The 144179-nt window shown below is 33.8% G+C and overlaps 8 protein-coding genes and 1 non-coding gene across 10 annotated transcripts in view; 5 read left to right on the top strand and 4 right to left on the bottom strand.

Annotated features, from left to right (window-relative positions):
* Positions 1-296, bottom strand: part of LOC128214990 (ras-related protein Rap-2a-like) — a 2685-nt gene extending 2389 nt beyond the window's left edge. The window contains exon 1 of the mRNA XM_052921727.1: positions 163-296. Within this exon, the coding sequence (XP_052777687.1) occupies positions 163-202 (40 nt within the window). The 5' untranslated portion in view covers positions 203-296. The remainder of the gene's footprint in view (positions 1-162) is intronic.
* Positions 297-29775: 29479 nt separating this feature from the next.
* On the top strand, positions 29776-30429 carry LOC128214986 (ras-related protein Rap-2a-like). The gene has a single exon (XM_052921714.1). The coding sequence runs from the start codon at positions 29776-29778 to the stop codon at positions 30427-30429; it is 654 nt and encodes a 217-aa protein (XP_052777674.1).
* A 19085-nt stretch (positions 30430-49514) lies between these two features.
* LOC128214977 (ras-related protein Rap-2a-like) lies at positions 49515-50168 on the top strand. Its single transcript, XM_052921702.1, has one exon. The coding sequence runs from the start codon at positions 49515-49517 to the stop codon at positions 50166-50168; it is 654 nt and encodes a 217-aa protein (XP_052777662.1).
* A 26607-nt stretch (positions 50169-76775) lies between these two features.
* Positions 76776-81019, top strand: LOC128214967 (ras-related protein Rap-2b-like). The gene is made up of 2 exons (XM_052921693.1): positions 76776-76909; positions 80352-81019. The coding sequence occupies exons 1-2, from the start codon at positions 76888-76890 to the stop codon at positions 81017-81019; spliced, it is 690 nt and encodes a 229-aa protein (XP_052777653.1). The 5' UTR covers positions 76776-76887.
* Positions 81020-90295: 9276 nt separating this feature from the next.
* On the top strand, positions 90296-110144 carry LOC128214957 (uncharacterized). Its single transcript, XM_052921682.1, has 2 exons — positions 90296-90830; positions 109933-110144. Exons 1-2 carry the CDS (start codon positions 90296-90298, stop codon positions 110142-110144), a joined length of 747 nt encoding a protein of 248 aa, XP_052777642.1.
* Positions 110145-114842: 4698 nt separating this feature from the next.
* On the bottom strand, positions 114843-127437 carry LOC128242891 (enoyl-CoA delta isomerase 1, mitochondrial-like). Its single transcript, XM_052960305.1, has 8 exons — positions 127313-127437; positions 120768-120903; positions 120223-120350; positions 118067-118213; positions 117160-117255; positions 116732-116751; positions 116113-116291; positions 114843-115175 (listed from the first exon to the last, which is right to left on the bottom strand). Exons 2-8 carry the CDS (start codon positions 120886-120888, stop codon positions 115003-115005), a joined length of 864 nt encoding a protein of 287 aa, XP_052816265.1. The 5' UTR covers positions 120889-120903; positions 127313-127437; the 3' UTR covers positions 114843-115002.
* A 3-nt stretch (positions 127438-127440) lies between these two features.
* On the top strand, positions 127441-138906 carry LOC128242895 (tRNA wybutosine-synthesizing protein 3 homolog). 2 transcript variants are annotated; one of them, XM_052960327.1, is made up of 9 exons: positions 127461-127554; positions 128482-128595; positions 130011-130199; positions 131491-131568; positions 135627-135725; positions 136097-136168; positions 136858-136926; positions 138414-138478; positions 138698-138906. In XM_052960327.1, the coding sequence occupies exons 3-9, from the start codon at positions 130032-130034 to the stop codon at positions 138882-138884; spliced, it is 738 nt and encodes a 245-aa protein (XP_052816287.1). In that variant the 5' UTR covers positions 127461-127554; positions 128482-128595; positions 130011-130031; the 3' UTR covers positions 138885-138906. The 2 variants fall into 2 exon arrangements, with proteins under 2 accessions (XP_052816279.1, XP_052816287.1); XM_052960319.1 differs by lacking the exon at positions 128482-128595 and having other exon boundaries at positions 127441-127554.
* LOC128225272 (small nucleolar RNA U3) lies at positions 130545-130765 on the bottom strand. The gene has a single exon (XR_008259626.1). It is a non-coding gene; the product is annotated as a small nucleolar RNA U3 (small nucleolar RNA).
* Positions 138907-139265: 359 nt separating the features above from the next.
* On the bottom strand, positions 139266-143656 carry LOC128243954 (uncharacterized). Its single transcript, XM_052961978.1, has 4 exons — positions 143556-143656; positions 140854-140949; positions 140363-140524; positions 139266-139471 (listed from the first exon to the last, which is right to left on the bottom strand). The coding sequence occupies exons 1-4, from the start codon at positions 143593-143595 to the stop codon at positions 139362-139364; spliced, it is 408 nt and encodes a 135-aa protein (XP_052817938.1). The 5' UTR covers positions 143596-143656; the 3' UTR covers positions 139266-139361.
* Between the last annotated feature and the right edge of the window lie 523 nt (positions 143657-144179).

The following is a 144179-nucleotide window of genomic DNA, read 5'->3' as shown; positions in this document are numbered from 1 at the left end:
GCTTAAAAACAACAACAACTTATGCCACATGACTGTGTGCTGTCGTTTTCATGCCAGTATGGTCTTTATCTCAAAATTGTTCATATATAAATGACAGTTTCATTTATATGGTGCAAACACACGTACAGATGCAACACAAGTTGGAATAAGAATAATATTTACCTTTATCAATCAACACTTTCATATTTATCCTCTGCAGCATTTATTTAAGAAAACCAAATATATAATCAAAACGATTTGTCTTAAAAACATTTTCTATGAAATCATTTTATAGTATCTAAGACAAAATGGTCCCGTCTAATCACAAGAGACGTCTGTCAACCACTCTGAATGACTCGGTTATATATCTTACTAAAGTCCAATAGGGGCGTATATCGCAGCGATATTGGTCCTCAAAGCCACACGGATAACATGCAAGTTGATAAAATCCAATAGTCCTTGCGTCTCATAGAATCGGATTACGGCATACAAATCTGAGATATTTTTACGTTCTGTGAAATAAGGCAAATTGTGACAGGAATTTGAACTGCGTAAAATGAATACCTTTTTATAACTAAGAATGGCGTTGTAAGATCGGGATTATGATATCAATATCAACATCAAGAAATGCCTTTCGACTTTCAAGACCTAACGACGCCATTTTCAGCAACAGTACCGATTAATCTGTTTAATTAATGAAAATTCCGCGCACATCGTGGGTTTTAGAAAATATGATTTTTTTTTTCAAATGTACTTCTGTTTTTTTCACCTGCTCCATACAAATTGTGAATACAACGGCTTAATTGTCCACCATTATACGAATAAAGTTTATGTTACCAGTTTACCGATTATTTCCTTTTATACGAAACGTAAACACATGAGGTTTGTCAATTATCATCATCACACTGCTGCATTATCTCAAAGTAAGTATTTTTTTCTCCGAAACTCGAAATACTGTCTTGATATTCTTATATTTACAGGGATTAAATTAGTCCTATTGTTTTTGACTTCTCTTCATCTTGCTATATTTTGTATGCTTACGGACTAGCACATTTCCTTTACAGAAATAAATATAGTCATTTTGTACATCTATGTAATTACGACCTACGATCATGCTTGAACAAGACCTTAAAACCACCATCTTTTGCCCTGAGAATTTTCCCGTGTGCACTGTTTTCGGCTACCGTTTTCTGACCACAAAGTCAACATTTGCAACAACGGTCGTTTTTTTATCAGAAGCTCATTTAAAAGTAAATCAAACTAAAATAATGAGGCACTCCGTTTTTTTCTTATTAAAGTAAACGTTTGTTCAGAATTGGAATGTTGAGCAATGCACGAAATTGTAAGTGATGTCCTTATTACTTTGATACATAAGTTGTACTTTTCACGCAACACGTTTAATTTATGCTGTATATTTAAAATGAATCATTGAATCTATGGCATGCTTACTTCTAGTTTGTTTGAAATAACAACACACTTTAATCTTCAAGCTCCTATGGTGAATATGTAGCCATGTATAACACATATATAACACAACATGCATTCAATTAATTTAGCTTTTCAGCAATGGTTTTTTAAACTGAGATCAGCTGATAGCACAGCTACATAAGAAAAAACATGTATTACAACAATATTTTGACAACTGGTATTTTACCTATATTTACGTTGTTTTTACTCTCAAAGACTATCCTTGGACCAAATGGATGTTATCGATCAACTTTAAAACATGCAGTGATACGTTAATAGGGTCAACCGGAAGTAAGATGCCATACATATCGATATTGGACTCATTGTGTTTGTGGAGTCAATAGATACGATTGGTCTCATTATTATTTCTTCAAGGTAGGAAAGAAATGGTTTCCAATAACTTACAAAACGCGTCTGCGATTGACTTTTCGATAATGGGAAGATTCTCAATACATAGTTAATTAACCGCACGGCAATAATACAGCCCTAGCTTACTAGATTATAACTTTGAGGTGCCTTAAAGAAAAAAAAACACCCAAATGTTTCGTAGAAGGCATTTTGTATCTTTTAATTACAAAAAGTCAAATAGGTTGCAAGTTTTTAGGTTGTACACCTAAGGCATAAAAAGTACAAGTTAATCTGACCGTGAATTTGTACAACACGCATAATTTGTATATATGGAACATGTAAATACATAGCTCCAGGAAATATCACCTTGTTTCATATGTAGTTTGTACGATTAAATTTATAAATAAATTATATTCTTATGCAGAAGAAAACTATGCAGATATATGACTTTACTGCCTTCTAATTTGTAAAATAAGACTTAATATACGTAATTATTATCCCACCGTATTCATTTAAAAGCTATCTAGCAGGAGAAGCCATTTCCCATGTAGTGTTTAGTATCTTCATCTATTTAAATTGACTTCTATAATCACGATATATGGGCTACATTTGAATATATTGAAATGTTTTATTCAAATATTTGCGATTGTCTGCTTGTGATGACATTTCAATATTATAATATCACATTTTCTCTCGATATCACACATTTTCACACACCATTTCATATAATGATTTGATTCATGAAAAATCGTTAAAAAAGTGAGTCTTAAATATTTACGTTTACACTGTTAGATACACATTTTCCTGCACACTTCGTTAAGCATTGAAAAAGATTGGCGATCAACTTGTTTAAAAGTCATTGGCAAAATGTTTTGTCCATCGATAAATCAACTATATCAGTGGTGGTTAAAATATACGGCTATTCTCTGGACCTGCCATAATTCCTTGTCACAGCAAGGCTATTTCCCTTTTAATGTATGTAATGCAAGCGTCGGCAGTGAAATGACTGTAATTTCTCACAAATTACGTAAGTTACACGGTGTAATGTATTTATCCATGCATTTGAAAGTAACAGAGCAATCGAATGTAACTCTCACTTGCATGTCATTACATGAAATATTAGGTAGATGTCTCAAAACTGCAACCCTAGTAATGGTGTGTCTAGACTTGTGTTTTCAGAGACAACTAATTACCCTTTCGCACAAATGACTCTAGCCATATTACTTTTCTTTCTTTTTTTCTTTTACACCGTTTCCATTATCTTGTTATCGTTAATGATATGTTGGATTATACATTACTCATTTTGCACTTTGTGTGATGTAATAGACGCGCTTTACTTGAAGTTCGGGAACAAAGCAACGAGTATCTCAAGTATTTGAAAGGTCAAACGTAATAATGTGCATAACCATATTAAAATATGATATTGCTAGTATATCAGGATAAAGACATCTGTGTGTTTGTTCTCCTCTGACAGTCATTTATTCATTAGGTGTAATGATTTACATTTGTCAGTACACCTACTCTACACAAACAACCGTTACTGTAATTACATGTACATGAAGTTTCAACGTTTTCCAATGCTCAGCATGATTTGAGGTAATGATAAGCAATTATATTTATTGATTTTATGAATATATGTATTATTATGGCAACGTTTTAAGATCTATCGTATGCTTTCCAGTCATTTGTAGAGATTTATCAGTGAAATTAAAAATATCATTTCACTGTTTCAAACAGTAATTCATAATTTGATTTCTTTCGCTGTTATGAAATTTTAGCTCGATCTCACTTCCAAATCAAACGTTAAAGAATATAGGGCTCGGACTCAACTTTAACGATTTTGTTTTTACAAAATAATGTAAGGTTCGCATACACCTGCCTTTCAAACAATGCAGTAACTGTTTTATCATATTCCTTTTTAACAAATAACAAAAATGAAAATATATTTGTTGCATTGCTTATTTCAATCTATTTTGAAGCGTGACCAAAATAAGTCAATATTTTTTCTCGTCATTACGCCACTCATGAATCACAGGTTTGGATGCACACTCGATTAAATACATTGCTGTCTTACAGTAGCACAAACATCTATCCTCTATATTTGCGCTATATTTATAGCATGCTTCCAACAACTCGATGACTAACACCCGAATATTGTCCTTATTTCAGGGCAGGTTCCCGGGTATTCACATTTTGAAGCTGACAATGAAATTTGAGATTGCTGAAATAGTCAATTACATAAGGAACGCTTTCATTTAGCCTGTTTGACATCACACTTCTTCCGATGTCGGGGAAACAGCGAGGGACAGAGAGCTCTCTAATACTTTGTTCCTTCGTTTTATAACGGAAATTATATTGATTTAAGACACACTCAAATAATAAAAGCTGTTTTTCAACGATCACCTGTAATAGCTCTGAAAATGGATTTAATGTCTTCTTAAACGGCATTCCTCTCATTTCTTTTTCTTTTTTGTAGGTTTTGGATGCTTGTTTTAAACAAATGATCAAATATATAAGACTTGCCAAAATAGCGTTTTTAATTAATGCCTCAGACTCCTCCTGTTACTTACATCTATACTCTTTTTGTAATATCTCAGGGAAGGTCTTGTTTGATCAGCTTGTTAATATCGTTTAACGAATAATCGGCCTCCTGCTCTGGAGAGTTCTTCAGACCAATTCCAAGGGTTCAGGCTTACAAATTGCTGCTATGTTATAGGATATACTGACAGCTCTTTCAATATGCTCCTTTCGTTTATTGAAATTCATCAGTTGCATGGATTCTGTTATACAATTTGTTGATGTTACATGAGAATATTTCCCAACAACAGCCTCATTAACGCTCGTGTGACATATCACGGCCGGAACTCATTTGATTCTCTTCTTGATTTCAGACAGGAATTTCTTATATACGTTATCTCATATGCAATATATTTGCCAGTTATGCGATTGGACAATACGAGTCTCCCGTAGGCTTGGACCTTCTATTACGATATATGTTTTGCTCCTTATGTAGCAGTCCGAAATTCAAGATTGTTTGTGTGTGTTTTTATATTTGACCAAATTATAGCCTCTGGATTAAGGTATTTTTTCTCTTTATTTCTCTGACTTTTCACATAGAGTACACATGAACACATGTGCATCTTTGAACACTCTAACATTTCTAAGTTGTTGTTTTTCTCTCAGTATGGTTAACCAAAAACACACACATTTTTTGTAATAGTCATATGTCTGTTTTAATTTTGTTCCATGGTTCGATTGAAAATAGAGGGACAGGGCTGGCTAGCAGATATGATTTGACTAAAGTTCAAAACACGAGACTCACAACCTGTCAGGACATCATTAGCAGCATGAACGAATTCTTTAGATATTGAAAGTCACTTAATAACAGGTTATGAGGATGAGGTTAAATCTGACCTACTCATGCTGAACCAAAACATCCATTTATATGCATGTCTGCCTTACTTGTTTTATGACGTTTTGTGGCTTTCCTTAAGTGTGTTATAGACATTCACTTTGTGCCTCTAAAGTAGATATTTGTTAAGTGTTTGGCTTCTTGGCTTGTCACTGTAGATCCTTTTGTAGTTTTTATTCCTCAGTCTAGTACGGTTGTAGGCCGTAGGGCTAAATACTTTCGTACAACAAATCGAATTTAGGTTTAGTCAGATCTACTTTTTGTCATGGCATCTTAAAAGGATTAATGTGCCGAGGCTAGAAAATTCGACGTTTGAAGATATGTGGTGAAAAAAATTGCAAATTAAAAGACAACTTTATTTAAAAATATTCATAAGATTGCAACGTTAATGTAAATGTTAAAGCAAACGGTAGAATCTTAAATGAATATTTGTGAAGAACCGAGGGGAGTAAATAAGTCTAAATAATTACGCAGAAAAAGTGTCTGGCCTCTTCGTTTACTTTATTTAGAGCACATAGTGAAAACATTTTTAGCCAATATCAGGTTTCATGTTCAATCTTTTGGCTACTGAGCTTGTTTCTGTAGCAATTCACATAAGTATTCATATTATTAACTTGGTGCTAGCAGTACACTTGCGAGATGAAAGCATTGTTCGAATATCCAAGTACATACATATATATATATATAGAATATATTGTTATGAAACTAGCAAATTGTATTGAAAATGCATCAATTTGCATTATAATTATATTCCTTAGAAAATGCCAGGCACTTATCGGTTACAGTTGGGGGCCACTCAAAAATAAATATTTCGAATTTATTGTCTGTGAACATATTTGTGAAAAAAGTTAAATCACGCTTGGCGCGCCTACAGCCTTTCAACGTTTCCATTGCGTTTGTTTTTCGCAAAAAGACACATTGATTGCCTCTAGCAGTCAATTGGAATTACCATATTTTCAGCCTTTATCGTAGACAGCTTTTGCTACTGAGCTTGTTTCTGTAGCTTTTCGCATAAATATTAACATCGATGATCTGTTGTATCAGTGTAAGAAAGCCATCAAATGAAGCTCGTTGATGATTTCTATTTAAGATAATAACTTGACATTTTCACATGATAAAGATACATATGCCTTGCATACAAAGCGGTTGATACAATAGTCGACTTCCAGTAATTTCATGTATTTTGCTAATCCCTTTAAACACACAAAAATACAAGTTTTAAAAAAGAAACAAGTAAGAAGTATAACATACAGGCGTTACAGTTATCTTACCCAAGGACCTTATGAATGTCTGTCACTGTTTCATTCACTACTGAAACTAAATTTGTACTAAAATGTGGCTTTATCTGAATATACAAGTTTTATAATACTTTCTAATAAAAATATCAAACATGCTTAAGTAATAAAACATACTTATTGTTGCTCACAGTCAAGTACAAGAGACTCTTTAAAAGTATTTCCTTTTGGCAATTGCAGTGTAGACAATTCAGCATTATTTTATCCTGTGTGAACAATTTGACAGCACTAAACCTCTTAAAATCAAAACAGTCCGCCAGAGAATGGGCTAAAAGAGTAAAATAATCTCAACCATCCATTTTTTTGTAAACTCTGACAAATCCTGTACTTTTCTTTGAATAATATATATGTGACATAACATTTTCTACGAAAAAGCTCTGATCAAACATTAGAATCTCTGTTATATAACCTGCAAGACAGTATGACCAAGAAGCATCGTTATCCCTATTCTAATGACATTTATCTAGAATCGTGTGTTCAGCTGCCATAAGAATGGTTCAGCATATCTATTCCTTTGAAGTCTGTGATGAAAAAGGCTCCAGAGTATGCGAGTTGGAACAAGAAGAAATCTAGTAAATACATAAACTCTTATCTTGGACAAGATCACTCCGGTATGGTGAGATCCAATCATTTAAAACACGCACACACGCACGCACGCACGCACGCGCGCGCACGCACGCACGCACGCACGCACACACACACACACAAACACACATATATTTATATATATATATATATATATATATATATATATATATCGAGAGAGAGAGAGAGAGAGAGAGAGAGAGAGAGAGAGAGAGAGAGAGAGAGGGGGGGGGGAGAGAGAGAGAGAGAGAGAGAGAGAGAGAGAGAGAGGCTCCCTTGAAGCATGTCTCAGTTGAATGTATGAGACCCTTGTAATCGTTAGGAGAGCAAATCAAACCTCATATTAAATCAACAGCAAAAACGAGAGTATTTCCATTTATAGCTCAAATAAATTAAGATATATCCAGCTATATGTAGTCTATGTCATTGATGTTGTGGATGGACGAGGTGCTTCTTTTACTCTACCAATTGTCTGCAGAACCAAATACATTATTTTGCATTTTTAAAACTATAAAGACATTTTATTATAGAAATGAAGTACGTTGCGTTGAAAGACAGTTTTGAAAAATAGAATTACACTAATTGTTTCACGTGTTTTATGCATTCAATTGTCACAATGATATATTCGCCTCTATCCACAAATTGAATCAATTGCAAGCCTGCCGATCAATTTAAGCTAATGCTCAGATAAAAAAAACACGAAGCAATAGGCGAATATGTATCACATTTCAACTACGATGAAACTGATATCCAAGACATGTGGTATATGACAATATAATTGACAGACGGCAACCACAAATGTTTAAGCGGCGTGGGTACCGGTGTATCCGTTTTTACTGTTCAAAACAAAAAGGGCGACACACCATGTCCTCACCATCTACCAGAACTGCATTAGATTATACTATTTTGTTTCTGCTTGGATAAAAAAAAGTTGAGTTGATATGAATCTCTCGAATCCTTTTCCTATGTAAACACCTGAACTCTTATCCAGTTTTATAGTCGGAGAGAACGTAAAACCCATGATGCTTGGACCTTGAACCTCTGGTGCCAGAGACATAAATCTCCATCACTATACTTATATCACTCTTTCAACATTGCAGTTTAATTGTGATTCGCGGATCTGATTGACAAACACGTTTCGAAAATTAAATTTGAGAACACTGACAACAGAACAATTAAATCCAACGGTTCTAGTAATGCAGTTGTTACAAAAGGACACATGAAGCGTTGATAACACGTACGGTATTGAAGCATTACCTTCCTCGATTGATTTCCAACAAAAAAAATGAATATGAACATGTATGGTAATTTGATTCCGGGTACGACGTCGACAATGAGGTTTCTACCAAATGATCAATCAGCACGAAGTATGAATATTGCTTTCGAATTTGCGGGGGTATTGCTTAAAGCGAATATGGCAAACCCGGTGCATGGGAAAATGAACCGAGATTCCTGTCGTTATATAATTGTGATCAGGATTCGTTCAAAGCCAGTGCTTTGTTTGTATTTACACTTCACGGTACAATTCTGAAGAAAATAATAAACGTGAATAAGGCTCTACCTATTTATTCGAATGTGTGGGTTTACAAACTGACTAGCAAAATTACATCTGTAAGCGCTAGTAGACACTTTTGCGTTTTCGGATGGCTTTGTCGCATAAGCTTTATGTGACCGTACGTTATATATCGATCAGGATATCGTGACAGCGAAACCCGCAAATAATTTTTTTAATGTATTTCTATCAATTTATTTATATGAGGTTTTTGTATATACTCCTTAACAAAGTTTAAATACCATCCACTAATCTTCAAGTGTTTAATAGTTAGAGTATTTTTGTAAAATTAATTTAGGCTTACCTTCCTTTACAGATGAAAACCTTACCGGACAAGGGTGTATTTTCCAGGTTATTTATTCAACCAGTATTTATTTTGGTAAAAATCATAATCTCTCAATACACATACACGTTCAAGCAGACATATACAATGTATAATTTCGTGTCGTCAGCAAAAAGTCTTAGTTTTGGTTGTATTTTGTCGACGATGTCGTTTATATACGTGCGAGAAAAGCATCGGATCTACAATGGAACCTTTTGAGAACTCCCGCCAAATTATAACCAGTATCAGAAATGGATCCCGACAGGACCTCACATTGTTTTGATCTGATAAATAGGTAGTTATTAATCATCTTTCATAAGTTTCCCAAAGACATGAAAGCAGTTTCGATATGCTGAAACAATTTATGCATCTGAAGCAATTTAAGAAATGTTTTTACGTCCAATTACTTTAACTGTATAAAAAGCATCCCTATTTGATCTCCATCCTTAACCAAATTTTACTAAGTACTCTGACGTCTAATTTGAATTTGAAAGGAAGAAGAACAATCCGACAGGATAAGATTATTATTGATAAAAACGCAGTAAATGGAAATGTGTTGTCTAGAGGACCTTGCCTTATTATTCATATGCAAATGAAATTACCTAATTGAATTAAAAATTCCCCAATTAGAAATGGCATCTTAACCATATTCTAGCTTGAGTGTATTGTGATTCTCCCCCCCCCCCAGAATAGCACGATAACGTATAAGGCAGCCGCTATGACGTTTCAAATCATTTAAGATGCGCAAATTCAAGAAAAACATCTAAAAAAATAAATTAGATTATACAGTCTTCAAAGAAGAAGAGCTAATTAAAATCATCTAGAGATAAAATAAATTCCTCATCCAACGATGAACAAAAAATATGCGAAGACGAGTACATATATATTTTACGACGACTACCATATAATTTTTCAGGGGAAATGTTATAATTTAAATAATTTATTATTTATTAATCACAATTTGTGATATTAAAGTCTGACGTGCGACATTTACCATATGAATAAAAGTCATAAAATCGTTGACAAAGCAGACAGCTCTTTTCTTTATTGCAACATAAAAAAACTTTTCTCTGAGAAATTAATCTGCTCTATAAGCCACTAAATCGGTTTGAACGACATAAGATGTCCTTAATTCTAGACATGTCTGGCAGTTTTGTCTCTGCGAATGAAGCTGGTCAAAATGTCTTTTATCTGTCGTTAACCTGTTGTTAAGTGAATGGTTATCATTTTAGACTTAAATAACTTCGATTATTTGCCAATACTCGTTCAACCAGTGTTCCCTTTTATGATTTTGACAGCTTTGGTGTTTCATCTTGGTCATTAAATTGTTTGATTAAGAATGTCGCCAGTCGTTTCTTTTGTGAACTTAGCCTGAAATCGGCTTAAAGTTTTACGATAATGAAAAGTATGCACGACTATAGATTTGCTGCTCGCTCTCGTTTCCGTACTAGAACTTACTCCAATAACAAATTTAAAGTACTCTGCAGACTCGGTTTCAAAGTAATGAGTGCTTTAGGAGTAACGTCATGAAGTATATGTAAACTAAATGGTACAAAATCAATCTTTTAAACCTCTACAAGAGTTATCTGAATTCCTTTGACCATTCAAGAGGTCACTCATCAAATACAGACGCCGAACAACTAACCGGCAGTCCGACAACACCTATTACTGAGGAATTACACCATCCCTTGCGAACTCTATTATCATATATAATAATAAGTTAGTCACACTACTGGTTGTCAATAACTAATCATTTCTAGAACATACACAATCGAGGCTTGCAAAAAGTAGCACTCAGTACTTACTCAAATAGTAGCCCTAAGTATTCAACCTATTCCTGCCGACCATAATGCATAAACAACTTATTGTTTATCTTACTAATTACCAAAACTACCGAAAAGCGCAAAACTAACCGTTTCCACTGAACAAATAACAAAAAACAAGACCACAATGATATTTTTACTTATTTTGCCTCAGTCATTCGTAAAAAGTCATTGGTTTCTCTGAGCATGCCTTATTGCACAACTGATGCGGCACGTTTCATGACAAGTGACAATAGTGTAAAAACACAGACACTTTTCTTTGTCTGGAGGCCACGATAGCGCAGGTATTTGAACATGAAAGTAGAATGTATTAATTAAGTACAGAATTACGTAAGAAAGGCACGAAGTAAACTGTATAATGACTAAATAAATATATATTCTTATACTATTGGAAATTGAAAGGCTTTCAACATTGTCTTTTAAGGCACAGGGCAATTGTTTATTTGAGAACATCAATAAGCCCAATAAACAGAAACACGAATGTTGTAAGATTCAATTAATTGATTATGATATGCTTAATCCTGTGTACAACACTAACGGATGCATTATATCTAAAAGAATAACATTGATAAACATTTTTAGCGTTAACTCACTTCAATCTTCGAACTTGCCTTCTAGCCATATTTGTTAGTCTCAATATATTTGTTTCAAAAATCATGTAGAACAGGATTTATATGCGACGGATTGAATTAATAATTTTAAGCTAACAGTGCGCAGAAAATCTTTATGATCGCATTTCTTGTAAATGCATAAAAATAAAACTTCATTTCATTCCATACATTATATTGTTTAGATTAATTCCGGGTTTATTATTTTATCATTTATCTTATTAAAATGTGTCTTGTACGTACAAACTTTAATGCCAGTGAGTGGTTTATGAGAACAATGATAATTATTATCAGCCAAAATCCTACTTAAACGCCAACTTGCCAAATAATTATCTTTGCTTATATGCAAGCTGTGGGAAATTCAATGACAAATTGCTTCATAAAAGCAAAATGTTATTTCCCAGATGAAACATATTTTAAAAAAAAATTATTGTAATAACAGTGTTGAAAGGCTTTTTAATTATAAATATCAGTATTTTTGCTAATCGTAAAGTTCCAGTATTTGACAGAACAAAAAAATGCAGAAGGAAAACAACATAATAATGTATTTCAGCCAAGGTAAGCCGTACCAAAACGCAACAGGTCCAGTTTGTGTCAAGTAGTTGCGTCATTACGGTAACAATCCTAACACAACTAGGTCCTCTGCAAAGTAGAATCATTTTCTTTTTCAAATGCTACGCTTTATACTGGTAAAGATTTTGATGTCTTTGGAGTTGCAGCCAATCAACGGCACTAATGGTATGTTAGAATACGTTCAAATGATTCTTACCGAAAAAAAATCAAATTAACAGTATTGCAAGATCGGGTATATTTTCCAGGACGGTATGATTTGTTTAATCACACTCAATTAGAAGCAGAATAAACACTTTTACCCTTTATTCTCTTTATTACAAGCAAAGCTTTGCTATCTCTAAAGGTTATAAAAGGCAGAAAATTACAGAGAAGATTTCTCATTTTCTTAACCGATCTCGTATCTGTTTTCCATTTCTTTATAACAACATAAAAAACCTTTTCTCTGAGAAATTGATCTGCTCTACAAGCCACTTTATCTGTTTTAACGACATTAAATGTCTTTATTTCTTGACATATCTGGCACATTTGTTTCTACGAATAAAGCTGGTCTAACAGTCTTTCATCTGCCATCAACCTGCTGATTAATTAATGCTTTTCACCGATTACACATTTAGTTTTAAACGACATCGTTTATTTGCCTTTGCTCATACAGAGTTCCCTAACTTGATTTTTACGGTTTCTATAAGAGTAAAAACACAGACACTTTTCTTTGTCACAGAGGTCACGATGTAATGGTGCAGTGATTACCCACATCGTTTCAGATCAATATCGTAGAAAACGCGCTTTTATGGCGTAATAAATGTTATAGAGCGGATTTTGTCTGAATTTGTCAGGGTTTATTAAAACAAAATCGACGGCAAAATAAACTAGATAACTGCCTATAGTATAGGGCTAACTCTTTTTATTTGAAGGGGTTTATGCGCTGGTCTTTCAACAGGAAACAGGCGTTTGTTAATACAATATTACGTAGGAAAGACAGGAAGAAAACTGTTTAATGATTAAATAAATTAGCATACTTAAACTGTTGGAAAATTCAATACTTTCAAGGATGACAATTTCCAGATTATTGATACGCGACTAAAAAAAACTAAAATGAGCATGCCTGCTGATATGCTGTATGGTGAAACTGGACGATACTTATTAGAAATTACCATAAAATGTAAAATGATAAAATTCTGGATATCCATTCTTCGAGGTAAACAAACTAAATTATCACATATTTGATATAAGTTTATGCAATAATTCCAGATCTTTTAAATGGACAAATCACATCAAATCAATTTTAGATAACAACTATGTCTGATTAGAATAATCTACAAATATAAACCCTAATTTACATAAACGTGTTAAACAAGTCCTTATCGACCAGTCTAAACAAGATTGGCACTCTGTAATGAATAACTCTTCTAAAGGCAAATACTACTCACTGTTCAATGAAACCCTCGAATTAGAAAAATACTTTCGCCTAATTTAAAGTCTTTATGAGTAAATTCCGTAAGGCGAACTTCAAATTCCCGATAGAAATAGGAAGGTATAATAATGTTGACTACGCAGAAAGATACTGTCATATTTGTAGGTCAGACTCTGGTAATGAATACCACTACTTACTAGTTTGCCCATCCTTTTCAAATGTCAGAAGAAAATACCTACCAACCTATTATTTCAATAGGCCAAACACAATTAAATACAAGGGACTGTTAATCTGCACAAATGTTAAACTATTGACAAGAGTAGCCTTATTTGTGAAACATTTAATACGCAATGTATGTCAACCAGCGTAATTTCTCCAGTTTTTGTTAAATGGAATTAATTATACTGAGTTTCCCAACACCGTTCGTAACTTATTTATACGGAATGCTTGTTCAAGGCACAACCTTTGAAATCTGGCACTATATTGAATATCCCTTTTATCCCTCTTATTTTGTAAAGATATTCAAAATAACTGCCTCCCTCTTTTCCATGATAAGATACATATTTCATACATGTACGACCATAAAAATACACAAACATTTTATTTCCGCCACTCGGGACAAGTCATCTTCTTCGTTTTAGTAAAATTAAGCCTTTATTGACACGAATGACTAATCTTATTTGTCCTCATGCTGTCATGTATGTATGAACTGAGTGTAATAAAGATATTTGATGTTGTTGTTGTTGTTGTTGTTGTTGTTGTTGTTGATACGCGACATACGCTTTAACATTTAAATCGATTTAATCATTCATTGTGGAACCTTTTTGATAATTCATATTTCGTGCTATCATTTGTGACGTTATCGAGCACCGTATATGTCTCTGGAGACTCTCGGTAAGTATTTTTTTTCAACATATGGCACACATCAAATTGACTAGATTATTTATCTGTTATCTGCTCACGATTTCAAAATTATAATGAAAACTCCAGTGGTCGTAAATTCAAAACTAGACACAGGGCAATGGCCAAACCGACAATAAACTAGAGACACAAACGTATGAACACAAAATACACAAATACAAACCCCTCAAACAGACCACACACGCATCAAAATACATGGAGCTTAAACAGGTTTGTATGGCTATTGCCTCACACTTGTCCATCATTTATCAATAGTTACAAAATTAAAATTATCAGCCTTTTTAGAGTGCTAAAAATTTGGAAATCAAAGAAAAATATTTATCAAAATAGAAAACGAGAAGTCAAGTGAGGCACAAAGGTTCAATGAACAAAATGCTAGTCACAAGGCTGATCTTGCTTACTGTATTTGTCAATAGTGTGGATGATCCTCATGTCAGATTGAAACGTAAAACTATATATAGTTAATGACACAACATGAATTATACTAAAATATATTATAATTGCAGCTATGTTTTGGCTAATGGCGTTGTACTGGGCTTGAACATTTAATGTCCATAAAATGCTCCAAATACACACTGAATTATACTTAATGACTTTATTCTTATACAGTGTAATCTTGTCTCAATTGATCGGTAGTCTTTTTGGCGGCGGGAAAAGGTAAGTGTATATAAAAAAGCTACAAGATCCACGAAATGCATTATTTGTCTAATGTCATGCATGTTGCGTAATAATAGACACGCTGCGTAATTAAAACAATCCTTATTTATCACATGGTACCTTGTTTCATGTTTGTTTTAACCATCAAGTATTTTTATATAACATATATGTAATATAACAATATTACTCCGAGAACTGACATTGATCTGTCAGTTTGTGTTATTTGGCTCATCATCAAAGCAGGTGAATCGCGTAGGTTTTAAAAAAAAATACCGGTAAAATGTACGTTATGAAAAGATTATGTCACTCTCCATCATAATATACACAATTTTACTCATTTCGTACAGGAAATATGTTAATACGATCGCAGAAGACTCGCTTACTAATAAATTTTATGAACTCGTTGAGAAATAAAATGTGTATAGCATGACGCCTCCTAGTGGATCCTTTATAATACGATGGACCTCGTGTCCATAATTTTCTTATTTTAAGATAGCTGGAAGTATATCACGAAGGAATGTGAGTCTTCCAACGATATATTATCAAAGGACATTTTTATGGCTAAGCATATAATTCAAGCCTGGGATTAGTCTAAACTCACCGTGGAGTACATGGCGCATCGTCTGCATTAAATATCAGGCTTTTAAGTTAAGCGGTTCTGACATGTCATTAAATGCACTGTTGATATTACTAAACAGCGTAGCTTATTATACTGTGTTGACAATTAGAGATCATATGTCGACATTTAAGTACTTCGCTTAGAAATGTCCATTATGACGTTTAAATAAAAACAAGCTTGATAATAAATTGGGTATTCAATACTCAGTTCGAAATAATGTGCGAACTGCATGTTTTTGCCATTCCAACGTTAACATGTTTTGATTACTGTCCATTACGTTGTGATCTTATCTTTCAATCATTAGTGTAATCACAAACCTATAAAGACTTTGACAGAATATGTTCTCTCCCTCGTCTCTAATCATTCTTACACTATGTTAATGTCATTATTACCCTAATCATACGATTTCTGATGGTAGATAAAGTAAACCTAGAGTTGTAGTGCAATACAATCTCATGATAACTGACATATTAGGAAGAGGGTCTGCCTGAAGTATGCTGTGATATATTATGACTATTGTTAAATCATAGCAGATCAGAAAGGAAAGTGAGACTGCCTAAGATGGGTTGTGCTTCAACAGAACACAAAGGGGGTTAAAGTCTGCCTGATGTGTGATGTGCATCATTATGACTTCACTTGAAACAAAACAGAAAATAAAAGGAAGTTAGTCTGCCTTAATGTGCTTTGGGTTATTGTGGCTATAGTTGGACTTCAACAGAACAGAAAGGGGGTTAACGTCTGCCTGATGTGTGCTCTGCATCATTATGACTACAGTTGAAACAAAACAGAAAATAAAAGGAAGTAAGTCTGTCCTGTCTGAATGTGCTTTTATGGCTATAGTTCAACAGAACAGAAAGGGGGTTATCGTCTACCTGATGTGTGCTGTGCATCATTATGACTACAGTTGAAACATCACAGAATTTTAAAGGAAGTAAGTCTGCCTGGACGTGCTGTACTTCATCAGGAATAAAGTTGAAGCATACCAGAACAATAGTCTATAATAATAGACGTGTTATAAGGGATTCTTTCAATCCCTAACGTCTAAACGGGTTCAAAAACAGGGGGGCGGGGTGAAAAAATATGGAAATTGTATTTAGTGAATATTTGATGGTTGAAATAGATAATGAAGGTTTATATTCATATTTCTACATGTAAGTGCAAACATATTTTAAACAAAACAAGCATTAAATGCATTAAACGACAGGATTTACCTTTCCAATAAAACGACTGACACAGGCAACAATTATGCCAATCGTATCAACTCGACCATCTCCGTCAGGTTTCGAGATAGACCTCGTAAATACAATCGTAACAACTCGGCCAAGGTCGAAGTGTTCCGATTGTTGTAAAACTGTGAACCGCAGCCTTGCAGGAGCCCTTCATGTATATATCGTTATGTTTAGACAGTATGAAATGAAGAAAAACACATCAAACTCATAATAATTTGTTGGATATTTATTTTTTGTGTACGGAACTAATATGAAATAGCATTATCTGGTAATATTTCTTGTTTTTATGATATTTTATTGAAGCAATATGTCTTAACGCGGAACCCCGATCGGAATAACTACCCACTTTTGGTACAAAACAATTTGTACGTGAAGGATTTGCCATATCAAAAATCGTAAAAAAGATCCACCAACGTACAATTATTTGGACTGACCAGAACAAGTGAAACTGCATCAATGTTTTAGGAGTACCAAACAGTGATTTGTAATAAATCACCTTTTTATTTAATGGGTGTATAAACTGGGTACATTAAAACGGTAACGGTGATACAATATTATAACATAAGTATTGCAATCATGTGTATGTTTATATAAGGATATATAAACATAAAATAAACAAATTGCTTATTGATTATTTAGTAAATATTATTCAAATTTTGGATTGTTTAAGGAATTATGACTGTTTTTTTAGCTGCTTAATTTTGTGAGAATTTCCTTCAGTATTTTGGTAGACCATTAAAAAGTCAAAGTTTACACTTGGCCTAATTATAATGTTACACCCTTCTCTGCAGTGTACAAACAATAGAGGAAATCCGCTTGTTGATAGCTTGGGTAATAATCTATTCTCAATTAAAATGCAATAATTAGGCCTGTGAAAAACTTTTGCAAACTGTCTTTTGAGGTGACAAGCTCGTTCTCAGACATTAACAAAGAGCATTCTGATTAATCAAACAATCTGTTTAAAGATTTAACTTTAAGTTTTGGTACAGAAACTAGAGCAAGACCACAGACTAGTATACATGTATGCTTGAATAAAGTGATCTTTGGATTTACAGTTCTTGCTCCTATTAAACAGGTATGTTGAATTAGATTTCAATTTCGACTTTTATTTGAATTTAAGGGTATTTGTATTAAACAATAAGTAATGATTGTTCTCGTATTTTGCATTTAAATTCTACAGTATTAAATGTTACAAACATATTGTTATTAAGAAAGATATTTGGTAATTAAACTATTTTCTATGAAATTGTTTGGCTGATTGTTGTTTAGTCACTATGTGTTTGTTATTACAGTTTTGTTGCATTTATTAGATATATTACATTATGTGTAAACATTACTTTCTTGATAGGAAATATACTTTGGGTTCAATTTTGAATATGGTTCATAAGTAAACTGTATAATGACTAAATAAATATATATACTTATACTATTGGAAATTGAAAGGCTTTCAACATTTATTTGAGAACATCAATAAGCCCAATAAACAGAAACACGAATGTTGTAAGATTCAATTAATTGATTATGATATGCTAAATCCTGTGTACAATACTAACGGATGCATTATATCTAAAAGAATAACATTGATAAACATTTTAGCGTTAACTCACTTCCATCTTCGAACTTGCCTTCTAGCCATATTTGTGAGTCTCAATATATTTTTTTCAAAAATCATGTAGAACAGGATTTATATGCGACGGATTGAATTGATAATTTTAAGCTAACAGTGCGCAGAAAATCTTTATGATCGCATTTCTTGTAAATGCATAAAAATAAAACTTCATTTCATTCCATACATTATATTGTTTAGATTAATTCCGGGTTTATTATTGTATCATTTATCTTATTAAAATGTGTACGTACAAACTTTAATGCCAGTGAGTGGTTTATGAGAACAATGATAATTATTATCAGCCAAAATCCTACTTAAACGCCAACTTGAAAATAATTATCTTTGCGTATATGCAAGCTGTGGGAAATTCAATGACAAATTGCTTCATAAAAGCAAAATGTTATTTCCCAGATGAAACATATTTTTAAAAAAATATTGTAATAACAGTGTTGAAAGGCTTTTTAATTATAAATATCAGTATTTTTGCTAATCGTAAAGTTCCAGTATTTGACAGAACAAAAAAATGCAGTAGGAAAACAACATAATAATGTATTTCAGCCAAGGTAAGCCGTACCAAAACGCAACGGGTCCAGTTTGTGTCAAGTAGTTGCGTCATTACGATAACAATCCTAACACAATTAGGTCCTCTGCAAAGTAGAATCATTTTCTTTTTCAAATGCTACGCTTTATACTGGTATAGATTTTGATGTCTTTGGAGTTGCAGCCAATCAACGGCACTAATGGTATGTTAGAATACGTTCAAATGATTCTTACCGAAAAAAATCAAATTAACAGTATTGCAAGATCGGGTATATTTTCCAGGATGGTATGATTTATTTAATCATACTCAATTAAAAGCAGAATAAACACTTTTACCCTTTATTCTCTTTATTACAAGCAAAGCTTTGCTATCTCTTAAGGTTATAAAAGGCAGAAAATTACAGAGAAGATTTCTCATTTTCTTAACCGATCTCGTATCTGTTTTCCATTTCTTTATAACAACATAAAAAACATTTTCTCTGAGAAATTGATCTGCTCTACAAGCCACTTTATCTGTTTTAACGACATTAGATGTCTTTATTTCTTGACATATCTGGCACATTTGTTTCTGCGAATAAAGCTGGTCTTACAGTCTTTCATCTGCCATCAACCTGCTGATTAATTAATGCTTTTCACCGATTACACATTTAGTTTTAAACGAAATCGTTTATTTGCCTTTGCTCATACAGAGTTCCCTAACTTGATTTTTACGGCTTCTATAAGAGTAAAAACACAGACACTTTTCTTTGTCACAGAGGTCACGATGTAATGGTGCAGTGATTACCCACATCGTTTCAGATCAATATCGTAGAAAACGCGCTTTTATGGCGTAATAAATGTTATAGAGCGGATTTTGTCTGAATTTGTCAGGGTTTATTAAAACAAAATCGACAGCAAATAAACTAGATAACTACCTATAGTATAGGGCTAACTCTTTTTATTTGAAGGGGTTTATGCGCTGGTCTTTCAACAGGAAACAGGCGTTTGTTAATACAATATTACGTAGGAAAGACAGGAAGAAAACCGTTTAATGATTAAATAAATTAGCATACTTAAACTGTTGGAAAATTCAATACTTTCAAGGATGGCAATTTCCAGATTATTGATACGCGACTAAAAAAAATAAAATGAGCAAACCTGCTGATATGCTGTATGGTGAAACTGGACGATACTTATTAGAAATTACCATAAAATGTAAAATGATAAAATTCTGGATATCCATTCTTCGAGGTAAACAAACTAAATTATCACATATTTGATATAATTCTATGCAATAATTCCAGATCTTTTAAATGGACAAATCACATCAAATCAATTTTAGATAATAACTATGTCTGATTAGAACAATCTACAAATATAAACCCTAATTTACATAAACGTGTTAAACAAGTTCTTATCGACCAGTTTAAACAAGATTGGCACTCTGTAATGAATAACTCTTCTAAAGGCAAATACTACTCACTGTTCAATGAAACCCTCGAATTAGAAAAATACTTTCGCCTTACTTAAAGTCTTTATGAGTAAATTCCGTAAGGCGAACTTCAAATTCCCGATAGAAATAGGAAGGTATAATAATGTGACTACGCAGAAAGATACTGTCATATTTGTAGGTCAGACTCTGGTAATGAATACCACTACTTACTAGTTTGCCCATCCTTTTCAAATGTCAGAAGAAAATACCTACCAACCTATTATTTCAATAGGCCAAACACAATTAAATACAAGGGACTGTTAATTTGCACAAATGTTAAACTATTGACAAGAGTAGCCTTATTTGTGAAACATTTAATACGCAATGTATGTCAACCAGCGTAATTTCTCCAGTTTTTGTTAAATGGAATTAATTATACTGAGTTTCCCAACACCGTTTGTAACTTATTTATACGGAATGCTTGTTCAAGGCACAACCTTTGAAATCTGGCACTATATAGAATATCCCTTTTATCCCTCTTATTTTGTAAAGATATTCAAAATAACTGCCTCCCTCTTTTCCATGATAAGATACATATTTCATACATGTACGACCATAAAAATACACAACCATTTTATTTCCGCCACTCGGGACAAAGTCATCTTCTTCGTTTTAGTATAATTAAGCCATTATTGACACGAATGACTAATCTTATTTGTCCTCATGCTGCCATGTATGTATGACCTGAGTGTAATAAAGATATTTGATGTTGTTGTTGTTGTTGTTGTTGTTGTTGTTGATACGCGACATTCGCTTTAGCATTTAAATCGATTTAATCATTCATTGTGGAACCTTTTTGATAATTCATATTTCGTGCTATCATTTGTGACGTTATCGAGCACCGTATATGTCTGGATACTCTAGGTAAGTATTTTTTTCAACATATGGCACACATCAAATTGACTAGATTATTTATCTGTTATCTGCTCACGATTTCAAAATTATAATGAAAACTCCTGTGGTCGTAAATTCAAAACTAGACACAGGGCAATGGCCAAACCGACAATAAACTAGAGACACAAACGTATGAACACAAAATACACAAATACAAACCCCTCAAACAGACCACACACGCATCAAAATACATGGAGCTTAAACAGGTTTGTATGGCTATTGCCTCACACTTGTCCATCATTTATCAATAGTTACAAAATTAAAATTATCAGCATTTTTAGAGTGCTAAAAATTTGGAAATCAAAGAAAAATATTTATCAAAATAGAAAACGAGAAGTCAAGTGAGGCACAAAGGTTCAATGAACAAAATGCTAGTCACAAGGCTGATCTTGCTTACTGTATTTGTCAATAGTGTGGATGATCCTCATGTCGGACTGAAACGTAAAACTATATATAGTTAATGACACAACATGAATTATACTAAAATATATTATAATTGCAGCTATGTTTTGGCTAATGGCGTTGTACTGGGCTTGAACATTTAATGTCCATAAAATGCTCCAAATACACACTGAATTATACTTAATGACTTTATTCTTATACAGTGTGTTCTTGTCTCAATTGATCGGTAGTCTTTTTGGCGGCGGGAAGAGGTAAGAGTATATAAAAAAGCTACAAGATCCACGAAATGCATTATTTGTCTAATGTCATGCATGTTGCGTAACAATAGACACGCTGCGTAATTAAAACAATCCTTATTTATCACATGGTACCTTGTTTCATGTTTGTTTTAACCATCAAGTATTTTTATATAACATATATGTAATATAACAATATTACTCCGAGAACTGACATTGATCTGTCAGTTTGTGTTATTTGGCTCATCATCAAAGCAGGTGAATCGCGTAGGTTTTTTAAAAAAAAATACCGGTAAAATGTACGTTATGAAAAGATTATGTCATTCTCCATCATAATATACACAAGTTTACTCATTTCGTACAGGAAATATGTTAATACGATCGCAGAAGACTCGCTTACTAATATATTTTATGAACTCGTTGAGAAATAAAATGTGTATAACATGACGCCTCCTGGTGGATCCTTTATAATACGATGGACCTCGTGTCCATAATTTTCTTATTTTAAGATAGCTGGAAGTATATCACGAAGGAATGTGAATCTTCCAACGATATATTATCAAAAGACATTTTTATGGCTAAGCATATAATTCAAGCCTGGGATTAGTCTAAACTCACCGTGGAGTACATGGCGCATCGTCTGCATTAAATATCAGGCTTTTAAGTTAAGCGGTTCTGACATGTCATTAAATGCACTGTTGATATTACTAAACAGCGTAGCTTATTATACTGTGTTGACAATTAGAGATCATATGTCGACATTTAAGTACTTCGCTTAGAAATGTCCATTATGACGTTTAAATAAAAACAAGCTTGATAATAAATTGGGTATTCAATACTCAGTTCGAAATAATGTGCGAACTGCATGTTTTTGCCATTCCAACGTTAACATTTTTTTATTACTGTCCATTACGTTGTGATCTTATCTTTCAAACATTAGTGTTATCAAAAACCTATAAAGACTTTGACATAATATGTTCTCTCCCTCGTCTCTAATCATTCTTACACTATATTAATGTCATTATTACCCTAATCATACGATTTCTGATGGTAGATAAAGTAAACCTAGAGTTGTAGTGCAATACAATCTCATGATAACTGACATATTAGGAAGAGGGTCTGCCTGAAATATGCTGTGATATATTATGACTATTGTTAAATCATAGCAGATCAGAAAGGAAAGTGAGACTGCCTGAGATGGGTTGTACTTCATATGTCTTTTGTTGAAACACAGCAGATCTAAAAGGGACGTATGTCTGCCTGATGTAGGCTGTGTGTCATTATGACTAAAGTTGAAACAGAACATGTCAGAAAGGGAAATCAATCTGACGGATGTATACTGTGCTTCATTAGGACTATTGTTGAAATATAACAAAACAGAATGTCTGAATGTGCTTTTATGGCTATAGTTCAACAGAACAGAAAGGGGGTTAACGTCTACCTGATGTGTGCTGTGCATCATTATGACTACAGTTGAAACATCACAGAATATAAAAGGAAGTAAGTCTGCCTGGACGTGCTGTACTTCATCACGAATAAAGTTGAAGTATACCAGAACAATAGTCTAAAATAATAGACGTATAATACGGGATTCTTCCAATCCCTAAAGTCTAAACGGGTTCAAAAACAGGGGGGGCACAGGATTTACCTTTCCAATAAAACGACTGACACAGGCAACAATTATGTCAATCGTATCAACTCGACCATCTCCGTCAGGTTTCGAGATAGACCTTCGAAAATACAATCGTAACAACTCGGCCAAGGTCGAAGTGTTCCGATTGTTGTAAAACTGTGAACCGCAGCCTTGCAGGAGCCCTTCATGTATACATTTGTATATCGTTATGTTTTGACAGTATGAAATGAAGAAAAACACATCAAACTCATAATAATTTGTTGGATATTTATTTTTTGTGTACGGAACTAATATGAAATAGCATTATCTGGTAATATTTCTTGTTTTTATGATATTTTATTGAAGCAATATGTCTTAACGCGGAACCCCGATCGGAATAACTACCCACTTTTGGTACAAAACAATTTGTACGTGAAGGATTTGCCATATCAAAAATCGTAAAAAAGACCCACCAACGTACAAGTATTTGGACTGACCAGAACAAGTGAAACTGCATCAATGTTTTAGGAGTACCAAACAGTGATTTGTAATAAATCACCTTTTTATTTAATGGGTGTATAAACTGGGTACATTAAAACGGTAACAGTGTGTAACGGTGATACAATATTATAACATAAGTATTGCAATCATCAATCATGTGTATATTTATATAAGGATATATAAACATAAAATAAACAAATTGCTTATCGATTATTTAGTAAATATTATTCAAATTTTGGATTGTTTAAGGAATAATGACTGTTTTTTAGCTTCTTAATTATGTGAGAATTTCCTTCAGTATTTTGGTAGACCATTAAAAAGTCAAAGTTAACATTTGGCCTAATTATAATTTTACACCCTTTTCTGCAGTGTACAAACAATAGAGGAAATCCGCTTATTGATAGCTTGGGTAATAATCTATTCTCAATTAAAATGCAATAATTAGGCCTGTGAAAAACTTTTGCAAACTGTCTTTTGAGGTGACAAGCTCGTTCTCAGATATTAACAAAGAGCATTCTGATTAATTAAACAGTCTGTTTAAAGATTTAACTTTAAGTTTTGGTACATAAACTAGAGCAAGACCACAGACTAGTATAAGCATATACATGTATGCTTGAATAAAGTGATCTTTGGATTTACAGTTCTTGCTCGTATTAAACAGGTGTGTTGAATTAGATTTCAATTTCGACTTTTATTTGAATTTAAGGGTATTTGTATTCAATAAGTAATGATTGCTCTCGTATTTTGCATTTAAATTCCACAGTATTAAATGTTACAAACATATTGTTATTAAGTAAGATATTTGGTAATTAAAATATTTTCTATGAAATTGTTTGGCTGATTGTTGTTTAGTCACTATGTGTTTGTTATTACAGTTTTATTAGATATATTACATTATGTGTAAACATTACTTTTTTGATAGGAAATATACTTTTGGTTCATTTTCGAATATGGTTCATAAATAACAAGTATTCGAAATGTATTATATTCAGACTATTTTTCACTCTTTCACCGGTATGCATGAAATAAATAAAAACATATAATATTCATGTATTTTAGAACATACATAAATCCCACATGCAAAAACACGAATGTTGAAATATTCCATTTATTGATTATGATATGTTGAATCCTGTGATGCATCAGATCTAAAAGAATGACATTGATTGGCATTTTTGAGCGTTAACTCACGTCTTCCTTCAAACTTACCTTCTAGCCATATTAGTTATAGAATAGCATTTATGTGCGAAGGATTGAATAAAGAATTTTAAGTACAGAGTGGGCAAAATATCTGGAACGAATGTTTATGATCGCGTTTCTGGTAAATGCAAAAAAAAAATGAAACCGCACATCTTTATTTCATTCCAGACATTCTATTGTTTAGAATAATTCCACGGTTATTATTCTATCATTTATCTAATTAAAATTTGTTTTGTACGTACAAACTTTAATGTCAGTGAATGGTTTATCACAGGAATGATAATTATTATCGGCCTAAATCCTACTTAAACGCCAACTTGCCAGTTATTTATCCTTGCAAATATACAACTGTGTGAAATTCAATGACAAATTGCTTTATGAAAGCAAAATGTTATTTTCCCAGATGTGACATTTTTCTAAGAAATTAATGTAATAACAGTGTTGTAAAAGCTTCTTAATTATAAATATATTAAATTATGTTAAGCGTCAAGTTCCAGTATTTGGTAGAAAAAATACAGTAGGAAAACAACACAATAATGTATTACAGCCAAGGTAAGCCGTACTAAAACGCAACGGGTTTGTGTCTAGTAATGACATCATTATGGAAATAATCCTAACACAACTAGTTTCTCGTGCAATTAGTGCAAAGTTGAATCTTTTTTTCCAATTACTATGCAATATGCTGGTATAGATAGTTATGTCTTTCGAGAAGCAGTTAATCAAGGCAGTATGAAAACAGCAGTCTCATTCGGATTAACTGTTAAATGGCGGTAACTAAAATGCCCATAGACGGTAACTAAAACTGTTTATTGACGGGACTAGATTGTTCATTTACGGTACCTAAAACTGTTTATTGACGGTAACTAAAAAGGTTTAATGACGGTAACTAAATTTGTCCATAGACGGTAGCTAAACTTGACCACTGACGGTAACTACAACTATCTGCTAAAGGTGATTTCAACTGTCCACTGGCGGTAACTTAAACAGGCCACTGGCGGGAACTACAACTGTCCATAAACGGCTACTTATACTGTCCATTAACTGTTACCACAACTGTTTATTGACGGTAACTACTACAGTTCATTGACGGTAACTTAACCAAGAACAGGGAAAGGCAATTTTTTATAACGATAAAATACAATTATTGATTATGAAATAAAGCACAATAGACGTACGGATGTTGCGTAGATGTTTTTAATTGTTAAGTCAATATATTCTAAGAGAAAACAACTATAAATCACGTCATGTCGATATGAATATCCGGTAGATTTAATCCTGAGTATTTAATATGGTTGGAACTTTTTATAGTATATACGCAACAAAAACTTTATGAACGTCAACCGTTGACGCCTTTGTGTGATATTTAAAAGTACTAGTTATTTGAGACCCACTATCGTCTATTGTCAGATATATTAGCGTGTCGTCTGGGGTGGTTGACAGACTTCTCACATTGCTTAACGTAACCACTTACTCCAGAATAATCTCGGAGACCGTGCTTTATAGGGATATAAAAAGTTGCTTTCGGCTCCGCCTCAATAATTGTTTCAGAGGATAACAATACCAGACTTGATTGATAATGGTGATTTTTTTCCGTTTTTCAAGACTCGTCCTTGTGAATACATTAAAAATATGTAAAAGGGTCTGTATTGTGTTGTTCCTCTAATTAAGTTTAACCGCTGTTTCAAAATTTTAAGTTTATTTCAAAATAATTGTATCATGATAAAGAGTTTCATTTGTTAATACCAGGGTATAGTTTAAACGTTCTCAAGAAAATAAAAGAACCCGAATATCTGAACGAGGCTTTCTAAGGGTGGATACTACTTTTGGACCTATGGTAATCGAGTGAAAATCGAATATCAGTGTCACATCACGCTGACAAGCAAATGCCGTCACGAAACATGAGGTTTGCATGATTGAGTGTATTATGTTATACTTGATAACGCAGTCGGGTCGCTTTGGATTACTTATTCCTTGTGACATTGCGTCGTTGATTCGCATTTCAACAAACCCTCGAATTTTGGGCTCATACATAATAACACAAATTGAACTTTCTCAGTCAATTTGATCCTAAAACAATAAAGTCAGCTACGAAGCTTTCTATTGACCGGAACAAGAACTTGAATAATTCAATTTAATGTTCACTGATCCAATCCATATACTATATAATATTTATTACTGTTAGCGTTTTTAATAGTTTTTATGATTCTAGTATAGCCAATTGATTTCATACCTGTCCAATTAGTTGCATGAAACATGCAATATGGACACCCGAACAGCAACTCGATGTGATACAATCCCATAGCTCGACCATAGCTCGACCGACTTTTTATATCCTCACATACAGAAAATACAGGAAACAGAAAATGTAATACTGTTTGCAAAATGTATTTGCGGGACGATCGGTTCGTGCTCCGATAATAGAGAAACAAATGACCACGAATAGTTCTATGAACTACCTTCTGGGAAGTAAGCAGACTTTTCCTTACCGGTCAATAACTTTAAGCAAACAAGGGATAAAGATATGAAAACTGGATCAGCCGGCGGCCACTTTATGTAAATCTTTTTGATTCCTAAGTTAAAAGATATACATATGTTGTCGACTTTGCTAGAAAAAAAAAAGTAAAAGCATTGAACAGCTTGTACATAATATAACCATGCATTAGAAAATAACGTGTTAAGGAGAGCAGATGTTCATTTTTGTCATAATATTTACGACAAATAATATGCAAACACAGAAAAGCATTCTTTTAAAATCTTTGTCAAAGTTAATAGTGCCAATATCGACAAATAAAACCTAAGGATAATGCGTAATGCCCTCGCACAATGTTTTTATAAACCTTTTTTTGTTGCACGTGTTATTTGATAAACACATCTATATATCACAATAACTAGTCTGCTGGAACTTGGCATACGGCTTTCAATGTGGTCTTTCCTGCTTTATTTCCGTCTTATTTGTTAAACAACCTTAAATTGTAACTATAATTATTTATAAATGAGTGCATGTATTTGTTATTTTTTTAAATGTGCATTATTTCATACATACAGTTTATTTATAAAGCAAGTCAAACGTTATCTGTTGAAAAAGGTACTATTCATTGAAGTCGTTTACATTAATTGTGCCCTCTAAATCTTGTGGATAACATCCAAATATTCCCTGAGGAAATATTGCAGTTGAAGCAAATATATAAAATACATTTTTAATATGATTCTGCATGCCTGAAACATTTCCAAAGTAATTGAAACGAACAGATTTAGTCCGCTTAATACGGGGTCATTTTTGTTATTCTAAATAAACCGTGCATTTCCTGATCGCATTTGCAAGGAACAGAAAGCTCAGCCTTCATTAATAAACTCGTTGTTCATTAGGGATGTTAATGCTCGACAGTAATTAACCTCGATCAGTTCAATAAAGTAATATACTTATAAGAGCATTTTCAGATGCGTGGGTTTTTAATAGAGCCTAGATATCGAGAGAGTACAACAATTTTAGCTATGAGGTATTTCATATGAAATATGTTAATGTCGAATAAATTAATACTTTAACAGTTACATGTATTATGAAACAGTTAATGACTGAGGTTTGATTGACTTAGCTATATACATCTGAAAATGTTGCTTAAAAAACAACAATGGTCTACAAATGTTATGATTATTCTGATTAAGACTCAGATAGACAATATTTAATGGCATCAATAACAGTAGGTTAAAGGCCTAGTTTCATCCTTCTATAAATGACACCCCCTCCCCCAAATCATGTATGGTACACAACATCTGTGTATTGCTCTTAATCTAATTGTCTTATCATATCTTCGATCTGAGTATCCTGCTGTGCAGTTTTTGAGGTGTTAATATTGAAATTGACCCTAAATGGCACTGAGCCAATAAACAAATACACAGTAAATTGCCCCCTACTGTGACATCAGTGCAATTAGCAGGAGATGCACAGGAGGGGATTGTCATGCCAAACATTCCTTAAACTAGGCCTTTAAGGATATTTCCTTCTTGATAAAAATGTTCGGCACAGAAACCTCAATATTGAAAAAAGGAATAAATACCAATATAAACCGATAATTATCAATATAATTAATGCTATAATATAACATAATGAAAAGCACTTTTCATTTGCATCCTTATTATAGGGACATAAAAACTATAACGCAGGTATTTTAAGCACTGGCGAAATTTGACAACTTTTAAAACCTTTTCGTCTTGTCTACATCTACACGATATATATGTAGCCCAATTTTTTTCCTTACAATAAAATGTTGCATAAAGTGTTTTTATATTGGCTTTATTTTATAATTTTTACTTAATTAATTGCAATCTAGAATTTTTTTGAAATGTTCTTACTCAATATGCCAAATCTTTAACTTGATTTATACAATACAATACAATACAATACAATGCATTAAATACAATGACCGGTATATCAAATCCGTTTGAAATATTTGGTAACTGAGGTATTTAGGACAACCTTGATTTAACTTTTATGTTTATCTATTTTCAGCAATGCCAATTGGAAGGGAATCTGTACAGCAGAACTTTCGCATAGTAGTCATGGGAACCGTTGGCGTTGGTAAAAGTTCTATTATAAGCAAATTCATGCACGGAAAATTCTGTGAAAGCCATAAAGAAACTATAGAGGAACTTCACAGACACCGGATGCAGTTTGAAAGTGTGAGTGTTGATATCGACATTCTGGACACGTCCGGATCTCATCAGTTCCCTGCGATGAGAAAGCTTGCTATAGCAACAGGGGATGCATTCCTACTCGTCTTTTCTGTTATTGATCCAGAAAGCTTTGAAACTGTTAAAGACCTCCGGGCTGAAATAAGAGAACAGAAACACAACGGACAGTACTCGATAGTTGTTGTCGCAAATAAAACTGATATAGACAAAGCAGATAGTCATTCACATGCGGTGACCGGGTCGGTTGTGTGTATGGACTGGGAGGAAAAGTATGTAGCAACATCTGCAAAAACAGGCACCAATATTGACATTGTCTTTCAATCCCTTGAAAATAAAATTAGAGAAAAAATTAAGCCAGAAGAGAAACGTCCGACATTTATCAGAAGAATTTCATTGCCAGTGATGAGAAAATCTAAATCAGAAAAAGCGGGTCTTTTAAAGCGCATATTTCGAACCCAATCTTCGAAAAAATGACATGAAATGGTTACCATGGATTTGATTTCACCAATACATTGTTTATTAAATGGTAGACATGACGATGGCGTTTCTTAATAAATGTGAAAATAATAAAACACGCCATCGAAATAAGAACAATTTAATGTTAAACACCAAAACTGTTTGTGCGAATGTATGGTTATATATGTTTTATATTATTATGATGGACTTATTTCGTGGCATTACTGTATTGTGGACAAAGCAATTGATGACATATTTGTTTTTTTTGAAAAAAGACGTAATAATACAATTTAGATTAAATTGAGTGTATCTGTACCATAAATGACACCAACCAGTACAGTAGAGTGTTTCGATATGTTTAGAGCTTTTAACTTAGATATGATATTAGAATAAATAACTTTAGTTACATAAACGAGTTAAAGTATCATATTTTTGTGATGTTGCTGTATATATATATATATATATATATATATATATTTGTTTTAATTTATTTTAGCCAATATTACACTTGCGGACTTGTACATTAAAACAGGTATTTCGTAGGATTTTTGCTAATGCATTTGTCCTTGTAGTTTCCATTGTGGTATTGATGTAAGACATAAGTCTGACAGAGACATAAAAACTTATCATTCATTAACAGCAAGTACATTTACTGACACATACCCCTAAACTCCCGGTTTCCCATAATTAATAATTAAATCATTAACGAGCCAAGCCGTCGAACATTAAAAAAACTTGTTTAGAGGCACATGGCAAGGAATCACACGACAATGAACTAGAGACACCGCATACACAAATACAAATACCACAGACCGAACACAAACGCATCAAAATAGCTATTCCGTTAATTGGTGGTAGAACTGCTTTGAAACAGTCCTCTGGAACACGAGCGACTCCCTTTTACAGACCGAAAACGGATATCAAATGTTGCTTAAAATAATATAAATCTTTAACATTAACACAAACTTGTCAAATGTGATCAACATGAAAGTTTGATAGAATCCGATATATTGAAACTCAACGTTGATGAATTATGCCAAATAATTATCTTTGCTTATATGCAAGCTGTGGGAAATTCAATGACAAATTGCTTCATAAAAGCAAAATGTTATTTCCCAGATGAAACATATTTTAAAAAAAAATTATTGTAATAACAGTGTTGAAAGGCTTTTTAATTATAAATATCAGTATTTTTGCTAATCGTAAAGTTCCAGTATTTGACAGAACAAAAAAATGCAGAAGGAAAACAACATAATAATGTATTTCAGCCAAGGTAAGCCGTACCAAAACGCAACAGGTCCAGTTTGTGTCAAGTAGTTGCGTCATTACGGTAACAATCCTAACACAACTAGGTCCTCTGCAAAGTAGAATCATTTTCTTTTTCAAATGCTACGCTTTATACTGGTAAAGATTTTGATGTCTTTGGAGTTGCAGCCAATCAACGGCACTAATGGTATGTTAGAATACGTTCAAATGATTCTTACCGAAAAAAAATCAAATTAACAGTATTGCAAGATCGGGTATATTTTCCAGGACGGTATGATTTGTTTAATCACACTCAATTAGAAGCAGAATAAACACTTTTACCCTTTATTCTCTTTATTACAAGCAAAGCTTTGCTATCTCTAAAGGTTATAAAAGGCAGAAAATTACAGAGAAGATTTCTCATTTTCTTAACCGATCTCGTATCTGTTTTCCATTTCTTTATAACAACATAAAAAACCTTTTCTCTGAGAAATTGATCTGCTCTACAAGCCACTTTATCTGTTTTAACGACATTAAATGTCTTTATTTCTTGACATATCTGGCACATTTGTTTCTACGAATAAAGCTGGTCTAACAGTCTTTCATCTGCCATCAACCTGCTGATTAATTAATGCTTTTCACCGATTACACATTTAGTTTTAAACGACATCGTTTATTTGCCTTTGCTCATACAGAGTTCCCTAACTTGATTTTTACGGTTTCTATAAGAGTAAAAACACAGACACTTTTCTTTGTCACAGAGGTCACGATGTAATGGTGCAGTGATTACCCACATCGTTTCAGATCAATATCGTAGAAAACGCGCTTTTATGGCGTAATAAATGTTATAGAGCGGATTTTGTCTGAATTTGTCAGGGTTTATTAAAACAAAATCGACGGCAAAATAAACTAGATAACTGCCTATAGTATAGGGCTAACTCTTTTTATTTGAAGGGGTTTATGCGCTGGTCTTTCAACAGGAAACAGGCGTTTGTTAATACAATATTACGTAGGAAAGACAGGAAGAAAACTGTTTAATGATTAAATAAATTAGCATACTTAAACTGTTGGAAAATTCAATACTTTCAAGGATGACAATTTCCAGATTATTGATACGCGACTAAAAAAAACTAAAATGAGCATGCCTGCTGATATGCTGTATGGTGAAACTGGACGATACTTATTAGAAATTACCATAAAATGTAAAATGATAAAATTCTGGATATCCATTCTTCGAGGTAAACAAACTAAATTATCACATATTTGATATAAGTTTATGCAATAATTCCAGATCTTTTAAATGGACAAATCACATCAAATCAATTTTAGATAACAACTATGTCTGATTAGAATAATCTACAAATATAAACCCTAATTTACATAAACGTGTTAAACAAGTCCTTATCGACCAGTCTAAACAAGATTGGCACTCTGTAATGAATAACTCTTCTAAAGGCAAATACTACTCACTGTTCAATGAAACCCTCGAATTAGAAAAATACTTTCGCCTAATTTAAAGTCTTTATGAGTAAATTCCGTAAGGCGAACTTCAAATTCCCGATAGAAATAGGAAGGTATAATAATGTTGACTACGCAGAAAGATACTGTCATATTTGTAGGTCAGACTCTGGTAATGAATACCACTACTTACTAGTTTGCCCATCCTTTTCAAATGTCAGAAGAAAATACCTACCAACCTATTATTTCAATAGGCCAAACACAATTAAATACAAGGGACTGTTAATCTGCACAAATGTTAAACTATTGACAAGAGTAGCCTTATTTGTGAAACATTTAATACGCAATGTATGTCAACCAGCGTAATTTCTCCAGTTTTTGTTAAATGGAATTAATTATACTGAGTTTCCCAACACCGTTCGTAACTTATTTATACGGAATGCTTGTTCAAGGCACAACCTTTGAAATCTGGCACTATATTGAATATCCCTTTTATCCCTCTTATTTTGTAAAGATATTCAAAATAACTGCCTCCCTCTTTTCCATGATAAGATACATATTTCATACATGTACGACCATAAAAATACACAAACATTTTATTTCCGCCACTCGGGACAAGTCATCTTCTTCGTTTTAGTAAAATTAAGCCTTTATTGACACGAATGACTAATCTTATTTGTCCTCATGCTGTCATGTATGTATGAACTGAGTGTAATAAAGATATTTGATGTTGTTGTTGTTGTTGTTGTTGTTGTTGTTGTTGTTGATACGCGACATACGCTTTAACATTTAAATCGATTTAATCATTCATTGTGGAACCTTTTTGATAATTCATATTTCGTGCTATCATTTGTGACGTTATCGAGCACCGTATATGTCTCTGGAGACTCTCGGTAAGTATTTTTTTTCAACATATGGCACACATCAAATTGACTAGATTATTTATCTGTTATCTGCTCACGATTTCAAAATTATAATGAAAACTCCAGTGGTCGTAAATTCAAAACTAGACACAGGGCAATGGCCAAACCGACAATAAACTAGAGACACAAACGTATGAACACAAAATACACAAATACAAACCCCTCAAACAGACCACACACGCATCAAAATACATGGAGCTTAAACAGGTTTGTATGGCTATTGCCTCACACTTGTCCATCATTTATCAATAGTTACAAAATTAAAATTATCAGCCTTTTTAGAGTGCTAAAAATTTGGAAATCAAAGAAAAATATTTATCAAAATAGAAAACGAGAAGTCAAGTGAGGCACAAAGGTTCAATGAACAAAATGCTAGTCACAAGGCTGATCTTGCTTACTGTATTTGTCAATAGTGTGGATGATCCTCATGTCAGATTGAAACGTAAAACTATATATAGTTAATGACACAACATGAATTATACTAAAATATATTATAATTGCAGCTATGTTTTGGCTAATGGCGTTGTACTGGGCTTGAACATTTAATGTCCATAAAATGCTCCAAATACACACTGAATTATACTTAATGACTTTATTCTTATACAGTGTAATCTTGTCTCAATTGATCGGTAGTCTTTTTGGCGGCGGGAAAAGGTAAGTGTATATAAAAAAGCTACAAGATCCACGAAATGCATTATTTGTCTAATGTCATGCATGTTGCGTAATAATAGACACGCTGCGTAATTAAAACAATCCTTATTTATCACATGGTACCTTGTTTCATGTTTGTTTTAACCATCAAGTATTTTTATATAACATATATGTAATATAACAATATTACTCCGAGAACTGACATTGATCTGTCAGTTTGTGTTATTTGGCTCATCATCAAAGCAGGTGAATCGCGTAGGTTTTAAAAAAAAATACCGGTAAAATGTACGTTATGAAAAGATTATGTCACTCTCCATCATAATATACACAATTTTACTCATTTCGTACAGGAAATATGTTAATACGATCGCAGAATACTCGCTTACTAATAAATTTTATGAACTCGTTGAGAAATAAAATGTGTATAGCATGACGCCTCCTAGTGGATCCTTTATAATACGATGGACCTCGTGTCCATAATTTTCTTATTTTAAGATAGCTGGAAGTATATCACGAAGGAATGTGAGTCTTCCAACGATATATTATCAAAGGACATTTTTATGGCTAAGCATATAATTCAAGCCTGGGATTAGTCTAAACTCACCGTGGAGTACATGGCGCATCGTCTGCATTAAATATCAGGCTTTTAAGTTAAGCGGTTCTGACATGTCATTAAATGCACTGTTGATATTACTAAACAGCGTAGCTTATTATACTGTGTTGACAATTAGAGATCATATGTCGACATTTAAGTACTTCGCTTAGAAATGTCCATTATGACGTTTAAATAAAAACAAGCTTGATAATAAATTGGGTATTCAATACTCAGTTCGAAATAATGTGCGAACTGCATGTTTTTGCCATTCCAACGTTAACATGTTTTGATTACTGTCCATTACGTTGTGATCTTATCTTTCAATCATTAGTGTAATCACAAACCTATAAAGACTTTGACAGAATATGTTCTCTCCCTCGTCTCTAATCATTCTTACACTATGTTAATGTCATTATTACCCTAATCATACGATTTCTGATGGTAGATAAAGTAAACCTAGAGTTGTAGTGCAATACAATCTCATGATAACTGACATATTAGGAAGAGGGTCTGCCTGAAGTATGCTGTGATATATTATGACTATTGTTAAATCATAGCAGATCAGAAAGGAAAGTGAGACTGCCTAAGATGGGTTGTGCTTCAACAGAACACAAAGGGGGTTAAAGTCTGCCTGATGTGTGATGTGCATCATTATGACTTCACTTGAAACAAAACAGAAAATAAAAGGAAGTTAGTCTGCCTTAATGTGCTTTGGGTTATTGTGGCTATAGTTGGACTTCAACAGAACAGAAAGGGGGTTAACGTCTGCCTGATGTGTGCTCTGCATCATTATGACTACAGTTGAAACAAAACAGAAAATAAAAGGAAGTAAGTCTGTCCTGTCTGAATGTGCTTTTATGGCTATAGTTCAACAGAACAGAAAGGGGGTTATCGTCTACCTGATGTGTGCTGTGCATCATTATGACTACAGTTGAAACATCACAGAATTTTAAAGGAAGTAAGTCTGCCTGGACGTGCTGTACTTCATCAGGAATAAAGTTGAAGCATACCAGAACAATAGTCTATAATAATAGACGTGTTATAAGGGATTCTTTCAATCCCTAACGTCTAAACGGGTTCAAAAACAGGGGGGCGGGGTGAAAAAATATGGAAATTGTATTTAGTGAATATTTGATGGTTGAAATAGATAATGAAGGTTTATATTCATATTTCTACATGTAAGTGCAAACATATTTTAAACAAAACAAGCATTAAATGCATTAAACGACAGGATTTACCTTTCCAATAAAACGACTGACACAGGCAACAATTATGCCAATCGTATCAACTCGACCATCTCCGTCAGGTTTCGAGATAGACCTCGTAAATACAATCGTAACAACTCGGCCAAGGTCGAAGTGTTCCGATTGTTGTAAAACTGTGAACCGCAGCCTTGCAGGAGCCCTTCATGTATATATCGTTATGTTTAGACAGTATGAAATGAAGAAAAACACATCAAACTCATAATAATTTGTTGGATATTTATTTTTTGTGTACGGAACTAATATGAAATAGCATTATCTGGTAATATTTCTTGTTTTTATGATATTTTATTGAAGCAATATGTCTTAACGCGGAACCCCGATCGGAATAACTACCCACTTTTGGTACAAAACAATTTGTACGTGAAGGATTTGCCATATCAAAAATCGTAAAAAAGATCCACCAACGTACAATTATTTGGACTGACCAGAACAAGTGAAACTGCATCAATGTTTTAGGAGTACCAAACAGTGATTTGTAATAAATCACCTTTTTATTTAATGGGTGTATAAACTGGGTACATTAAAACGGTAACGGTGATACAATATTATAACATAAGTATTGCAATCATGTGTATGTTTATATAAGGATATATAAACATAAAATAAACAAATTGCTTATTGATTATTTAGTAAATATTATTCAAATTTTGGATTGTTTAAGGAATTATGACTGTTTTTTTAGCTGCTTAATTTTGTGAGAATTTCCTTCAGTATTTTGGTAGACCATTAAAAAGTCAAAGTTTACACTTGGCCTAATTATAATGTTACACCCTTCTCTGCAGTGTACAAACAATAGAGGAAATCCGCTTGTTGATAGCTTGGGTAATAATCTATTCTCAATTAAAATGCAATAATTAGGCCTGTGAAAAACTTTTGCAAACTGTCTTTTGAGGTGACAAGCTCGTTCTCAGACATTAACAAAGAGCATTCTGATTAATCAAACAATCTGTTTAAAGATTTAACTTTAAGTTTTGGTACAGAAACTAGAGCAAGACCACAGACTAGTATACATGTATGCTTGAATAAAGTGATCTTTGGATTTACAGTTCTTGCTCCTATTAAACAGGTATGTTGAATTAGATTTCAATTTCGACTTTTATTTGAATTTAAGGGTATTTGTATTAAACAATAAGTAATGATTGTTCTCGTATTTTGCATTTAAATTCTACAGTATTAAATGTTACAAACATATTGTTATTAAGAAAGATATTTGGTAATTAAACTATTTTCTATGAAATTGTTTGGCTGATTGTTGTTTAGTCACTATGTGTTTGTTATTACAGTTTTGTTGCATTTATTAGATATATTACATTATGTGTAAACATTACTTTCTTGATAGGAAATATACTTTGGGTTCAATTTTGAATATGGTTCATAAGTAAACTGTATAATGACTAAATAAATATATATACTTATACTATTGGAAATTGAAAGGCTTTCAACATTTATTTGAGAACATCAATAAGCCCAATAAACAGAAACACGAATGTTGTAAGATTCAATTAATTGATTATGATATGCTAAATCCTGTGTACAATACTAACGGATGCATTATATCTAAAAGAATAACATTGATAAACATTTTAGCGTTAACTCACTTCCATCTTCGAACTTGCCTTCTAGCCATATTTGTGAGTCTCAATATATTTTTTTCAAAAATCATGTAGAACAGGATTTATATGCGACGGATTGAATTGATAATTTTAAGCTAACAGTGCGCAGAAAATCTTTATGATCGCATTTCTTGTAAATGCATAAAAATAAAACTTCATTTCATTCCATACATTATATTGTTTAGATTAATTCCGGGTTTATTATTGTATCATTTATCTTATTAAAATGTGTACGTACAAACTTTAATGCCAGTGAGTGGTTTATGAGAACAATGATAATTATTATCAGCCAAAATCCTACTTAAACGCCAACTTGAAAATAATTATCTTTGCGTATATGCAAGCTGTGGGAAATTCAATGACAAATTGCTTCATAAAAGCAAAATGTTATTTCCCAGATGAAACATATTTTTAAAAAAATATTGTAATAACAGTGTTGAAAGGCTTTTTAATTATAAATATCAGTATTTTTGCTAATCGTAAAGTTCCAGTATTTGACAGAACAAAAAAATGCAGTAGGAAAACAACATAATAATGTATTTCAGCCAAGGTAAGCCGTACCAAAACGCAACGGGTCCAGTTTGTGTCAAGTAGTTGCGTCATTACGATAACAATCCTAACACAATTAGGTCCTCTGCAAAGTAGAATCATTTTCTTTTTCAAATGCTACGCTTTATACTGGTATAGATTTTGATGTCTTTGGAGTTGCAGCCAATCAACGGCACTAATGGTATGTTAGAATACGTTCAAATGATTCTTACCGAAAAAAATCAAATTAACAGTATTGCAAGATCGGGTATATTTTCCAGGATGGTATGATTTATTTAATCATACTCAATTAAAAGCAGAATAAACACTTTTACCCTTTATTCTCTTTATTACAAGCAAAGCTTTGCTATCTCTTAAGGTTATAAAAGGCAGAAAATTACAGAGAAGATTTCTCATTTTCTTAACCGATCTCGTATCTGTTTTCCATTTCTTTATAACAACATAAAAAACATTTTCTCTGAGAAATTGATCTGCTCTACAAGCCACTTTATCTGTTTTAACGACATTAGATGTCTTTATTTCTTGACATATCTGGCACATTTGTTTCTGCGAATAAAGCTGGTCTTACAGTCTTTCATCTGCCATCAACCTGCTGATTAATTAATGCTTTTCACCGATTACACATTTAGTTTTAAACGAAATCGTTTATTTGCCTTTGCTCATACAGAGTTCCCTAACTTGATTTTTACGGCTTCTATAAGAGTAAAAACACAGACACTTTTCTTTGTCACAGAGGTCACGATGTAATGGTGCAGTGATTACCCACATCGTTTCAGATCAATATCGTAGAAAACGCGCTTTTATGGCGTAATAAATGTTATAGAGCGGATTTTGTCTGAATTTGTCAGGGTTTATTAAAACAAAATCGACAGCAAATAAACTAGATAACTACCTATAGTATAGGGCTAACTCTTTTTATTTGAAGGGGTTTATGCGCTGGTCTTTCAACAGGAAACAGGCGTTTGTTAATACAATATTACGTAGGAAAGACAGGAAGAAAACCGTTTAATGATTAAATAAATTAGCATACTTAAACTGTTGGAAAATTCAATACTTTCAAGGATGGCAATTTCCAGATTATTGATACGCGACTAAAAAAAATAAAATGAGCAAACCTGCTGATATGCTGTATGGTGAAACTGGACGATACTTATTAGAAATTACCATAAAATGTAAAATGATAAAATTCTGGATATCCATTCTTCGAGGTAAACAAACTAAATTATCACATATTTGATATAATTCTATGCAATAATTCCAGATCTTTTAAATGGACAAATCACATCAAATCAATTTTAGATAATAACTATGTCTGATTAGAACAATCTACAAATATAAACCCTAATTTACATAAACGTGTTAAACAAGTTCTTATCGACCAGTTTAAACAAGATTGGCACTCTGTAATGAATAACTCTTCTAAAGGCAAATACTACTCACTGTTCAATGAAACCCTCGAATTAGAAAAATACTTTCGCCTTACTTAAAGTCTTTATGAGTAAATTCCGTAAGGCGAACTTCAAATTCCCGATAGAAATAGGAAGGTATAATAATGTGACTACGCAGAAAGATACTGTCATATTTGTAGGTCAGACTCTGGTAATGAATACCACTACTTACTAGTTTGCCCATCCTTTTCAAATGTCAGAAGAAAATACCTACCAACCTATTATTTCAATAGGCCAAACACAATTAAATACAAGGGACTGTTAATTTGCACAAATGTTAAACTATTGACAAGAGTAGCCTTATTTGTGAAACATTTAATACGCAATGTATGTCAACCAGCGTAATTTCTCCAGTTTTTGTTAAATGGAATTAATTATACTGAGTTTCCCAACACCGTTTGTAACTTATTTATACGGAATGCTTGTTCAAGGCACAACCTTTGAAATCTGGCACTATATAGAATATCCCTTTTATCCCTCTTATTTTGTAAAGATATTCAAAATAACTGCCTCCCTCTTTTCCATGATAAGATACATATTTCATACATGTACGACCATAAAAATACACAACCATTTTATTTCCGCCACTCGGGACAAAGTCATCTTCTTCGTTTTAGTATAATTAAGCCATTATTGACACGAATGACTAATCTTATTTGTCCTCATGCTGCCATGTATGTATGACCTGAGTGTAATAAAGATATTTGATGTTGTTGTTGTTGTTGTTGTTGTTGTTGTTGATACGCGACATTCGCTTTAGCATTTAAATCGATTTAATCATTCATTGTGGAACCTTTTTGATAATTCATATTTCGTGCTATCATTTGTGACGTTATCGAGCACCGTATATGTCTGGATACTCTAGGTAAGTATTTTTTTCAACATATGGCACACATCAAATTGACTAGATTATTTATCTGTTATCTGCTCACGATTTCAAAATTATAATGAAAACTCCTGTGGTCGTAAATTCAAAACTAGACACAGGGCAATGGCCAAACCGACAATAAACTAGAGACACAAACGTATGAACACAAAATACACAAATACAAACCCCTCAAACAGACCACACACGCATCAAAATACATGGAGCTTAAACAGGTTTGTATGGCTATTGCCTCACACTTGTCCATCATTTATCAATAGTTACAAAATTAAAATTATCAGCATTTTTAGAGTGCTAAAAATTTGGAAATCAAAGAAAAATATTTATCAAAATAGAAAACGAGAAGTCAAGTGAGGCACAAAGGTTCAATGAACAAAATGCTAGTCACAAGGCTGATCTTGCTTACTGTATTTGTCAATAGTGTGGATGATCCTCATGTCGGACTGAAACGTAAAACTATATATAGTTAATGACACAACATGAATTATACTAAAATATATTATAATTGCAGCTATGTTTTGGCTAATGGCGTTGTACTGGGCTTGAACATTTAATGTCCATAAAATGCTCCAAATACACACTGAATTATACTTAATGACTTTATTCTTATACAGTGTGTTCTTGTCTCAATTGATCGGTAGTCTTTTTGGCGGCGGGAAGAGGTAAGAGTATATAAAAAAGCTACAAGATCCACGAAATGCATTATTTGTCTAATGTCATGCATGTTGCGTAACAATAGACACGCTGCGTAATTAAAACAATCCTTATTTATCACATGGTACCTTGTTTCATGTTTGTTTTAACCATCAAGTATTTTTATATAACATATATGTAATATAACAATATTACTCCGAGAACTGACATTGATCTGTCAGTTTGTGTTATTTGGCTCATCATCAAAGCAGGTGAATCGCGTAGGTTTTTTAAAAAAAAAATACCGGTAAAATGTACGTTATGAAAAGATTATGTCATTCTCCATCATAATATACACAAGTTTACTCATTTCGTACAGGAAATATGTTAATACGATCGCAGAAGACTCGCTTACTAATATATTTTATGAACTCGTTGAGAAATAAAATGTGTATAACATGACGCCTCCTGGTGGATCCTTTATAATACGATGGACCTCGTGTCCATAATTTTCTTATTTTAAGATAGCTGGAAGTATATCACGAAGGAATGTGAATCTTCCAACGATATATTATCAAAAGACATTTTTATGGCTAAGCATATAATTCAAGCCTGGGATTAGTCTAAACTCACCGTGGAGTACATGGCGCATCGTCTGCATTAAATATCAGGCTTTTAAGTTAAGCGGTTCTGACATGTCATTAAATGCACTGTTGATATTACTAAACAGCGTAGCTTATTATACTGTGTTGACAATTAGAGATCATATGTCGACATTTAAGTACTTCGCTTAGAAATGTCCATTATGACGTTTAAATAAAAACAAGCTTGATAATAAATTGGGTATTCAATACTCAGTTCGAAATAATGTGCGAACTGCATGTTTTTGCCATTCCAACGTTAACATTTTTTTATTACTGTCCATTACGTTGTGATCTTATCTTTCAAACATTAGTGTTATCAAAAACCTATAAAGACTTTGACATAATATGTTCTCTCCCTCGTCTCTAATCATTCTTACACTATATTAATGTCATTATTACCCTAATCATACGATTTCTGATGGTAGATAAAGTAAACCTAGAGTTGTAGTGCAATACAATCTCATGATAACTGACATATTAGGAAGAGGGTCTGCCTGAAATATGCTGTGATATATTATGACTATTGTTAAATCATAGCAGATCAGAAAGGAAAGTGAGACTGCCTGAGATGGGTTGTACTTCATATGTCTTTTGTTGAAACACAGCAGATCTAAAAGGGACGTATGTCTGCCTGATGTAGGCTGTGTGTCATTATGACTAAAGTTGAAACAGAACATGTCAGAAAGGGAAATCAATCTGACGGATGTATACTGTGCTTCATTAGGACTATTGTTGAAATATAACAAAACAGAATGTCTGAATGTGCTTTTATGGCTATAGTTCAACAGAACAGAAAGGGGGTTAACGTCTACCTGATGTGTGCTGTGCATCATTATGACTACAGTTGAAACATCACAGAATATAAAAGGAAGTAAGTCTGCCTGGACGTGCTGTACTTCATCACGAATAAAGTTGAAGTATACCAGAACAATAGTCTAAAATAATAGACGTATAATACGGGATTCTTCCAATCCCTAAAGTCTAAACGGGTTCAAAAACAGGGGGGGCACAGGATTTACCTTTCCAATAAAACGACTGACACAGGCAACAATTATGTCAATCGTATCAACTCGACCATCTCCGTCAGGTTTCGAGATAGACCTTCGAAAATACAATCGTAACAACTCGGCCAAGGTCGAAGTGTTCCGATTGTTGTAAAACTGTGAACCGCAGCCTTGCAGGAGCCCTTCATGTATACATTTGTATATCGTTATGTTTTGACAGTATGAAATGAAGAAAAACACATCAAACTCATAATAATTTGTTGGATATTTATTTTTTGTGTACGGAACTAATATGAAATAGCATTATCTGGTAATATTTCTTGTTTTTATGATATTTTATTGAAGCAATATGTCTTAACGCGGAACCCCGATCGGAATAACTACCCACTTTTGGTACAAAACAATTTGTACGTGAAGGATTTGCCATATCAAAAATCGTAAAAAAGACCCACCAACGTACAAGTATTTGGACTGACCAGAACAAGTGAAACTGCATCAATGTTTTAGGAGTACCAAACAGTGATTTGTAATAAATCACCTTTTTATTTAATGGGTGTATAAACTGGGTACATTAAAACGGTAACAGTGTGTAACGGTGATACAATATTATAACATAAGTATTGCAATCATCAATCATGTGTATATTTATATAAGGATATATAAACATAAAATAAACAAATTGCTTATCGATTATTTAGTAAATATTATTCAAATTTTGGATTGTTTAAGGAATAATGACTGTTTTTTAGCTTCTTAATTATGTGAGAATTTCCTTCAGTATTTTGGTAGACCATTAAAAAGTCAAAGTTAACATTTGGCCTAATTATAATTTTACACCCTTTTCTGCAGTGTACAAACAATAGAGGAAATCCGCTTATTGATAGCTTGGGTAATAATCTATTCTCAATTAAAATGCAATAATTAGGCCTGTGAAAAACTTTTGCAAACTGTCTTTTGAGGTGACAAGCTCGTTCTCAGATATTAACAAAGAGCATTCTGATTAATTAAACAGTCTGTTTAAAGATTTAACTTTAAGTTTTGGTACATAAACTAGAGCAAGACCACAGACTAGTATAAGCATATACATGTATGCTTGAATAAAGTGATCTTTGGATTTACAGTTCTTGCTCGTATTAAACAGGTGTGTTGAATTAGATTTCAATTTCGACTTTTATTTGAATTTAAGGGTATTTGTATTCAATAAGTAATGATTGCTCTCGTATTTTGCATTTAAATTCCACAGTATTAAATGTTACAAACATATTGTTATTAAGTAAGATATTTGGTAATTAAAATATTTTCTATGAAATTGTTTGGCTGATTGTTGTTTAGTCACTATGTGTTTGTTATTACAGTTTTATTAGATATATTACATTATGTGTAAACATTACTTTTTTGATAGGAAATATACTTTTGGTTCATTTTCGAATATGGTTCATAAATAACAAGTATTCGAAATGTATTATATTCAGACTATTTTTCACTCTTTCACCGGTATGCATGAAATAAATAAAAACATATAATATTCATGTATTTTAGAACATACATAAATCCCACATGCAAAAACACGAATGTTGAAATATTCCATTTATTGATTATGATATGTTGAATCCTGTGATGCATCAGATCTAAAAGAATGACATTGATTGGCATTTTTGAGCGTTAACTCACGTCTTCCTTCAAACTTACCTTCTAGCCATATTAGTTATAGAATAGCATTTATGTGCGAAGGATTGAATAAAGAATTTTAAGTACAGAGTGGGCAAAATATCTGGAACGAATGTTTATGATCGCGTTTCTGGTAAATGCAAAAAAAAAATGAAACCGCACATCTTTATTTCATTCCAGACATTCTATTGTTTAGAATAATTCCACGGTTATTATTCTATCATTTATCTAATTAAAATTTGTTTTGTACGTACAAACTTTAATGTCAGTGAATGGTTTATCACAGGAATGATAATTATTATCGGCCTAAATCCTACTTAAACGCCAACTTGCCAGTTATTTATCCTTGCAAATATACAACTGTGTGAAATTCAATGACAAATTGCTTTATGAAAGCAAAATGTTATTTTCCCAGATGTGACATTTTTCTAAGAAATTAATGTAATAACAGTGTTGTAAAAGCTTCTTAATTATAAATATATTAAATTATGTTAAGCGTCAAGTTCCAGTATTTGGTAGAAAAAATACAGTAGGAAAACAACACAATAATGTATTACAGCCAAGGTAAGCCGTACTAAAACGCAACGGGTTTGTGTCTAGTAATGACATCATTATGGAAATAATCCTAACACAACTAGTTTCTCGTGCAATTAGTGCAAAGTTGAATCTTTTTTTCCAATTACTATGCAATATGCTGGTATAGATAGTTATGTCTTTCGAGAAGCAGTTAATCAAGGCAGTATGAAAACAGCAGTCTCATTCGGATTAACTGTTAAATGGCGGTAACTAAAATGCCCATAGACGGTAACTAAAACTGTTTATTGACGGGACTAGATTGTTCATTTACGGTACCTAAAACTGTTTATTGACGGTAACTAAAAAGGTTTAATGACGGTAACTAAATTTGTCCATAGACGGTAGCTAAACTTGACCACTGACGGTAACTACAACTATCTGCTAAAGGTGATTTCAACTGTCCACTGGCGGTAACTTAAACAGGCCACTGGCGGGAACTACAACTGTCCATAAACGGCTACTTATACTGTCCATTAACTGTTACCACAACTGTTTATTGACGGTAACTACTACAGTTCATTGACGGTAACTTAACCAAGAACAGGGAAAGGCAATTTTTTATAACGATAAAATACAATTATTGATTATGAAATAAAGCACAATAGACGTACGGATGTTGCGTAGATGTTTTTAATTGTTAAGTCAATATATTCTAAGAGAAAACAACTATAAATCACGTCATGTCGATATGAATATCCGGTAGATTTAATCCTGAGTATTTAATATGGTTGGAACTTTTTATAGTATATACGCAACAAAAACTTTATGAACGTCAACCGTTGACGCCTTTGTGTGATATTTAAAAGTACTAGTTATTTGAGACCCACTATCGTCTATTGTCAGATATATTAGCGTGTCGTCTGGGGTGGTTGACAGACTTCTCACATTGCTTAACGTAACCACTTACTCCAGAATAATCTCGGAGACCGTGCTTTATAGGGATATAAAAAGTTGCTTTCGGCTCCGCCTCAATAATTGTTTCAGAGGATAACAATACCAGACTTGATTGATAATGGTGATTTTTTTCCGTTTTTCAAGACTCGTCCTTGTGAATACATTAAAAATATGTAAAAGGGTCTGTATTGTGTTGTTCCTCTAATTAAGTTTAACCGCTGTTTCAAAATTTTAAGTTTATTTCAAAATAATTGTATCATGATAAAGAGTTTCATTTGTTAATACCAGGGTATAGTTTAAACGTTCTCAAGAAAATAAAAGAACCCGAATATCTGAACGAGGCTTTCTAAGGGTGGATACTACTTTTGGACCTATGGTAATCGAGTGAAAATCGAATATCAGTGTCACATCACGCTGACAAGCAAATGCCGTCACGAAACATGAGGTTTGCATGATTGAGTGTATTATGTTATACTTGATAACGCAGTCGGGTCGCTTTGGATTACTTATTCCTTGTGACATTGCGTCGTTGATTCGCATTTCAACAAACCCTCGAATTTTGGGCTCATACATAATAACACAAATTGAACTTTCTCAGTCAATTTGATCCTAAAACAATAAAGTCAGCTACGAAGCTTTCTATTGACCGGAACAAGAACTTGAATAATTCAATTTAATGTTCACTGATCCAATCCATATACTATATAATATTTATTACTGTTAGCGTTTTTAATAGTTTTTATGATTCTAGTATAGCCAATTGATTTCATACCTGTCCAATTAGTTGCATGAAACATGCAATATGGACACCCGAACAGCAACTCGATGTGATACAATCCCATAGCTCGACCATAGCTCGACCGACTTTTTATATCCTCACATACAGAAAATACAGGAAACAGAAAATGTAATACTGTTTGCAAAATGTATTTGCGGGACGATCGGTTCGTGCTCCGATAATAGAGAAACAAATGACCACGAATAGTTCTATGAACTACCTTCTGGGAAGTAAGCAGACTTTTCCTTACCGGTCAATAACTTTAAGCAAACAAGGGATAAAGATATGAAAACTGGATCAGCCGGCGGCCACTTTATGTAAATCTTTTTGATTCCTAAGTTAAAAGATATACATATGTTGTCGACTTTGCTAGAAAAAAAAAAGTAAAAGCATTGAACAGCTTGTACATAATATAACCATGCATTAGAAAATAACGTGTTAAGGAGAGCAGATGTTCATTTTTGTCATAATATTTACGACAAATAATATGCAAACACAGAAAAGCATTCTTTTAAAATCTTTGTCAAAGTTAATAGTGCCAATATCGACAAATAAAACCTAAGGATAATGCGTAATGCCCTCGCACAATGTTTTTATAAACCTTTTTTTGTTGCACGTGTTATTTGATAAACACATCTATATATCACAATAACTAGTCTGCTGGAACTTGGCATACGGCTTTCAATGTGGTCTTTCCTGCTTTATTTCCGTCTTATTTGTTAAACAACCTTAAATTGTAACTATAATTATTTATAAATGAGTGCATGTATTTGTTATTTTTTTAAATGTGCATTATTTCATACATACAGTTTATTTATAAAGCAAGTCAAACGTTATCTGTTGAAAAAGGTACTATTCATTGAAGTCGTTTACATTAATTGTGCCCTCTAAATCTTGTGGATAACATCCAAATATTCCCGGAGGAAATATTGCAGTTGAAGCAAATATATAAAATACATTTTTAATATGATTCTGCATGCCTGAAACATTTCCAAAGTAATTGAAACGAACAGATTTAGTCCGCTTAATACGGGGTCATTTTTGTTATTCTAAATAAACCGTGCATTTCCTGATCGCATTTGCAAGGAACAGAAAGCTCAGCCTTCATTAATAAACTCGTTGTTCATTAGGGATGTTAATGCTCGACAGTAATTAACCTCGATCAGTTCAATAAAGTAATATACTTATAAGAGCATTTTCAGATGCGTGGGTTTTTAATAGAGCCTAGATATCGAGAGAGTACAACAATTTTAGCTATGAGGTATTTCATATGAAATATGTTAATGTCGAATAAATTAATACTTTAACAGTTACATGTATTATGAAACAGTTAATGACTGAGGTTTGATTGACTTAGCTATATACATCTGAAAATGTTGCTTAAAAAACAACAATGGTCTACAAATGTTATGATTATTCTGATTAAGACTCAGATAGACAATATTTAATGGCATCAATAACAGTAGGTTAAAGGCCTAGTTTCATCCTTCTATAAATGACACCCCCTCCCCCAAATCATGTATGGTACACAACATCTGTGTATTGCTCTTAATCTAATTGTCTTATCATATCTTCGATCTGAGTATCCTGCTGTGCAGTTTTTGAGGTGTTAATATTGAAATTGACCCTAAATGGCACTGAGCCAATAAACAAATACACAGTAAATTGCCCCCTACTGTGACATCAGTGCAATTAGCAGGAGATGCACAGGAGGGGATTGTCATGCCAAACATTCCTTAAACTAGGCCTTTAAGGATATTTCCTTCTTGATAAAAATGTTCGGCACAGAAACCTCAATATTGAAAAAAGGAATAAATACCAATATAAACCGATAATTATCAATATAATTAATGCTATAATATAACATAATGAAAAGCACTTTTCATTTGCATCCTTATTATAGGGACATAAAAACTATAACGCAGGTATTTTAAGCACTGGCGAAATTTGACAACTTTTAAAACCTTTTCGTCTTGTCTACATCTACACGATATATATGTAGCCCAATTTTTTTCCTTACAATAAAATGTTGCATAAAGTGTTTTTATATTGGCTTTATTTTATAATTTTTACTTAATTAATTGCAATCTAGAATTTTTTTGAAATGTTCTTACTCAATATGCCAAATCTTTAACTTGATTTATACAATACAATACAATACAATACAATGCATTAAATACAATGACCGGTATATCAAATCCGTTTGAAATATTTGGTAACTGAGGTATTTAGGACAACCTTGATTTAACTTTTATGTTTATCTATTTTCAGCAATGCCAATTGGAAGGGAATCTGTACAGCAGAACTTTCGCATAGTAGTCATGGGAACCGTTGGCGTTGGTAAAAGTTCTATTATAAGCAAATTCATGCACGGAAAATTCTGTGAAAGCCATAAAGAAACTATAGAGGAACTTCACAGACACCGGATGCAGTTTGAAAGTGTGAGTGTTGATATCGACATTCTGGACACGTCCGGATCTCATCAGTTCCCTGCGATGAGAAAGCTTGCTATAGCAACAGGGGATGCATTCCTACTCGTCTTTTCTGTTATTGATCCAGAAAGCTTTGAAACTGTTAAAGACCTCCGGGCTGAAATAAGAGAACAGAAACACAACGGACAGTACTCGATAGTTGTTGTCGCAAATAAAACTGATATAGACAAAGCAGATAGTCATTCACATGCGGTGACCGGGTCGGTTGTGTGTATGGACTGGGAGGAAAAGTATGTAGCAACATCTGCAAAAACAGGCACCAATATTGACATTGTCTTTCAATCCCTTGAAAATAAAATTAGAGAAAAAATTAAGCCAGAAGAGAAACGTCCGACATTTATCAGAAGAATTTCATTGCCAGTGATGAGAAAATCTAAATCAGAAAAAGCGGGTCTTTTAAAGCGCATATTTCGAACCCAATCTTCGAAAAAATGACATGAAATGGTTACCATGGATTTGATTTCACCAATACATTGTTTATTAAATGGTAGACATGACGATGGCGTTTCTTAATAAATGTGAAAATAATAAAACACGCCATCGAAATAAGAACAATTTAATGTTAAACACCAAAACTGTTTGTGCGAATGTATGGTTATATATGTTTTATATTATTATGATGGACTTATTTCGTGGCATTACTGTATTGTGGACAAAGCAATTGATGACATATTTGTTTTTTTTGAAAAAAGACGTAATAATACAATTTAGATTAAATTGAGTGTATCTGTACCATAAATGACACCAACCAGTACAGTAGAGTGTTTCGATATGTTTAGAGCTTTTAACTTAGATATGATATTAGAATAAATAACTTTAGTTACATAAACGAGTTAAAGTATCATATTTTTGTGATGTTGCTGTATATATATATATATATATATATATATATTTGTTTTAATTTATTTTAGCCAATATTACACTTGCGGACTTGTACATTAAAACAGGTATTTCGTAGGATTTTTGCTAATGCATTTGTCCTTGTAGTTTCCATTGTGGTATTGATGTAAGACATAAGTCTGACAGAGACATAAAAACTTATCATTCATTAACAGCAAGTACATTTACTGACACATACCCCTAAACTCCCGGTTTCCCATAATTAATAATTAAATCATTAACGAGCCAAGCCGTCGAACATTAAAAAAACTTGTTTAGAGGCACATGGCAAGGAATCACACGACAATGAACTAGAGACACCGCATACACAAATACAAATACCACAGACCGAACACAAACGCATCAAAATAGCTATTCCGTTAATTGGTGGTAGAACTGCTTTGAAACAGTCCTCTGGAACACGAGCGACTCCCTTTTACAGACCGAAAACGGATATCAAATGTTGCTTAAAATAATATAAATCTTTAACATTAACACAAACTTGTCAAATGTGATCAACATGAAAGTTTGATAGAATCCGATATATTGAAACTCAACGTTGATGAATTATGCAAGTTGCCAATTGTATACAAAGTAAGACTGTAGGAAAAATAGTAGATTTACTCTTACAATAACAACTACACTGAAATCTGGTAAAACCCATTCAAGTAAGTACAGTATAGTTAGTACATATGCAAAAAGTATTAATTGTTTAGAGACTTTTTGGTCAGGAAAATGAATGCGTTTGTTTTAAATTTGTTCGGTTGTGATTATTCAATCAGACGAACATCCACGCATACACATAACGTTGTCACACCGTTAAGAAAACCTCCACATTCATAAAGTTGTGACAACGTTAAGGCATTATGTTAAGACAACCTCAGCGGTAATGTTGCTACTACGTTGTCACAGCGTTACGTGTTTGATGGATTGTTGTTGCATTTCATAGTTATAGATGTGGATGGGTGGGGTACAAAAAGAACAGTAACAATATCAGCACACACATAGCGAATAATGTATATCCTTTTTAGATAAATTTACGTAGCGCAAGTTACAGTTATATTTATGCCACAAAGATGATTTAAGTTTATTCCTATTGACGCTATGCACAGTATAAAGTACATTTTAGAACGTCAGATGTGTATTATTTACTTTTTGAGATATTTTATCTAAACTATTATAAAACATAAACTTAATATTATATAATATTCGATTAAGATTAGAAATCGAGAGTATAAACGCATATTATTAGTGTTTATTTCTTTATTCGAAATGGCTTCTATCTAAAAGACAATGAGGACATTGTCACAAAGTAAGGAAAACGTTTTTGTTAGTTTAAAAACGTCTAAAATCTTTAACACAATGTTAGAACAACGTTAACACAACGTTTTCCCATTACTAAAATTTAACTTTAACTTATAATGCTTGCAGATCATTGTAAGATGCTTGCATTAAATTATTATTCCATTTCTTATAATTTGAATAAATAGTGGAAAATAGTTACAAACAAATATCGGCACTAACGTTGTCATTCTTTTATGACTCCGTTGTGACAACTTCATACAATAACCTTAAAATGGCTCAACCTTCACAAGACGTTAATAAGCGTTACATGTTTGCTGGGATGTTACATATTTTGATGCCTTTCAAATTTCAATTTGAGAAAGATATTTGCTTTTGTAAACTCGAAGTGAAAGGTTTCTGGTAGGTGACTTGTTGCTAGGCGTCCGCCTACCAAGCGCCTAACGGTTTGTTCTGGTTATGGACGGCTGCTTATCCAGCTGTTAGTTAAATGGATGGGTACCAATTTCCTTCCTGCCAGGCGTCTGTAATGCAGGATAGGAATCGATATAATTGATGTATATCAATCGAGGCGTCTTATAAGTCAAGTTGAAGGCCATCAGTTGTTAAGGTTGGCAGCATAATAAACAAAGACTTAATACTTCAAAGTTCACAGAGAACAAGTTCTCAGCCGTTTCAAGTGATACGGACATCAAATTTAATATTAAAAAGATTTAGTGGTTTGTATAGCAGATCGAGTTCTCGGAAATTTTGTTTTATGGTGTATAAAAAGACATAACTTAAAATCCTATTTTAAGAGATATGCGTTAACCGGATAAGTAAGATGGATACTTTACTCATAGAAAAAGTGGTGCGTTCTGTTCTACCAGCTGTTTTGATTACTATTGTATTTTCTAAAGATCAGACCAATACATTAAATTATGGTCTTAATCCAGGCTATTTATGAAAATCAACTTCACATGTACTGGTATAATGTACTTATATGACTTGTGTTTAGATTATGAAAACAGGTTATCATTTATTTTTACAATGCCTGGCCTGTATATTTTTGTGCGACATTTTCGGTTATTCTTTATCTAAAGTTCACTTAACACTTTGAGCAGATTTAGGTTATACCGGAATGATCTAAGATTGATTAGTTATTATTAGTAAGATATGTTTCAGTGTTTTCTTCTAGTAACTAAAAAGATACATATATATACCATTTGTTCTATTTAATACAAAAATAGCGTTTTTGCTCTTTATCTGTAATCTAATTGCTTTCTAATTGCGACGGATCATACGAGTGTAACAAGCAGCGTTTCTACACAGAAAGGCATCTCTCATCAGAAAATAAAGCAATTACAAATGCATAAGCATATTTTACAGTATTCTAAAAGTTGTGTAATTTTTATTTACATACAGATGAGACATTATTGCTGTCAAACAACAGCGGAGATTAAAAAGCATTTGTTATGACAAGCCAGCATCGTTGTTATTTCCCATTGGCTGCAACTGATAGAGCAAAAAGACAAACATGGTCCAGATTTGTTGGCTGTACATGGTAAATATAAATATGATCCAAAGTACAAAGCTGTGCTTCCAAATACCAACATTAGCTTTTGTTAAAGTGTTCTAAATATGTATTTTGTATATTACAGCGTTTGAACCAAGGAGGTAGAATTCGACTCGAGTCTAAGTTTGAAAATTTGGATATCCAAGTGAAATAAGAATATTTTAAATTAAAGTGTTAAAACGGGTTTGCATCAAACTTTAACATTGCCAGTACATTTTTGCTTTATTTAATCAATGCCGGATACATATTTGAAATAAAAGTTTGTGTGATGCAAACAAATGTATTTGACAAATTCATGGAGATGAATAAACAGTATTGAATTGAGTGGTATAATCTTTTTGAGTTAAAGTCCTATCATTTAAAGTATCTTATCTTACGGCTATACACATTTAAAGTCGACGTAATTGCAGGTTTTGTTGTTTGCATGTCAATCTAAAATATTTGTGGAATGGTTCAAATATATGATATCGTTCCAAAACTGATAAAACCATCCTTATATATGATGAATGTAAGCTACCACAAAAATGCCAATCTTGCAGAATAGTTGAGCACTCTCATTTGCCAGGAATATTTGAAGTATGCAAACATTTACTATTCCCTTGAAAACGAGCAGACAGCTACTAATTAAACTGAACCTTGATGATTCTTGTGCTTTTGAAAAACAATCCCTCAAGATATTCAGACAAAGATTTAAGAATATCATAAATAATCTACAAAAGCAGAATGGTACACGATGCGCACAAAACATTTATAAATAGCTTCTTGCTTGTATAATTCATGCTTTTTTTAATAAGTATTAAAGACAAATCTTTTTTTATACTTGAGATATAGCATGTTTTTAGTGGAGAACATTTTACAAGTAGCATGGATAATTACATGCAGCCGCACAATTGAATGAACATTTGTGAATTTAAAAAAGCACCATCAAATGACGAAAAGAGAGATAGAAGATACGAGAAGTTCATGACTGATGTAGATAAGAATCGTTTAATCATGTTTCTTGCTCGTTAATTTATCAGCACATCTTGTCTGACACCAGAGGACGAACCTTGTATGGCATCAAAGGAGAACAAATTATCTGTGACCGTGATATGTCTCACGAGAGTTAATGAGGTGCTTGTCAGAACATCTCCTGATGCAAAATACAAGCTGAAGTATTGTATCTTCGCAAGTGATGAACGTCAGTATTCGGAAGTTCAATAGAAATTGGCGAAATTGTTAGTATGTCCTTCAACACAGCTGTGATTTGTCAGTTCAACTCAGAGTTGGTCCGAATAACTTTCCAGAGAAAGAACACGGACATCTATTTGTCAATATATCCAAGTTGGTCAAAGAGTCATCGATGCATCTCTTCTAATAACCTCATTTTCAAAACAAAGTTTGAAAAAGCAACAATAAACGTATATACGTATACTTTGGTGGTTTAGAAACACTATCTATTACAAACTTTTTCTAAGCTTAATGTTCCTGTATGGTGTAATGTGAGGCAAAAAAAAAATCAGTAATTTAACACACATTTATAATAAAGAATGCGTATACCCCAAGACCTAACCCTTAGCCCCAAACAATGCGAATTAGAAGTTACGAATGCAATAAATTTGCTGATACTAAAGTAGTTTTTGTCCTTTAGTTCCGATATATTCCATTTTTAATGGTTATATTTGATAAGTTGAAGAGCATCTTTTAACTTGTAATTGGACACTTAGAACTTCTATCATTTGATAGTTAAATCCTGGTTGACTGTCACTTCGATGACATTCTCAACTATCGCTGTCCTCCTTATGACTGACATAGCAGGCTTTTAATGAGTATCTGTGACGAAGGCGTAATTGAAACGCAAACTTATGTCTGTTCCTAGTTGTGAAAAATGGCCAACCGAATTATTTCATGTTGTTGTATTTTCTTCTTTCATTTGTATTGCCCGTTCGTTCATTTCATTTAGTTATACACATACTGGTCTTCGTATGTACATTAATCAATTTATTCGAAACCAATGCTTTTATTTTGTATATGAGTGTTAAATTCTTAACGTTAAGTTTGAAGGCGTCACAGATGGTGTGTACTGGAAGTTTAATTAAAAGTTGACATGGTATTTGTGTGCTTTTTACTTTATATGTCGACAACTTGATTTATTCTACAATTAGGGTAATATTTTATTTGTTATATGTTTAGGGTCATTTTATTTTATGTAAATGATTGTTGGGACAAGTATAAGTTAAAGAGCTCAAAATTCGGTTTAACCCCCTAATAGTTCCACTGTTATTCGATCAGCTTTTGTTTTATACTCATTGATATCTTAATATGTATGTGGACTTTTATGTTTTTGAATAAAGCCTTTAATTATTTTGATTCAGGCTCTTCTTCATTACAATAGTGAATTGGAAATGACAATGAATGAAAAATAGAATTAAATTCTTTTTTATATAGTTTAAAAAAAAACAAAAACAACGACTTGCAATGGTAAAACACATTTGATGCTCTTTTTTCTGCTAAAGCAGAGTTTGAAGGTAGATTTAATTTATCAGAGAGTTTGTGAACAGGATGGCACCATAAAACAAATATCCGTCAATAATGCTTCATATTTTCCACTCAACAAAATATTGTAGTTGTTGATGATATTTTACCATGTATATATATACCATAAATAAGTGATTGCAATATACTTCATAGTTGCAAAAAATGCAAGTTTCTGTCTTAAGAAAGAAGCAATCACCAAAACGTGACATAATAGTTTTCATTAAAAAGTGTAGTTCATTTGGGTACTTTAAACCATTTGTATCTCGATTCATTTTAATCGTGATACTAGCGTACATACCTGAGCATGTTAAAAAGGTTACATTTATGCATGTTAATAATAGGATCTTAAATTTAAGCCAGGCAATATATTTCGTGTTTTGACCACGGAAACAAATATTGTAATGAGGCGATCCCTTTAACGAGTCAACTTTGTAAATAAAATTGCCTTCGGTTTTACTTTTTTTGGCCTCAATCTATCTGGTGTCCCTTTAATCCAAACTGCTTTTGATTCTCATCTGCTTTAATTGGCCTTTTCTAGGAATTCCAACTTAGATATTGATGAAAAACATATCTGAAACATTATCAGAAGTTTGTAAAACTGAGTTTTAAACAATCTGTTTTGACTTATTAATGAAATGCCCCAATTTTCTACTTAATTTTGTCCTTGATTTATTAACACCTTAATGAGATTGTTAGGAGACACATTGTCCGGAAGTACATGAGATATCTGTCTCAATATCGAGATGCTGAAATGTGAAATCATCTCCGAAGCCTGTTATATGTTATGACGTTAGAACATTTACTCCGGAAATGACATCGTCTCGTGACATGTGCTAGAAAATATTACGTTATTACAGCCACAATCGTCAGGTGCGATAAGGGTTGAATCATGGATTTGATATTGTTGTTCTCGGTGCATTGAATCATTTGGTAAGTGTACAGAAATTAAAGGACCATATATGAATATTTGCATGCGGGTGTTCAAAATACGAAACAAATATAGGCGGTTGACAAATACAAACAGCACATTTTATATTATATGCGGATTTTCGGATCAGGATCTCACAAACAAGAATAATACGCTCATATGTGAAGTTATCTGATTGAGCTTACGCTTTTGAAAATGCCTTAATGTAACCAATGATCTTGAAAAGAACAGTTTCATAAAATATTGCAATATTGTTCTTCATGCTGAACAATGCAAATTTTACCGTGTTTTGATGTTAAGAAATTCGTTTTAACACCAAATTGTGCCAATCGAAAATACAAAATACTCTGTTTCACTCTTCTGATGCGAACATCCAAGTACAAAGTATATTCACTGCATATTAAACACTTTTCATTGGATCACACTTCTATCAATACATTTGGTTGACGCCATGTGTCCATTTCCAAAGGCTTTCATAATTGCCCATTTTACGTTAAAAATCTATTTAAAGTTTGCACTCTTACAGAATTACCGATTTTACAGCTTTTTTTATTTTTTTGTCTAGCAAAGAGCAGATTTTTGCTTTAACATCTGCAAACAAATGATAAAAGATTGCTGGCAAAAGATCAGATCGCAGATTTCCATATTTTCGTTCGAAAATTATTTTTTATGGCTTTAACCGTTACTAACGGTTTAAGAAAATGCATAAAACATCATTTTTTGAACTTAAATAAAAAAAATCTGCAATCTATTTGTTTGTCAGCAGTCTTATATAACTGTTTTCGCAAAAAATAGCTCGTTCCAAGACAAAAAAAATAAAAAAAAGTTGTTAAAACGTTCAATCTGTGAGAATGCAGCTTTAAAGTCAAAACAGAAGAAAGAAAAACACTGAAAATAAATGTGTGCAATAAAATATTTTAACTTCTATTAGTGTGTTAAACCTCTCCGTGCAATTATACGCCTATAATATTACATTTATTATATGTTGAAAATAATTAGAAATAAAAAATATTTGTATCAAACTATCATTGATAACTAAACTATTGAAAGTAAAGTTAGTTATGTACTGAAAGTAAAGACAAGACGGATCATCTTTTCAGTGAATCTAGAACATACTATATCATTTATTTTAAAAGGAAAACAATCTGATAATAAGGACTGTCACAAGTTTTTAAAAATGATATATCAATAAAGCAAATCGACACACTACTAACGTGCGTTTAATGAACACAGGCACTTCGGAAACCAAACATTGAAACCAATGCTAAAGATTCACAAATGTCTAAATCTCAGACTCTCCACAAAACAATCTTTTGCCGTCTAATTACAAATGTTCTTTTTTAATATTACGGTTAAAATTACTAGGTCACTCCTACGTGTGTAGCTTAATAAAATCTTCTTAGCGTTAAGTAGCTAGTACCCCCACCTACCGCATATCAAACATTTTCTATCCAAACATGTGCGTAACAAATAATTTAAATGGTTTGCGAAACGAATAATCTCAAATGTATAGTTTCCGCAAGAAAAAAGGGCATAATTTATATTTAAAAAAAGTTTCTATCTGGAATAAGATTCCATTTTTGCATCTGATATGTTTTAATTGTCATCATGTTCTTATGTCGATTTTACCGTTTACTCGACCCAAAATAGCCAAAAGTAATGAACAACACTAAAACAAAGATGTTGGTTAAAATGAATTGTACGGGAACACTTATCTCGTTCAGTATGATAACAGGTTTACAAAGTAAAACAACACCACTAAAACAAAACAACGAAATGTTCCCGGGATGAATTTAACTTGTGATGTCAGCCAATCAGATTGCAAGACATTACTCAAATTCGTCAGAATAATTAATTATGTTACAATATATTTGGAGATCGGACACCGAGTGCATATTCCTGGACTTTACACTACAGGATTTTAGTAACTGTATGTTACAAGTTAAATAATATTATGTTTTATTATATGTTGAATTAAGCAATTTTTGTTCATCTATAAAAAAGCCCGTTACTTTTATGTCATGGTTATAATGAATAGGTTTGACGATTGTTTTTCTGAATCCGAAGATTCCGTTGAAAAAACGAGCTTGATATTTATAGGAATGTTCCATTAAGTAGATAGATAGTGTTGTCAATAATGCAACGACGTAAGACTCACATAAAGGGATAAAGGAACAACTTTATTACTGTTCAGCAAAACTTTGTCTAGTGTTATGGATATGAAGTAGAACTAAATAAGGGAAAGCAAAAATACACTTTTCACTTATGTCAACTTATAGCAGGCAAAGAACTTCCTCAAAATATTCTAACACATAACGCAATTAACAATCCAAACATGTTGCATTTATTCACAGATGTGATGGACCAAGATGAAAATAATGATACTTCAGCGCTTATCTGAGAATCATTGCATTTGATGTAATGACAATGTGACAAAGGCTAATGTAGAATTTTATCCCATCGGAACTATTATCAACCATGACCTAAATCTGAATCTAAATCAAATATGATCACGATAAAACGGCTGCTTGATATCCGTTTCATGCGACAGTTCCGAGAATTCACAGAAATTTAGAAACAGACATGCCGAAGGTCATAAGCGCTGTAAATATGAATTTCTATGTCAAATAATACATATATAACATATATATAGTCTTAATACAATATGTGTTAATTGTGAAATTAGTAATATTTATGCGAAAAGCTACAGAAACAAGCTCAGTAGCAAAAAGTAAACCCGGTTTAATGGCACTGGATAAACGTCAAAGACATATAACATAAAATCACAAATAAGAAACATGGAAAAACAGCACAAAACTCCACAAGCAGCACAGTGCATACATACTTTATATAAAAAAACTAGGTATGTTTATCAAGGATTGTTAGGTACCGCCTTGGAACGGTCAGTAAAATGTAAATTTACTGGGGGTTTAAATTTTTTATAAACTTTAAACTAATGAACTCTGAAATGAGATCCTACTGTATGCTAAATACTCTTGTCTTTATACTTACCATAGATACATTGTAAAAAACATACAAAATATGCTAGTGTGTGGCGTGAACAATAATCTCATAGTATTTTATTACATAACATTGTTAACAATCCAAACAAATCCCTGATATGATGGAACAGGATGAGCAAAATGACCCTAAAGGGCTTATTTTAGAATCAGTTGATGCAGCTGATACAAAGACAGTGTGGCGAAGGTAGAAATTTTCCCATCAGAACTGTTATCAACTATGACTTAAATGATTAAATCTAAGGAAAAAGGTTTTATGATGATGAAAAAATAGCTGATTTTTATCATTTTTACCAGGTGTCTTGTGTTGCGACCGTCTCATATTTTTGACGGTTCTGAGAAGAAAATAAAAGAAAGAAAGAGAAAAAATGAAAAAGCAGTGCATTTCATAGCCATGTCGAGGGTCTTTAAGATAACAAAAGGCATTTCTAGGTAGAAATAGTACATATATAGTCTTTATATAACAAGTGCACGTCATATAATTAGACTTATAAATAGTGATGGATGCAAAATAGGCAATACCTCTGTGGCGTGAACTATGAAGTATTAAAGAATTTGAATAAAGGGGCCCATTCACCAAATGTCCATTCTACCCTGAATTATTTCAGGAACTACAGCATCATAAAACAAACAGAGCCTAAGATAATTAATTGTAATAAAATATAGCATTTCTCATCCATACAAATAATTCTAACAAATGCGAGGGCCTAACATGTGATAATTATATAGATTGATTGACTGGCGCGATAATGTATGTGCATATATTATACGGTACAGTCTAAACGTAAAATTATATTTGAATCATGGTATTTGTACAATTCAATAAAAAAATATGTTCTTATAGCAAACTGCATTAACATTTCTGATAAAGTGATAATTAGGTTTTCAGAATGTTTTCCAAGGTACTTCATTTCTCATAAACTGACTTGTTATTTTTGCAAGAAAGAAAACGCCGTTATTCAAAGCTCTTAATTTTTCGTTGAATGTTAAACAGAGCAACATAATGTAGACTTATTTTGATGTTATTTTAATAGAGATAATAAATTATACCGAGCATCGATTGAATGAATTTTGCATACATTTGAAACCGGCATGCGGCTATCATGTTATAATAATATTTGTTTTGCAAAACGAAATACATGGTCCGGATTTCTTGGCTGTTTATGATAATATGGTCCAAATTGCAATGGTTTACTTCCAAAAAAAACATAAGCTTTTGTTAAAGTGTTCTAAATTTGTAATTTTTATATTTCTGCGTTTTAATCCAGGAATTAGAATTCGACTCGAGTGGAACTTTGTAACATTTGGATATCCGAGTGAAATAAAAAAACTTCTAAATTAAAGTGTAAAAACAGTTTTATATTGAACTTTTAACATTTACAGCACATACTATACATATTCTGTTTTATTTAATTAATGTCGGAGACATATTTAAAATAAAGGTTTGTGTGATGTATTTGTCAAATGCATGGAGATGAATATGATAGCATTGAACTTATCAATCAGTGGTATTTTTTTTATTTTTTGGTTAAAGTCCCATCATTTTAAAGTAACTTATCTAACGGCTATACACATTAAAAGGCGACTTTATTGCAGGTTTTGTTATTTGCATGTAAAGCTAAAATATTTGTGAAATGGTTCAAATATATGATATCGTTGCAAAACTGCAAAAACATCCTTATTAATATTAAATATATGATGTATGTTAGCTACCATAGAAACGTCTAACTTGCAAAATAGCTGAGCAACATCATTTGCAAGGAATATTTGCAGTATGCAAACATTAACTATTCCCTTGAATGCGAGCAGACGGCTACTAATTGAATTGAACTTGATGATTCGTGTGCATTTGAAAAAAAAAATCCCTCAAGACATTCAGACAAAGATTTACGAATATTATATGTATTCTACAAAAACAGAATGGTACATGATGCACACAAAACAGTTATAAATAGCTTCTTGCATGTATATTTCATACTTAAAGACAAACATTGTTATACTTGAAATATAGAATGTATTTAGTGGAGTACATTTTAAAAGTGGAAGGGAAAATTACCTTCAGCCGCAAAATTGCATGTGAAATTGTGAATTTAAGGAAGCACAAACAAATGACGAAAAGAGAGAATGAAGATACGTAAAGTTCCAAGATTGATGTAGATAAGAATCGTTTTATCATGTTTCTGGTTCGTTAATTTATCAGCACATATTGTGTGACACCAGAGGACGAACCTTGTATGGCATCAAAGGAAGAACAAATTATCTGTGACCGTGATATGTCTCATATGTGATATGTCTCACGAGGGTTAATGAGGTTCTAGTCAGAACATCTCTTGATGTAAAATACAAACTGAAGTATTGTATCTTCGCAAGTGATGAACGTCATTATTCGGAAGTTCAATAGAAATTGGCGATATTGTAAGTATGTCCTTTAACACAGCTGTGATTTGTCAGTTCAACTCAGGTTGTTCCGAATAACTTTCCGGAGACAAAGCACTGACATTTATTTAACAATATTTGCAAGTTGGTCAAAGAGACATTGATGCATCTCGTATAGTAACCTCATTTTCAAAACAAAGTTTGAAAATCAACAATATACGTGCATACGTATACTTTGGTGTTCTAAGAACAGTATCTATTACAAACTTTTTCTGAACTAAATGTTCCTGTATGGTATAATGTGAGGTAAAAGTTATCCGTTTTTAAACACACATTTATACTATAGGATGCGTGTACCCAAAACCAAAACCCTAAGCCCCAAACAATGCTTTTTAGAAGTTACGAATGCAATCAATTGTGCTGATACTAAAGCTTATTTCTTTCCTTTAGTTCCGATATATTTCATTTATATGTATAATGATTATATTTGATAAGTGGAAAAACATCTCTTAACTTGTAACTTAACTTTCTAATCATAAAAGTACTTGGGGTTTACCTACGTTTATTATCATTTGTTTTATTGATTAGTTTCCTCAAGTTAATGCATACTTTGATAAGATTTAACTTTTGCGTTTGATCTTTATTAAGGATTGTTGGGATAAGTGTGAGGGTTGTGCACATAAACTGGTTTAAACCCCCAGTAAATTTACATTTTACTGACCTTTCCAAGGCGGTACCTAACAATCCTTGATAAACATACCTATGTGTTTATATATAGTATGTATGCACTGTGCTGTTTGTGGAGTTTTGTGCTGTTCTTCCATGTTTCTTGTTTGTGATTGTCTGTTCTGTGTCTTTGGCGTTTGCCCAGTGCCATTAAACCGGGTTTATGTTTAGACTTTTTGCTACTGAGCTTGTTTCTGCAGCTTTTTGCATAAATATTGTAATTGGAGACTAAGAACTTCTATCATTTGATAGTTTAATCCTGTTTTTTATTGACATAGCAAGGAAAAATGATAAATGTAATGCACCATAAAACAAATATCCATCGAAAATACTTAATATTTTCCAATCAACAAAATATCGTGGCTGGTGATGATATTGTACCACATATGGATATGTAATGAGCATTTAGAGATTGCAAAACATTTCATAGTTACAAACATGCAAGTTTCTTTCTTACGATAGATGCAATCGCCAAAAGGTGACAAAATATTTTTCAATAGAAAGTGAAGTGTATTTAGATACTCTAAAATATATTTATCTGGATTTATTTTAACTGCTCAGCTCTTGTACAAACCTGAGCATGTTTAAAAGGTTACATGTATGCATGTTAATAATTGGGTCTTAAGTTTGAGCCCCACCTAATGTTTCGTGTTTTGGCCATAGAAACCTGTTGAGGCGATCCCTTCAACGAGTATTTTTAGTTGCTGGTTTCTACTGCATGTCTAGTGAAGAGCGTATATTTCTTTATACACAACCATGTTTTATCTAATATTATTTATGCGTAGCCTTCATCCGCCTGAAAGTCTATGACATTTATGTAAACGAAGTTAATGTTTCCTGTATTCGTGGAAACCAGGTAATGTGAACCTTGAAATGAATTACTTTGCAAATCTAATGATATTAAAAAATAAATGACATTAAACATTTACTTGATTTTTGCGCTACTGAGAGAGAGTAATAATTCCAGGACAAACACGCATTGATATCTAAGATATTTTTTATATCCATTTCTGAGTTTTCACAATTTTATTCTATACTATTTGTATTCAGTTAGCAAATCAAAAGGAATAAGAATGTCTTCTAGATTCCGAAGAAGCACAGAAACTTTTTCGCAATATTTTTTGTTAAATTGGCGTTTCTTTATCTAAAGACTTTTAAAAATGGAACTTGTTTAATTTTAACGAATAACTGTCTCTTTTGTTTTTACAATGCTACTTTTAAATCGGTTAAAAGGAGAAAATAAATGTTGTTGTTTCTTTTAATTTAAGGCATTACTTTGTATAACACATTTCACTGTTTTCATAAAAAACACGTATATATTTTGATCATTTCATTCAAATGTGTTAATAATAATGCCTTACGTCTTAACTATTTTTTTTTTGCTTCAACCAATATTGTGTCCCTTTAATCCAAGCTGCGTTTGATTCTCATCAGCTTTCATTGACCTTTTTTATGAATTCCAACTTAAATATCGATGAAAAACTTTGTATCTGAAACATTATCAGAAGTTTGTAAAACTGACACTTTAATAATCTGTTTTAACGTATTAAGGAAGTGACATTAATTTTCTACTTCGTCCTTGATTTATTAACACCTTGATGAGAGTGTTAGGAGTACATTGTCCGGAAGTACATGCGACATCTGTCTCAATATCGAGATGCTGAAATGTGAAATCATCTCCGAAGCCTGTTAAATGTTAATACGTTAGAACATTTACTCCGGAAATGACATCGTCTCGTGACATGTGCTAGAAAATATTACGTAATTACAGTCACAATCTTCAGGTTTGATAAGAGTTGAATGATTTAATATTGTCGTACTCGGTGCATTAAATCATTTGGTTAGTGCACAGAAAGCAAAGGACCATATATTTCTTATGGTTTCGAATGATATTTTTGCGTACGGGTGTTCAAAATACGAAACAAATCTGGGTGTTTTTTTGACAAATACAAACAGCACATTTTATATTATATATGGCATATCGGATCAGATTCTCACACACAAGAATGATACGCTCATATGTGAAATTATCAGATTGAACTTACGCTCGTATTTGAATCACATTGTTTTTTGAAACCAATGATATTGAAAAGAACATTTTGATGAAATCTTACGATATTGCTCTTCATGCTGAACAATGCATATTTGACCGTGTTTTGATGTTTAGAAATTATTTCATTTGAACAGCAAATTGTGCTAATCGAAAATGCAAAATACTCTACTTCACTCTTCTGATGCGAAAGTACATCCGAGTATGTTCGAATACAAAGTAGATTCATTGCATAGAAAACACGCTCCGTTGGAACACACTTTTACAAATACATTATGCTGGCGCCATGTGTCCATTTGCAAAGGCCTAATTGCCCACAAACTGTAAATGGAAAAAAAACAACAGAAAAATACAATCTGAAAATAAATGTGTGCAATAAAATATTTTAACTTCTATCAGTGTGTTAAACCTTTCCGTGTGATTATAGGTCTATAATATTACATATTTTATATATTTAGAATAATAGGAAATAAAAAATATTTGTATCAAACAATCACTATCTAAACTATTGTAACTGAAGTTAATTCTGCACTGAAAGTAGAGACAAGATGGGTCATCTTTACAGTGAATCTAGAACATACTAGTTCATTCATTTTAAAAGGAAAACAATCTGATAAGAAGGAAAAGTTTTGAAAAACAATATGTCACTTAAATAAATCGCCACACCAATAACGTGCGTTTGATGAACACAAGCACTTTGGAAACCAAAAATTGAAACCAATGCAAAAGCATTCACATTTAAAAAAGCAATCTTTAGCCGTCTAATAACATATATTTTTTTTAATATTGTTGTTAACATATCTAGGTCACTCTACGTGTGTAGCTAAATAAAACACCCTTAGCGTTCAGTAGTTTTAGCAAGAAAAAAACGGCATAATTTATATTTAAAAAAAGCTTCTATCTAGAATTAGTTTCTTTATTTGCATCTGACATCACTTTCTTATGTCGATTTTACAGTATATTCTCCACGCTAAATCTGTTAAATCTGTTGGAAATCTGTTAATGGTCAGCGAGTACATATTTCTGGACTTTACAGGGTTATAGTAACTGTATCTTACAAGTTGAATAATATGATGGTTTATTATATGTTGAATTATTTTTTTTTTGTTTATCTATAAAATAAATCCGTTACTTTTATGTAATAGTCATAATGAATCTGTTTGACGATTGTTGTTCTGAATCCGTTGAAAAAATGAGCTTGATGTTAATAGGAATGTTCCAATGAGTAGTTAGATGTTTTCAATAATGCAACGACGTAAGACTCACATAAAGGGATAAAGGAACTTTATTAATGTTCAGCAAAATTTGTCTAGTGTTCTGGATATCAAGTATTCCCTAAGAAATAAATAAGTGAAAGCAAAAATATACTTTTCACTTATGTCTTACTTATAGCTGTCAAATAACTTTCTCAAAATATTCTAACCCAATACGCAATAAACAATACAAACATGTTGCATTTATTCACTGATATGATGTAACAAGATGAGAAAAATGATACCTTAGCGCTTATCTGGGAATTATTGCACTTGATATAATGACAATGTGACAATGGCTAATGTAGAATTTTATCCCATCGGAACTATTAACAGCCATGACCTAAATCTGAGGTAAAAGAATTTCTGATTGTGTGATGATGATAAAACGGCTGCTTGATATCCGTTTCATGCGACAGTTCCAAGAATTCACAGAGATTGAGAAACAGATACGCCGAAGGTCATATCCATAGTAAAAATGCATTTCTATGTAATAACACTACATATATATGAAAAACTACTGAAACAAGCTCAGAAGGCAAAAGTTTAAAAATGAACAGAGTACAAAGTAAACGCCAGAAATAGATCACACAAAAAATCAAAAACAAGAAACATTGAACAGCAGCAGCACATTACTTCACAACACAGTGCATAGATATAAAATAAGGGCTCTTTGCGAAATTAGTAATGTTATAAACTGTAAACTAAAGAACAGTAACTAATCAAAGCACGAATGCGCTGAAAGACTATCTGCGGGCAAATATGTGAGAGTTGGAATTTTTATTTGAACAATGGGAATGGGTGAAGGGCACATAGATAAAAGTGAAAACAGTGCTGAGGGTCAAGAGCGCTTGTGTCCAGATTGGGCGAGGAAACAAACATATCTATATCTATTTAATGGCGTCTTGTGTCATTTTGTTTATGTTTTTGTTTATGAATCGTCGTTATCCCCCATCCCCATGTATTTAATGTTACAATGCATGCCCCTTTCAATCGTTTCTAAAGGGTTTTCGTTGCTTTGATTAAATATCATACGATAGGAAAGTATTATATATCATATATACCATTTCCTTGTATGAACATACACGTTTTGTTTAAGGAAAATTATTTGTTTAAAGCAAACTTCAGCAATAATTCCATTCAAAATGCACAGCTTATCACTTCAGTCGACGTATTCCCCATCCCCATGAATTTAAGGTTATAATGCATGCCCCTTTCAATCGCTACTAAAGGTTTTTCGGTGCTTTGATTAGATATCATACGTTAGGCAAGTTTTATGAACATACACGTTTTAATTGTTTAAGGAAAATGATTTTATTCTACGAACAACTTTAGCAATAATTCCTTTCAAAATGCATAGCTTTTCAGATGGTATTTTTCCCGCGGTGAGGAGAAACATGTGGTCAGTTAATGTATGTAGAAACTATGTTCAGAATATGGGTCAGTTAATGTAATTGAAACTATTTTTAGATTGTCGGAAATTGTCTGTTCTAAGAATGAGAATATGATTGTGCTTTATCAAGTTTTATTGATAAATAAATGTTATTTATGTTTTATGTAAGTATCTGTGTAGAAATAGTACTAGTGTTGTTATGAATGCTTTTGGATGTTTTTCAGGTTAAATCCGAACTACTTTGCTTCACCAAACGTATGCATAACTCACTGCCGTATCAGGGCATGTTTGCTAATATAAATTAAAAGCCTAATATCTAAACATATGCCAAGAATACACCGGAACGAAGCTTTTATGCAAAAAAAATGAAAACATCTTATTAGAAATATAAACGCCTAAAAATCATAGAATGAATAGTATTTTGTTATTGTATAGCGGGCAATTCATAGTATTTCAAGCATTAGCAACGCGAAACCTGAGATACAACTATTTTGACACTCAGACAATCAATTTTGTTTCTTATCTCATAAATGTAATACAAAAAATGCACCATTACAAATAAGCGTGCTTCAGGGTCACGTCAGGTTAAAATAACAAACCCTGCAGGCGATGGGACACTTGCGGTCGGTAATAATTTCTGGAACATCTTGGGCTAAACTCAGAGTGAATAAAATTATGTTACCTTCCTACCAGAGCCTCCATTATTTTGACCCACATTAATCTGATAAATATAGCGATCTTAAAATAGTTGTATTCTGCTAAAAATAAAACGCCGGGATACAGAAATACAGCGCGGAAATAGCCGAACAAGCAAGAACTCATTCTCGGACTGCAATACAACTTATCTAGTTTTATGGTTTCAACGTCATTCTGCTAAACATAGAGCGCATTGAGACAAAAAACTGGGTTAAAACGACATGAATAGAAGTAGTTCTTTGGAGTTTGCGGTCTTAAGACTACCTGCGCGCATGCGCAGATAGTCTAAAAAAGGATATCCTACTGTATGCGCAATACTCTTATCTTTATACTTACTTTAGATACATTGAAAAAACATGGTTGGTGATTGGACCCTGTAATCGATCGTGTGTGGCGTAAACAATAACCTTAATCAAAAGGGGACATAATACAAATGCCCAAATTAGCCTGATTTGGGTCCTGAACAAGAGCCATATAATGCAAAGCAGAATTGAAAGATTATTTATTTGGATTCAAACACAGCATTTCCCATCCATACAAATATTTCTAACACAAGCAATCGGTATACAAAGAAGCATGCTTTTTTAGTTTAAATATATTTATTTTACAACGATTGTGAAACAAGTTATTGCAATATTATATTAACACTCTCGTTGGCATGATCTTACGCGAGAGTGTGGTTTTGTGATGTGGGGGAACCGGAGAACCCGGAGAAAACCCACTTGTCTTGCTTGGTGACCACAACCCAAACTCACATGCGCCCGTGCCGGGAATCGAACCCGGGTCGCAGGGGTGAAAATCGAGTGCGCTAAACACTGCGCTTACCGGACAACCCATAAGCATGCTTTATTTACTCACGGGCATGTCAATTAATGTAATTACAATTGTAAGTTATGTGTAAAATAGTATTAGTTTATGTTGTTATTAATATATCAAATATTTAAACGTGGCAAAGCAGGCATAAATACGCGAACAGAGATAAACATACCGTTACGTTCATTTCCTGTAAACAATTGCTAATGGACGATGTCAACGCGATGCTGGTCCGAGCCAGAGAGTTGACAACCGTCAGTAACGAAATTGTGTTGCCTTCAATCAGGCGGACAAAGCGACATTGAATGTGAAATTCAGTCGAACGTAGAATGTCGGATAAATTCCCGAAGTCGTTTAGGCTGAGGCGATGGAGATGTTATATTCGTCACCCTTATGTACGAATCTTTACTCTTTAACGGGGATCTTCATCCCCAAACCTTTAGACCATTTGTCATGTTTGTCCGAATCTACCATATTGCTTAAACAAATTTTTAAATGGAAAAAAACGGGAAATAAACAATTCATTTTGTTATAAAACACGAGGGCATTACTTTTGATAGTGGTATACAATAAACTGACTGGCTCGATTATGTACAAAAGGCTATAACCGTGATATTTAAAGGTTACATCCCACTAGAATAATGTTATTCAAATAAGTGTATGTTCACATGAAACTCCATTAACGAACTAAATAAAATATTTAGAGTAGTGATAATAAAGTTCTCAGAAATACTTTGAGGATACTTCATTTCTCAGAAACTCATGTTTTTATCAAGAAACCTAACGCCGTGTTATTCAAAGGCTTTGAATTTTCCTTATTTAACTAACAAACAGAGACCCATAATACTTAAGATGATGTTATATTAATTGATGTAATAAATATTACAGACCACTGATAAAATGGTGTGTTTTTTTCAAAATACTTGAGTACGACCTGTAGCTTTTATGTTATAATGATACTTGTTTGCTAAACGATACACATGTTCCCAATTGATTCATATGATTACAAAGGTGTGCTTCCAAAATACCAATATAAGCCTTTGCTTTAGTGGTATATACAGCAAGTTTGTATACGCCATGCTCTTGACTGTACAGCTTCGTTTTAGCACTTTTTATTTTAAATCAAATTATTCTTTCTGACATATATTTTGTAATTCAGACATTTGGTATAAAATAAAAAGAGGTTTGTTTAGTTTTATTTGAAATAAAATAGGCCCCAAAGACTGTGAATCAAAATCTTCTAAAATCAACGGTAAAAAAAGATTCGATATTAAACCGTCAATACTTACAGAATGTTACTACCATTTTGGTTTCAATATACCCATAACAGTGACGTATTTTCAGTTAAAAGTCCGTAAAAGTTGTTTGTGTGTTATAAACAAATTTGTTTATCAAATAAATCATTAAGATGGATAAGAGTGCATTGAATTTCATCTCGTTACTTCTCCTTTCACTGGCACCTTCCTTCATTGGCTTAAGAGGTATTATTTAAAGAAACATAATTATCTTATAGTTAAACAAATTTTAAAAGAAACTATATTTCATCTCTTGTATTTGCACCTAAAGTAATAGCATTTGTCAAATGTTTTAAATGTATCATTATCATTGCAAAGATGCCATTTCCTTTGCTTAAAATGTATAAATATCCGTCTATATGATGTATGTCAGCTACGATCAGGATGTCAAACTTGCAAATAGCGGAGCTCTATAATATCTCCGAAATATTTGAAATACGCATATCGTCATGGTTTCCTTGCAGAGTGCAGCTAGCTTCTTATGCATTCAAAAATAACCTAAATATATTCAGACAAAGATTGGATGTACTGAACGATGTATCATTGGCAATCTTGAGATACAGAGAAAATTACCTGAAGCGAATGAATGTAGAATAATTTGAGATTAGAATCATTCAATCATGGGTTTGGTTCGTTTATTTATCAGCAAACATTATCTGACAATAGAGAACGAACATAAGGAGAAACAAATTATTTGTGACCGTAATATGTCACACGAGGGTTAATAAGGCTTTTGACAGGACTCCTTCAACATTGCTGAAATTTGTCAGCCCAACTCTAAGTAGGTCTGAAGAACCATCCAGAGACAGAGCATGGATATATTTTAACGACATTTACAAGCTGGTCGAGGAGATGGTTTTGATTCATCTCTTCTAACCTCATTTTCTAAACAAAGTATGAGATGCAACCAAATAGTATTGTTGTTATAAACAATTAATATTGACATATTTCCTGAAGTAAATATGCCTGTGTTGTTATTATTATGTGATGCGAAAGTAATAAGTTACTGCGTTTTACACAAACATTTATAATATAGGATTGCGTATAACCTAGATTAGACGTCATCCTCAGACAATGCGAAGTTTTACAACAAGAAGTTTAATACAATTATTGTTGATGTTTATGCTTACTTTCAATTGTAATTAAGTTGATTATATTTATAAGGAACACTCTTGAAAAGTGGAAAAAACGTTTATCAACTGAGTAATTGGACAGACTTCTACCATTTGATGTCTCAAACTTGGGTGACTGTCACTTCGATGACATTCCCAACTAATGCTGTCATCCTTATTATTGAGCCAGCAGGATTTTAATGAGTTTCAGGGAAGGAGGCGTAATTCTATCAAATTGTTAGTATGTTCGCATTTGTGAAAAGTGGTTTAACGAATTAGTTTGTGTTGTTTTCTGCTTTAATTTGTATTGCCCTTTTGTTCATTTCATGTAAATATTCTCATAATAACCTTATTTTCTACATAAGTTTATCATTTTGATTCACGCCTACGATTCTGTTTACTACATACATTTTGAGTCCACATTGCTTAACGTTAAGTTTGTAGGACCACAGATGGTGTGTACATTAAGTTAATTTAAAAACTGGTATTTAAAAAATAATTTTGTACTTATTCTTTATGTATCCAAGTAAGTGCTGTATATAGTTTCTGTAAATGATTATTTGGTCAAGTGTTAGATTTTAAACTCGAAAATCGGTTAACGCTCTGAGAGTAAGTAATTTTCACTGTCTTCGCTGAGCGTAATGACTCATATCGATTCTTCGTTAATAGTACAGTATTATGGAAAAGACAATGGATTAAGATTACAAAAACTAGTCTTTTTTTTCCTTTGTGTAGAAGATTATACTTCAAATGTAGATATAATTAATCAGAGATTAAATGAAAGTGCTTTGGACCCAAAGCAAATATTCACTTTTTCCAATCAGCAAATTATTGTGGCGTTTGATGATATCTTTTAAAATATGGATATACTTCATTGCTACAACAATGCAAGATTTTTTTCTTGAAATAAAAGACAAAACATTCTTGTTTGGATAGTGTAGAGCATTATAACACTTTATTATTACTATTCCTATGTTGATAAACATTTCGAGCTCTCTTGTGCACATAACCATGCTTAAAAGGTTCCATTAATGCAAGCTAAAGATTTAACCTAAGGTTTTAGTTACATTTTGTTTTCTGTTTTGGCCCCGTAAACCAACTGTTATTCAGGTGATACCTTAAACAACCGTTCGTGGCTGCTTAGTTCCACTGCATATTTAGGGAATGTCGTATGTTTCATTATACAGAACAAGGTTTTAATTAGTATGAATTTTTCGTAACCAACTAACGTCTGATAGTCTATGTGTATGTTCAATTTCGGTAATCAGCCTAGGCACAGCCGCTGTACATTCTGTAGATCGTCAAACTAAACACTTACAAAATGATTTGGTGTTTGTTGGTGCATTCGTCCGAATCGATCAACAAAATTAATATGAATGAACAGAAGATTAGAAAAAAACTGTTTATTGTAATTTGCCCACACAAAAATACAAACACAAAGAATATGCTATGAATTACTTTGGACATTAGTTTAACGAGTACGTTTTGGTGGGTAAATAGACTGCCTGAAATATATTCCTTAAAGCTATTTTGGTGCACTCATCACAATCGATCTACGTGAAATAAACGAACAGAGCATTTGAAAAACCTGTATTGTCATTTGCCCACACAAAAATGCAAACACCAAGAAAAAGCTACCTTTTACTTATGACACTAGTTTAACAAGTAAACCTTGGTGGAAAAATAAGCTGACTGAAGTTTTTTTCTCTTTGAAGCTATTTTTGGAGTACGTCAGAATTGATCAACGTAATATTAATGACCAGAAAACTTGAAAAAATCCTCAAATGTCAGTGTTCAACACAAAATACAAACACCAAGACATTTATGAAAACGATGCAAATCTTTTCTGTATTACCTGTATTACTGAAACAAGAAATCAAAACAGTCCTCAGGTAATGTGATCCTGGAAAGAAAATGACTTTGCAAATCTGATAAAGATAAAAACTTTATGTTCTAATTTATTATTCCGGAATTTGCGTTTAAAAGTAATAATGCAAAGACAAACACGCAATTATATATGTGAGCATGTGTTTGCCTATATGAGTGTTCACAATATTCTAGTTAATACAATTTGTTTTCAAATAGAAAAACACAAGTTGGTTTTGAAAACGAGAATTTCTTCTAGTTTTCCAGGTATTACAAAATATTAGTTAGAATCTTTTTTTTATTTGAAAATGTAAATGTATTTTTGAAAAGAATAATGATAAAATATTAACCATCAATTTAATGCTCTTATAAAGCTGTTGGCCTATTTTACCGTTGTTTTTTCTTGGTTTCACATTGGTATTATCACGTCGGTTTAACCGAGCGTTGTATCTCCTCTACATTTGCTGACCTTCTTAAGGAATTACGTTTTAAATATCGATGAGGAATTGCATATCTGAAACAGTATCAGAAGTTTGTATAACTCTTAAATAACCTGTTTTGACATAAGTACGGAAATGACCCCGTTTTTCTTCTTCGTCCTCGATTGATTTACTCCTTTAATTAGATAGTTAGGAGACACATTGTCCGGAAGTACAAGAGCTATCTGTCTTGAAATCTGGATTTCGCATGGAGCCTGTAAAATGATATAACGTTAGGACATTTACACAGGAAATGGCACAGTCTCGTGACATATGATAGAAAACGTTACATAAATACAGCAGCATAGCATCATGTCATGTCGTTACGTGATAGAATAACGCTGGTTTGTGATGGAAAACATGACCAGAGGTAAGAATTTTTAATAAAGTAATCGAGATATTTAAGAAAAATACTGTTTTACAAGGATATGTGCAAGATGAACGCCTGTTATTATTGATGACATGTATGTATTTGGTTTTCGCCACATTTTCGCCGCTTTCCCAATCATTCGAGGAAACAGCGCGACATTGTTTATTGAAAGTGTTATCGGAAAGCTTTAAAAGTTTAATTGTTTTTTTTTGTGTTTTTGTGTGGGTTTTTTTGTGTGTTTTTGTGTGTGTGTTTTTTGTTGTTGTTGTTTTTTTTTGGGGGGGGGTCCAAAAGAAAAAAGACAATAAAATGGTATGACGGTTAATGTCTGTAAGAAATTTCTAATATGTAGTGTAATTTGATAATCTTTGCTGTAACTTTCATGTCGGATTGAAAATGAGGGTGTCGTTTTATATCAATTAATATTATATCGTTACATGATGTGGTGAACCTGACAGCTGTTGCCGGTGTTATTCCACCACTAACCAGTGTTACGTCACCCAGTTAAGTTTTAAGTAGTGATTGGACAGGGTTTTTAAGGATTAAATTATTTGATATTACTGTTCATCGGTGTGTGAAAACATTTGAAAAATTTCAATGCCATTAAAAAGAGTATGCATTTATCTTAGGAAAAGCAGTAGAAAAGACATATTACACGTATTTTCGAGGTGTTAACTACGAGGTGAGTGTTACACGTAAATGCGTTTGTCTCAAATTTGCCTAAATTCAGCACTGTGTAATCATATTGAAACCATTAGATTACCTTTCATAGTCTTTTTTTCTGCGGTCCAATTGAATGATCGACCCTCTGTTTAGGGCAGTATGTTCTAAATCAATATATGCAAATATATTAAAATTTATTTATGTTTTACATGTGTATGCATTGATTATGAATAAGTATGTCACTTAAATTCTCTTCTGAAAGCCATACTTTTGCATTAGTTTCAATAGTCAAAGATGTAAAAACGAATCGTTTCGCTTGCTCAGTGCTCATCATTTGGTACGAACAGCGCAAGTATTTGTCGTTACAAGCTAGTGGGTCTCTTTCTTTTCTAAAAAATGCAAAGTATATACCGCAGACCATCTTGTTCTAATGGTTTCGAATTACACAAAATGTATCCGCTTCTGCGATAAATACATCATTAGAATGAACTTATTGGCAATGTATGGCTTTCTGTAAACAATCATCATAAGAAGAACGTTTTACTGAAATCCTGCAATAATTGCTAATTGAATGCCCTTTTGACAGTGTGTTTAATATTAAGTCATATGTCTTGTCTTATCTTTTTTCTTTCTCTGTTTTGATCTTCATCGGCTTCATTTGATGAGTTTACCGTTTACTCCACCCAATATGGTCAGCAGAAATGATTAACAAAAAAGCCAGAATGTTGGTCAAGTAACTTGCACTGAAATCCACTTTGTAAGAAGGAATATTTATCTTGTTATGAGCTTAGTTACTATGTCAATTTGTTTTGTCACATAAAATCTTTGCAATACCTCACCATTATACTATTATTTACAGTTGGTGTATAGTATGTGGGGTCAGTGAAAAATAAGGTTTTAAAAGTACAACAACATTTAACTACGAAATGTTCGTGGATGATTACAACTGAGACAAAAGTTTGAGGCGGTATATACAGTTATTTACTAGTAATTATACTAGTTTTTTTATATAGTATATATGCACTGTGTTGTTTGTTGAGTTTTGGGCTCTTGTTCCATGTTTCTTGTTTGTGATTTTTTTGCTATGTCTATGGCGTTTACCCTGTGCCATTAAACGGGGTTTATGTTTAAACGTTTCGCTTCTGAGCTTGTTTCTGTTTTTTCTTCTTATAAATAAATCTCTGAAAGAATGGCAGATGAGACATGTACCTGCTTAATGAATGTACGTGAAGTTAGCGGCCTAGCGGCCTAGCGGCCTAGCGGCCTAGTGGCGTGAAGTTAGCGGCCTAGCGGCCTAGCGGCCTAGCGGCGTGAAGTTAGCGGCCTAGCGGCCTAGTGGCGTGAAGTTAGCGGCCTAGCGGCCTAGCGGCGTGAGTTAGCGGCCTAGCGGCCTAATATGGTATCTTATCAATTTCAAATAAACTCTGTTTTTCTTGTTGAAAATCGCTTGAAATTTATATTTCGTGCACAAAAACAGTTAATTTACAAACTCAGCTTTTATAAAAACTTTAGCTTTGTCTCCCGGGCAAACCCTCTTCGATACCAATTTTTACCACTGATACATTTGCCCATTATCAAATAACAGTGATTTGTATAGTAATACGATTCCATCAATCGCGAAGACTATTGGCTTCTATCAGCCGCATGTTATCCGTATTGCTTTGAGGCCCGATAACACTTCATATGCGCCGCTATATATATGGCCATGCCATATTATTGACAGACCTCTGGCATTGCAGGAGTAATGCAGGAGTAACCATTTTATTTGAGAGACTGTAGAACTGGATGACTACGCTTTGTAGAAGCCTACAGTGTTAGTGAATTATATAGTTTGCTTTAGTAATTGCTTCAGAGGCTAACTATGAAATCGTTGATTGATAAAGGTAAAAACAGGTTGTTGTATTTTTTTTTTCATTTTAACGATTGCAAAATGCCGCTGTTTACGCTTAATAGCTAATTAGAGTATAATTATTGATATCGATGTTTTCTTTATTTCCTTTATAAGCGTTATACACAAAATTTAGAAAGGTAACTCTAATGTTCTGTAATAAACAGATAATTAGCAATGACAGATATTATGCATTTTAACCTTACTTTGAGGTTTATGATTTATAAAAAAAACTTACAAAGTTCCATATTTCCATTACCAATATTATACACTATCATACATATAACGATTCGAACATTTCAATTCAGCAGGGAGATACCGTTGATTTGCAAACCGAGATCTAGTCGTGAATTTAAAGGTTGGTCTTATTTTTCCAGTCTTGTCAATATAAGATCTCACTCTCAAATGAATCGCATATGTATTGTTTTCATTCGAACGAATATTTTGATAAACATCACGAATTAAGGCTTATTCAAACCATATAACAGTTTACACAGTCATGATATGAAACTGATTTTCATCCAAAAGAAAACCCGCGCTATTAATCTTATATGAGTATTTTAACTTTTTATTTAAATCTTGTTTTCTGTAACAGAAACGTCATCGATTCGATTACCTTTCGTAAAAGATATTTGTTTTGTCACACTACCCGAGTTAGCGCTTCTGAGTATAAGAATGAGCTGGAAATGTATAGCCAAATACAGGGCATACACAAACAGGCATTCATTTGGTGAATGTTGTGCTTTTTAATGATTTCTTGTGCAGAATCGACTTAAGTAGATGTAGGATTAAAATATTAAAGCTTTACTCTGTCTAAATCTATGACAATATCTTTTAAATTTATATCGTATATTCATAGTAATTCATATTAATAAAACAAGTCTAAGCACTACTAACATACATCAGCATACAGATAATAAATTATGCCAGGTTAAATGTCTCTTTTACGTTCGGTCTCAAAAAAGAAAATCAGGTTTCTGCTTTTAATACTAGTTTTATTTCAACGCATGATTTTGTAAAACACAAAAGCAGTGTTCGTGCAAACTTTACACACTTTTGTTTTTCGACGTATAACAATTTACAATGAGACGTGCCCATATAACGATCTCCCACGAGATGAGACACACATATCAATTAACTTGAGAACGTGCACGACAACAAGCCTAAAGCACTTGCATACCTTCTCATTGATCAGGTATTATAAAAGGAACATATTCTGACATGTGATTTGGTTTAAACAGTATTTATTAATATGTTGTTATTATATCAGCATATTACAAGTATACAGGGAAAATGATTGAAGATTGACAAGTGATTTGTAATTATACCATTCCAAACCTGACCTAGTAGGTTGATTCGGTTTTATTACTACATGTTTTTTGATATTAGTTGATGGGTTATTTAGTCCTCATCGGTCGTCATTGTTTTTGAAAATTACATAAAGCATACATGTTAAGAATGCACATGTAGGCATTCTCACTCATTCTTAATTAGAAATATTTTTTTAAAGCAAGTAGTAACACTTGTAAGTGGAAATATCAGCTTTATTTTTTAACAACCCGATGTGTAATAATTGTGTTGTAGCTCCTCAGTGTATTTTGCGTGGTGTTTTTTTAATGGCTTTTGATCGTGTTGATGTAATTTACGTACAATTTAATTTAAAATGCACAAATTGAAGCATGTACTTTTCGCACTTGTAGAAATTAGTTAGATTTGGTAAGACACCCTTTTCCCTTAATATTTAGATAGGGATTTCGGTAGCATGTTTTCTTGCCAAATGTATCATTATGTGTTCAAATCTGGTCTGATTCTTTTCTCCCCCCCCCCCCCCAAGATCATAAGTATCTTCCATGGCCATGTGTGTAAGATAGGTTCACCCCAACCCGAGCGAAGCTAGTTTTGAGAAAATGAGGTTTAATTTTTAATTATCCTAATTAATTAGCATTTAAAATGTTACCACAAGACAAGGTTTCCATGATGTTGTACAGACGACGGTCCTCAACAGGGGAGGTAATTGACAATAGACAATTAAAAAGGTGTTCCATACGGGTAGTTGTTTTATCTTTGCTCGTGGACAAGATAAGAATTTCCAGCATGGTCAAATTTTTTATCTACTTATCTGAGGTCAAATTTTTGGATGTACTTATCTGAGGTGGGAGAAAAGTAGATCCAGAAATTCGGCCATGCTGGGTTTCCTTATCTTGCCCAGGGGCAAAGATAAAAAGTAACCGTATGAAACTGCCCTTTTATTGCCATCACGTGTTTATTTCCCATGTTGAAGACCGTCGTCTGTAGCACCATGGAAACTATGTCCTGTGGAAATTTAAAATCCAAAAACATCTAAAGAATTATTCGAAGAACAATTTTACTATTTACATATTTTGAATCATTACGAGCATATCTATGACAACCACAAATTTTAACATATCTATACGTGAATTATTTCAACTACGCACAAAAGAGTTCCAGCGAAATAAAAACATGTTAACATTATTTTGTTCAACTGACGTGGGAGAAAAAACATCTACCAGGGCCACTGATCTATGATTGGTTTATCCCACCCTTACAATAGGGTGTTCTTCGGAAACGAGGTAAACACGAGCGGCCATGGAAGATACTTATAATCTTACTGTGATATGATGACTTTCCATACACATAATTGTCTTAGCTTATTTGTTCAGTAAACGGTCAGTTACCTCTACCGCATTGTTCTAGAGAATAGTCCAGTGCTATTAAAGCTGTTCATTTGATACAGAAATTTCAACAATGGTGCTACCCCAGCATATCAAACACAAGAAAGTGCGACTTCTGTTGCCCAATTATATCAAATGAGGAATGTGAACATCTACATTGTTGATAAACCATCGCGGGTAGTCAACCATGTGTCTCATTATTATAGAGATGTGGGAAATATTCGAAAGGTTAATATAGAAAGGCGTTGCTATAATCTCGCAAGTTATTGGGGTATTGCTTTTTCTTAATGACAAGCATGGAAAGTTGTGTGTTTGTATAAGAATAATACAATGACGAACCAACACTTGCAGATAGAAAAGCTTTTAACATACTGAGGTACAGTAAGACTAGGATATGGCTTATGGATATTTTTCTTAAAGCACCAATATTTTTTTTTCAAAGTTTTTATACCACTGCAAGATATTTAAAGCTTGGAATAGCAATTAACAATGCACCGTTTAAAAACGAATGTCAAGTGAGACAACAGTTATGCAAGAGAGTAATATTATGAACAAGAACAATATTCTTTCTGGTTTTTTAAAGTTTCTTTCATATGAACACAGATACTACGTTTGTAACGCACTTATAAATAACAACTTACTGTGAATAAATGAACGAAAGGAGGTAAGTATGTATCTCATACAAGTACATACTCTGCAAGTACAAACACTTACATAATTTTACTTATTATTTTCTATTTTCAGCAGTGCCAATGGGAAAGGACTCTATAAAGCAAAACTATCGGGTCGTAGTCATGGGGACGGCTGGGGTCGGGAAAAGTTCTATTATTAGCAAATTCATGCACGATAAATTCACTGAAAGCCATAAAGAGACTATAGAGGAACTACACAGACACCGGATGCAGTTTGAAAGTGTGAGTGTTGATATCGACATTCTGGACACGGCCGGATCTCATCAGTTCCCTGCAATGAGAAAACTTGCCATAGCAACAGGCGATGCATTCCTACTCGTCTTTTCTGTTAATGACCCAGAAAGCTTTGAAACTGTTAAAAACCTCCGGGATGAAATACGATTACAAAAACAAACAGGACAGTACTCCATTGTTGTTGTGGCAAATAAAACTGATTTAGATGCAGACGAAAGTCATTCACATGCAGTGACCGAGTCGGTTGTGTGTATGGATTGGGAGGAAAAGTTTGTAAATACGTCTGCCAAAACAGGCGACAATATTGATATTGTATTTCAAGCTCTTGAAAATAAAATCAGAGAAAGAATTACGCTGGCAGAGAAACGTCTGACATTTATCAGAAGGATTTCAATGCCAGTGATGAGAATAGCAAAATCGGAAAAGACAACATCAGGTCTTTTCAAAAGCAAGTCTCGAACCCAATCTGTTGAAGTCCCGAAATGAGGACCAGTTTACATCAACCGCACCCCTAAACGTTATATATATATATATATATATATATATATATATATATATATATATATATATTTAAACGTACAGTGCCATAATTGTGTTCATACTATAATGTTTAGTCACTGCTAATCATGTTGTACAATATTTAATAGCGTTCTTGTTTATTATGTACCTATATACTTTGTGATAATGCTTGACTGAACATAAGTACGTAATATGTGTAACTGAAACTGATTTGACAGTGTTATTTGATTTATGTTGTTAAATAAAACGTTTCTGTGTTTTACTAACATTGCTGTTTCATGTACATATCATTATTGTATTTTAAAGACAATTAGCAAACTTGATTGCATTTCTCTGAAGGAAGAGGGCTATATAGGTTTGCAAAGCTGGTCTGCTGGTCGATGAACTTGGGCTTGTCCTCAAAATGACCGGTGAACATAAGACCATGACAGTTCGATGGTAGAGTGCTCTTAGCAAAGATAGGTAACTTATTGTTATAGGGGCCAGTAGGTCAAAGGTCACCGTTTTTTTCTACGGTTTTACCAACAGCTTACGTCCTTATTCTAGCGAAACAAAGTGCGCAAACGATAGTAATTAATAAAATGATATCGTACATGCATAAACATTGTTCATATCAAATGAATAGGTTTAATCTAACAGATAGCAACAATCGTGGCTAGTGTTGTTTTGAAAACTGTGTCCGCACAATAATACGAGGGACTGTTTTTTTTTCAGTTTTATTTCTGACTCATCATGAGAGGTAAGAACCTGTAATAAATGTGTAAGATGGCTGTTTTATGTGTAATCTTAAGAACAATGTTGCAATATGGCATTCTATGTGAAGTTATAATATTTATTTATTTATATATTTATGTATTTAACATCATTTGATTAGACATCGATCATTTCGAATAAGAACACCCAATCTTACCTAAAAACAATCTGTTTTTTTTTTTAATGAACAGCACGACTGTACACAGAGCACCATATGCTTACTGATCTATATAACATTTCTTAGCATTAACATCTGAAAACTATCTTATAGGTTTTAATTTTAACTTAAATCAATTGAAATTGAAATTGCGCGCGCATGTGTGTGTGTGTGAGTGCGTACGTGCGTGCGTGCGTGCGTGCGTGATGTTACTGTGCAGTTTAAATTAAAGTAAAATTCAATTATTACACTAAAAGTTTGCAATAATATTTGAAAAAGAAACAATACTCGTATGAAAAAAAATGTTAATTGTGTGAAATGTTCGCATTCTCTAGACATGCCCCACATGTCTCGTAATAATCATCTTGTAATAGTAATCCGCGTGGATGATATTGGTTTAAGTTATTGTCGTGGTTTTGTTCATAATTATGTTCACAAAGAATTATATACGGCTTTTAATAAAACGATAAACGATGCCTGTATTTACCAGTTATAACTGCAACATGCTGGTTTTTTATACCGATAAACACATAAATAATTGCTAATGTATTGCCGATTTTAGTTCAGATTTTATTTTTATTGCTCATCAGTGAGTTTATTAAATATACGAGTATATTGTACATGGTATATTAAAGTTGTAACATTTCGAGTTCCTTGCGTAAAATTTATGTTCCAAGAGACCGACGGGCAAATGCGATCTAACTTAACTTTACTCAAGCACCGAAAAGTGAAACAATTCCACAAATCAGGTTACTTACATAGTATTTCTTTTATGTCAGAACTTCCAAAAAGTTTTGAAATTATAACCTTAGGCCACAACAAATTGATCATTTGTTCGTCGGATTTGCCGCACCTAAAATTCGAAAAACGAAAAAAAATTAAAAAAAAACTTTTTTTTGCGCCCGCACTTACTATTTGGTCGCGCATATTATTTTTTTTGTTTACTTCTGAATTTCCTCTATTTTCTGAAGTTATTTTACTAAGAATTTAATCCTTCAACGTAAACTTCGCCTTTTTTGAAGGTATTTCCATGCTTTACATTCTTCGCGAGCAAAATTTCCTCGTGTCAGGACAAAATCAGGTCCGGGTAACCGCAAAACAGCCGATATTTGTTGACAGTCTTTTTTGTCGGGAATATTTTGCAGGACGCACCGTTGTTATTTATTTCCGGTATTAATTTTCGGGTTACTTTCAGTTTTCGTAATGTAAAATACACGTTTTAAATGAAAATCAATGTCAAAGTCAATGGATTACAGTCTTCAGTAAACAACAACAGTTTCAGAGCGTAGAAGTCAATAATTATCTATGTGTGTTTTAAGTAATTCATTGTTTTGTACTCAAAATTTTGTGTTAAATAATAACTAAATCGGATTTTGAGTGCAAAACTTATATTAAAATACACGGACACACGACTTAACACAATTGAACATGTTTTGGTGAGTTATTTTTTAAATTTTCTAAAATGCATTTCTCAGTTTTCATATAATCATAATCGTTATAAACAGATAAAAATAGAAGGACTTGTAAATGTTTTAGAAACAGCCTGTACATTGAATTTATGAACCAGTCAATCCACGCCCCCTTCCCCCCCCCCCCCAGGTCCTGGGGTATACCAGGGTTAGTCGGGGAAATGGGCCAAGTTTTTACCTTCCAGGTGGCCCCACAGTGCCGGGCGAATGCAGTGGATATACCCGGGGTTGGCTGGACTGAAAATCAAAGTCCCCGCTATTCCCCGGACCTTGGGGAGTGGTTACAATTGACTAGTGCATTACATACACATGGACAGTATAAAAAACATCAGTAAAATCAGAAAATAAAACCTTTTATAAGTAAAATGACTGTTTTAATTTTCTCAATTCTTCGTTTTTATCCACTTGTTTTCTTTGATCCATTTGTATAAAATGGCCTGTAATTAAAGTGGCCTGTTTCTTATGGGCATTGGTTTATACTATTTTTTTTAGCTCGATTGTGACGAAAGCTGATAGCTTATAGAATCACTCTCGAGTCCGTTTCCTGGGCAGAAACCAGTACTGTGTCCTTTTTTTGAGAAGCTATGAGAAAGTACCCCTGGTGGGGATCGAACCCACAACCTCTTAGGTGAGAGGCGGACACCTATACCACTAGACCACTCTCACCCTCTTATGGGCATTGAAGCTATGGAGGCCGACATGATATTCTTTTTCAAGGCACGGACCTATAAACCATAGGTTCGGGGTAAAGGCGGGTTCTTTAAAGGGAAATATCTTTATTCCACCACCTGCTCTAATATAATGATTTGTTTGATACTGCTTCATTTATGTTGTCCCGCAATTTAATCCACAGTGTCTCTGTGTTATTTACATTTTCAATCTTCTGAAATGTCAAAGTCACTAGTAGTTGACACCAATTTAATCATGTGCTTCAAGAGGTTCAAATTTAGACCTGACCCAATATTTAGAAATGCTCAAATCATGAATAACTCTTACAAGTCTAAAATGTTTTTTTTGTAATAGTAAGTTACGGAATGAATACAATAGTTTTCTTTTTGGTCTTCGAATAATTGTATGTTACTATGAGGAATGTTGTCTTTACAATAATCCACGTTTAAATTGAAGTTAATAGTAAAGCACTGGACCTTATTGCCATTTGTTAAATATTGAGAGAGATTTTCATGTCACTGTGATACAATCAAAACCTTTTCATTAATAACTGAGCATATGTTTGCAATTAAAAAGCATTTCTTGACATAATTGTATGATAAATTTGGTAACAAATATACTTTTTATTTTTTTTTTTTTTTCGCCTTGCGCTCGCCTCTGATTTGCCTTAAATTCAAAAAAAAGTATTTTTTTTTTTTTCGCTCGCTCGCTCCTACTTTTTTTGGGCAAACTCCGTAGAACAAATGATCAATTTGTTGTGGCCTTAACAAAAGGTTTTCTTTACAAATCGAATTAAATTTGACAAGAAATCTCGTAGCTATACCAGGTATATATTGCGTAATAATGCGGAAGCGTATTATTTAGACGAAAATTTAACATGTATGAAATGAATATGCGTACTCATTGTAACTACTGCAGGTTTAATCTGGGCATGGCTTTCGAATGTCAACACACCTAAAGAAACATAAACGCTGAAAATATTTTAGTCGTAATTATGGAACTTGCTCATTATCTGCGTACTACAATAATGAACGTGTTTACAAAGTAACATATTACTTTCCGAAACGAGTTTTAAGGTCAATTTCGAGCATTAAACTATTTAAAAAAAGAGGAGCCTGTTTCGAAACTTATTTCCCAACCATGGTAACCAGAACAACAAGCTTTGAAAATCGATCGTGACATTGAACATGAGCGAAAGACCTTTAGCCACGCCTTATGTATGTCATTATGTTGATTTGAATCATCAATAAAACCGTTCATTATTTAGATAAATACTTAATCGTATTTTTATCTAATACTTAAGTGATCAACGTTTTTAAGTAAACAATATAGTTCTCATTTATTGGAATGTTATTTTATACAGTTACTGAAGTTTATGCAACGGTTGATCCAAAATATACAGACTAGAATTGATTGACGTGAAATGAACGAATTCGTTCTAGGCATTCACTTTAGTCTACATTTTCCGTAATTTATAAACATATGTAATCAAATTTGAAAATATCCTCCAAATAAGATGAAAAATATTTGAATAAAAAGTGTTCAAGTTAAAAGGAAATCCACTGTTTTTGTCACCCCTCGTATGTAAAGTTTATAATATATGATCAAACAAAACTCATGTTCAGTTTCTTTCTTCACAGTCTGCTCATCCAATTCTAGCCAAAGCATGTTTTAAAAGCATTTGGAACTATCATTATGTATGGATTCGATGTTAAATCTTTATAATAGGAGATCCTGGTTATAGGATAGTTGTATGTTGTTGATAAATATAACTTTTATGAACTTTTACATTTAGTAAAAAAAATTATAAGAAAAAAGAACATAAAATGATATACTGTTTCTCTGATGCGTAAGAAACTGAAATACAAAACGGTGTTCACGTTATGTAGAACCTGCTACCTTATGCTTCGATTGTCGTCTCATTAACATTGTTTGTAAACTCTTTTTTATTCTTTTTGCAGAGTAAAATGCGTCATTTCTCCATGTACAAATAATGTTGATCTGTCGACATAACATATAACCACAGGTCAAGGCGATCATGCATGTTATTTTTTCATGAATTTCGTGAGAGTTTTACGACGTCTTGCATGTTTAAATAGATTTTATCAATGCCCAATGGGTTAATGTTCGAAAGTGTTGCATGCCTTTCCAGATTGTATACTTTATTACCGTTTTATTACCTTAACACCCGTAACTTAACCATACTAATTGTTAGAATTACGATACTATATTAACAGTCTGCTTGGCGTGCTAAAATTGTGATGTCCTTTCATGATGATGTCAGCCTGGTTACTAAGTTGGTTGCGTTCTAATGTTCTAAGTTTATTGTACTAGAACATCAATATTTTGTACTAATTTAGGGTTTTCTTCTCTTCCAACGAAATAGAGGGCAGACCCAATCGTAGTCTCGTTCTGCATAAACCATATCTAGCTATCCTAAAACGACAACAATCTAGAAACAAGAAACACATCCTTTTTATTTTTAATGATAAACGTGAACGTAAATATTGTAGCCTTCACTAATAAGATTTTTTACTTTTATGTTTAGCTTAATTTGTATTTTAGAATTACACCTTAAGTATATTTTCCAAACAAAATAGCTCAATTCTAATGGCTGGTGAAACGTATGGATTCCTATTTTACCATGTTAGATTTCGTTTTTCTTCGATAACACCTACATTTCTACTCAACGAAATCGCGCATCAACCTATAAAACGGTCTACATCTTATCGTTAAGAATTGCAGTTTAACGAAAACATAATTTGGTTCACCGTCTACTTATAAGATCGCTTTTAATATTTAAACAATACAATTGGATTGCCTAAACACTTCTTAGGTCACAGTCTACGAATAGTCAAAATGTGATCTAAGCTATTTTGAATTTCCTTAATGCATGACCAAGTAACAGGCCTGGAGCGGAGTTCATTATGCAACTTAGATTGAACTTAAATTTTGATTTGAAACTGGCCTTGTGATAAAAAGTTAAGAAATTTTTAGCAATGACATTAATGTGTGGCCTTTAACCTACGGGCATATGTGTGTTTATGGCGAATATTTGAACGACAAAATTTAAAAATCCCCGATGCAAGTTCTGGATACCATACAAACAATCAAACATACAAGAACTTAACTTTTGACCAAAGACCCTAAGGTGTGACCCTGACCTTTGACCTACAGATAACGGCTGTTTCAGGCGACACATTGTCTTAAGACTAGAACTTTTCTCAATTCAAAATAGTCTTATGCTTGGCCAAGTTACAGCAAAGATAAGCCATAATGCCAAAATAACACAAGCCAAACAGTCAGTGAAGAAGAAACATTTAATAATTCCTACACATTTGAGTCAATTAATATCGCAGACAGCTTAGATCAACACGAACATTTTCACTAAACGTTTCTTGTTCAAATACTTACAGACATGTATCATGCAAAATATTGCTGTTTTAACCTCTGTTTCAACATGTATTTAAAGGTCATTGAGCCGATCACTCATTCTATCGGAAGAAAGTATTTAAAGTATTCATTTTTAGTGTTGTTTTGCGAGCATCGCCATAGAAAAATCAGTTTGGGTAATACCACGAACGATCAGGGTGTAATTGTGTTTAGAAACTTATTCGTAGTGCTTATTTAAGAAATCCTCAACTTCTAATATCGAAACCTTGCGTCGACAGATAAGCAGTGATCAGTGATCCTACGACCGAAAAAAACATCCACGTGCAAACATACTCCATCGAATCTAGCCAATTTCGAAATGAATACACCGTAGAAATTAGAACATCCCCGTCCGAAGAATTTTAAAGCGACACCTCTAATTCAAAATCAATACATACACATATATAACAAACATAAAATTTGAGTGACAATCCTTAACCAATTTGCTAAATAATACATTGATGGAAAATATTAATTACTGCTAACAAAAGTGTTAAATGATTGGTGATTAGTAAAAGATTTACTGTGATCGCCATTTATTCATCCTTTTTGATATATTAAAACGTGTGTATTAATTGTGGACAATCTATCTTATTCTTGAGTACATCTTTAAAGTTGAAATCACCCGAGTTGTCATGTAGTTTGATGGTAAACAGGTACCCATTTCATCGGATCAAAGTCAAAACTCCATCATTAGACTTACTATTTTTTCAGACCGTATACATACACATACTGCAACTCGGTAGCCATGTTTTGACGAGATGTGTTAACTTCAACAGCGTGTAAGTAGGTGATACTGCAGTGAACCATATCTATTTCAGTTTGTTTGTTTTTGTGATATGAGTATTTGTTTATGTTGCCACTGCAGCCAAAAGCTTCAGCACTTTCTCTTGGAATCGTGACTGCTTAAACATGTTTCGTCACCCATTACGACAAGAAAGGAAAAGAACGACATAGAAACCCCAAAACGCATTAAACACGGTTTCCAAACGATGTATGTTCGTCTCATCACTTTCAGGCAGTGAAAGCATGTGCATTTAATTTATCTTATTACGAAAAGGAGACATGACAGATCAGATTTATTAGTAAAGGATCGGCAAATGCATTCTTCGTTTATATTAAATATAATTATACTAAAAATCGTGTATTTTCACGTATGTTTTAAGGCATAACTGAGCTGATTATAACATTAGCTAAAGATATGCTGTAGTTTATTTCGCATTTTAACATGGACAAGGATGTAAACTATTGTTCGATTTCTGCGGTAGGTAAAGCCGCAATACTTTCGTAACAAGTTGTTGTGTTGGCTCCAAAGAGAGGTAAAAAACACTTTATGTCTGATCTGACACAGCATCAGACACATTTCAAACAGGACATTGTTTTCCAGAATAACAGCCGTGATATAATACATCATTCTATTAAATTTGCAAACTGAATCAATACAGCTCCAGCGTTTATTTCTCTAAACGGAAATGGATATCTTTACTGGAATTTTAACCGCTAAGGTCCCCGGTGGGAAATGCTAACCGCGCGTTTGACATTTTCAGTATGATATATTCTAAACATCTCAATGTATGTAAATCAAGATGACGAATACGGTGGTGAGGTTTTAGTTGTGTTGCTAGACATTTTTAAAGACGCATTTTATTTACACAAATGCATAATGCCCTGTAAACGTACAATGACTGGCTTATTATTCAAAAAGGAAAAAGTGGAAGACGCACTCTTACTCCAAAATCAGATTTACCACAATTTATACAATTGTTTAAACATACCAAAACGGAAAATAAAATGTCGAAAACAATGGTCCTTATAAAGGAATTGCGTTTAATTTGAAAGGAAGGTGCAGAAAAACACTGTATTTCTACCTAATGAAACGATAATGGACCACAGTTAATCTTTTAGCACTCACCAATCATTTAATAGTTTTGCTTTTTCAGCTTTTAAATACACGGTTATAATCTTGTTATCAGTAATTAAGTTTCATAAATGCATTATTTAGTAAGTAGTTAAAGGTTTATCACTCAAATTTATGATTTATATACATATTGACTTTTAATAAGAGTGTTCCTTTAAACCTCTAGCTTTTCATGAGTGATACTCATGACCACTTTTTGCATTTAACTAAATCTGTTCAACTGTTCAGCTACCTTATGTCGCAAATACCGGGCCCACAGAACTCGTGTATTTTAGATAGAGAATTGTTAAACCTACCAAGGCATCATTATGTCGATAAACTTTTAAGGCTCACTAACAGTTCTGAACCAGATATAACTTCATATAGAGATGTACTTTATAGGCGTGCAAAACAATTACCAACTTGCCCAGACGCAAAGCTGATAACACGACGTGGCTCCAGAAAGACGCCAGCATACGTCAAGCTAGCACATGATTGTTACATCTTAAACAGTTTTCTCAAAGGAGATCCTAGTGAAATCGAAACGATCTTTACTAAAACGAAAACACAAGTTGTAATGAACGACAACGAAATCGACCTACCGGAAGATAAGAAGTCTGGCATCGACCTTACAACTGAGCAACGTGCTGTCCTCTGTCATTGATTTAGGAAATAAATACGCGGCCCTACAAGACGAAGTTAAAACCGATAGAGAGAAGCTTCACAAGATAAGTGAAGAACTGCATTTAGTGAAGAATGAAAATCACGCACTTAAGCAAGAAATGAAAAACCTTACTGCCAAAACGTACAATTCTCTTATTCAACACGAAGAAAGAATTAATACAATAAATGACACAAACATAAACATGCTGAAGACGTACGTGTCAAGAATTGATAGCGCAAATGAAGCAGTTCAAGTACAAAATTGCAAAGCAAAAGATGCTACAAACGCTCTATCCGAAACGCAATCCCTTTCGTATGCGGAAGTAGAACAGAATGGTACGAAAATAGTTGAAAGCAACTTCATATCTAAACCAAAGGTAGCTCCTGAAAAAGAGACTAACCAACAAAATAGACATGAGCAACAGGACATGTCGGAGCTCAACATACAGAGCAAAAATTCTCAAAATGACTCTAGCAAATATGAGGCAACACCAAATGGCGATTGTGCAAACAATATAAACATTCCTATGGCAGACACACGCACGATACAGCAAAATACCATGTACTTTGATAGAGAGAAGTCGCGCTGGGTACGGCAACAGAGAAGTGAGCAGGGAAAATCGCAGCAAACGAATATCCAAGACGCTGATGAATATTACCCGGAAGAAAACACGAACAAAATTGAAACTATAATAACGTCTAAGAGACAGTCAACTACTAATGTAAATACCTATCCGCGTGAGTCATCAAGCTTTAAATTCAAAGGCAAGTATCATGGGCAAAAAATAAATCAGACACACATATCAGAATATCAAGCAAAACTATGTATAAATCTACAAAAAAGAAATACAATTCACGTTGATGAAATGTACGAAGCTATCGTTAAAGCAATAGTATTATCGTCTTACCAATGTCTTCAACAATCTAAATTTAATCGCCATGCGAAACCTTACTGGACGCCGGAAGTGAAAAAATCATATAGTTTACAACGCGAAGCACGACGAGTATGGGTTCTAGAAGGACAGCCAAGAGGATGGCATAACGAATCATACGCGAAATATAAACGCTGCAAGCAAAATTTTGTAACGACACAAAAAATAGCAATCGAAAACGTTGAAAAGTACTTCAATAGTCAGCTTATCGAAGCAGCTGAATGCGATAGCAGATTGTTTTGGAGCTTAATTAAATCTAGGAAAAACAAAAGACCATCTGCCTGTACCCATCTATTCTACAAAAAACACCTCTGTTAGAAAATCAGGCGATATTTTAAAGGTATTTACAAACTATTTTCGCGATGTGTACTCACCTCTTCAATGTGAACACTTTGATAACGATTTTAAAAAGCTTGTAGAGGAAAAAGTTAAACAACTAAAAATAAAAAACAGTACCGCAAATAGCATTCCAAAAATAATTCCAACTATCACTAGCAAAACAATTAGAACGTATATTAAAAAGTTGAAAAGAGGGAAGGCCTCATCATACGATGTATGAACACTTAATATATGGAGGCGATGCATTGCATAAGGCCCTGGCAACATTATTCAATACAATAATAATCTCAGGCAAAATTCCAAAAGTGTGTAAAAAGGGATTAATTATTCCTGCCTACAAAGATAATGGTAAACCAAGAAGTGACCCCGGAAACTATAGACCTATAACGTTATAACCAAGTATATATTAACTATTTTAAACAGTCTTACATGACGTAATTACAAAATGGGTAAAAGAAACCAACATTGAATTTCCAAACCGACAGCAAAACGCATACCAAAATAATACAGGGGCAATAACTGCGTCTTTTAATTTGCAAGAATCCATCTATCACAATATTGAGCTCCACAACAAAGTATACGTCGCTATGCTCGACACAAAAATGGCCTTTGACACTGTATGGTTAGATGCAATATTTTACAAGATTGCAGGACTTGGAATTCAAGGCAAAATGTGGTCCCTTATAGTTGACGCGCACAGTAATATGTATAATTGTATCATTGCAAACGGTTTAACCTCCGAGTTCTTTCCCGTGTTGCAAGGTATACGCCAAGGGGGAATTATTTCAACTTGGATATATAATCTGTTCATAAATGGGCTTTTAGATTCACTGGAGCGAAGTGGACAAGGTTTAAATGTTATAAACGTTATAACAAGTAACACTACGTTGGCTGATGACATCGCGTTAGCGGCAATTTCACCAAATGGTCTTCAAAATCTACTGAACATTACATACGATTATATATGTAATTATAGATACATAATAAACTCGACAAAATGTTTTGTAATGGTTTTCGTTGACACTGCCAAAAATAAAACGAACATTAATTTGTATCTAGGGCCAAACAAAATTGAACGCACAGATATAATAAGACATGTAGGTATACAACTAAACGACAAAATGACAATGATAAAATATCGGTAGCGTGCAAGAAAGCGGAATCATCGTTCTATTCCCTACTATCAATCAACATCGGAACGTTTCACATCAATCCCCTTACATCAGCATCGTTAGTGTCAAAAATTTGTATACCAAAACTTCTTTTCGGAGCAGAACTCTGGAAGAATCTAACAAAATCAAACTGCATGCAATTAGAACGTTTTATACGAATGGCGGCAAAAACTATTCAACGATTTCCCATTCGAACACGAACCGATATCTGTTTAGCGATGTTAGGCTGGAAACGTATAGAAAGCGAAATAAATTTAAAGAAGCTTATGTCCCTCGAACGGCTGTGCAATATGCCGACATCGGTGCTTACAAAACAGATCTTCAATAAAAGACTAGCCTTATTTTCTTGCAGAACTGATAAGTGTATTCAAAAAGGATTTGTTCCAGACATTATAAGAATTTTGTCAAAATACAAGTTTTCTGATTTTATTATTAGATATATACAAACAGGAATGTTTCCTAAAAAGTCAATGTGGAAACGTAAATGCAAAATGATAATGTATAATACGGAATTAGACGATTGGAAACTAAGAGTTCAAAGTGACGCAACTTTTTGTCGCTTCATGCTCCTACATACAAGAATCGAACCGGCCATTATATGGACTTGTGCAAACGATTTTCAATCAAGGCGACATGCTCTTGAAGTTAGTAAACTTTGGATTGAACCTAGCATATATGAAAATAAGTCAGTTATGTCACGCGTGTGGCGTTATTATAAATAATGCCGTAAAGCATGTTCTATTTTCATGCAATTTATCGTCTGATATTAGAGATAATTTTAAAAATACGCTTTCAGAAAACTTTCCTCACGACATGTATTCGTTGATTTAGTTTGGTAATGAGGAGGCAAAGTTGCAATATTTGATTGGAAAAAAACATTTAGCTTTCATACATAAGAAGGTACACAAACATTTCTTGAGAATAGCAATTCACTTTGTCTACACTATCTTTAAAATACATTTCAATTTCAATTAGCATGTAAACATAATTTAGCAAGATTTCGATGATGACTCTTATGATTCTTTTTATCGTAATTGATATTTTATTGATTGCATATTTATGTAAGAATGTGTTTGCTGTATGATAATACCAATACAAATGTTACAATAAGTAGATATCTAAAATGTTCCCTTTTAACCTCATTTCATTGTAATAATGTCTGTAAACCTGTTTCGAGTCCCTGCTTGCACAACAGTTTATCGTGATAATGTAACATTTATGCTTGTTCGCATATGCATTTTTTTCTCTTTTTCGATATAAACATATTCTTTACAAATGCACATTTTGTCATATTGTGTTGTCTTTCTGCTTGCAAATGTATATCTGATCGTATCATTAGTATATCTTCACATGTACTTATCATGACCTATTTTTTTCGTTTATTTTGTTAACACATGCATTTATATATTTATATGTTAATTAATATAAGTATCTCGATCAGAGGAAATAAAGAGCATATAACTGGCGAGGTATTGTTATTGTATAAAAATAATGAAAATGAAATCAATACAGTTCTACGTAATTGAAATAGCCTGTTTAATGACGCCAACGTTTAGGTCATATAGCTAAGCTCACGGGTTCAACTTCAGTAACATGTTGTTTTTCAAAAGTGTTCAAATAAAATTAATATTATGTATTATAACGCATATCATTAGTAACTGGCAGATATTTGTAATTTCAGACTTTAAACCAACCAATTTTCAATAGCGATTCAAACGCTTTACGGCAAAATTAAAATACTTTCCTTGATTTTTTTTTCCAATATTTATGAACAAGGGAACACTTTTGGAACTTCTTAGGAACGTGAAGACATAACGCTCATTGCAGCTGGAACATCAGAAAATGCCCTCTGTCACTTGATACCAGGGTTAAGACCTTTCTGTTCAATGTGAAAGGAAATTGAACCCGTGATTAACTAAATACCGGTTCTATCTGACAGTGAAGAATTTCGTTCGCGGAATGTGTAATTAGACAATCATTACGTTTAATGTACGGGACATTTGACATTTCCAGCTGTGTTGTATACCGGGACATAGTACCACGTGATGCAGTCAATGTTACATCTTACAATCCGCTTTAAATAAAATTATAGCGAAAGAAACATTGCATTCATCAAGTATGCTTTTCTCAACTAAATCAACATTTAATAATACTTCATTTCTTCGGATGTTTTCTGTCTTTAAAGATGGTAGTGAAACTACAGAAAAGATGTAAAAAAAGCGTATTGAGCTAATGTTTTTTGCTGTGAACATTTACCTGACCTTAAATAAAGCTTCTTTTACTTTTTTTAATTTAAAGGTGCGAAAATCAGACTAAACAACAACGGGCAATCAAATGTTTTTAGAACTGCAAACGACAATACACGCAGTAAACATCAAAAGATCTATTAGCTGCTGTAACTCTCAAGTCGTGCTTTGGTTTGGCCTGTGTTGTTTGTATATATTTACGAGTAAGAAAAGGGTTTGTTCTAGGGTTTTAATTAGACGCTTCCGAGTATCCTATTACTTGAGTAAAGAACAAAATTTCGAAAAAATAACCACTTTGTTAATCAGTTTGTTCGATTTACCTAAAACCGTAAAATGAAAACATTGAAATATTGACAAACATTGTTTAAATATTGATAAATATCCAAAAAAGAAGACAAAGTCCAACCCCGCATTTTGACTTGATTAAGTCCTCATCAAGTGTAAACAACTAAGTATAATAAAATAAAAAATGTCAATCAAAATTCTGCATTTTATAGCAATCATTTTTACTGTATCACAGTCTTTTGTTGGTCCTTGTATGTTATCATTCTTGGGAGCTCTTCTTCAATGCGCAAGGGCACTTTTCGGATGTACAGATAATACAGTTTTCAACGCAAGAAGCTACAGTACCGCAAATTAAAATCAGGACCAAAATGTCAAATCTGCTTTTTGAAATGACATATTAAAAGAAATAATGTGTCAGGGTTTTAAAATGATACGAATGGTGTTTTTCGTTTTAAATATATGTAGTGTGATTTAAAAAAAAAACTACTTTATTTAGATACGTTCATAAGATTACCAAGTAAATGCGAATTTGAAAGCAAGCCAAAAAATCTTAAATATATGTTGATGAGGCACCGAGGAGAAATAAATACTAATAGATAATAACGAAAAATGGAAATGTGTTGAATAAAAGTGCCTTACTTACCTACTACAAATAGCCGAAACATTCGGGTTTCATTTAATAAACATTACTCTAGACATAAACATGCGAGATTAAAGCATTACCTATTGACAGTAATGACAGCCATTTCTCGGTTACAGTTTGGGGCCATTCAGTATATTTTTTTGGATTCGATTTTTATTGCCTATAAACAGGATTGTAAAACAATAATAAAATTACGCTTATCACGCTTTCGGCGCTTTCATTTATAGTTTTATTTAACGTTTTAAAACACATGTGAGTTCCTCTTTATATCTTTACTAAGCATTGACCATCGATGTACATGGTCATATTTTTTTTCACCAACTATTTATTTAATTTAAATTATTTAAGTAAACGTATTTAGCAAGTGGAACATTTGCCAAGCAAAGTCTAGGTTCATTTCAAGACGTTCTCAGAAGAGAAGCGCGTGGGACGTTCATGCGAGGGATATAGAAAAACATAAACTTTTGCAGCGATAAAATCCCCTTAAATATCAATGCCAACAAAAAAGGAACTGATTATTTTCACAAATGATAAAGTTTTAATCCATCAAACAAACAAAACCCTATTCATCTTGGTTTAGTTGAAATGGATTGACAAAAAGCCAATCTGCCAGAAAAAGATTCCCATTTTTTAAAGGAGAAGACCGCAATCTCATGAAAACGTATATGTCATTAGCTCTCAAAAGTCAGTTCAGTGTCCTGAAATCCTCGTCTCCCAAATGTAGCATCATAATGAACAGAGTACTGAAAAGACATATGCATGCAAGGTTAAAGCATTGATGGAGGCGATGGCAGCGATTTGATATTCTTAATTACGGTGTATTTAATTTGTGGCAAGCCATAATGTCTATCAAAAGGGTAAGCCTGTCAAAAGCTTTTAGATGTTTGAAATAAACATAACAATTATTCTTGCAAGAAAGGTTATTCGAAGACAAAAAGGTGTAATTATTGACGAGGGATGGTAAAATTGCATGTAAATCATTTAAAAACAAAACTTCGCCAAAAAAAATCACATATTCACGTGGCATTTGTATCCAAGGTGGTTGTTCTAATGTTTTATATTCTAAAAGTATAGCATGCATGGTTTCTTGCATATTTCAAATATTATCAATAAATTCAATCAAATATCGTTTGTGTTCAGCTTTAATCTTAAAATAAATATACCTCAAAATTTTTAATCAAATTCATTTAAATATTATGGTTTTTTTCATTCGCTATGGCTACCACCTTAAAGGTCTTTCTCAATTGAAATGACGTTTGAAGGACTAAGACATACGATGTTTAAATTTTTCTTTTTTATTGTGTTTTCATGTTTAATATTTAGCAAGCATAATACATAGGGGAATATTATGATAGGACGCTTTTTTTGGTGACCTGTATCACGTCGAGTTCGGTGTGTAAACACGTATCCGTCCACCGAACGAGACTTGATACAGGTCACCAGAAAAGCGTTTTATCGTAATATTCCATTACTTATACATTACTACTACAGCGAAACGAAGTCAGACGTTACAGAATTCACTTTATTGAGCAAAATAGGAACAAAATAGTTTGTGTTTTAACAAAATTAACAAATTGCCGATACGAGAACAATTATAAAATGTCACAGCACAAAAGAACAAGAAAACGGTACTTATTTTACGAGTATACACTAATCGGCATTTCATGTACACGTAACGCGTCCATTTTTAACAAAGTAAATGTTCGTGGGATTTATTGACGGTCATAATATGCAGAACTGAGGGAAGTTCGCGAGTCAATCGCTATTTCCATCGATGACGCGAATTCGCCTGATTCTTTGTATTGGCGGGCTGCTTATATTTATGATAATGAACATGGATAATGCAACAATTTATGACTTCGAAATGGCAAACAACTAGTTCACTGAAGTAGCTGTCTAGATTGGAAGTGTCCTCTGCTTCGTGCTTATCCTCATGGTTCTTAGAAGAAAACGAGAACCATGTTCATGAGTATTTACATGCTTCTGGAGCGTGAGTAAAGTTAATCTAATTTTCTAGTTTAATGTATTGAAATGTTTTCAGGTTTTACCAGGGGTTTTTTGGTCACGCTATTTTTAGCCACGCGAAAGTAGTTCCGAGATTACACACGGTACTCGCATGATACGGAATCAGAAAACGACACTATCATGATACGCATTTTTCAATACGGCGTGCTGTATTTTCACTATTGGATATGGAAAAGGAATTTGATAGGCATATAATAAATACATCTATTGCAACATGTGCATGAGTAACTAGGAGTTGTGAAAATTTTACGAAAGAAGAATTTGTCAAATTTTAGACCAAAAACATTGGCATTTTTTTCGGAAATGTAATTATACTAAATGAATAGGTTTTTGTGTCAAAATAGTCAACACAACTCTTTTAACGATGGCGTATGGCTTTGTGGCAATTGTGGCAATTTTACGACAGTTATTTGCATTTTCGTAAGCAGGAACTATATTAAAATCCATTATTTTTCACTACTTTATTGAATATCTTTATTTTTCGGAAAGACATCATCAAGAAGCCACAATACATTATTGGTCGGGTAGTCTGTGGCATCTAAATCATACTTATATTGTCGACAGTCTTTTCCGAAAAAATATAAAAGCCGCGTTCTTAGACTTGGTTTAACTCCTTTTACCACAAAAAAATGTTTCAAATGATGTATGGTATTCTCCTGAAAAGATTGTTTCTCAAAACTTAATCAATCATGAACTTTTGAAAAAAAATGTGACCGCATCCACTTTTAAAGATGAGCTGCAGTGCAGTAACCTCAAAGTTGCAGAGAAACAATGCCGTTTCTTGTCAGCCAGTAATTTAAGTTCATTGTATTCCAATTACTTTTGGAGATGAGCAATTAGCGGCTCCAGTATTTATTTAAATGTTTTACAAATAACCTCGGAGACTGCACACTGTCACACTGGTATTAGCATCAATGGTGTATAATAGATAATTCCATATCTATGACATAGGTTAGCATTGTGCTGTGCAGAAAACTAATAATAAAGTTGTCAGGAAACGTTCTAATTTATGATTGTGGTTTAAGCTATATATATTGCAGAACCACTATTATGCTGTTTCAAAGCAATCTTTGTTGAATCTAGTCGAAACCCGTTTAAAATACCAGTTGAAATAGACCTGAAATAGTGATGTTTTTAATTCATCAAAATGTACCAATTACAAAAGTTATAAAAATGAATTGGAGCTTAAAATTGTAACCTTAATGTAAATGACAACCTTGGCTAGTCTCTAATAAATTTTAGACTTGGTCATACATGAAATCATTTACCAAATAAAAAAGCAAGATGGCTCGGTATAGACAGAAACGATAGAAAATGTCAATTATGAATTCTAAATGAATTTTGTGATGAATTCCATTATATTTTATTCTGCCCATATATTGTTAGTGATAGGAAAAGATACTTACCTTATGTAAACATGCATAATACTAATATATTTACTTTCAACAATGTAATGTGTAAAATGATCCTTTGAAGCTGAATAACCTGAGCATATTTGTCAAAATTCTATGCCAAGCTTTAAAACCCCACCTGTCCACCCTTAACTATTATAACTTGATATTCACTATTTATAACATCCACTGTTCTTATGATAAGTTCTATCTGTATATGTACTCAAACTATTAATATGTGTACCTACTTAGTACTACATTACTAACCATACAGGTTAATATTTAGTATTGTCCTTTTAAATGTTTATATACAACTTTTTGTATTATTCATGTAACCTCAAACACATATTTGTATTATGAGTAAAATAAAACTGTGAAACTGGCACTATTCGGATGTACAGGAAATGCAATTACAACGCAAGAAGCTACAGTACCGTAAACTTAAATCAGGGCGAAATTGTCAGATCTTCTTTTTGACATGAAATTAAAAGAAATAATCTATCTGTGGTATAAGATGATACGAATGGTGTTTTGCGTTTTAAAATACATGTAGTGCGAATTAAAAAAACTTCTTTATTTAGATACGTTCATAAGACTACAACGTAAAAGCGAATTTGAAAGCAAGTCAAGGAATCTAAAATATATTTTGAAGAGGAACCGACGGAAATAGATATTAATAGATGATTACCAAAAAAAATCGAAATGTGCTGACTAAAAGACGCTGCATTACTCACCAACACGAATAGTTAAAACGTTCTCAGCCAATATTGGGTTTCATTTAATTAATTTTACACAAGCCATAAACATGCGAGATGAAAGCAATGTGTATATATCCTAGTGCATTTAGGTTTATTATTCACCATTATGACACAAGCCAATTGTATTTATCATCAATATTACATATTCTTAGGTAATGACAGGCATTTATCGGTTACAGTTTGGGGCCCCACAGAATAGATTTTGGATTCGATTTTATTGCCTATAAAACAGAATGGTAAAAGAAGAGTAAAACCGCGCTTTCAGCGCTTTCATTTATAGTTGTATTCAACGCTTTAAAACACATCTGTGTTCCTCTGAATATCTATACTAAATATTGGTCATCGATGTACATGGTCATATTTTCTGCAATAGCCCCACTGTGGTACAAACTATTTATTTGAGTTATGTTAGCGTATTTAGCAAGTGGAACATTTGGCAAAGCAAAGTTTATCTTCATTTCAAGTCTTTCTCAGAAGAAAAGCGCGTGGGACGTTCATGCGAGGGATATTGAAAAACATACACTTTTGCAGCGGTAAAATCCCCTTAGATATCAATGTCAACAAAAAAGAAAGTGATTCTTTTCACGAATGCTTAGGGTTTTAATCCAACAAACAAACAAAACATATTCATCTTGATGATTAGTTGAAATTGATTAAAACAATGTCAATCTGCCAAAAGAAGATTCCCTTTTTTTAAAAGAGAAGACCGCAATATCATAAAAACGTATTTTTCATTAGATATTGATAGCAATTCATTGCCATGAAGCCCTCGGCTCCCAAATGTAGCATAATAATGAATATGATTCTGTAAGGACATATACATGCAAGGTAAAAGCAATGATTGAGGTGAAGGCAGCGATTTTATATTCTTAATTACTGTGCGTTAAACCATCATGTCTATCAAAAAACGAAACCTGTCAAAAGCTCTCAGATGTTTGAAATAAACCCAACAATTATCCTTGCAAGAAAGGTCATTCGAAGTCAAAAAGATGTTATTATTGACCAAAAATTGGAAATTGTCTGTGTTGTTCTGAATTCCATTTGCATATGCAATTGCTAAGATTCGCTATGGCACTACTTAAGGGTCTTCCTCAGTGGAAATGACGTTTGAAGGACTAAAACATACGATGTATAAAAGAAAAAAAATCAGGTTCAATATTTAGCAAGTTATGAGTTATTAGGAGTTGAAAAAATTGTAAGAAAGAAGATTTTGCCAAATTTTAAACCAAAAAGCATTGGCATTTTTTTCGGAAATGTATTTATACAAAATAAATTATGTTTTTGCGTCAAAATAGTCAACACTATCCTTTCAAAAGTGTCGTCTTGGCCTCGTAGTAATTTGCGGCCATTTTAAGAAAGTAATTTGCATTTTCGTAAGCATGAAATATATTATAATCCTCTTTCTTCACCACTTTATTTGAATATCTTTATTTTTCGAAAAGATATCATCAAGAAACCACAAAACTTTGTTGGTCGGGTAGTCTGTGGTATCTCGACATAAAAACATTTATATTGTCGACAGACAAATAAACTATGAGATTGCACCCTGTCACACTGGTATTACATCAATGATGTATAATAGATAATTACATTGCTATGAAACAGGTTAACATCGTACTGTGCGGAAAATTAATAATATATTTGTCATGAAACGTTCTAATTTATGATGTGGTTTAAGCGTTATATATGGCAGAACCACTATTATGCTGCTTCAAAGCGTTCTTTGTTGAATCTAGTCGAAACCTGTTTAAAAGACCAGTTGAAACAGATCCGGAATAGTGATATGTACCCACTAATTATTACTTACTTAGTACTACATCTTTAACCATACAACCTGGTTAATATATATTATTGTCCTTTTACATGTTTATATTCCATAGTTTGTATTATTTATGTTGATGACCTTAAAACACATATTTGTATTATGAGTAAAATAAAACTAAAACTGCGAAACTGGCACTTTTAGAACGTACAGGAAATACAGTTACAACGCAAGAAGCTACAGTACCGCAATTTGACATCAGGGCGAAAACGTCAGATCTTCTTTTTGACATGACATATCAAAAGAAATAATTTATCAGGGTTATAAGATGATACGAATGGTATTTTTCGTTTTAAAATACATGAAGTGAGAAAGCAAGCCAAAGAATCTAAAATATATCTTCATGAAGAACCGACGGGAATACTAATAGATGATTACGAAAAAAATCTAAATATACTGACTAAAAGACCCTGCCTTACTTACTTGCCTACTACAAATAGTCGAAACATTCTCAGCCAATATCGGGTTTCATTTAATTAACATAACACTAGACATAAACATGCGTGATGAAAGCAATGTTAATATATATCCTAGTACATGTAGGTTTATTACTTTCTGGTATGAAACCAGCTTATGGTATTTAAAAATCATCAATATTAACTATTATTAGGTAATGACAGGCATTTATCGGTTACAGTTTGGGGCCACTCAGAATATTTTTTGTATTCGATTTTTATTGCCTATAAATAAAATTGCAAAAAAATAGTAAATTCACGCTTATCACGCTTTCAGCGCTTTCATTTATAGTTTTATTCAACGTTTTAAAACACATGTGAGTTTCTCTAAATATCTATACTAAATATTGGTCATCGATGTACATGGTCATATTTTCTACAATAGCCCAATTGTGGTACCAACTATTTGTTTGCGGTAAGTAAGCGTATTAAGCAAGTAAAACATCTGCCAAGCAAAGTCTAGCTTCATTTCAATACTTTCTCAGATGAGAAGCGCGTGGGACGTTTATGAGAGGAATATTGATAAACTTTTGCAGCGGTAAAATCCCGATAAATATCCATTCCAACAATAAGGGAAGTGATTATTTTCACAAATGATAAAGAGTTAATCCAACAAACAAACAAAATCGTATTCATCTTGATGATTAGTTGAGATTGATTGACAATTCAGTGCCGTGAAATCTTCGACTACCAAATGTAGCTTTATAGTGCATATGCATGAAAGGTTAAAGCACCGATGGAGGCGAAGGCAGCGATTTTATATTCTTAATTACGTGTTTTAATATATGGCAAACCATAATGTCTACCAAAAGGGTAAACCTGTCAAAAGCTATCAGATATTTGAAATAAACCCAACAATTAGTCTTGCAAGGAAGGTCATTCGACGTGTACAGGTGTAATTATTGACGAGGGATTGTAAAATTACATATAAATCATTTCAAAACAAAACTTCGCCAAGAACATTCACATGTTCACGTGTCATTTGTGTCGAAGGTGGTAAATATTGCTCTTAATATGTTTTTTATCTCTAAAAGCATAGCATGCATTACTTCTTGCATATTTCCAATATCATTTATAAACTCAATCAAATATCGATTGTTTTCAGGGTTTTTTTTAAATAAATAGACCTCTCGAAAATTTGAATCAAATTCATTGAAATATGATGGGGTTCTTTTTTTTCGAAAAAAATCTATAAGTGGCATTGTATAAAATAATAAATATGTGTCAGTTAAAACAAATCTAGATTGTACACTTTGTATGCTATATAGAGTTATAAGAATGAATGGCTTTATTGTTGTATTTTTATACATGTTTGAATGGCTGCATTTGTGGAACTAATGGACATTCTGGTAAGGAAATTGTGTAATTGCTAACATTCGCTATGGCTACCACATTAAGGGTTATCCTCAGTGGAAATGACGTTTGAAGGACTAAAACATACGATGTTTAAATTTTTCATTTTTTATTTTGTTTTTATGTTCCATATTCAGCAAGCATAATACATACCTCCGTTGCAACATGTGTATGACTTATTAGGAGTTGAGTAAATTTTACGAAAGAAGATTTTATCAAACTTTCAACCTAAACTCATTGGCATTTTTTTGGAAATGTATTTATACAAAATAAATATATGTTTGCGTCAAAAAAGGCAACATTACCCTTCCAACAGTGTTGTATTGCTTTGTGGTGAGCAGGAAATTTATTAAAATCGCCTATTTGTCACTAATTAATTGAATATCTTTAAAAAAAATATCATCAAGAAACCACAAAAGAGTGTTGGTCGGGAAGTCTGTGGCATTTTAACACAAAACATACTTATATAGTCGACAGACTTTTCCGAAAAAAATGTATATGCTTTTTTATTCAAAATCTGAAAAAAAATGTTTGTTCCTTAACTTTGGTTTACTCCTTTCATCACAAATAATGTCGCAATGTATGTTATTCTCCTGCAAAGATTGTTTATCAAAACTAAATCAATCATGAACTTTTGAAACATTTTAATTTGTGGCCTTCTGTTTCACCTTTTGCGCTGTGGAAGGCCCTTATAGTTGAGCTGCAGTACAGTAACCTCAAAGTTGAAGAGAAACAATCCCGTTTCTTGGCAGCCAGTAATTTAAGTTCAGTGTCGTCCAATTACTTTTAGAGATGAGTTATTAGCGGCTCCAGTATTTCAAATAACCTCGGAGACTGCACCCTGTCACACTGGTATTTACATCAATGGTGTATAATTGATAATTCCATATCATTAAAATAGGTCAAACTCCTGCTATGCGGAAAATTAATAATACATGTGTCATGAAACGTTCTAATATAGTTCTCTAATATAGAGCTATATATGTAAAGAGTACATGTTATATTATAATAGTTAACACCAAAATGAATCGACATTTTATTGTTTAGATCATAAGTTAATTATTAAGAATCACATTAAATACACCTACTGAGCATTTAAGTATATTTAATGTGAAATAAATATAAAACGCCAAAATTCTTGTTTAAACAAATCAACAAACAATAGAAAGTAACAAAATAATTCTGTTTTCAGAATGATTTTTAGATAAATTATCAATAATAGCAATTTGATAACATGGGCGAACTATTGGTGCAGTAAACTGCCAATTCCGTGGATTGTCTTGAGTTTGTTTGCATGTTTACTCGTTTATAAATTGCAAGTATAAAAAATCTAACCACACTCATTTTTAGATCAGAGGCCTAAACTGTTCCCTGTGATTTTTCATTTGACAAAATACTCGGTGCGTAAAGGTCACCAGCAAGTTTTTATTATGTGACTAACCATCGTCACTGGTGGAGCAACTGTAGACGCACATGCATTACGATCATTGTTATTGTGGTGATAAAAATAAGTGGGCCGTTCGTAAAGTTTGTGGACATGCTTTATATTTTTGAATAAATGATACAGTCATGTTATGTTGATCTTACATTTTGGCGTCACCTGTTTTGGGTCATTTAAGAATATGTGTATGAAACACGGAGCACTTTTAATAAGTTTTTTGTAGATTAATATACTAAATCAAACTCTTCACCTTTCTCTTAGGTTGTCTTGTTAGCTTGTTAGCCGGACAAGTGGGTTTCCTCCGGGTACTCCGGTTTCCCCCAAAACACAAGACCACACTCTCGCGTAACATCGTTATAAAATAAATAATAAAATAAAATGTTGTAATAACTTAATTCACAACCGTTGTAAATTAAATGAGTTTATGAGTACTCTCAAAAGTATGAGTTGAGTTCATTTGTTTCGAGTAATTGACAAAACCAGGATAGGAAGTGAAATGGTTTTAAACTATTGCCGTTTCCTTGGCGGCGTATACTTGTTAATATAATTGGATAGTATACATTTCTTGTCCTCAAATGAAAACCAATTGTAATGAGTAATTTGAAACATAAGAGTATTATACAAGTTAATAATAACAAATTACTAGAATACATATGGCACACAACCACAAAGTGGATATATCTCAAATCATTCAATCAGGGCATATTTATTGAACTTTTTTTAATGAACGTTGTTTAATTTTGGAATTCATGTAATTAAGACATATAGCAGTATTAACTCTATAATTGTTATATGTTTTTTATCAAATGAATGGCATCAACTTCAGAGTACACAACACCCAACACTAAGCCTAGTATTAGTATTACATTAGTTTTGTTATTTATATGAATCTATTACTGGTGCTTTTAATAAAGTATACCTACTATTCAAGCTTACATAATTACAAGCGTTGAATCAAAACGTCGATCTACCAGAAGACCTGAATGTGTTATCCAATTATTTCCCAATCATCTCTTTTTCAAAGTATCATGGAAACAAATGCGTCATTTAATAGATATTAAAGGTCATTTCGATTGTCGAAAGCAAATTATATTAATGCTTTGAAACCTTCGTCTCCCTTTTTTCACCGATGGAAATTTAAGTTAAGTGTAGGGCAATATTTACTAGCCACATAAACGGTCCTATGTCAGGATAAAGCATTTATTAGGAAATTATTCGAGGCGAAGGCAGCGATTATAGTTTCATGATAACGACTAGTTCCTTATGTGGAAAACCATAATGTCCGTAGAAGGGGAAAATGTCAAAACGTCCATCCATCTTTTAAATATGTCCAGGATTTGTTTTTGTACCGATCGGATATTCAAGCACCACAAATCCTTTAGAAAGCAAAATTTCACAATGCGAATTCATACACTCACGTGTCATTTGTTTTAAATATTTTGATTATTCATAAGTACATGGTATTTTTGACGTTTTCATATTTTGAATGCTATTCACATATAAACTCAATCATATTCGTTTTATATAGATACTTAATATTAACAATAATAGACATAATAAACTTTTGAAATGTGATGTTTTGTACCAAATTCATTTCATAACAATACATGTTCTCTATAAATAACATGTTATAAGCACTAGCGGGTCCAGGGTAGAGGGGGGGGGCGCACCCGGCATGACCCCCACCCCCCAAATTTTTTTTCGTCCAAGTTAGCTTTATATGTCAATAAAGGAGAAACAAGTAATAAATTGCGCCCAAAATGCATTATTTCGGACAGAAAACTGTTAGAACTTTCATGTGGGTATACCCCCATAAAACCCTGCGAACACTTTAAACCAAATAAATTTCGGATCTGAGGGAGGGGCGCTAGTAAATATTGTACGCCCCTAAGCTACGCCCTCTCTTACGTCGAATCCTTGAACCGCCTCGGAAAAGATGTATAAACAAATGAGATAAGTGATAATGTGAAGCATGTTAATGTAAAAAAATATATATGCTGTTACAAGATTAATGTTCTCATCACATATATTAGATATCGATGCTGAATGATGATCTTACATAAGGAAATGAAAGACTCTGTAACATGTGTAACACATTAGAAGATTGGTATCACTTCCTATGTTATTATATTTATCACATGCTTACCTTTGTTTTCCGTGTAATATACCCATTACGAATATTTTTATCTTACACATGTGTAAGATAACCTATCAGACATTTCTATTGGCCAGACTAATCACACGCAACCTAGATATCCCTCCGCATTGTTTGTAAACAAAATGGTTTAAATGCCAACAAATACCGTGATAATGAAGCTGTAAGACTTCCGGAAGAGAAATGGCTAACGAATCATAGTGCCAGAAAGCATCTTGTACAAAAACTTTCTGATAGCAATGTTCCGCCAACCAGATAATGCAGATTACTAGTCACAGAAATATCCAGTCAGTCAACAAATACAGCCACAATAGTGACAAACACCACAAGAACATTTCAAACATCTCCATCTTGACCAACACAAGCAATATGCAATCAATGCCATTTGCTTGCAGATTTAATTAGCTGTCGGTTACCGAAAACACAAATACGAATTCCGCAGCACAGACATCTCATGACACATCCCATGGCGGCTAGAACATCATGTTCTCTGGAAACATTCCTGGTGGAAATTAACTTTTTCAACATCAACATCCATGCAGTACAGAGTAAGGCTTCGCCGTTATCATCTGCATGTTGTGAAACACCATGTACACCAAGAAAACGCTGCAAAATCATCGTAGAAAGCGACAGCAAATAACTTTTAAATCCGTGCACACAGTAAAACTTGACAGACCGATGTAGGTCACATAAACCGCGTAAATGCATGTACTCTGAGTGTGACGTCACCAAATTGTGTACTTATTGGGGTTTTTTTGGTTAAAATCGTTCGTTATTCATGTTGTTGGATATTTTACTACACATTTTTATATTTGTGACTTGTTAAGCGCTTTATCAGATTTTAAAACTTGATAACTGCTAGTTACTTTTGTCATTTTAATTTTGAACTATTTATATGGCGCATCGTTGACATTCTACTCTGAGTACTTTGGCTGTCAAACAATCGGTTCAGAAAGTGGAACTTAATTGGTAATAAAAACACCGTTTTAAGCATGTGCCAGAGGCTCGCTTACTAACAATTTTCATGAACTCGTTTAATAAAATCTTGTATTAAATGACAACTCGTGTCAGATCCTATATTTAATGTTAATACCAAGCTATTTAAAAGTACGAGTATAAAAATCAGTGTGTGTATACCACGTGATAAATTACGTCATTTATACAAGGTCGGAAGGCAACATTTTTCCTAAAATAAAGACTTGAATCAAAGATAACTTTTGTTTTACAACATCATTTTAAATACAACAAAGGGCAGTCTATGTCGCTAACAGAGCCCCACCTTCGTGTTATTACAGAAGTTTGATAAGGTGATTAGTTTTATCAAACACTTCAACAAACCTGTTTCCAAAATAATGTTTTGACACTGTTTCCAAAATAATGTTTTGACAGTTTGTCGAAGTGTTTTAAGAAACTAAACTCTCAATCAAACTATGGTTTAGATCGAATGCGGGGCTCCGTATGTGGCGTAGACTGCGCTATATTTCATCTGAAATGGTGAAGAAATCGTGAATTTATCTTTCCTTTAAGTCTTCATCCGAAGCAAAATAATAGCTTAATGTGTTTGCATATTTTGCATATTTTGTAATATTGCTATTTATGCATATAAAGCTTTAAAAATACTACGTTTGGTCATAACAACATAAGGCTTTTCATGAAATAGCTAGATAACTAGAAAATAGTAACTACCTACACAAGACAGAAGACAAAGGCGACACTGCCACTGGAATATAATACAAGCAACAAACAATCAAGACAAAAAAATCGTTTTCAAACGCATTGTTACTGAAACAGTGAATTCTTGGAATCTAGAATAGTTCATTAAATCTAATTAAATGGAAATAATTGTTGGCAGGGGGTTGGGGGTTAACCCCCACGAAAATATTTCATTTACAATTTCTAGTCCGAAATGGCGCATTTAGCGTATTTGATTACATTTTTTTCTCCGATACTGACATAAAAAAGTAAACTTGGCCAATTTTAGCGGGGGCGCCAATTACAGCCCCCCCCCCCCCCAGCCTGGATCCGTTTGTGCTTATTACAATGCAGATATCTGTCGATATAAAAAAAAAAAATGGAGTTGGTAGTTATATTTTGTTAGTGAAATATATGACACACGCTTAATTTACCATGTTTTTGCTTAGTCTAAAGTAGTATAACTGTTTGCTGTGGTGTTTTTACTGTAGATCAATAGATAAAAACAGAGCACGTATCGGCATATTCTCATGACTTGAAACATTGTTGTTGATGTGTATTATAAAATTATTATAATTTGGCAAATGGGATTGCTTAATTATTGAGAAAGCCTCTCATAAAAATAGCCGCCATGCAGAACTTATTAAGTTAGTTATTTAAAGTGCCCGTCTCGTGTGGAATAAGTTATTTTATACAACAAAAATAAAAAAAATACCCTAACTAAAACTTCTCAGAGTTTTATACAAACTCATTAAAGTCCAACGATTAGATTATTTGATATTGCGCAAAAACGAAGTTGGAAAGGTACACTTGTCTTGATATCAGGCGATTTGTAATACATTTTTAATAAATATTAATACATTTTTAATAAATATATTTTAAAAAAATTAACAATTAATTTTTTTTAAAAGAAGCACTTTTTGCAGCGAAACACGACGCCCTTTTTCCTGCGAAAATTGACGTTTTAGACGCATTTAAAAAAAAATACGTATTGGTAACAAGAGAAAGAAAAATAAATGTCCGTGAACGTTTTCACAAGACGCAATTGTAGGAGGAGAAAGAAAAGGGAGAGAAAGAGGAGAAGAGAAAGAGGAAGGGTAGAAAATGGGGAAGAAAGATAAGGGGATAAAGAGGGGAAGAAAGAGAAGGGCAGAAAGAGAGGAGAGAAAGGGGAGGGGAGAAAGATAGGGGATAAAGAGGGGAAGAAAGGGGTGGAGAAAGAGGAGGGGCAGAAAGTGAGGAGAGAAAAGGGAGAAAGATGGGGGGATAAAGAGGGGAAGAAGAAGGTGGAGAAAGAGGAGGGGCAAAACGGGGGAGGAGGATTTGAGTTGGGAGGGAATTGAGAGAGAGGAGAAAGAGATAATATCATATTTTAAGAGCTCTTTTCGGGAATGACATTTCTTCTAAAATGAATTAAATGCCTAATTTTAGCGATTTATCATTATTTCTATGCCTTCCGTTTATTACTTATTCAGTCTATTTATATTTTTATTAAATATTCTATAAATAAGTGTATTATTATAATAACAATGATATACAGTAACGCCTTTGGCCATCACAATGAAAGGTGTAAAAATATGGCCATGAATGAAAATATGACTGTAGGTTGTATACCGGCAGAAAATGATAGATTAACTCTTGAAATATGAAGAGTTCTGAAACAGTGCCATATACAGTGCGACATGGAGGCACCACACCGCCGCCGTGATATACAAGACATAAGCCTGACCAACATCTGCGTTAATTTTCAAAATACTTCGACATCGTGTGGTATGCAAGACCTTAACCATACCAACATTTATGTCAATGTTAAATCACCTTCTACATCGTGTGGTATGCAAGACATTGGCCATACCAACATTTATGTCAATGTTAAATCACCTTCTACATCGTGTGGTATGCAAGAAATTAGCCATACCAACATTTATGTCAATGTTAAATCACTTTCTACATCGTGTGGTATGCAAGACATTAGCCATACCAACATTTATGTCAATGTTAGATAACCTTCTACATCGTGTGGTATACAAGACATTAGCCATACCAACATTAATGTCAATGTTAGATAACCTTCTACATCGTGTGGTATACAAGACATTAGCCATACCAACATTTATGTCAATGTTAGATAACCTTCTACATCGTGTGGTATACAAGTCATTAGCCATACCAACATTTATGTCAATGTTAAATCACCTTCTACATCGTGTGGTATACAAGACATTAGCCATACCAACATTTATGTCAATGTTAGATAACCTTCTACATCGTGTGGTATACAAGTCATTAGCCATACCAACATTTATGTCAATGTTAGATAACCTTCTACATCGTGTGGTATACAAGACATTAGCCATACCAACATTTATGTCAATGTTAGATAACCTTCTACATCGTGTGGTATACAAGACATTAGCCATACCAACATTTATGTCAATGTTAGATAACCTTCTACATCGTGTGGTATACAAGACATTAGCCTGACCATGTCCAATAATTTTTGAGACTGCAACATCTCTCAATGGTTTACATGTTCGCCAATGGTGTCAAATGCGTTTATCGATGTTCCGAATAATGATTTAATAATTTTGTGAAACATTATGATTCCTGCTACGCGGAATATTAATCTATCACGATACAAGACATCGTGTGAAATACGAGACATTAGTCTGACTAAAATTTATTTCAACGTTCAATAACGTCGTGTGGAATAAGAAAGAATGCCTTACAATAACCTAGGAGACTGCAACTCTATTAATGATATGTACATGTAGGTTAATGGTGGTAATTGCGTTTATCGATATTCTGAACAATGATTTTTATATTTTTGTCAAAGAGGTACGTTTCATGCTAGGCGGAAAATTAGTAAACCCTGGTACGTTCTAATTACATTGTTCATATATAATTCTATACATATCAAGTTCATCGAGTTTGTTATTTTTCATAATGAGAATAAATACCCTATACTTGAAATCTTAACAACTTTGTATAACCTAATTTCGTAAACACAAAGCGATTGAAACAAAATGGATGACTTACTGTATTACGATTTATTTGATGTAAATTATTTTTTTGTGAAAATAAACGAAAAAATTACTACTAAAACGACAACAACAGCAACACCATCATCGGCAGTGCTACCACGAGTGACTTCTGCACCCGTGCGGTCAAACTTTACATACCCATTCGGGCACGCTCGCCCGCCCTCAAACACACACTGACACTCACACGGGCAAAAGGCTCAAACTTCTAGTCTGCGTATTAATAATTTTAAACTCTTGTTTTTCATGTCGTTGTTCGAAAACTGTCTTGTCATTGTAATAATGTCAGTTGTGCGCTTAACTGATTAAAATAACATTTAATTTTGCTATTTCTAGGCACATTTAAGGAAATCGTTATTCCTTGTAAGTGAAAACATTGTTCTATGGATGAATTCCATTTGCTGATTTGGGAAACATCATTTGATTACCCTGCTATTTATGTTGACAATGAATGGATGGTTATTTCAATTAATATGATTGAATTGCATTTGTTATCTTACTATATCCAATATGACAAGTCTAATACGCTTTGTGCTAAAATGCTATAGCGCGTTATTTTAAAATTAGATCGTGATTCGACCGAGCTTAAAACTTCATTCTAGCCAAAGCTCGTAAGCGGAAAGAATTAAGCGGAATGAAATAAGCGGAATGAAATAAGCGGAATGAAACAAGCGGAATTAATATGCAGCGGAATGGAACATGCGGAATGAACTTAGCGGAATGGACGAGCGGAATGAATGCAACGCAATAGAACAAGCGGAATGAAATGCAGCGGAATGGAACAAGCGGAATGGAATGCAGCGGAATGAAACAAGCGGAATCGAACAATCGGAAATAATTAATTGATTATCGAGAGTAGAGTATCCTTGTTTTACCTGGGACGTAATAAGATCACCGGGTTTAGTCCACGCCCGATCACCCTCACACAAAGTTCTTGCGTATGTGCTCGTCCGAAAATGCCCAAACCGGTTCTGTTCTAGTGCTGTCATGGGTAGGGAACCTTGGTTTGAGCAGTTGCGTTATTAATTCACTAAATTCAGCGTTCGCAATTTCCCTATGTATTAACGTATGCGCCTTTATGCTCCTGTCCGCGTTTGGTAGTGCCCGTGCTCGTGCTGGGTGGAGTTGACTAGAAGCATCGCATTGTAGCATTAAAGGATACTTTGTGTCGTAAACGTCCTCGACAGTCAAGACAAATGACCCTCCATTTTCTTGAAAGACTGGCTATTCGATATTCTTCTGTTCAGATATACTCTTATTGGCGAAGAAATATCTAGCAGGTAGGTTATGAACCCATACTGTAGGTAATAATCATGTCGAGTGTTGTTTGCAATTCAGCCTTGAAAAGGCCTTTTGATAAAAAAAAAAAAAATACGACTAAAGGATGATTCCAAAATCAATCTTTTTGGAATTGAAGCGAGATTCTTTTTTCAAGAGTTAGGCAATGGACAGTTCGTGACTTTGCGTTGTACGTTGCCAACAATGGATTCAACGCATCCCAAGACCTTGTAATGCTTCCCCAAGCGCACGCACAAGAGTGTCGCCAAAGAACAACATTAATGTACCTAGTGGATTGTTAAAACAAATCATATATGGCGTGTTTTCAGAATTTCGAATGACAAATACGCGGACGTCAGGTTTAGCTTGCTGTTAAACTTCGCATTTGCAAACCGAAACCATTCTCGTTCACCAGTGAAGACGCAATGCGTACTACAGATTAGATTGATCATTATCAAACCCCTAATGAATGAGAATGACCGAAACAGATATGGTTCCTATTAGTAGAAGCAAACGAATGACTCGGACACCAAGTATTGCTATGGAAGTGCGACCATGACCATTTAAAGGAGAGCACTAATGCTGTGCCCATCGCATCTTCTTGATAGCAACGTCGTAATTTGGCGAGGTTTTATCGGAATCCGATAGTGACAGCAGGTACAAGATAATCTTAATATAATATCACTATTGACCTCTACTGACCTCCAAGTACCTTGACCTTTAAGGTAGAGAGGGCTGACGGTCAGACCACGGAATGCTGCTCTAACAGAAGGAAATAGTAGGAATATTTTTTACAAAAAAGTAGGAAAAGTAGGAATATTTTTGGTTAAATATGTAATTATTAATAGCTATTTACTTACCTAGAAGAGATGTTTTTAATGCAAAATCATACCATTCTATATGCCACATTGAATATTTTAGTGAATGATGCTTGGTCGGTTTCTGTTGCTGAACTGTGTGGGTGAAAAGATGATGCACGTCAAAGTGGAACATGTTGCCACACCTTTCAAAAACAGAAACCAGCCAGTTTGACATCTTTTGTTCATTTTCTGCATATAAAACTAATCAGATTAAGATCAACAAGAAACGCCGCAATGCGACGAAAAAGGGTTTTTAATGATTGACAGAAAAACTTCAGTCTGTGTCCGTTCTTCTATTTTTAGTAACAGTGAACTTGACCCTAGGGACCTCAAATGCAGTCTATTGAAAGTAGGGATGCAAACGAATATTCGATCAAACGTTTGGTATTCGAATGTCAAAATCGGTCTTCGAATATTCGGAAAAAAGAGTAATGATACTAATTCTCATTAAAGAAAATTAAAAACCTTTTGCCTACAACACTGCTTTTGTTTATAAAGTTCGTTTGTTTTGTTTTTACAACGACTGGCCCCTAATGCCAGAAGTGTGAATATGATGACAATACACCAAACACGTGTCATATGTCATTAAGGGACATATCGTCGGGTACTGTAAAAAGTCCCCTTACTTTTACAACAACTGAAACCGCCCGCCCGAACAACGACGTTCATCATTCTAATAACCAGGTTTCACTATGTGAAAACCTGGTTAATAAACAGAGGTTTTGTACAAATACACGGTTTCGGGGGCGGGGGCAACGGTTTCGGGGGCGGGGGCAACGATGATGGCAGAAACTACATCAGGAAACCAGGTTATAAGCGCTCATCGAGCACTCAGTGTGATTTCATTACAGGCAAAACACAATAAATCAAACATTTTATTTTCAGCTTCATGGGACTCCTCAGTAACAGCAAAACAGACTACACTTCAGAGTTCCATATTTTATCTAAAAGAACTGATTAACAAATATATATACATCATCAACTGTCTTACGACAGAACTACAGTAGCAAAAATTTAATCATCTATTTCTTTTTTTGCTTATTCTTAAGTTGTTCCAAGTAAAATCCCAGAGCTTTCTGAACTGAGTCTTTTGTAATAAACTGCACAAAATGCTGAATGTCTTCATCTCTTCTTGACAGTAGTTTGTCCAAAGTTGGCTGGCGAATCTGTTTCTTTGTAAGCTGTCGAGCGAAATCTGAAGAAAATAACGTGGCATACCATATTCTGTCAGAGTGATAAGTTTGCATGCACAATAATAGGTATACTAAGAATGGTTAATATACTGACTTGCATTTATTTTGTTGTGCAAACAACAACAACCAGATATGGTTTTATCAATTTCAAAAGAATACATATTCTAACATTTGATGCTACCATATACTTTTGTTATCTAGGGTATAGCTAAAGAGAAATAAGTCCTTTTTGAAAGCACTCTTCTGCCCTCATGGAGACTAGTATGGGCACCATTCCGACCTGATCTAATTTGGGTTAAAATATACAAAAGTTACATATTTGGCTATTAAAACCTCTTACTTCACTTAAACATAATTCCTAAGTTTATCAGTGCCCTTTTCACCTAAAAGACACTGTCTCTTTTCTGCAGAACCTTGCCTTTTTAAAGCCGGGCTCAATCCCTTAAATCATACATATTTCTCCTCATGATGTCAACATCTTAGCAAATAACATGTAGTATGGATAAGCCTTTTATATTTCAGTATCTTCACATTAAAGCAGTAAGTAATTAACTTGTTTATGACACAACAGCACTGCAACAAGATGCCAATGCTTGTCTGATTTTTCTTTCATCAATAAGGGGTATACCCATACAGTATAAAAACAGTAATAGGCCTTGGAAAACATCTTTGAATTATCAATGGCCACATGAGTTCCAAGTTTCATGTGAATATATTAAATGTTGTTAAAGTTATGACCAAGGTTCAAGTTTTTGCATGAGGACACTGTTGGAAACAATGCCAATGCCTGATAGCCTCTTCTTTTTTTAGAGATATGCTAAAAATGTGAAATTAAGTGATAACAGATATGCTAAAAATGTGAAATAAAGTGAAAACATAAAGTCCTTTTTATAATATCAAAACATTCAATAGAATTATTAAACAAATAAAAAAAAATACCTGGTACTTTGAGCCAGCTCTGCATTTCAGTCTGGGCATTTTCAATTATAGCCTGCTGTGGCACGACAGTATCTACAAGGCCAATTTTCTCTGCCTCTTCAGATGTAACCATGAGGCCCTTCTCACAACAAATCTCTGCCTGACGCATACCAGTTGCATTGATCATGGAGTCCACAAACCTGCATGGAAGTACAACTTATATATTAAATTACACAAACAAGTTTAGGTTTTTTAACCTAAGATTTTGCAAAAAGCTACATCAGTTCTTATCATCAACCATTGAGTTTATTCATAAGTTATTGAAATTTAACTGTTTATTATTATTGGCTCCATTGACTACATTGACCTTTAGGTTGAGAGGGCAAAGTTATGGACATCTCATCATGAAATATTATAAGAGCTTTGATTTTACAAGCCTTCATGCATTCATCAGTGTTTTTTTTGTTTTTTAACTTAAAGTTGATATCCATGTTGTTAACAGCTGGTATTTGTATCATTTGGATAAATATTATAATATAAAGTAGATAATATTGTTCAAATATATCTGTCTTTTTGTCAACAACTGATGATATTGCATTAAGCAGGACGTCAGTTCAATAATGACAAATTATCAACTTACCAGAATGGGGGAATGATTCCCTGTAACAAATTAAAACAACTTTGAGACTTACATGTATAAGGACCTTATAAATGCACAAATTGGAAAGCAAATATAGAGCTTAAAAAGTTTGCTGTGAAAATATCAATCCAACATAACACTTACATTCAAAGAATGTGTTTTCCCTGTTCTTTAATCTTAATCTCAACAAAAGTCACATATTAAAAAGCAGCGTGTTTTTCTTGGTCAAAGAACAGGCATAAGACTTGAGACCTTGACAAGAAATATTCTGCCCAGAGTAATTCTCAGTACTAAAACGTCTACCAAGTTTAACCGTCTTGAGTTATATCAATCGCAAAAAGTTCCAATTTTCGCACTGCCTCCACTTAAGACAACAACATCAAGGCTAGGAAAAAAACTAAATGCAAGCAAACCCATTGAAAACCTACCAGTTGTGTCTCATTGAGGCCTATAGTGTATCCTGATGCCATTATCCTGTAGTCACAGCAGAGGGCCATCAGACAACCACCAGCAGGGCTGTGACCCTGAAATGCACACAAAACATGTTCATAACAAAAGCCCCAAGGAGCCAAAGCCAACATTTGTCTGGTACTTTTAGTAAAAGAGGGATATAACTCAATTATTTTTTATTTTTATAATAATTATAAATGACCAGAGTTATGGGCTTGAATATACAGTACATTGTCACTAGTAATATGTTTTGATGTATCATGTAAACACATTTTTTCTTGAATGATTACTAAGTAATCATTAACCATTATTAAAGATTTTGAATGAAATTTTTAAACTATCAAGGGGCATAATTTGACAGCTGATGAAGTCAGACCTATGGCCTTGTCATGATGTACATACATGTATTGTAACTAATATTTTAAGTTTCATGTGAATATTTTTCATGATTCATAGGAAATGAAAATGCTATGCATGTGGGTATTATCTCAACTATTGCTCAGAGTTTAATTTGAATATCTTGAACACCTTTTATTCTTACGGCAAACATAAAAGAACTGCATATCACCGCCAATGACAACACCAAAAAGCAATAATTAATGCAATTATTTAGTTATTTACACATTTTCAATGAACAGGAGACACAGTGCACTTTATGAGTTTCTGACATGCAATGCTATTTTCAAGTTAACTGATACCTGCAGTAGCTGAGCTAGCCAAATCATTTACCTGTCACAAATGCAAACATTTTGAGATCCTTAAAAGTTATCTCTATTATCTCTATCAAAGCTTTACATAAATACAATGAATTGTTCAACCATTCTGTACAATTAGTTCAATTAAATTTTAAAATATAATACAACTATTGATAACCATAAAACATACATTGATGGCTGCAACTGTTGCAAGGCGCGAGCCATATAGGTTTATCCACATCTGCTGGAGTGTCCTCCAAAACTCTGCTAGGCGGTCTGGCTGTGGGTTGTACATCTCCATAATATCCAGTCCTGCACTGAATATCTTACTGTTGCTCTGCAAAAGTTAAATAATGAATTAACCATAAATCTAACAAAACAATCTTGAATCAAAACAATCTTGAATTATTAAGATATTGCTTAGGGATGGCTGTAGTTTTGGCCGGTAGACATGTGTAGTTTGGGCTGGCAGATGGCTGTTTATTGGACTGGCAGATTGCATTGCTTTGGCTGGCAGATTGCTGTAGTTTGGGGCGGCAGATGGCATTGCTTTGGCTGGCAGATTGCTGTAGTTTGGGCCGGCAGATGGCTGTAGCTTGGGCTGGCAGATGGCTGAAGTTTAGGCTAGCAGATGGCTGTAGTTTGGGGCTGGCAGATGGCTGTAGTTTGGGCTGGCAGATGGCTGTAGTTTTGGCTAGCAGATGGCTGTAGTTTGGGCTGGCAGACATTTAGTTTGGGCTGGCAGACATTTAGTTTGGGCTGGCAGATGGCTGTTTATTGGACTGGCAGATAGCATTGCTTTGGCTGGCAGATTGCTGTAGTTGTGGGCGGCAGATGGCATTGCTTTGGCTGGCAGATTGCTGTCGTTGTGGGGGGCAGATGGCATTGCTTTGGCTGGCAGATTGCTGTAGTTTTGGGCGGCAGATGGCATTGCTTTGGCTGGCAGATTGCTGTAGTTTGGATCGGCAGATGGCAGTAGTTTGGGCTAGCAGACGTGTGTAGCTTGGACTGGCAGATGGCTATTTATTGGACTGAGAAATGGCTAAAGTTTGGGTTGTCGTATTGTTGTAGTGTGGGCTGCCAGATGGCTCTTGTTTGGGCTGGCAGATGGCTGACATTTTGGCTTGTGGATTGCTGTAGATTGGGCGGCCAGATGGCTGTAGTTTGGGTTGGTAGACATGTGCAGTTTGTGCTGGCATATGGCTAAAGATTGGATTGCCAGATGGCCATAGTTTGGGCTGGTAGACAAGTGCAGTTTGTGCTGGCATATGGCTGTAGATTGGTCTGGCAGATGGCTGTAGTTTGGGAAGATGGACGGCTGAAGTTTAGACTGGCAGATAGCTGTAGTTTGGGCTAGTAGATGGCTGTAGTTTGGGATGGCATTTGGCTGTAGTTAAGGCTGGAAGATAGCTATAGTTTGGGCTACCAGATGGCTGTAGCTTGGACTGGCAGATGGCTGTAGTTTTGGCTTGCAGTTTGCTATAGCTTTGGCTGGCTTATGACTGTAGTTTGGGCTTGCAGTTTGCTGTAGATCGGGTTGGCAAACTGCTTTAGTTTGGGTTGCTGCAAGATGGCTGTATGACCGTAGTTTGCTCATATACTTAACATGAATGTTTTGTAACATTTTATGTGTCATGTCAAAGTAAACAAAAGACCGAAAATAAACAGTGTTTTGGGTAATATGTTTCACTGACAGTCACATTAAACTATTAAAACAAATTTACTTAATTATTGAAAATTAAACTATCCACTTACATGATTTAGATTATGACATACATTTCCAGTCAATGAAATAAACCATCAGCCTTCTTTAAGAACAGCACTTATTAATAAATAACATTAGTTTTACAATTTGTTAAACATTAACATTATTTAGAATACAACGTACATTTTATGCCAATGAAATTGTAGAAAGGCAACCGTTAAGTAGTACACTTAATCATTAAGAATTTCAACTTTCGCACTTGTTAAAAGGTCTGCCTACTGTTAATCATTCGATTCACACTCCCTGTGTCAGATTTTGCGTTGACAATGTATCAGCCAATGAGGTTGTTTTCTAAATCAGTTAGATGACATGGATGAATTCTTAATAATAAAGAAGGACTCGTTCGCTACACTCTCTCCACCCATTCTTAATCATTAAGAATTCACTTCATGTCATCTTCATGGTTCTTGTCTGGTGAAAAACATTAGTCTTAGCAAGTTAGAAAATATTGTAAATATGTTCTTAATATAATGATCAATGCAACACTTTCATTCTTAAATTAATTGGCTGTGCATATTTAACTTATACAAGTACTTTGATTTTTGAACATGCAGTCAACAGAACATTTTTAAAATACTCACAGATGTTAAAATCAGACCTCTGCATGACCTGTCAGTTTCTAATTTCTCCAGTAACAAATTGATTTCTGTCATGAACTCCAAGTTGAAGCTGTTTACAGGCGGTCTGTTCAGTTTAACCACTGCTACACCTGAAAAGCAATTATATAGATTGTAATTGAAAAAAGAGACTTTATTTAATCCAAATCAATGCCCTTCAACAATTTGGTGATAAATTCTGCACCAAAATTTTGAAATGAACGTGAAACTTAATTAATGGTGATAATAATAAAAGTGTTGACAATGATTAGAAGGTGAAATAGCTTTTTTCATTTCTTATACAAGAAGATCAAAAGAGTAGATTGATCTTAAAATGCTTCCTATTATTTTTTTTAAAGTAAGGTCATTATCCATATTAAAAACTTTGAAATGTCATCCTCTTCAAATGAAGTCATTTACATGTATTAGAAATTACTTTTTAAGACCATTATCACTCATATTAAATGTTGAAATGATTTTCTTGTAAATAAAATGATTGTTCACCATTCAAAAGAAGAACAAAGTTTTACCACTTTTGCTGTCCATGTCCACCAGCAGTTGGTCACCTCCTGTTGACATACATCGTGGCAGCACCGCAGCTGCTCTGTGAACACTTGCCAGAGACTGCAGCAGTTTCCTTCCACACAGCATTTTGACTTTGTTTCACTGAACACACAAAATACATTGGGGTAAGTCTGACGACTCAAAAAAAATACAAAATGAAAATAGAGGAAAGTATTATGTTAACATTTCATTATGTTTCATGAAGTTAGGTTTAACATTTTATAGTACACTTGTGTACATTGAAATTTTGATGAAAAAGACTTGAAATTAAACTAAATGAAGGTCATCCTATTTTGTAGAAATCAATTCATAATTACACATTAAATTAAGGTCAGTGTTTTTACACCTTTTTGTGAATTGGGTCATGGTCATAAGAATGTGAAAACAGCCACTCAATGCCTAAAGGTTAAAATTTAAAATATCTCAATTCTCAAACAAACAAAGCAAAGCGCCCTTTTGACTTTTTTAAGGGTTGAATTGTTCTTGTACTGGTTTGAGAATCTGATGCCCTAGCATGTGTCATTTTGGTTTTGTATTTTTCATTTACATGTACTGTACATACAAGATACATACATATAATATTCATATAAAACAAGCCATCTATATTGGATCTTTTAGAGTTTTTAAACTTTTATTATGCTTTCAAAATTTTCAACATGCTTTACTATATATAAAATCAAGATATTAAAGGATGAACTGCATTTTACAAGTGTGTAGTGATCTGGGAACCAGTCACTTTATCTATTTTAATATATTTAAATAACCAGTCTAATAGAAGCTTATGTAGGGAACCAGCTAATAGGAAAAAGACAGACTTTGACCGACGAAGACTGAGACCTGACGTACATTAATGTTCTGACTATCACTTTTACATCCATCATCATCCTTTACAAGATTCGACGCTTGAGCTCATCTTTATTCAGGTATGTTATTTGGATGTAAGTTTATATGCTGGAATCACAATAATGGCGCTGCCACCAGTAAAGTAAACCTGGGAGGAAAAATACACCCGGTGTGGGGCTCGAGCCCACGACTGCCGGAACACTAGCAGGGCGCTCTAACCAACTGAGCTAACCAGGCGGCTGGTTCTAACCCACACACACTACACTCCTACCCCATTAACCTTTAAGGCTGACAGAGGCACTCCTGCCGTTTACCGCTGCCATCAGTAAAATAAACCTGGGGGGAAAAGTGCGCCCAGTGTGGAGCTCCAACCCACGACCGCGGGAACACTTAAGCACGGCCCTTTAAGGCTGACAGAGGCACTCCTGCCGTTTACCGCTGCCACCAGTAAAATAAACCTGGGGGGAAAAGTGCGCCCAGTGTGGAGCTCCAACCCACGACCGCGGGAACACTTAAGCACGGCACTTTAAGGCTGACAGAGGCACTCCTGCCGTTTACCGCTGCCACCAGTAAAATAAACCTGGGGGGAAAAGTGCGCCCAGTGTGGAGCTCCAACCCACGACCGCGGGAACACTTAAGCACGGCACTCTAACCAACTGAGCTAACTACATGTGGAAGGCTTTCAGATCTCTGCCATTTCCACAACTGGGCTATTTAAAAAAAATTGGCTAGTTTGAGTATTTTCTAAATAAAATGAATAATATACAAATTATCATCATTTCTTCTTTCCCATATCTTGTATTTCTGTGTCATCTAAAAGTCTGGGAAGTTTTACTAAATTAGCTTCAGCGGAAAAAAGTTATGCACAAATAACAGGCCAAAATTGTCAGGAGTGTAACCAAAAAACGTGACACTTTACAAAAAGCACTCAATTCAAAGCATTACTGTAAACAACATTGGCGAATGACAATGTAATAACTTTATTAACCAGAAAAACACATATGTTGACCTCAAGGTTATATTAAAATTTAAGCTATATTCCATGATTTATGCATGAAATATTACTGATACTGATAATGTGTGTTAGGAATTTTTCCACATTTTTTTTTTCTTTAAAAAACTCTTTTTTAAGTATACCTCGGATGAATTATCATATAACTTACAACTAATTTATTAAATGTTTAGGATAAATATCATTATTACATGTGTACAATATTTTTTGTGTGTTATTACTCTTTGATGTTTAGCTTTCTAGAAAGAAGCTGGCCTAAAAATGTCAGGAGTGTAACATTTGGTATAAAATGAAACACAGTGTTGGCGAACAGTTAACAAATGTACTAATTAGGATGTTTCCTGGAAGTCTATGTCATGGAGTGATCGTAAGAAATTATCATTAGTGAAAATAGTGGTTGGTTACTGAGCATGTAGATGATACGTGCCTGTCAGGAGTGTAACATTTTTTCGTGAATTTTTGGCATATTATTATATCATCATTTTCAGAAGTATAACAGTATATTTGTACAAATGCTAAGATTACAAATGAGAGTTGAAGGATACATTTTCAATCTGATGTAAATAAGGTAAGTTTTAACCAATTTTATGCCTATAAATGTTATCAAAAATGTTTGAATTTAAAACAACTTATTTACTATGCAACTAATAGAAAAATCATGCAGTGACAGACAATCAACAAATGGTATTTTTTGGCTACAATGAGGCAAACTGATGACCCTGTTCTATAATTTAATTCATTTAAAACTATGTGACTTTAATTTCCAGCATGACTATTGACATGTCCTTCAATGTTATACTCCTGACCAAATATAGGTTTTGAGTGTGAATACTATTTTTTTACAGAAAAAATATCATATGAAAAAGGGACAAATTAATTGTAAGCCTTCCAAGTTTCAAAGGGGCACTAAGAAACAAGAAAAGTTTAATACAAGGAAGAAAGTCATTAAAAGAACATCAGAAGAAAAAAATTAGGAAATACAGAGAAAATTTTAAAAATGACAATGTAAAGTTTTAAAAAAATGAAAAAGAAACAAGAAAACACAGAACACAAGAAGCAAGCAAAAATCAGAAAATTGCCAAGTTACATGTATGAAGAATCTTTTAGAAAACCCCAGAGCTTGGGCCAAGACAATAAAGCTTTTATTGAAAAGGCAACTTCTAACAGACGATCAAAATTGGTTGACAAAGATGAAGTTGTTGAGAAAACACTTGAAGTAAGCAAAGTTGGCCGTCCAAAAGTATGAGAACAAAAATGTCGAAAGTAAGTGGGCATCTGCAAACAAGAAAAATAGTCAGGCCAGAAGAATGTCATGTCTAAATAGATACAAGAAGAGGAAAGATACTCAACTGAAAAGTACACTGTCAAAACCAGCAGCTTGGGAAGATAAGCTGTACACCTTGAAAGCTGCATTCAAGAATCATGCCCAACAAAAAAGCCACCATGCATGTAAATGGAAGTCATGTACTAGTACCTAAACGCCATTTACTAAGTTCAAAATTGAAGTCTAGAACAGCAGATAAATGTGTCGAAAAAGGCAGCCCAGGCAAATTTACAAACCACAGAGAGCTGTCTGACTTATCAGTATGATAATGTCCTTTTGACACTATACCTGGGACTGTGAGAATTGGGGTATGGACTATATTCATATCTGTATGAGCCATTACTTTCAATTTGTACCGGATCATTTTGTGGCTGATAATTCAACAGTATGCAGAAAGAAGAAGTCTCTACAGAAACACAGAGGTGAGATCACGTTATTTATATTGTGGCCACAACTTAGTAACTTGAGAGCACAACTTCGTAACTTTACAAACCACAGAGAGCTGTCTGACTTATGCAGAAAGAAGAAGTCTCTACAGAAACACAGAGGTGAGATCACGTTATTTATATTGTGGCCACAACTTAGTAACTTGAGGGTACAACTTCGTAACTTGTGGCCATGATTTATTAAATCATGGCCACAACATAGTAATTAATAGTAGTTACTTAGTTGTGGTCACAAGTAACTAAATTGTTTTCACATTTTGATAAGTTGCGGCCTCAATTAAGTTACTAAGTTGTGGCCTCAAGTTACAAAGTTGGTGACACAATTGACTAAGTTGTGGCCACAATATATAAAGTGTTGCGAATGTCACATCAGTGCAACTGTATTAGTGTAAGTCTGACTTAAAGTAGCAAAGGTAATATAAATATTAAACAGCAGATGTGCAATAAATTTATATTATTACCGGGTATATTTATCATCATATATGAATTAGGACAGATATTTTTATGATCATGTTGTGAAATATGACTTTCTAATGAACATGCCTTAAAAGTGGATGGCTCAGATATTAAGATTAGATTAATGCAGTTAGCTACCATACATGCCATATCCCCCGGCGGGGGGAAAAATCCCCCGGAATTTCGATCCATCCCCCGGTCTCCTGGCGGGAGGTAAAAATCCCCTGGATTTTTTTTTTTTTTTTTTTTTTTTTTTTTTTAATTTTACATCAGGCAAAAATGACAAAGTGAAACCACAGTATGTGAGTGAAACTGAATGTAAAGAAACAACTCCACAAGGGTGAAATGCCAAAAGGAAACTTTTACAACAAGTGATCAATTGATTTGTAGTAATTATCAAAGGCAAAGAAATATTACTATTTTGGAAGGAAGAAATTAATAATATTTATTCTATTCTCTTATTGTCTGAAAGTCATCAAAGCTGATAGAATTAAGCACAATTTTTTAAAAGACTTTGGAGGAAGGTAAATTTTATTTAATTGTCTCAAAAACATATTTTTCCAATGACTTATTTTGTTCTGCAAGTGCATTACAGTATGACATGACAGTGTATCATAAGAATATGATAAATCATGACATAAAATAATTCTGTATAATGAAAAAGTTAAGAGGTTTTCAAAGCAAACTATATGTGAATACATTTTTTCATACTTGCGTCTAAAAATACTTTCAAATTTCGCCAACTTAGACCTGCTAAAAAAATCCCCCTGAATACTACCAAAATCCCCCCGAATTTTCAGCCTTTTGAACAAATCCCCCTGAATGGTCTCCAGAAAATATGGCATGTATGAGCTACCTTAAATGGGATGTACACCTAATCAAATGCAAATGATATATCATGGCCATCCCTAGCATGATATACTAAGAAAACTATCACTGCCAACACTTATGTCTCAGTTTTGGGTTAAAATTGAAATTTAATACATAGTAACTTGGAACTTGAAATATTTCATCAGGAGTGTAATAATTCGGAACAGTTGTATTTAGTTAATTACACTTAATACCATTAGTTAAATGAAATAAAAGTGTTACTGTTGTAGTGCTTTACTGTTATTTCAATTGAGTTTTGCAATTTTTTACAAGTTGAGCAAGAATTAAGTAACAGTAACTCTTTTTTATGGTTTTGAAAAAACTTTCTCAGATTCTGTAAAATCGCAATGTGTCAATGCTAAATTTGTTTTATAATGTTTCACTGGCTATCAATTACTTTGTAATTGCATGTCTTTTAATTTATACTGAGAAATTTTAAGTGAAATCTATTTAATGGTTGTAATCTACATATGTCAGGAGTGTAACAATTTCTTAAAATATTGTTCCTGTTTTTATTTTTGTTGCATGAAGTGAAATCATAATGCCTCCTATGATATCTTTGTTAATGTTACTTGTTATTGTTTGAATTCTACAAAAATGTTTGGGTTTTTTAATTTAATTGCACAATTTAAATAGAAAATAAAATAAAAAATACCTTTGAATATTACATTTCATCGGTAAAAAAAGTACAAAAAATCAAATTCTTCAGAAATTGTGAGTGACTGAGTAATTCAACATTCTATTAATGTATGCTGACATAAGAGCTACCAAAATAATAATTGGGAGACATGTTAACTTAGGTTATTTCAAGAAAAATTGACATTAAAAGTGTTCATGTATTGTGTCTTTTTATTCCATGTTTAGTTTAATAAAAGTTTGATAAAATTGTTAATATGAGTTGTTTTCTCTATCGGATACAAAACCAATTTTGTACACTACAAAGTTTGTTCATCAAAACTAGGCCTTGTATATAATGATGATTTAAATTTAGACCATTTTTCAACTTCTCTAACCATTTTTTTTAAATAGCCCAACTATAAATCATGTAAAATATTCTGTATGTGGATAAGTCCGCCCAGATAGCTCAATCCGTAAAGCGTTGGACTGTGAATTGGACAATCTGGGTTCGATTCCCAGGCGGACCAGGTCACTTCTGTTGTTATTGGTTATGAAATCCTTTTTATGACCATTGGCACTATACCACTGCATCTGGCATGTACAGAAGTTGATAGTCTGCCCAGGATAGGTGTGCAGTGGTTGAACTGTCACTCTGGGACCTTTCAATGTGCTCACGCCGGGACCCAGAGTATAAACTACTAACACCACCAGCATGTGGAAAAATGGCGGCATTTTCGGACCAGAGCTCTTTTGATAAAGGGTTAATTTAGTAAGCGTTCTTATTCAGCAGATCTTTTTGAAGACACACACAGTCACATATCATGTGATGTACTAAATCATATTCAATCATTTTAGATCGATCGTAAGCTACCTAATTAGTTCATTAAGTAGTTTCAAACTAATTGCAGTGAATGACAAACACATCTGAAAAGGATTTTGTACCTGTTTACTTCGACAAAAGTTATGTTTTTATCTGTCGAATTTGACAGGAAGTGCCAAAGTGGAGACGCTTGGTAACACAGACGCTTGATTATGAAACAGACAACATTTTTCACCAACTCTATTCAGTGGTTCCTTCCCCTTTCGGCCATCTGAATGTGAGGAAGGCAGTTGTTTCCCTTAGTATTGAGTTGCCCAATGTTTACAATAAATGACAAACAAATGTGAAAGGTGATTTTGGACAGGTATTGTACTTTGATGATTTGTTGCTCATTCAGTTATCAGATCAATGTAGATATTGTCTTCAAATATATACATTTTTATGCCTATGCATTTTTTGCTTCATATTATGATTTCCTGCTCATATATTATAGTGTTATTTTCTATCTGAGATAGTATCTCTTCTTCCGTAATGGCGACAGTCAACATATTAAAATGGATCTCATCAAGCCTTAAAAGGATTGGTATTTTCAATTATAGCGACATTCAATATTATAAGTCCTAGGTACATGTATTATACATTGGTGTTCCCTTTTAGCAATCTCTGTTTAATGTCAACTCCTCTTCCGATTGTTACTTTTTTAACCAATCAGCCAGATACTCCAAACATATACATGTGTACGTGTGGTCTTCCTCATCAACCTTTTCAACTTGTGTTTCGGAAAATAGCAATATATCATTAAATCTTATACTTTTGTTAAAAAAGTATTGGTTGTCCCCAAATACATTAAAAAATACACAGAAAAGTTTTCCGCGATGGAGTGTGGGAAAGAGGTAATGTTTTGCTACAGCAATAACTGTGGTAGAGTAACAAAATGTAGCTGATTACCGGACCAAACTTGAGGATTCCTGGTTAGCACAGTAGTTATCTCATTCGCTAACTATGACTGGACATAAAGTTTTCAGAAAAATAGAAACCGAAAGATGATTGTGCGGGAACATCAAAGTTACTCAAGTAGAACAAGTATTAAGGCTAGATTAAATAAGGTCTTGAGAGGTCCGAACCAATTCCAATCCAGTTGCTTAATTCCGTGCCCATAGTTTACTTTATGTATTATCCTATAAATAAATAAATCTTTTTAAATTGAATTTAAAGCTGTATTTCTAAAATTAGTTCTTGTAACTTTTATAAAAAGGATTAAACAATAATGCAATATTTTTACATTTTTAAGCTTCCTTGCCAAGAGTCTGTCAATACCAAGAAAATTGAATACAACTCCTCGGTGTTAAAATCAGAGCCAATAGACTAGTCGTCATTTGTCAATCAACAAACAGTTGGTCTGCCGGTAATTTGAATATATTTTAAAATAAGTGCATAATGGCTTGAACCCGCCATGTGTCCCATGGGTGCATTATGTTTTAAACTCGCCATGTGTTCCATGTGCATTATGGCTTGACCCCCTGTGTGTCCCATGGCTGCATTATGGCTTCATCCCCCCATGTGTCCAATGGCTGCATTATGGCTTGACCCCAACATGTGTCCTATTAGTGCATTATGGCTTGACACCGCTGTGTGTCCCATGGCTGGATTATGGCTTGACCTTGCCGTGTGTCCCATGGCTGCATTATGGCTTGACCCCACTGTGTGTTCCTTGGCTGCAATATGGATTGACCCCACCATGTGTTTCATGGCTGCATTATTGCTTGAGGCCTCTATGTGTCCCATGGCTGCATTAGGGCTTGACCCCTCGATGTGTCCCATGGCTGCATTATGGCTTGACCCCACCATGTGTCCCATGGCTGCATTATGGCTTTACCACACTGCATGTATGTGTCCCATGGCTGCATTATGGTTTGACCCCACCATGTGTCCCAGAGCTGTATTATGGCTTGACCCCACCATGTATCCCAGGGCTGCATTATGGCTTGACGCCGCCAATGTCCCATGACTGCATTATGGCTTTACCCCTGCCATGTGTCCCATGGGTGCATTATGGCTTGGCCCCGACATGCCTCCTTTGGCTGCCTTATGGCTTGACCTCCCCGTGTGTCCCATGGCTGCATTATTGCATGACCCCACCAGGTGTCCCATGCATTGCTTGACCCCGCCGTCTGACCCATTGCTGCATTATCGCTTGACCCCGCCATGTGTCTTATATAGTACCACTGGAATAAGAATACAACCCACATTTACAGCCAATGAAATTGGCGGATAGGAAATCATTAAGTACTAGGCTTAATCATAAAGGATTTCAATGTTTGTGGATGTTTAAAAGGTTCGCCCACTGCCACTCATCCTATACACAATTCCTGCGTCAGATTTTGCGTTGAAAATGTGTCTGCCAATGAGGTTGTATTCTAAGTCAGTTAGATGACGTGAATTAAAATCTTCATGATTAAGAAGGGCTTGTGTTACGATCATTCCGCCCATTTTTAATCATTAAGATTTTAATTCATGTTATATATCTTTTTCTATATACCTTAGTGACAGTTCAAATTGTCTTCTATAGATAGACTAGATATTACGTTATGACCCCGCTAAATCAAGTCGAACTGTCAAATATAAACAACAGTGATACAGATATATATCTATAAATTCTATATATATAATATAAACATACGGTTACCCAGACCTATGATCAATAACAAACCCTACTCCCAGGCCAGACATACTTGACAAATAACAACGGACACATAATTACTGTATGTATCTTCAGTTCGAAATTAAAAATAAACGTCTATATTGTTCTGTTTCTTTTAGGACTTAAACCAGTCTAAATCCATGGCGAGTACGTTCGATAAACAGAAGGCCTCGTGTCTAGCAGGCGTGGACCTAAGCCGGAAGGGCTCTATTGATGCCCCTATTACAGACATAGTGGCCTTGATCAACGCCAATGATGATTTCTTTACCACGAGTTCGTGCTCCGGAAGAATTATTATCGTTGATAACGTAAGACGACACTCAGACCTAGTCCAGTTACACTGCTTCAATAGCTCGTCTGTTTTTAAATGAGACAAGTCGAGACAAACAAAATAAATAAACTTTACAATAACTAAAACACTATTCTTTGGTAAAATATATTTTCATAAAGTACATGTTGTAAGTGACTATGTTCTGTGAAAATATATTTTCAAAAGTACAATGTACATGTTGCCAGTGAACATATTCTGCAATTACTTATTAGGTATTCAATTATTAGCTACGTGGCCACTGATTCCACAAAGTTAAAAATAAGGGCTGAGAAGATTATTTACTTATTAAGTTATTATATTTTATAAGGTTTAAATGCCTAGCACCACTCAGAATGCGCCCCCTTCCTCCAACTCCCCACTTATGGGGGAGAGGAACGGTCATCAATGGCAAGAGCCGTGCCGCTATGATCCAGCGGCGGCTTCTGCCCGCTTCGCGCTCAAAAGGGGGCGCTCTGTCTCATCCTCGTGGTTTTAGGTCCCGTCAGTTTTACCTGACGTCCTGGCGACACTTACTATAGAAATGATCCCTAAGAGTAAGGTCTTACCTTATCAAAGTTTAATGGACTATATATATGGTCATTCTTGCAGATTGAGTCTGGGCTCGTAAATCTACATATCGTTCAATTAAAGATGTTATTTTTTGCTATTAACTAAAACAGGTACTGGTTTTTATGTCGAAACATATATTTTCATAGAGGGGTTTTATCCAAATCTTTAATTTCATGCCGTTAAAGAATATAAACAATTACCAGGTATTTACATATACTTTTTAGAGATACGACGCTGGTGATTATAAGATAGCATGTGGTGTATTAGCAGGTAGACAACTGTTCATTCTGTAATGATATAATTCTGCAGAGTAACCTCGCGTAGCATCTAAATTAGTGTTCTAATGACCATAACAAACACGATTTTGCTGGAGTTTTTCCTGCCCATAGATATACACTGCTATACATTTAGAAAGGCTGTGTTGGGGATCGTACCGCTAGGGTGAGAGGCAGGAACCTACCCAGCATGCCGTCATTCGGCCACCTGACTTCATGACATTAGCCTTATGGCACTATTTCCATATGGAAAGCTTTGCGCATGGGAGTTGAGTGCAAGAAGTTATATACATGTATAAGTTATTGTACTACAACGTAATTTATATTAAATATATTTTGAATGAAAAAGAAACATATTTGTTAAATAATTTCTGGTTGTTAATAATTATGATTGACCCCATACGGAGTTAAAACGCCTAAAGGATTTTTAATATGTGATTGCAGGATTCAGGAGGATCGGTCAAAAAGAAGGGATGCAGGTGGGTTTTAACGTCACATGAGGCTGTGTCTGTCGACGAAGTGGTAAGTAATGATGTTTTAAGTTGTTTGAGTATTTAAATTGTGCAGTATTTTTAGCTACCTTGTTTATTTTGTTTAATTTCCATGAGTGCATGATATTTTTATTTTTTTTTCTGTTTTGTTACCTTTAAGGTGGAACGCGACTATGAATTTGTTTTCGAGTTACTGTCTGAAAATTGGTATACGAATAGAAGAGCATATGCCCAATTAGGGACTGTTTTTACATTTTTAATATTCGGAACAGTTTTGAAACTATGACTCCTCAAAATATACCACTGACGTCAATTTTGAGACGTCTCTCATATTTTTGCGTTCCAGCTACAATAACCGATAGTTTCACCAATTCTTCGTTGACCGCTAAGAAATTTAAACCTCAAGTGCGTCTTGTGAAAACGTTCACGCTCATATATTTTTCTTTCTCTTGTTTTACGTTATTTATTTAAATTTCGTCTTTAACGTCATTTTTCGCGGGAAAAACGGCTTCGTGTTTTGCTGAAAAAAGTGCGCCTTTTTTTAATTCTTGAAAAAACTGCTCGTTTAATTTTTGATTTTTTAAAAAACATGTATTCAATGTTTTATTACAAATCGTCTGATATAAAAAAGGGTACCTCACCGAGTTCGTTTTTGCGCAGTATCAAATAATCTAACCCCTATACCTGTTCTTTTTCATTACGTATTGTTATAAAACGTTTAGCATGACGTAAATCGAACTATTATTTACGCTAATAAGAGCTTAGTTTTGAATAAACCACTGATCAATAACATATAACAGTTGATGCTAATTTTAGTTAAATTGATAATTCAACATTGTTTTCTTCTGTTGAATTCCGAATAGTTAACATTTTTAAATAATTAAAGCACTGATTGTAAATGAACTATAGTTAAAGTGACATGCTTATCCAAAATCCATGCATAAACATGTATAACAAGATCAATTTTGTCTAATAAAACTTTAACTTCTTACTCAATTATGCATTTATGGAAAATATTAATTACTGATTACAAGATTTTAACCGCGTGTTTAATAACAGAATGCACAAAAATATTAAATTATTGGTGAATGCTAAATTATTTACTGTTGTCTACTCTAATCTCATAATGTAAATATACCATGTTTTATGCTCATTTCTTTCAAATCAACTCGGTATTTCTCATAAGAACCTTTGTTTTCGACAAGATTTCTGCATCCAAGCGTCAGATCACATACGACCTTACTATCATGGAAGTCAAATACTTATTTTATTTGCATGTATAATGTAAGCTTTTTATTTATACTTATATATAGCTATATCCTACCTATATAAATATTTTGACAACAATATGCTATAATTTTAAACTGTACTATTATTGTATATACTATTATTTATGTTCTATGTCTATCAATGTTGGATATATTATGAATATGTCTAGCCATGGGGAAAATTAAGATATTGAGTTGAGAGGGGAGAGTAAGTGTGCATCTTTAAATCGTTACTATAAGCTCATTTTGTTAAGGGTTGTTATAGCTTACATACAAACACACGCACAATACGTACAATAAAGTCACGTACACAAGCACGCGTAAAAACGCACCCCACACACCATCCCACACTCAAGCACGCGTGCACACGCATGCATATATGCGCACGCGCTCTCGCACACACACACACACACACACGCGCGCACACACACGCGCACACACACACACACACACACAAACAAACGATCATACGCACGCCCATACACACGCACGCACACGCACGCGCACACATACGCTCTCACACACATGTACGCTCTCACACGCAGGCATGTATGTACACACGCCCGCCCGCACGCACGCACGCACGCCCGCGTGTACAATACGCACGGCAGGGACATTGAGTGCGGGATAAGGTAGCTATGTTGGCTTCTGTATCATGGGCATTGAATGTGTCGCCGAAAGTTGTCTCATGAATTTGCTTGTACGCACGAGAAGCTTTGATTGCGTGGTAAAGTCAGGAAAACAAAATAACTCGTTATGGGGCATTGATTAACAAAATTAAACATTTTACTGCACTTAAAACATTAACTTTAAGATCATCATTTGAGCCATTTGGAACATATATTTTATCATAGTGTGTGTGTGTGCGTGTGTGTGTGCGTGTTCGTGTGTATGGGCGTGCGTGCATGTACGAGTATGTGGGCGTATACATGCGTTCATGTGAGTGCATTTGTGTGAACTATAACAACCCTTAATAAGATGAGATAATAGAAACAATTCAATGTGATTATTTACAATCAGTGCAAACACAAGTATTAAACACAAATACGATTTACCGCAACTAATACTATTGTTTTAATATGCCTTTAAGAATAAATACATATCGAAAACAATGGTTCTTATGAAGAATACCGAGTATAATTTGAAAGAAATATAAGACCATAGTAAATCCTTTAGCATTCACCAAAAAAAATGAATCATTTTTGCGCTTTACTATTAAATAAACAGTTACAATCTTGTAATCAGTTAATAATATTTTGTATGAGTTAATTATTTAGTAAGAAGTAAGAGTTTATCAGTCAAAATAAATGTTTGTTATACATGTGGAATATTGATTTGAATAAGAGTTTCACTTTAAACATTTTGTGTTTTAAATTAACGCCAATTGACCCCGTTATATATTGACCACATGAGTCATTTTCTTTCTGTTCAAAGAATGACCGATCATTTTTTAACGTCAAGAACTGACCATCCCCTACCCCTCCCCAAACCGTTGAGTAACAAATGACCCTCGTTAAAAATGTTCAAGAGTTATATTCACTACCGAACTTAGTCAATAATATGGTTACCAATATTAGTGGAATTTATTAATTGTATATGTTTTTATTCAACGATAACCGATTGACAACATCAAACTTAGATTCAAAACACTGAACTCTATAGTCGCGTATTTTATAGATCTGTATACTGTTACATTTTTCTCCGATAGTGACATACAGAAGAAAACTTGGATGGTTTTAAGGGGAGGGGGGGGGGGCTGCACCCCCTCTACTGCCGGGATCCGTTTGTGCTTATTACAATGCAGATTTCTGTCGATTATAATTTTTTTGGTTTGTTAGTTATATTTTGTGTATGAAATGAGTGTCACACACTGGATTTACTATGCTTTTGCTTAGTTTAGAGCCTTATAACTGCAGATCTCTACTGATACTTATTAAAGAAATTGGTAACTAATAAAGTAGTAGAACCGTGTATTGTTGTGTTATTACTGTAGATGTATATATATAAAAAACAAAGCACTAATCAGCATAGTCACAGCTCATAGCATAGTGGAACGATTATTGATGTGTATTATCAAAATATTATAATTCGGCAAATGAGATTGCTTAATAATTAAGAAAACCTCTCATTAAAATAGCCGCCAGATTTAAGTCATTGATGGATAAAGCTGGTTATTCAGCGCCCGTCTTGTGTGGAATTAGATATTTTGTACAACCACAATAACAAATATCCCTAACATAAAACTGATCAGACACTCTAAGATTTCTAATCTTTTCATTTAATAAACAAAAACAATTCGATTAACGTCATGCTAAACGTTTAAATACACTACGTATTGAAAAAGAAACAGGTATAGGGGTTAGATTATTTGATACTGCGCAAAAACGAAGTCGGTGAGGTACCCTTTTCTTGATATCAGGCGATTTGTAATAAAACATTGAATACATGTATTTAAAAAAATCAAAAATTAAACGAGCAGTTTTTTCAAGAATTAAAGGAAGGCGCACTTTTTTCAGCAAAACACGAAGCCGTTTTTCCCGCGAAAAATGAGATAAACAATAACAGTAAGTACGACGTTAGCAGGGAAAATGACGTCATGGGTTTTCGTAACTGAACATGCTGCGCCATTCGTATGAATTATGTATACATAGTTTGAAGGTCATGGGTACAGTCAAGATATTTGACGAGTTTTTATGTCAAGAAATTTGGCATTATTTCTAATAACTGACACTATCAAACATAAACTTTAAAACATTTTTTTATTTGTTGAAAGTTTCTACTCGCTATATTATTTCACGAGACTATTTGCTTGTGTCTTTAGACAGAAAGCCTGAAGACGGTGCAATGCAATGCAGTGTTTAAATTTGAGCCCTTTATCATGCATATTCAGTGCAGGGGATTGGAACATGCCCAGGCTATGGTGAGTGACGTGTACGTGTACATTGTTTCAGTTTCAAACCTGTTTGACTGCTTCCCTTGGACATGCGTATTTCATCTCCGAGAAAACACTTAATTGCACTACGTTTTATTGCTTATTTCCGTTAAAACACCATGTATTGTAAATCTCTGAATTAACGCTACATTGTATTGTAAATCTACAAGACAACACTCTAACTATACCACTTTGAATGGAACTAAAACTCTTCAATCATATTACTCTCAAAATTAAACTAAACTAAAAACACGGATAAAAAACTCAATGACATATGGTTTGGTGATCAATTACGAGGTTATCGTAATCAAGATGTTCTTATTTATGCAGTCGTAGATATTATATATTTTTACTTGTAGTTGAATGCCGCCGTCTCTTCTGGGAACCGGAATTCGGGAATCAGCGTTGGCAATAAAGGGAAGTTTATTACTGTAAGTTCATGTATATTAAGCGATCACCATCTGTCAACGTCAATAAAAATCTCAAGAACAATTTTTTGAGATGCAATTCACTAGCGCTTGTATTCGTGCACTCTAAAAATCGTATGGTTTGTTACAAGAGTAAAATAATGTATACGCGCTGTACTACTTTTAATATCATAACGTAGTCATGGATGCTCTTGATCGGTGGTGATGGCCTATTTTAAGGAATGTTTGGCATGATAATCCCCTGCTGTGCATCTTCTGCTAATTGCACTGGTGTCACAGTAGGGGCCAATTGGGTTCAATATTATAACGAAACCTCTAAAACTGCACAGCAGGATACTCTGATTGGAGATCTGATAAGAGGGATCAAGGCAAGTAGATTAAGATCAATACACAGAGGTTGTGTACTATACACAGTTTGGGGGGTTCACTTATAGAAGGCTTAAACTAGGCCTTTAAAGTAACGGTCTCAGGATCAGAGGGGCCTCCTCACACGGAGCTTCGTCGATGATAAGTAATTGCTCCAATTTCTCGAAAAATCTGAAGCATTACACGCTTTAGTAAAACAAACATTTCTTCAGTACAATTTCTCAGTCTCAGAACTCACAATGAGAATATTACATACATTCAGAGATTATGTTACTTGTGTATCTTACCTACCTCGATAAAGATTGTACACATGTACTTGATTTCAGGCAATACGGAGCACTCAGTCCCTAGAGGTGCCTCTGACGTCAAAAGGCAGACTGTTGGTTGACGAAAAGGTATCATACATTATACTGTTACTAACTCAGATTTTGTTTTAGGTAAGGCAAAACAACAACAGTTGAAAGCCCCCTAAATATCGAATTGATAACTGATTGATAATTGATAAGAATTGAATTTGCTTGGGCCTTAGGTCTGTAAACGTAGAAATGAGGTTGGTCATGAACAGCAGTTGGCCTCTTTTTATTTTGAGGTCAACATCATGGTGACCTTGAACACAAGAAGCATGGCCGATTGAATACTAGAGTATGCTTGGTAATAAAGGCCTCAAACTTAGGAGGGAGGTTGGTCAAGACCAGCAGATGACCCCTATTTAAGGAGGTCAGTAGGTCAAACTGCGGTGTTCTTGAACTCTAAAGGCTTGTCCGTTTGATAGATACAGTTTGCTTGGTCCACAATTCAGAGCAACAGTGACTTTAAGGCCTAAACTCATTCTCCAATCAATATATTAAAGAGAACGCCTGAACCTACGATCTTCAAACTTGGTGAAGAGGTTGGCCATGACCAAACTACTTCACCTACATAAAATGAGAAATGACAAGTTGGCTGCCTTTATCAGGACATAGGTGTTTTAGAAACATCTGTTGTGCTCTAGTAAAGGCTTTTCGTCCAATAAGGTCCAATCGGGTATATTTGGCACTGACAGTTACAGATTTTGTTCTAGTTCAATAGGTCAAAGGTAATTGCCATGGTGACCTTGAACACAAGGAATTTGTCCCATCGATAACTAGAGTATGCATGGCCCTCAGTCCTCAACACTTGGTACGTTGGTCATAACTATTGATTTTGATGTCAGTTGGTCAAAGGTCTCAGCGTGTTGACAATTAACTAAAAAGGCTTATCCGATTGACAACAAAAGTGTGCATGGTTTTACGGTCCTCAAACTTGGTATAGATGTTTGTCATGAACATCCGATTACCGCTATTAAGAGATCAGTGGATCAAAGATCACGGTCGCGGTGATCTTAAACATCATTAGCTTGTCCCTTTCATCGCTATAGTGTGCTTGGTCCTCAATGTTGGCAGGAAGGTTGGTCATGGCCAGCAGATGAGCCCTATCGGGGGTATTTGACTTTGACAGCTCTTGTTCTTTTTAACCGTTCATGCATTACTTAAAGTAATTATATACGGAGAATTGTACTTGATGAACTGCTTAAAAATTCAGTTGAATTTGTTAAAAACATATTTGATATTCTTTTAATTTGTACCATTGTTTGCGAACTTAAGGAGTAGCCTGAGTCACAAGTATTTTATTCCACGTTAAAGACAACATCAATGTTTTCGATGCTTAACCCCATTAAGAGTGAGGGGGGTCCCTGTTGTACATTAAGTCATTTACATCAACTCTTTGTTTTAAGGAACATCAAACTTGATTCCTCCAATTTGTATAAATTGCCTTTGACAAGAAGATGTCCGCGATATTAAAAAAAATGATTTGTTGAATTGATATTTCCCATTATATATAAATCACCATGGTCTTATTTCAGTATCTACAATTCCTTGTCAGCCTGGCGAATTCCAAGATGGTCGATAACTTGGACCGCATTCAAAGGTAAATTGCATATTGTTTTATTCGATTTTCGTCCTTAATATACTATTTCTATGTACCTTTATTTTCTCTGTTGTAGACACCCTCGTTTAATTCAATTCCTAACATCACTTTTTGGAATAATTGATATGAATTAAAAAAATATCTTAAATTCAAAAAGAATAAAAAATTGTGCTAAGCTGAATAGGTCAACACGTTTAAAGACTTCTGTTTTTTCTTCAGATTTTTCACCAATCTAAAATCCACGCTAGAAAATACATCCAAATCGAAAGTTGAAGAAGAGAAAGCACCCAAGACAAAGGCAACGCATGATTACAGTAAACCTAGAAGAAAAGACGCAGATCAACAAACGGACAATTATGAAGACCTTGTTTGTTGTGCTATGTTTGATTGTGAGTTAGATACCTGAATAAATACTGGGGGGTTTTCAATGCCCTTTCATTTCTGGGGTACGTTTGGGTAGCGGAAGTGACAGATATTGTGGCCGCTCATCATTGAAGTCCAGCGTTGTTTAGTCCATATGGAAGTATTTAATTTAGAGGTTCCGAAGGTACTGGATACATACACACACTGGCTAAATCACGGCGTCCATATCCGGTGGTAGCAAAGATGATACCGGATAAGATCACGCACCGGCTAGGTCACATCGGCATATGAGTTCTAAACGCTTGGGTTTAAATGTAAAATCCTCTCACTGTCTTGGCTGCTTGACTCAAAGAGCTGCTGATTAGGTCAGAACGGAAGTAAAAAACAGTATTAGCTTGAATGAATTAAAAACAAACTAAACAAATACCAGTTTGCGGTAATTTACGAACAATACACATGACTGCAAAACATAATGAGAATGGTCAATTCAGCACAAATGAGGCGTTCGCCATGTAAGTTACTAGGCCAGGGGAAGATCGGTGACTGTGTCTGTGCCGTCACATGGGCCGGAATGCTCTGTCTTAAGGTGCTCATTGTCACACATCGCGTTATTTAACTCACACTGGTTATCTAAAACGAAAAGATGAGATAATAATTATATGTGTGCACGACAGTAGGTTAGAGCTCCAATCGAGAAATTGCCATGGCCGGTGAACCGTGGTTCTCGCCATGCAAACATCACACAATAAAGACAATAAATGTTTTTCAAGTTTTCCTACTGCATTATGAAACAATGGGAAAGCGTATGTCATATATTTTACCTTGAATACTTCGTTAAAGGGATTCTTCAACAATTAGCAACTTTTAATGAGAAAAAGTTTTCCTGTACCGATAGATAGCAACATACCCAAGTTACTTAAAGCTATATACCATCATGAATGAAATGTCAGTTGAAATGTTAAATCATCACATCTGAACCGCGTTAGTAACGCGAATTAGGATACTAACAGTTCTGCTATAGTAATCCATACAACCGTTGCTACCACGACTACAAGTTTTCAGATGCTCGTGCTAAATTTGAAAGGGGTTTCCTAAATAGTTCCAATTAGGTTTGCTGGAATATTACTTTATTTGACATTACTCTAAGCTCAAACCGTCAAATATTGATTTTAGGCACAATCCATGTTTGTGTCTTTGCTTCAGGCCAAAAAGTGGCCGTCAAATTACACGTAATTCGCTTTACTCTTAGTGTGTATTGTGTTTTTTGTACTTCTTATATTATAAATTAGAAAATTTAAAGAACTTTATAATAATTTGATATCTGTTATGGGGTCATGCAACCAAGATGTGGCCCGCAAATGTGTTTTTCTCGTTTCGAAAATGAAAATCCTAGACGGTCTTGTGCACAAAGTGGCCGCGGATGCAAGCAACACCAAAGTTACGTTCTCTTAGCCCCTCAGAAAAATACCAGTACTCGGAGTCTTAATTAACTACGAAATCTAGTCAGTCGGAGCTACTTACCATAGGTAACACCGTCCGACCCGCAGACAAGCGCATGTGTAGGCCAGCACCAGGGCGTGGTACAGATGATCCCTCTCGCACGGACGGACGCACACTCCCCCTTGTATTTTATGTTAAGTTCATGGTCGCTACACCGCGCCTGAGACAGGTAACACTCATTCACTGAAACATGTTTACATGACAACTGCAATGACACTGGATAGTATACTAGTTATGTCACACGCGTTGATTGAGTGTAGTATTAATTCATATCGAATGTTAATGCGTTACTTTTGTAAATTTACATACTTGTACATGTATTTCCTATTTAAAAAATGTTGTTCATTTTCACATTTCAAATACAATTTTAACTTTACAGCCGTTAGCATACGTCGATAATTAAAGTTCCATGCGTTTCTTTCGTTTACTCTAAAAGGTTGTTGAAATACGATACTGAAATAAACAAACTCTTGATATCGGAAGAACAAGAGTGTATATGAAAATTCTCGTACCGTACGTGCGACCGTCCGAGGCACACAGGGGGTCGTACACTTGCGGACACTCAATGGCACAGGCCCGGCCGTTTCCAACCGTCCCCGCCCTTGAAACTACACCATACAATGCCCACTGACTAACCATTATGGGTGGAGCATACAAATTCTAGCTTTTAATATATGTTTCGATTATGCAGTGCGTCATCTTTGAACAATAGGTAAAACTTCAGAAGTGTATCATCTCAAAACAGTAGGTTAAACTTCAAAAGTGCGTCATCTTAAAACAGCAGGTAAAAATTCAAATATGCGACATCTTTAAACAGTAGGTTAAACTTAAGAAGTGCGTCATCTTAAAACAGCAGGTAAAAATTCAAATATGCGACATCTTTAAACAGTAGGTTAAACTTAAGAAGTGCGTCATCTTAAAACAGCAGGTAAAAATTCAAATATGCGACATCTTTAAACAGTAGGTTAAACTTAAGAAGTGCGTCATCTTAAAACAGCAGGTAAAAATTCAAATATGCGACATCTTTAAACAGTAGGTTAAACTTAAGAAGTGCGTCATCTTAAAACAGCAGGTAAAATTCAAATATGCGACATCTTTAAACAGTAGGTTAAACTTCAGAAGTGCGTCATCTTAAAACAGCAGGTAAAAATTCAAATATGCGACATCTTTAAACAGTAGGTTAAACTTCAGAAGTGCGTCATCTTAAAACAGCAGGTAAAAATTCAAATATGCGACATCTTTAAACAGTAGGTTAAACTTAAGAAGTGCGTCATCTTAAAACAGCAGGTAAAAATTCAGATATGCGACATCTTTAAACAGTAGGTTAAACTTAAGAAGTGCGTCATCTTAAAACAGCAGGTAAAACTTCAGAAGTGCGTCATCTTTAAACAGTAGGTTAATCTTCAGAAGTGCGTCATCTTTAAACAGCAGGTAAAAATTCAAATATGCGACATCTAAACAGTAGGTTAAACTTCAGAAGTGCGTCATCTTAAAACAGCAGGTAAAAATTCAAATATGCGACATCTTTAAACAGTAGGTTAAACTTAAGAAGTGCGTCATCTTAAAACAGCAGGTAAAATTCAAATATGCGACATCTTTAAACAGTAGGTTAAACTTCAGAAGTGCGTCATCTTTACACAGTAGGTTAAACTTCAGAAGTGCGTCATCTTTACACAGTAGGTAAAACTTCGGAAGTGCGTCATCTTAAAACAGCAGGTAAAATTCAAATATGCGACATCTTTAAACAGTAGGTTAAACTTAAGAAGTGCGTCATCTTAAAACAGCAGGTAAAATTCAAATATGCGACATCTTTAAACAGTAGGTTAAACTTCAGAAGTGCGTCATCTTAAAACAGCAGGTAAAAATTCAAATATGCGACATCTTTAAACAGTAGGTTAAACTTCAGAAGTGCGTCATCTTAAAACAGCAGGTAAAAATTCAAATATGCGACATCTTTAAACAGTAGGTTAAACTTAAGAAGTGCGTCATCTTAAAACAGCAGGTAAAAATTCAAATATGCGACATCTTTAAACAGTAGGTAAGACTTCAGAAGTGCGTCATCTTAAAACAGCAGGTAAAAATTCAAATATGCGACATCTTTAAACAGTAGGTTAAACTTAAGAAGTGCGTCATCTTAAAACAGCAGGTAAAATTCAAATATGCGACATCTTTAAACAGTAGGTTAAACTTCAGAAGTGCGTCATCTTAAAACAGCAGGTAAAATTCAAATATGCGACATCTTTAAACAGTAGGTAAGACTTCAGAAGTGCGTCATCTTAAAACAGCAGGTAAAATTCAAATATGCGACATCTTTAAACAGTAGGTTAAACTTCAGAAGTGCGTCATCTTAAAACAGCAGGTAAAAATTCAAATTTGCGACATCTTTAAACAGTAGGTTAAACTTAAGAAGTGCGTCATCTTAAAACAGCAGGTAAAACTTCAGAAGTGCGTCATCTTTAAACAGTAGGTTAAACTTCAGAAGTGCGTCATCTTTACACAGTAGGTAAAATTTCAGAAGTGCGTCATCTTTACACAGTAGGTAAAACTTCAGAAGTGCGTCATCTTTACACAGTAGGTAAAACTTCAGAAGTGCGTCATCTTTACACAGTAGGTAAAACTTCAGAAGTGCGTCATCTTTACACAGTAGGTAAGACTTCAGAAGTGCGTCATCTCAAAGTTTAGGTAAAGCTTCAAAAGTGTTTTATCATCATTTAGTATGTACAACATGTGTGTCATATAAAACTTTAAGTGTGTCATTTTAATATAATACGTAAAAAACTTCAAATGTGTCTTTGAAATACAGTAGGTAAAGTGTCAAAAGTGGGTCATTTTAATACAGTACATATTAACACTTCATGAGTTTCATCGTAATACAGTAGGTAAACTTCATAAGGTCGTAGTGGAAGTAATTGATAGGTCTTAAACGTCCCTGCATTCCACTTTTTAATTTCAAGTGTAGATGTAGTCGTATAATAATTCGTGGGGTGAATGCGAAAAGATTCTATTAAAGTGACATAAAATAAAGAAGCAGAAAGAACCTTTTCGCGTTCACCCCTCGAAATTTATTATGTGGACGATCTTTTAGAACTACGGTCAACATGTTATAACAATACGATTTAATAGTGTGTTAATGTTAGGAGCAGACGGTAACGCACGAGAACGGATAACGTCAAAATTATGTTAATACACATATATAAATCTGAATATAACTTACACGAACTGAAAGTTAAAATCACAAGCGCGAGCTTTATCATGACTATTTGAAGTTATTTGTGTATGCTTGTATGTTATTATCTACACAGATAAATATGTGCCATTTTATTTCGAAATTACTGTATTCAGAGATAAGAAAAGAGGTTAAACTCGGCCGAACCGCGATAGCAACAAAATAAGTTAAATGCAATGCCAATCCACGCATGTCTAGAACCAAAATTAAAGTTGATCAATTGTAAACAAAATATATTCGTAATCTTGTACATAAAACCAATGTATAATGATACTCTACACCAACATGCTAAATTAATATACATATATTCGCATTTCTGAAATAAACGGGTCACTTTGTAGAAATGATACAAACTATTTTGTGTTCGTAAATGCACCAGTCAATTGTAACCACGCCCCCACCCCCAAGGTCCGGGGAAAAGTCGGGACTTTGACCTACGGTCCAGCCAACCCCGGGTAAAATCCCCGCCCTGCGGGGACGAACAGATGGTAAAATCCCCGCCAAATGCCCCCGGTATACCCCCGGACCTGTTGGGGGGGGGGGGGGCGTGGTTACAACTGACTGGTGCATAATGATACTTTCTTGATTGCACAAATCCATTCGACCTGCGCA

Source organism: Mya arenaria, chromosome 2 (assembly GCF_026914265.1).
Source record: "Mya arenaria isolate MELC-2E11 chromosome 2, ASM2691426v1".
In the NCBI taxonomy this organism is placed as follows: Eukaryota; Metazoa; Mollusca; class Bivalvia; order Myida; family Myidae; genus Mya; species Mya arenaria.
Note: the sequence above shows the minus strand (reverse complement) of the source record. Positions and strands in the feature narration are given on the sequence as shown.

Excerpts from the sequence above, each read along its gene's own strand:
- LOC128214986 (XM_052921714.1), top strand. The coding sequence starts at position 29,776 with ATGCCAATTGGAAGGGAATCTGTACAGCAGAACTTTCGCATAGTAGTC.
- LOC128214977 (XM_052921702.1), top strand. The coding sequence starts at position 49,515 with ATGCCAATTGGAAGGGAATCTGTACAGCAGAACTTTCGCATAGTAGTC.
- LOC128214967 (XM_052921693.1), top strand. The coding sequence starts at position 76,888 with ATGAAATCGTTGATTGATAAAG. Across the intron at positions 76,910-80,351 it reads GAAATCGTTGATTGATAAAG|CAGTGCCAATGGGAAAGGAC; the intron begins GTAAAAACAGGT and ends TTCTATTTTCAG.
- LOC128214957 (XM_052921682.1), top strand. The coding sequence starts at position 90,296 with ATGCTGAAGACGTACGTGTCAAGAATTGATAGCGCAAATGAAGCAGTT. Across the intron at positions 90,831-109,932 it reads TAATGTAAATACCTATCCGC|AGGGGAAGAAAGAGAAGGGC; the intron begins GTGAGTCATCAA and ends AAGGGGATAAAG.
- LOC128242891 (XM_052960305.1), bottom strand. The coding sequence starts at position 120,888 with ATGCTGTGTGGAAGGAAACTGCTGCAGTCTCTGGCAAGTGTTCACAGA. Across the intron at positions 120,351-120,767 it reads GGACATGGACAGCAAAAGTG|GTGTAGCAGTGGTTAAACTG; the intron begins GTAAAACTTTGT and ends ATTGCTTTTCAG. Across the intron at positions 117,256-118,066 it reads CAACAGTTGCAGCCATCAAT|GGTCACAGCCCTGCTGGTGG; the intron begins GTATGTTTTATG and ends TGTGCATTTCAG.
- LOC128242895 (XM_052960319.1), top strand. The coding sequence starts at position 130,032 with ATGGCGAGTACGTTCGATAAACAGAAGGCCTCGTGTCTAGCAGGCGTG. Across the intron at positions 136,927-138,413 it reads GACTGTTGGTTGACGAAAAG|TATCTACAATTCCTTGTCAG; the intron begins GTATCATACATT and ends GTCTTATTTCAG. Across the intron at positions 138,479-138,697 it reads AACTTGGACCGCATTCAAAG|ATTTTTCACCAATCTAAAAT; the intron begins GTAAATTGCATA and ends TTTTTTCTTCAG.
- LOC128243954 (XM_052961978.1), bottom strand. The coding sequence starts at position 143,595 with ATGATAAAGCTCGCGCTTGTGATTTTAACTTTCAGTTCGT. Across the intron at positions 140,950-143,555 it reads GATTTTAACTTTCAGTTCGT|TTTCAAGGGCGGGGACGGTT; the intron begins GTAAGTTATATT and ends TGTATGGTGTAG. Across the intron at positions 140,525-140,853 it reads CTCGGACGGTCGCACGTACG|TGAATGAGTGTTACCTGTCT; the intron begins GTACGAGAATTT and ends AACATGTTTCAG.